Source organism: Anas acuta, chromosome 2 (genome assembly GCF_963932015.1).
Source record: "Anas acuta chromosome 2, bAnaAcu1.1, whole genome shotgun sequence".
NCBI classification, from domain to species: Eukaryota; Metazoa; Chordata; class Aves; order Anseriformes; family Anatidae; genus Anas; species Anas acuta.
In genome coordinates, this window is record NC_088980.1 from 122,680,510 (window position 1) to 122,798,421 (window position 117,912).

The 117,912-nt window shown below is 40.5% G+C and overlaps 4 protein-coding genes and 2 non-coding genes across 15 annotated transcripts; 2 read left to right on the top strand and 4 right to left on the bottom strand.

The window, feature by feature from the left end:
- Positions 1 to 14,859: 14,859 nt before the first annotated feature.
- On the top strand, positions 14,860 to 69,023 carry SGK3 (serum/glucocorticoid regulated kinase family member 3). 5 transcript variants are annotated; one of them, XM_068672010.1, is made up of 17 exons: positions 14,860 to 15,030; positions 41,577 to 41,783; positions 46,002 to 46,085; positions 47,963 to 48,035; positions 50,778 to 50,853; positions 57,191 to 57,278; positions 59,255 to 59,304; positions 60,362 to 60,419; positions 61,222 to 61,305; positions 61,399 to 61,530; positions 63,323 to 63,435; positions 63,655 to 63,691; positions 63,808 to 63,894; positions 65,906 to 66,001; positions 66,848 to 67,003; positions 67,632 to 67,721; positions 68,082 to 69,023. In XM_068672010.1, exons 2-17 carry the CDS (start codon positions 41,706 to 41,708, stop codon positions 68,250 to 68,252), a joined length of 1,473 nt encoding a protein of 490 aa, XP_068528111.1. In that variant the 5' UTR covers positions 14,860 to 15,030; positions 41,577 to 41,705; the 3' UTR covers positions 68,253 to 69,023. The 5 variants fall into 5 exon arrangements, with proteins under 5 accessions (XP_068528111.1, XP_068528113.1, XP_068528112.1 ...); XM_068672012.1 differs by lacking the exon at positions 14,860 to 15,030 and adding an exon at positions 17,038 to 17,156; XM_068672011.1 differs by lacking the exon at positions 14,860 to 15,030 and adding an exon at positions 17,306 to 17,425.
- A 150-nt stretch (positions 69,024 to 69,173) lies between these two features.
- Positions 69,174 to 82,601, top strand: MCMDC2 (minichromosome maintenance domain containing 2). Its single transcript, XM_068672020.1, has 14 exons — positions 69,174 to 72,720; positions 72,809 to 72,939; positions 73,037 to 73,096; positions 73,289 to 73,484; positions 74,474 to 74,596; positions 74,775 to 74,882; positions 76,153 to 76,281; positions 76,781 to 77,012; positions 79,194 to 79,399; positions 79,710 to 79,876; positions 80,244 to 80,420; positions 80,964 to 81,106; positions 81,518 to 81,627; positions 82,158 to 82,601. Exons 1-14 carry the CDS (start codon positions 72,621 to 72,623, stop codon positions 82,322 to 82,324), a joined length of 2,049 nt encoding a protein of 682 aa, XP_068528121.1. The 5' UTR covers positions 69,174 to 72,620; the 3' UTR covers positions 82,325 to 82,601.
- A 386-nt stretch (positions 82,602 to 82,987) lies between these two features.
- On the bottom strand, positions 82,988 to 92,802 carry TCF24 (transcription factor 24). Of its 3 annotated transcripts, XM_068672018.1 has the most exons (9): positions 92,600 to 92,802; positions 92,379 to 92,465; positions 91,744 to 91,835; positions 90,353 to 90,728; positions 86,184 to 88,182; positions 85,239 to 85,352; positions 84,696 to 84,791; positions 83,860 to 83,955; positions 82,988 to 83,347 (listed from the first exon to the last, which is right to left on the bottom strand). In XM_068672018.1, the coding sequence occupies exons 4-5, from the start codon at positions 90,701 to 90,703 to the stop codon at positions 88,069 to 88,071; spliced, it is 465 nt and encodes a 154-aa protein (XP_068528119.1). In that variant the 5' UTR covers positions 90,704 to 90,728; positions 91,744 to 91,835; positions 92,379 to 92,465; positions 92,600 to 92,802; the 3' UTR covers positions 82,988 to 83,347; positions 83,860 to 83,955; positions 84,696 to 84,791; positions 85,239 to 85,352; positions 86,184 to 88,068. The 3 variants fall into 3 exon arrangements, 2 of the variants coding, with proteins under 2 accessions (XP_068528119.1, XP_068528120.1); XM_068672019.1 differs by lacking the exon at positions 84,696 to 84,791; XR_011093030.1 differs by lacking the exons at positions 86,184 to 88,182; positions 90,353 to 90,728; positions 91,744 to 91,835; positions 92,379 to 92,465; positions 92,600 to 92,802 and adding an exon at positions 85,918 to 86,177 and having other exon boundaries at positions 85,239 to 85,356.
- LOC137852847 (small nucleolar RNA SNORD87) lies at positions 83,425 to 83,507 on the bottom strand. The gene has a single exon (XR_011094074.1). It is a non-coding gene; the product is annotated as a small nucleolar RNA SNORD87 (small nucleolar RNA).
- Positions 84,031 to 84,109, bottom strand: LOC137852846 (small nucleolar RNA SNORD87). Its single transcript, XR_011094073.1, has one exon. It is a non-coding gene; the product is annotated as a small nucleolar RNA SNORD87 (small nucleolar RNA).
- Positions 92,803 to 94,946: 2,144 nt separating the features above from the next.
- Positions 94,947 to 117,654, bottom strand: PPP1R42 (protein phosphatase 1 regulatory subunit 42). Of its 4 annotated transcripts, none has more exons than XM_068672014.1 (9): positions 117,065 to 117,654; positions 115,985 to 116,199; positions 113,599 to 113,765; positions 113,090 to 113,228; positions 110,846 to 110,962; positions 106,060 to 106,177; positions 104,571 to 104,699; positions 102,629 to 102,776; positions 94,947 to 96,129 (listed from the first exon to the last, which is right to left on the bottom strand). In XM_068672014.1, exons 2-8 carry the CDS (start codon positions 116,111 to 116,113, stop codon positions 102,646 to 102,648), a joined length of 930 nt encoding a protein of 309 aa, XP_068528115.1. In that variant the 5' UTR covers positions 116,114 to 116,199; positions 117,065 to 117,654; the 3' UTR covers positions 94,947 to 96,129; positions 102,629 to 102,645. The 4 variants fall into 4 exon arrangements, with proteins under 4 accessions (XP_068528115.1, XP_068528117.1, XP_068528116.1 ...); XM_068672016.1 differs by lacking the exon at positions 117,065 to 117,654 and adding an exon at positions 116,832 to 117,028; XM_068672015.1 differs by lacking the exon at positions 117,065 to 117,654 and adding an exon at positions 116,302 to 116,711.
- Between the last annotated feature and the right edge of the window lie 258 nt (positions 117,655 to 117,912).

The window sequence follows — 117,912 nt, forward strand, 5'->3', positions numbered from 1 at the left end:
GCATTAAACACAACACAGCCAGCTGCTCAGAAGAGGTGAATCTCCCACTAAATTTAGCATTGGTGCAGCATCACTGAGTATTATGTGCTGGAGAAAAGGAGGAGGAGGCGACCTCACTGCTTCCTGCTCCTTCCCTAGGAGAGGAGGTGGGCAGGGAGGTGCCAGCCTCTGCTCCCTGGTAGGCAGTGACAGGACACATGGGAACAGCACAAAGCTGTGCAAGAGCAGGTTCACACCAGACATTAGGGACAATTTCTTAACTGTGAGGGTGGTCAGACACCAGAACAGGCTTCCTAGAGAGGTGGTTGATGCCCCAGGCCTGTCAGCGTCCAAGAGATATTTGGACAATGTCCTTAATAATATGCTTTAAATTTAGCTAGTGCTGAATGTTCAGGCAGTTGGACTCGATAGTCTTTGTAGGTCCCTTCCAACTGAACTATTCTTTTTTATTTAAAGTTTCCAACAAAAATGGTAGGGAAAAATATTCACATCTTCCAGCCCGATTAATGTGGCTGGCAGCACATTCATGCAGAAATCTTAAGAGGGGTTACTTTTGGCTTACATAATTTAAATTCTCTTGAAACTCATTCCTGACAGTGATTTATCCTTTAATAAAGGAAAACAAAAGCTGAACTTGTGGAAGACAAGATAGCACCTCACTGAGGTGGCTACCCTTGATAGCATTGCCAAGTACCAGAGCCACCCCACCCAGCCCTACAAATAGAAGGACAAAAATGAGAGCTGCCTCCCTCCTCTGCCATCCCAGTGCTGTAAAGCAAACACCTGATGTTAACATCCCGGGGACTTGTTTATTCTGTACTCACCCAAATGATTTAAAATTAGACAGAGTAGAAATAATAGAAAATGTGTTTTGCTTGCACTTTCCAATGCAAACAGTGGGTTTCACTTTCATTAATCTGTGAAAAGTAGTTTATTACTGGCATTTAAATTATAAAGATTAAGATGATTAATACATACAGAAAAAACAGTGTTTGTATGCTTTATCATAGTCTCTAAGATAAAAAATATCTCCAGGCCTGGTCCCATGGCAGACTGAGCACTTCCACCTTCTAGCCAAGTCAGCGGAGCTGAGCATGTTCATTACCTCTTAGGTACAATAATTTGTCAAGCACAGAAAATGTATATGCAGGTGTAAATATATATATTCCTCAGTGTAATCTGTTATCTGATCTTTCAAAATCTGGGACAGGTTTGAAGAGGAGAAGGTGAAAATTGTGAGACAGATTTTCATTCTTGCCTGCTACTAATTCTTATTTATGTGCACGGCAGTAGGGTAGCAGCATCACAAGGTACATAATCCTGCCAACGTGCGCTCTGCCTGAGGATAAATCAACAATCTGTGCCCATTCAACTCCTTGGCCTTCCCTACATAAGAAAAAGGAATGCAGTAAAAATGCAAATAGGGAAGCTTCTGTCCACTGTGAGGCTGTATGGGAGCCGAGGAGAATGAAGAGCATTCAGAGGGCATCAGATGGTGACAATCCTGTTGTGACCCGGCCTGTGTTTTGAAGGAATGTCTGAGAGCTTTTCTGTGCCATCATCAGTCTCTGGAGCAATCCACTTTTTCACAAATGGCAAATAAACACTTTTGTCATTGCTTAATAGTAGTTTGTATTAAATAAAAGGTAGCACTCTGGTGAAATAATTAGCTTTTACTATCAAAACTGACAGTTGTTTTTTTTATAATATTTTATTTACTTCTCTAACCAGTTGTTTTTATGAAAGCACTTGTTAAATTATGACTGCAAAGTCAAAAATGTTTCTCCTTCTTATTCCCTGCATTAATTTCACTGACAAATAGCATTGAATAAAGGTATCTAGCTTTTATGGTGACTTGACCCTAATTATTTTGGCTATATGCAAACTTACCATCATGATTGATTGCCCAACTGATTTCTGCAGCTAAAAACTTTCATCACAGCATCTTTGGTAAAAATTACAGTTCTCTGGCAAGGTAATGATGTATGCAAGTTAAATACATATTTTTTTACAAGCCGTATACACTGTATCTGGCAAACCCGATAATGCAGTTATGTGTTATATGACCGAACACAGGTCATGCAAGTAACTAAACCTTTGAACAGCCTTAGAGGAAAATTCAAGTAATACAGTATCTGTCTTGTTCGCAGATAGCCTGCAGAAGTGCAGCACCAAGTCATATCAGAGATCAGGGCAATAACCACAGCTTTGTCACAGGCAACGCGAACAGTGACATCACAGTCAGGAAAAGCAAGGTTACTTTCATATCTACCATGTACTTGAAGATCACAATTATTACAAGGTTAAATTTACTTAGATGACTCAGAAGAGTGATAAATTACCAGCAGCGGGATATAACTGAACCCGTGCTACTTTGCAGATGAGGACTGAGCACTGCCAGGAACAATATCCAGGCATTCATTCCTGGCCAAGGATGCGAGATCTAAAATGTTGAGTTTGATCTTCACACAGAGCCGTTCCCTCCCTTCCTTGTTCTTCACCCTCAGGGAACGGGTCATTCCCAGGTGGAAGCAATTACTTCTCAGGGGGAGTTGTTTCTTTGGAAGCTCTTGGAAGAGCAATGGCAGAAGTGTCCTGTGAAGGAGTTTCCATCTAAACAGAAAGAAAAGATTAGCGCAGTGTGCCAAGGACCAGATGATGATGAACTAGAAGATGCTCTGTTTCACCAGGAAGTTGAAATCATTAGCAGCCTTCTGATACAACTGTGTACACTACGGTGTGCTTTCAATAACCTGTGCTACACCAGCTAACAGTCTGGTGTCACCTTCACCCAACCCCTGGTAGAGCTAATGCTGCTTAAAAGCACTGCACGTTTCAGCTTTACATTTGAGAAAGAGGAGAGAAGACACAAATGTGAGCTGGAGGGAATATGGCAATATGCATCACAACCCAAAATGAGTGCAACTCTTTTATATTTTGATACAACACCCTAGTGTCTAAAAAGTATGTCTATTACTCACGGTGTCATATGTACTCTTAGTACTAACTATCTACAAAGAGGCAGCCTTGGGTGCCTCAGCACACGGAGCAGCCCAGCCCAGTGCAGACTCTTGTATTTACTGCTCTTGGTAAGCCAATTCTGCTTTCCTGACCTGGACTACCTTTACTTTGTCAACGCTGACTGTCGTAGGCGTTCCTAACAACCTGAGTGCTATCGACTGCATTTACTGCAGTGTGCCAAAGGTGTTGCTCACAGCCCTTCTGCACTTCCTCGTCCTCAGGGGCAAGGTGCAGCCGAGCACAGCACTCCGGAAGGACAGGAATCCCCAGTGAGCTGCTTCAGTTCAGCGTTCATAAAGGTTTGGGTTAATTACTGGTAAGCTGGTGGTTAGAAAACAGCATCTGGCTTTTCGTGAGGAGCTGGGCTGGCAACTCCTGACCTGGATTCATCCATCAGAATAACCTCCGTATCCCTCTTCTACAGCCTCCCGATGATTTCCAAATTGAAAAATGCTCTTTTCTTCAGTGCTTTCCCAGAGCCACAGCTTGAACTGCTGCCCCTGCAACAGGTTCTGCGCTTCGTGCCTCTGGTAGATGCACCTTGTGAACACTGAGGGCATTCCTACAAACAAGGCCAAATTTGGGCCACTCAAAATGTGGTAGGTGTGTTAGCCAAACACTAGCACGCTAGGAAAACAACATGCCAAAGGGGAGGAAGGCACAAGCATTCTAATTCTAATGCTAATTGCAGCTATCCAAATTACCTGTTCAAAGGCTTTGCTGCTGCAAAGTCAAGTTCCCAGTGTTTGTTCAGGTACAAACTGGCCCAGTAACAGCAACCACACAGCTCTGCCTCTCTTTTTGCCTTCCTGTTCAGAGCAGGGACAACCTCTGCATGCAAGACAAGCTGCTCAATGGCTGCACTGTTTTGCTTGCTTGCTTTTTTTTTTTTTTCTTTTAACCTAGGTTTTTCTGTTTCTCGGATGAAAATCTGGCTTGCAGGCCTCATTTTGCAAAGCAATTTGATGGATTTCACACACAAACTCCTTTGCCAAATTAAGGCTCCACATTTTTTACCCTGAAACATCTCTTTGAGACTCATTGCTAACATTAAAGGAGACAATTAATGAAACTGATTCATCAGAACAGCCAGCGTCCAGCAACCGTCAATAGAAAATCCATCTTTAGGGCACTCAACCATTAAAAAAGAGGAGAATGTAAGTGTTATTAGCTTAGATGTGTAACTTGATTACATGGACATCTCAATGGCAATTACTGTGAATATTTATCTGCTTTCCATAGTGCTCTGTCAAATGCAAATTGAAGAAATGGTACGATCCCATTATACTAAAAGATTAATGCCTCAAAATAAAATAGGTTGGGCAACTAACACGCCCACTGCCGTATTGATCTGTGTGCTCACAGAGAATGCACAGTCACTGATCTCAGCAGCTGTTAAAGGTTTCCTTAAATCTGTATGACATTCACATGTATTTATGTGTCCCAATTTATTGCCTGGTCCTTAGAGAAATTCTCTGCAAATGCTCAGTTTGGAAGAGACAAATGAACAACCACGTCCAGTGTAGAAGAATTTTCAAGTGAAGGGTGTAAAGGGGTGATACAGACAATGAGTGCTTCTCTCTCGTAGAGAATGATACCTGGCTTGTGATTGTGCTCAAATTTGGAAGTAATTGACATGTTGAGAGCTTGTATTTTTCAAATTTGAAGACATAGGAGAGAACCTATGAAGTAGGAAATTGTGGGAGTGGAGCAGATGGTTGGAAACCAAAACCAAAATCTATCCTCAAATTTTCTCCTGAGGATTTTAACCTAGATATTGTTACAGTCCAAATATAAACTAGAGGTACCCTTCAGACTGATTTATTACACTCTAGCAACTAATATGCATAAATACCCTTACCATCAGCAGCAAGGTGTTTTAATAATTTGATATACTATACAAACATTTAGATAGGTATCTCAAGGGATTCTTAGTCCATTTTACTTATCTAAAGTTCTAAAAACAGGGACTAAAAATAAATAAATAAATAAATAAATAAATAAAAATGATAATGATAATGATAATGATGATAATAATAATAAAGAAATATGACCCTACTGCTGAGTAGGAATTGCTTTGAGGAAAACTTTTCTTGAATCTGACGTCAAGCCATGCTTGGTAACAATGAAGACATATAATCTATAAAAAAAACTTACAGCTTTTTTGCATTGATTTACTTCGTGCCATAAAATCATTTGCTTGCCTGTATCATGGAAGAAAAACACATAAGGTGATTTTCAATTAACTCTTGTCCTTCAGTAATTTCACTAGAAAAAGAGCAATGAAATAACAAATTGCTCCTGGAGACTTTGCAGTTTCTGATCTGTATTATTATATCCATAACATTATGGATGGTATTAATTTCTGTAAGTATAATGCAGATAGCCTGAATCCAAAGCCACGTACCATTAATCATGTGGGGGACAGTGCTGAAACTCTCCTGTGTTGTTTTGCTGGATTCAGTTCTGGCAGTAGGTGTCAGCAGAAGCTCACCGAGGGAACCGTCCCATCCATCCCCAGACCTGCCACGCTGCACGGATGATGCATTAGGGCTGAAAGGTACAACTGCACTGTCACCCTAGTGCCTTTCACCTGACTAATCCAATACAGAAAAACAGAGGGGCCAAGTGCTGAACGTCCTAGATGACTGTGTACAACTGAGCAGGACAAACTGCAAGTCAAGCTTTGCTTGCACACTGAGGTTCATTCACATAGCAAATGTGATGGGGTCATTCACAAGATGCACATTGATGTAGCAGAACATCGCTTGGTGAAGAACGCCGTGCATTAAAACATGAGTACCTGCTCTGAGGTCCAGAACATAGCAGGAGATCTGCTCAAATGACAACAAAACAGGGGTGAAGAGACAGCAAACAAAAGATCTCACTATGATATGACTGCATCAGGAAGATTCAGTAGTTGTAGTTTTAAGGGGAGGATTTCAAATAAAATCATACTAAGGTCCTTCGTTACCAACAAGTTCACTACTTAAATTAACAGCTACATACTAGGAAATACATCCCATTATAATACAGTAGGACAAAGTTGGCTAAAAGGTAGAAAATTTGAGAGAGATTTTGTTGGTACAGAAGATAAGTAAGATCCTACAGGGAAGGTTTTCTAGATCTGGCTCTGAGCAAATCTATCTGAGTGAAAACAAGTAGTAAGCAAGTTGTGCAACAGAAAGCAAACAAACATACAAACAACAACAACAACAACAAACAACCTATATCAAATTACCAAGTAGAAACCAACACAATCACACACACACATAAAAATAAATAAATCCAAGGAAGACAAAGTAGAAAGCAATGCACTATTACACAGATATAAGGATATACGGAGGACATTTTGCAGGAACATTATCAGTACGAGGGTGATTGACAATGCCAGTCCAAAATGGTAACCTACTTTCTCTTGGTGAAATGGTAGCAGGGCACATACAGGAGAAGAAGTGATAGCTGCTTTATCTGGACATTCATGAGTTTTGGTATCCTCTCATATGACACTGCATAGCACAGATCAGATAGTGCTGCCCCGGCTCGAAAAGCCACGATTATAGCACACTTATGTAACCAGCAGAGCAGCTGGTCACCACCAAACCGCAAAAGCATATCGAAACGGGAGTATGCAGGCATCTGTCCTCAATCTGTTCATTAATTACATGCAAGATTATACTTATGAAACCTGGGGGAAACACGAAGCTGGAAAGAGTTGGAAGCCCTGTGAGGAATACATTTATAGTTCATAATGATCTTGACAAGCCAATGAAATAAATCAGTTTAGAAATCAGCAGCTACAATACGTTAGTCCCACTTATAATCACAAGATAAGGGAATAAATTCATTGGAACCATTCTTCAGAGATGATCAGGGTATACAGTGAATCACGCGCTGATCGTGAGTCAGTCGTGTCATATTGTTATGAAAATGCAAAGCCTGCTAAAGGCTTCAGTACAAAAGTGTCACAGGTAAGATAATATGATCAACACAGGGGCACCTGCAGGCACGGCGTGTGCGGGTACCTCATTTCAAGGAATATGTGAACCAACAGGGCAAAGTCCAAGGCAGATGAACAAAAATAATCATAAGTCTAGGGAAAAAAAAAAAAAGTGAGAAAAAAATGTGTACGAGAAATAATATGTCTGAGGTTATGCTGCTTCATGATAAACTGACTGCTTTACTCAACCTCCCCTCCTATCTTGCATCTGTGCACCTCTGACTGCTCCATCCCTCTGGTAGCTAAGAGCTTTGTCCACCTCCTTGTTCACACCATGAGCAGCCAGCCCAGCGCTAAGGGTGAACTCTCAAATTCTGGGGAAGACAACAAAAACATGCTGGCTGTATTGAAAGCTAGGAAAACAAAACAAAACAAAAAGGCAAAATGAGAATTTCAGAAAAAGAGACTGAGAGCTAATCTTCTCGTATGTGGGTCAGCAGAGCTGAGAGTTGCAGCTAATTTTATAACAATCTGCAGATCAAAGAATATTTTCACTGAAGGGTGTTGCCCCTCCCAAGAGCTTTTTTCCCCAGTTCAGCTCTTCCAAAGCTCTTCCCCAGCTCCCTGATGCATTTACTTCCTTGAAGTAAAAATGTGATGGGAAGCATCAGACCGGGCACTTCAGAGACTCGGAGAACCAGTGGGGCAGTGGTGGGGGAGAAGCTCCTGTGGGGACTCTGGCATGGGGACACAGCCAAGGCAGCCCCTGGCAGGGTGAGAAATGGGGGACCCCAGCTCTGCAGAAAGTGAGCCCCAGCTGTCCCTCCTCCTCGGTGTGCAATGGGTTTCAGGCAGGCATTTTAACTACAGCTCCCTAAGGTGGAAAAGAAAATAGAGGATATGTAACAGTGTCCAAAACTTTGCCTTTCTTGTCTGGGTGTAGGAAAGAGACCAGGGACAATTTCCCCAAATAACTCTTTAAAAATAGATACTCTTTGGAAATATTCCGAATTAGAGACATGGTATTTTTACCACTGGTTAAACATTGCTTTAAGTCTAATTGTCTAAGCCCCTGAATGGTGTGTCTCAGTCACTTCGTAGGACTTCAGACACTTGTAGGTCCTTCAGATACTGCTCAGTCCTTCACTCAGGAGGACTTCAGTCAGCCTCACCTCCATCCCTGAACAGGTGCTGGAATCACTCCTCCTGGAGGTCATCTCCAAACACGTGGAGGATAAGAAGGTGATCAGGGATAGTCAGCATGGGTTCACCAAGGGGAAATCATGCTTAACCAATCTGATAGCCTTCTGTGATGGGTGACTGACTGGGTAGACGAGGGGAAAAAGGGGATTTCGTCTACCTTGATTTCATCATGGCTTTCAGCACTGTCCCCCATAACACCCTCATAGGCAAGCTCAGGAAGCGTGGGTTGGATAAGTGGACAGTGGGATGGGCTGAGAATTGGCTGGATGGCAGAGCTCAGAGGGTTGTGATCAGTGGCACAGACTGGTTAGAGGCCTGTAGCTAGTGCTGTCCCCCAGGGCACTGCATCCAGTCTTGTTTGACTTACCCATGACCTGGGGGAACAGAGCACCTCAGCAAGCCAAGGGAGGTGATCCTCCCCCTCTGCTCAGCCCTGGTGAGGCCACATCTGGAGCACCGTGTCCAATTCTGGGCTCCCCAGTACAAGAGGGATGTGGAGATCCTGGAGAGAGTTCAGAGGAGGGCTGCTAAGATGATACGGGGCCTGGAGCATGTGTCAAACAAGGACAGGCTGAGAGCTGGGCCTATTTAGCCTGGGGAAGAGAAGACTGAGAGGGGATCTTAATAATGCGTATAAATATCTGAGGGGAGGGCTTTAAGAGGATGGATCCAGTCTCTTTTCAGTGGTGCCCAGTGACAAGACAAGAGGCAACGTGCACAAACTGAAGCACGGGAGGTTCCGGATGAATATGAGGGGGCACTTCTTTGCTGTGAGGGTGACAGAGCACTGAACAGGTTGCCCAGAGAGGCTGTGGATCTCCTTCTCTGGAGATATTCAAACCCACCTGGATGCCATCCTGTGCAATGTGCTCTGGGTGACCCTGCTTGGCAGGGGGGTTGGACTGGGTGATCTCCAAAGGTCCCGTCCAACCTCAGCCATTCTGAGATACTTCCAAAATGGACCTTCTGTGAGCAGCTGTCTCCTTTCATGTGTGCAAAGGGGTTTTTCTTAAACTACCAGCACCAGCAAAGACACTACCTTGGATTCAGGCAGCTAACGCTGTTTGAAACACGCTGTGCCCAGAGCAGATCCACACACATGGTGGTCAGCACATCTAAAACACCCACTCCATTCTTCCTGATGGAGCTCTGCAGAAGTTGATTACAAATCAGAGGCTTTTATAATGGAGTTATAACACATTACAGAACCCCAGGCAGTATGATTTAGTGTTTTAGTGATGTGAATTAGTTCTCCCTCACTTGCTCAGTTCAGTCATCCTTTCATTGCATACCCATTGTGTTTCACTGTGCTTATGTCTTTGTGCAAGTTTATTAAAAAAAAAAAAAAAAAAAAAAAACAAAAACGATGAGCAACTTCATATCTCTTCCAGTTCACCCTAAAATAGACCCTAAAAAAGAGACTTTACATGTTTCCTTACAGTTCATCTCTGTTGCACTACAGTGCAGAAAAGTTCACTGAACAGGGAACAGCAAAGATGAACAAAACAAAACCAGAACAAAACTGAAGGGAAGCAAAAGTTTTATTTGAACTTTATGTCATACTCTGCCTATCAGCAGGGCTGAAAAACAGTGTCTGTGTTAATGAAGAGTGAGCATTAAGCAACACTACTGATTTCTGCAAATAAGAAAAGACTTTATATTAACTTTATTAAACTCTCCACTTTACTTAAAAATGGTAACTTGGTTTCCTTATGGTCTTCTACTCTTGCCCACTCAAAAGGCTTATTCTTGTCTTCTTTTATGGGCTTTACACCCCAATTTTTGTATTAAGAGAAATAACACCACCTCCATTTGTGACAGGTTTTGAGATTTTATTTCTGGGAAGGCTATTGCCTCATCCTTTGTACTTCCTGATAACTCATGCGAAACATCTGACACAGGGACTTTCTTGTTCCCCAAAATGACAACCACAGCTTGAATAAAAAGGGAAAAGAAAAAAAAAATCAACAAAAAAAAAACCCACTTCATCAAATAAGTCTGTATTTCTAAGCGAGATGGTTTCGTAAGCTGAAACTTAGGTAAAGTAATTAAATTTTAACTTCTTGGAGATTTTCATTGGTATATCACATTTTTTATTTTTTTTTTCACTAGAGAATTAGGATTTAAACCTTATTCACTTCTATAGTGAATCTATAGTATCTTAAAAAGTAATCTTAAAAGTATCTTAAGAAGAAAAGTAGACTTAAGGTTTTACTTAGGGCCTCTAACTTAATTATTGCATGTTGTAGTGATTAAAATGACTCTACATCCTCTCATGTTTTCTTTGCTGTACAGTCTGGTTTTCTATTTGAAGATATCTAGATATAATATTTACATACTGCCCTGTAATACATGCCATATTGCCTTTTTTAATTTTTTTTTTTTTTTTTTTGAGAAATTGTATTTTATTCTTGCCTGGATGCCTAAGAGCTGCTATTTAATATATTAAAGATGAATAGTTTTATTATTTTAAAATATTTTTACTCCAGATTTAAAGAATATACTGTCTTCCATTATTTTAGTTATTTCTGATTGCAGAGGTTGAATGTTACATGCTGTAGTCAATGTGTTTCATATGACAAATAGTTCATAGCAGTGGGAATCCTGAATGCAAACAATGGGTTCTACTTTGTGTGTAAAAATTAAACAGATTTGTGTTGAATGGAAAAATATCTCTGGCAAGGTCACCGTTACTTCTGTCAGCTTGCTGTGCTGTTCCTTTGAGTGTCCAAAAAAATCCCTAAAACTGAAGAGAGCAGTGAACCTCCTGGTCTAATTAACCTTGAGCTTAACGGAGAGCATACTTAAACATTCAACAGCAGCACACTACGCCACAGTAGTTGCATGAGAGGATATGATAAAAGTATAAAAAAATTACTTCCACCTTTTTGGAAGGAGGGAGAGAAAACGAAACGTGCTTCCTAGCTACCTAGACTGCAGATGACATGCTTACTTGCTTACCTCTCACCATTTGGGGTAAAGAACTGTACTTACTGCACTAAAAGCTGCTCCTAGCTAGGTGCTTACATGTGCAGAAACATCACCCTCAAGCTTGGCAGTATCTCTTTCCTCCTCAATCCACTGGTGATTCACCTTGTCTCAAGGTTAGGCTGCTAATGACCATTATTTAATAACAACCAAGATTTGGAAATATGCCTCTGATTACACCTGGGAGGCTGGGAAGCTCCACCTCCGTGGTAGACTTGAATTCTGCAAAATCTGATCTAGATTTGCTTATGACACCAACAAGTACAAACTTAAGTTCAAAAATCAAAGCACCCAACAGGGTAGAAAGTGAAACCAGCTTAAAACAGTGACTATGAGAAGGGTGACCTCTGCTCTTATCCACCTGTTCTGCTTTTGGTGCAGATATGAAAGTCTGATGGTAATGCTTTGGAGAAAAGTTTTTCTTGGAGACACAAAGGGAGTTAGACAAGGATTCCCAGATGTGATCTGGCAACCAAGTTCCAGGAGCTCATTAAAGGTCTTAAATGTTTCTTTTTATGTAATATTTGTGTTAAACTTTCATCTTAATTGCTGTAATCCATTTTTTAAATGTTCAATAAAACATATAAGTGTTGTATTACCTTACTGTGGGAAAGAAAATTCAGTACCTACACCTCATAAATGCTAAGCTTATTAGAAATACTAATAGTTAACAAGCTCCCTGAAGACAAATTTTATCATTCCTTCAGAAGCTAAGCTCTGAAAAAAAAATTGGAATTTGTGTGCCTAAAGATAGGAACCTCTTCATGAACATGGATTTAGTGGCAGATGACTGCTATGCCACAGTGAGCCTTATGACATGTAATTGTTGATTTATGTCCTTAATGTACTTTATTTCCTTGATGTAGTTGTAAAAATCTTACTCGTGTGGTTGAGGGGGATCTAACTAGCCTGAGTGTGTACAGTCTGGTCTGCTGAACAGAAAATCCTTGGTGGAAGTTCACCTCCTGTACCTTGCTTTCTGCTCCCTATTTTAAAACTTTTGTCTTTTATTCTGATCGTCCTTAGTCTCTGTTTCTTTTCTCCATGCTTTGGCTAGAAAGCTCACGACGAGCCTACACTAGCTAACAAACCCTTCGTCTTTGAAATTTTTCCTTCAGCCTGTGCTACTGCACTGCTTCTTGGTGTGGGAGGAGGCAAAGTAGGATGTATGGAGGCCGAGTTGCTATGGGGAAAGAAGTGCAAAGGGAAGAAAGGTGGATATATGCAAATAGGTCAGGCAACAGAGAGAATGGAAAGAAGGAACAGCAAGCTGACAGAAGTAATGGTGACCTCGCCAGAGATATTTTTCCCCATTTTGGTGGTTTGGTATCTCACAATAAGGTGGGGAGTACATCTGTACAAATACTCAGTTACTGCACAAAGGGCTTACTCTGTCCTTAATCCATGTACCAGACTGCTGATGTTGCTGTGCTTTAAAAGCAGGATGTCATCATCACCTGCTTTTTTCCCCATTTTCTCTTTTGGTGTTGCTGGTGCTTCTAGGTGAGCTATTCAGACATTGACCTGTGTGTAGTTAAACAAATTAACCTGTCTGCAAGGATATGTGTAAGAAAACAAATGACAGAGCAAACAGACGACAGAACAACTGAGGCACATTATTAGCTTTGTTTGTTTGCTCAGCAGCAAGGACTGAGACTCACCTTTTAAAGATCTTCTGGTTTTAGTGCTTCCTATTATAGATGATGTGGCATTAGGAGCCTTGAGTGTGTACTTATGTCCTCACAGAGGAACACCGCAACAGAAAGAAGACATGCTGTTCTTACGGTGTGATTAAGATGAAAGAAAAGAAAACACTGACTACAGTGGCAAGTAATTTTTGTCTTTGTTCTTTTATTTTTTTTTTAAGAGGCTTTCACCTTAGGTGAAAAACGTTTAGATGTAGAGCTTAGGGATATGGTTTAGTGGGGACTGTTAGTGTTAGGTCAGAGGTTGGACTCGATGATCTTGAGGTCTCTTCCAACCTAGAAATTCTGTGATTCTGTGAAATTTGCTTATAGTGAAGGGAACTGGTAATGGTTCTCATTGACAGTTAGGTCTTGTGCTGTGGCTGTACAGGAGAGCAATAGGCTGAGTCTCTGGTACAGAGAGCTGCAACTTGGAAATGAGAATGAACTTACACTTGTCCGGGGCTCCATCACCACAGCAACATCATGAAGTGGATGAGGCCACATCTGCAGGTTGTGGTCTACACTGGAAACTTTTTCCCAGGCTGTCTGGTAGATCGACACCCACCTGGAGGTACTGTCAAATGTATGCAAGATTTACTGTTAAATGGATGCAAGACTTTCCAGAAGGTGAAGGTTACAACAAAGATTAAATGTACTTCAGCTTTCTACGATAAAGGATCTAAATAATCTAGCATTTTTTTGTGTGTGTTTGTGGTATTTTGGACCTTCAGCACAGTTTTAAAGAAGCTGTCAGCCAGAAAGAGAAATGTTCAACCCAACAGCAATTGTTGAATCAGCTCAAGTGCACAATTCCAGACAGTGGTGGTAAACGAAAGAAAAGGCAAAGATCAGAGGTGAGTTACAGGTGCAGTCAAATGGCTGGGCATAACCATCAGCTAAAGTAGCATTCCCACTAAAAACATGTTAGCAAAATCTGTAAATTAGAAGAGCAACAAGGACGCTTGTATGAAATCATGCCATGTTGACAAGAACTACTTGTTCTGATATTTCACCAAACACACGTGGCTTTTAGCTATACCATTTCACCTCACTCCTTTGCTTCTCTGCAAGAGGGAAAGGAACGAACCATCCAAAACGTGCTGAAGGGAGCCTGTAAGGTGGTGATTGTTACGTTAAGATACAGTAGGACATAGATTAACTGCAGTGGGACATCGGACTGAGCTCTTTGCCTAGGATTCACTTCTGCCCATACTACAGTCTCTGCCTTCTTCCTTGCATGTCAGGAGCTTCTGCCTTTCTCAGCAGCCTCTGCCTTCTTCTTGCTGCCACCCAGGAACCGCATCTGTGCCACCTCTGTGCTCAGAGCAGCTCCCTGGTCTCATGGCCCCTCTCCACCTGCTTGTTTCATGAAGCCTCCAAGCTGTTACCACCCTCATAGGTGTGCCACGAGGGAATCTCAGACGGGCGTACTGAGAACAACCAGCGTGGAGCACGGTTTTCCGAGGCAGGGTCGCTAAAACGAAGGGTGGGACTTTTTGTGGCGGGGGGCTGCATCCTGTGGAAATACGTGGAGGGGAAAGTGTGGCAGGAAGCACAGAAACAGCAGCCAAAAGAGAAACAGCAAATGCTGCTGGAGACAAACTGGTAGCCTTAATTTTACCACATCCTGCTGTGAGAAATGAACACAGAGAGCAACTGCGCTGAAAAAGAAGCGAAATAATGCCAAGAAGGCAGAAGGGGGGGGGGGGGGGGTGAAGAGATGCTTTTAAACACTTCCCATTGAGGTTGGCAGGCCAGGCCCTTCAGACGGGTGTGTTGTATCGGAAAATCCCCGAAGGGCTCGGGCTGGAAGGGGCCTCGAAGATCAACACCCGCCACGGGCAGGGACGGCACCCACCACACCAGGCTGCCCAGGGCGCCATCCAGCCTGGCCCTGAGCCCCTCCAGGGATGGGGCACCCACAGCCTCCCTGGGCAGCCTGTGGCAGCGCCTCCCCGCCCTCAGCTCCCCGCTCTCCCCTCCCGGGCCCCCGGAGCTCTCCCCGGCCGCCAGGGGGCCGCGAGTCCCGGCCTGACCCCGAAGCTGCGGGGGCGGTGAGGGCGGCTCGGCCGCTGGCCCCGGCCCCGGCCCCGGTCCCAGCCCCGGTCCCGGTCCCGGCCCCGCCTGGAAGCCCCGGGGCCGCGGCGAGGAGGAGCCCGCGACGCTGGGCTGGAAGCAGGCGGCCAGGAGGTAAGGCTGGGCTCGTCCATTGGGGCTGCTGCTGCTCCTGGAAGCCCTGCTGCAGCCCCCCGGGGAGCAGCGAGACCCCTCTCGGTGCCTTCCCCTCGCAGAGGTCTGCGTGCTCCCGCGGGGCTTGTTTGTGCCTCAGCTCCGCAGCTTGGCTTTCCCTGAAGTTTTAGGAGCGTATGGAGAGCATGAATATGCACTTGTTGGCAGCCAGAAGCAGTCGGCAGCCTCTGTATTCCTCTCTCGTCAGTGCCACAGCCTCTTCATTACGTGCTCTGAGCACTGAAGCAGCATGGAAATGCATCTTGTGCTCAAAATAGACACCGACAACCCTTCTGTTTAATTTTCTTCCATATCACTCTGTTATAATCAGTGTCTATTGTTATCTTAAAAGAGGATTAAGTGTTTCTTCAGGAGAATGAGAGCTGTCAGGAGTGGTATGTACATGGGCTACATCCAGACTTGTAACACATGGGATTTGCTCGGAGGGGATCTTGGCTTTGGCAATCAGCAGCTGATAGGAGTTGTTGCTTTTCATGACTGCTGGCTGCATTTTCATTCTCTAAGGATGGGTGGCTTTCTGAGAGGCTGGATGTTCACGTCTCACTGAGCAGAGGTCTGCAGAGGACCCATGAAAGATATTAGCTGGGTGTTTTCTAGCCCATTCTGCTGTCATCTGCTTATGAAATAATGCAGCGCAGGGAGCTAGTAGTTCAAGCCTTAAGATGCGGGCACTTTAAAATTACTAGTCTGCTCATTTTTTGACTTGTTTGAAGTCAATCCACAAGTAGGTGGATAATTTGACTGTAACGGCGTGTGTTTAAAATAGTGATTGCTGGTTTTTAGTATGCAGGATTGTTTCAGCCTAGGTAGCTGGATTGGCTGCCAGCCTCCGAAGCTGACTTGACCCAGCAACAAGACGTTTCAACAGAATATGCTGAATTCCCAAAATCAAGTGTATGAAATAAAATGTCACAGGTCTTAGCAAATAAAAATAGACTCGTAGCAACTCTTTGTCTCCCCTGGGATCTAGGATTTATGATGGAAATCATCTGTCATTTCCTAATGCCACGCATGCTAATTGCAAGTTGAGGTTAATCATCGCTGTGTAAGGGAGTATGTCAGATCTTATTTTCCATCCCATCCACATGGGATAAGCTTCTAATAAGCTCTGATCCCTCAGCTGCATCCACACAGCAGCACTTTCCTGGGTTATCCTGCCTATATCCCAGATCATTTTCCAGATGGTTTCGGTTTTATAATTTGCATTCAAAGCAGCGGGGCATTTTTGTCCCATGGAGACAAGGCGTTTTGTACAGAAATGCCCAGCATTTCTGCATGTAAATCGAGATCAGATTATACATTTTTGTAGTTGTGAATTAATATTTATTTTTGGCTGTCTAATTTGGCCTTTAGAAAAATGTTACTTTTAGGGAGTGGGAGCTTCCCAAAAGCAAAGCCACTGTTGGTTGGTCTTTTGACTAAATTTTTGGATGCTCATAAGCCATTGAAGACTTAATCTGCTATGATTTTTTTTTTTCCTGTGGATCAAGGAAGCTAGAAGCTGGCATAAGTAATCTATGTATTTATATAGACTGAGCTGTAGTAAAGCAATATGTTGTTTTTGTCTGAAGTTAGCACTTGGAGTGTTTGCATTGAAGGATTCATTTTGTTCTAGTTTGAGTAGCATCCATATGCTAAAATAACCCGCAAAGCAAACACGTTCGCTTTCCAAAGCAGAACTGAAGGGCTGGAGAATAGTGTGAGAACACTTAAAAACGTGTTAATCGGGTTCTTCCTTGCATCCCTAATCCCCAAGCAGCCAGACCTCGTATACCCACGTCTTCCAAACCACCTTACGCGGTGTCTGCCTGACTCCAAAACCATCCTGAACGTGGCGTGTCTCCCTGTTGAAGCAGAAAGTTTGTAAGCGCCTTATCTAGAGCTGCTGGAGTCGAGCATCAAAGCTCTTAGGAGATCAAGAAACTGGGGCACCTGGCAAGCATGCTGTAAACACACACACGCGCTGATAGGATCGGTCGTGCAGGCTTTCTCCTTAAAACATCGCCAGAAGAGGAACCAGCCTGCATCCTGCCATAACAAGCAGGCGGTGGTGGGACTCCTGAAGAGTAGGCTGTAATCAAAACCAGGCCTCCTGCTCCTCGTGCCCAGGGGGGATCAAACCCACGTCTTCCCCCACCTGAGGCTGAGGTAAGCGAGTGGGAGGCGTGCTTCTGCCCCTGTGTTTAACCTGGGCCGTCTGGTGGAAGAGGCTGCAAGTTGCCAGAGGCTGAACTGAGGAGCAGCAGCAGGAACCTGGCTGCTGCAGCGCTCCCCGTGCTTGCTGGGAGCCGCATCTCACAGGGCTTGGTTGCTGGTGATAAGACTGTTATCAGAGGTGGGAATTTCCACATCCTCTGTGTTTGAAGAGAGGAGTAACGCTTGGCTAGTTAAGGGAGGAAGAAGAAATAAGGTTATATCTCTGCGTGGCCTTTTCCCTTGGGTCTTTAAGGCACAGATCATCTGAGGATGAGAGGGAAATGCCTCATTCTGTGATATTTGCAGTGCTTTGTTTTGCTAGGACAGTGTTTCTTTGTCTTAGGGCAGGAAAGCACCTGCTTTTTTGGGGGAAGTGTGGATAAGAAACACTGGTGTCTACGTTCATTTCAAAGCTCCTTTATTCAAAGAGATAACACGTCTTATTTTTGGCAGCCTTGTTTGAAATTGTGAGGGTGACCGGCAACCTGCTAGTATGAACTGCCTTGCCAAATACTATTGCAAAACACTGCCACCGTAGGAGTGGTGTAACTTCACACACCGTTATATTTCTCTCGGAGTAAAGCAAATCAAAGGAGTACCAGCACCCAGCGCTGTCTGTGGTGTGCTGCTCAAGCACAGGTGGGTCTCAGCTGAGAAACAAGGTGGCACAGGGCCTGCCAAAATGTTCCCATGTGGTTATACCTCTGCAATATGGTATATTGCGGATATACATACAGACCATAATAATGGTCTATGTGGTTACACCTCATATTTGAGTATTTATTGAACTACTGTAGAATTGAAGTTATTCCCAAATATTTATATTTCTCTAAACAATACAGGAGGCAAAATCTGTTATCTAAATATACACAGAGTGTGTGTCAGTTTTTTTTTAGGTCTTAACAACTTTCCTGTTTGCTGTTAAAACATGGCACCAGTTCATGTTTTTCAGAAACTACCTTGATGGCTATCTCACAGCTTTGCACCATTAATCTTTGCTGAAAGTATTATTTGAAGGAGAAGCTGTGTTTGGGGGACTTGTGAGCTTTGTTCCGTGATGTTGCCTATCGCACAGCATTACGGTGACAACTGTGCATTTGGGCCATGAGAGATGCCACCAAAAAAATGTCTCAGCCTCAACTTAGTGTTACGTACCAGGAGGCCCCATCTCCTGCTTTTCGGTTTATGAACAAGGATTGCTATCAAGCCCTTAAATATGTTTCTTACTAAGATTAGTAAATAAGAAAGGATTGAGCATTCAGAAAATGAATACTTAAATGCTCTGGAATTTCCAGCTTATGTTGTATGTTTTTCTTTAATGTTGGAAGGAGCATGGAATTGGGATAAGAGGTAATTAAAGACAAAAAATCACTTTTGGATGGGATTTAATCATACCTTGCAAAAGGAGGATGCATTAAGCCCAGAAGGTTGGAGTGCTACCAGAAACTACTAAATGGAGACGTTTTAGAACAGCTCAGAAATAAAAGCTACCTGGCAGAAGCACCCAGGCTGTCAAGTGCCTGGAGACAAGTACATCAAAGGACTGGGGGACTTCTGCTTCCTTGCTGCAGAGCAGAAGTGGTGCATCTTGATTATATTTAAAATGTTTTCTGTTTTCTTTGGACTCTCTGCGTCTAACAAGTCTTCTCTGCCATCCCTCCGTGTTCAGAGCCCTTATTGAAAACATGTGGGGCTCCTCTGGAAGGAGACCGCAGAACTGGCCCTCGGTAGCGTCCCTTGAAAAAAATCACGTGGGGCTTGGACGTGTGACAGAAAAAATGAGTAATTGCATGGCTCTGTCAGGAGAGGGTGGCCAATGTGCTCGCAAATTTTCAAACGTCTCAGTGTGAAGTGTTTGTGTCAAGAACAAACGGAGCTGTTCCCAGTGATGTTTTACATCTTGCGTATGCGTACACACACATTATATATAACTCCAAAGGCATATGCTAAATAGATGGGGCGGACTTCAGAAATTTTTGGAGGTTGGCTGCCTTCTTGGTGCTCTTTTCATGTTAACTAATATGTTATGCGGTGGATGAATGGGATTCTTTATAGAATTATCTAAAACCGGGCACTGGTTTATTTGAAAACAAAGGGTTTCTTTAGAGCTAAGTTTAAGCTGGCATTGCCATGAATCCTAGAATTATTCTACATTTAAATGAGAGAACAGTGATGCACTTGTGCTTGTGCTTTGAGCAGCACAGAGCTGTTGACCAGCGATTCAGAGGCTGCTGAGCAAATCTTTCTAGGTTCGTTTGCTGAGGTTTCCAAGTCTACTTCTCCCTCCTTCAGCCTATAATGAAAAGCAAAGGTAAAAATATGCTACAACTTGCACTGATCGATTTATGTGGAGGTGTGCAAGTTGCTGTGAAGTGTGGTCAAAAAATCTATAGCAAGCCAAGTGCCCTGTAGCAGTTTGAATGTGTACTTTTTCTCTGTTTTGGTTTGGGGTGTGTGGGATGTAGTGTATAGCAGCAAAACAATACCTCGCTTGTTTATAGAAATGCTTGGGAAGAAGTGGTGAGAAAGAGGAAAATATTTACAGTAGCTTTCTACCCAATTAAAAATCAGAAGGCAGAATGAAAACAAAAGAGTTCACCTACCATCCACGCCAATTAAAAGTATTTTTTTTCTGCTTGGATTTTAATTTACACATCCAAAGCAGTGTAAATATGAACTAGAAGCCTGCCTTAACCTACACCAGTTCAGAATGCCGTCAGATTTATGATCCGCTTGGTTTGGGTTACAGCATCTGGGTAGTTAAGCACATTTTATGTGAACTGACAGAGGCTGTTAGAAATTCATGAACAGCCTTAAAATGTTAAACTTGTGGAGTACTTCCCCAGAATGTGTAAATAAGGCCTGTCTTGCAGGCATAGCTCTGCAACACGAGCTGGCTAGGATCCTCGGTTAAGATACTCCTTATGTCTGATGCCCTCAGACCTTCTCCCTGGTGTTTAATTATCTGAGAATAAATCCAGAATGCCGTAGCTTTTCTTGTGTATTAAAAAGTATTCAGATTTTGTGTGTAAACATTTTAATTGTATTTGTTGATAGTATATGAGGTTGTTTCTTTTTTTTTCCATGTTTCATATGAATTAGTTTATAAAGAATTAAAATAGAGGTGGGATAAGGGATGGCATAACACTTGCAGGGTTTTACTCAGAAATGAAGTTGCAAACTTGTTGACATGTGCAAAAATTATTTTAATATTTTGTGTAGGGGCATCGCTTGAAATGACCTGAAAGAAATTCTATCACCAATCACCCAGCCAAAGCACAGATAATTATGCAGGGAATCATGCTGGATGCGTGAGGTTAGGAAACCAAACAGTTCTTGATAAGGAACGTGGAGGTGCTGAATATTTCTGAAGGTGCACTGGCAGCTCCTTTGCTGCAGAGCAAGGGCCTCGTAAGGAAAAGAGGCTGGCCATATGTCTGAGAACATGAAGAGGTGTCTTTCAAAGACAGTTACACACACACATGGACATGTGCACAATTTCACCCTTCTTAGGAAAAAAAAAAAAGTTGCATCAAGAATTAAAAATATGTTGACAAGAAATGAGGAACTGGCGATGGGAAGCTGGAGCATTCTTTGTCTTGGTGACTGCTTTATGACTCAGGAGCTGGGAGCGATTGATGGCTTGGCTGCTTGGCCTTCTGGTTTGCTTCTGCTGTTTTTATAAGAGTCAGAAGGCCCCCAGACATCCTTCATTGGCGGGGGCACAGATTATTACCAATGGTATTTTAAAGCAGATGTAGCTAAGGAATAAGTGCTTTGGGATTGTTTGCCACAGTTTGTTTACAGAGCTACCAGAGACACCCGTATGTCACATCAGATGTCAGTGGGAATGGTCAATATGCAGTGGTCAAGTACGCCATCTGATCCTTTCCACTTACCACGTTTTGGTTTGGTTTGCTGGGTGAACGTGAACTTCTTGGAGTCCTTTCAGATGAAGCCAGACTGAAGGATGTTCTCCTGTGGTGCTGCTAGCCGACACCCCCAGGTGCTCATTAAAAGCCCATTATAAGCTCATTAGGACTTATCCCATCCATAGTTCTCTGAAAAAGAAACGATTCCCTTCTTGTAGAAGTCTTGTCTAACATCCACCCCTTACATCTTTTCCCCCCTCTACTAAGAACTACCTTGTTCACCCTACCCCTTGATCATAATTTCAAGACTACTTTGCATTCTCATTGCTGTTCCCTAGGTGCTTTCTGGTGGGTCCATGTGTCTCCTAGGGATTCAGCTACAAGCAGAGTGAAGTAGAAAGATTTTTTGAGTTCAGCAGATGATGCACAGGCATTGCACTCCAACACTTCTTTTGATATCTCATAACAACGCTTGCCTTTCTTAGAACAGCTTGGTACTTGTCTCTTGTGACCTACTGTAGCCTGCTGTCGTGTTGTTCCTCATCCTGTATTTGATGTTTCCTGCCTGTGGGCACTATCTTGTATATAACATTTCACTCTGTCTTCTGAGATTAGTACTCTATCCTGACAATTGTATATTTAACCTTTGTTTCTCACACACTAAACTATTTATTCTTTCTGCATCTGTAGTTTAATTGTTACAATGCCTTGAGGCAATTTCAAAGCCTTACTAAAGGAAAGATGTGACATCTGTACTTTCTCTTCTACCTGTCTGGAAGGCCTGTCAAAGGAGGTTAGCAATGTGATTTAGCAAATCTCGTTTGGCTACTGGTTAAGCTTAAGGTTTGTTCTGAATTTTATTTTTTTTTCCCCAGGGATTTGAAGTTAAATTGACTCATTGGGTCTGTAATTTCATTTTAACTAAGGTGGGTGCTATGTTTGCTCGTTTCCACTTTTCGCCTGTAGTACATTGCTTATCCTTCATGGGTGACCTGTAACTCCTGAAACCCTGAGCTACATCCTAGAAGGAAATTCATCAGGCCAGCCAATTTGTAAATTTCTAATTCACCTAATATTGTTACCTGTTTTTTGTTGTGTTTGCTTGTTTGTTTTCTCCATTATAGGCACCTGCATGCACTCTCTCCTTCTGGAGGTAAGGCAGCAAGGTTTTCCTTGCTCTTAAGACACAAATATATGGATTTTTTGTTGCTATCCTTTTTTTTTTTTTACTTGTATTATAATTCTATCTTAACCATGCTGATTCCTTTGCCTGTGTACTCATGGAGATCTTACACTTACCACTAGCAATGTGACCATGTTTTCACATTCTGTCCTGAGCTCCTCTCCGATCCCAAAATGCAAGACTATACAAAAAAATCTCCTTCTGCAACTTCTGTGGTTTATTTTTAGAGGGCACAAGGACAGGTTATTCTCTTTCCTTGTTCCTGGAAGGAAACTGCTGCTTTCACATCTCTCTTTTAGTAGTTTCTCTTGAGAGGTAGATGTTCCCAACCAGAGTGTGGTGACTTTGCCTTTGTTACATTTATGAGCTCCCTCCCTCCCCTCCCATTTCATGAGCTTAGTCAGCTTGCTGTCTGAACTGGTTGCTCACCATTTGCCTAGAAACAAATCTAAATGATCTACTGCGTCCTATATTTTCCTCATTTTTAATTAAAAAAAAAACTAATTTTGAAATAAAAGGAGTGTGGGCCTAAAGGATGACACAGCTTCCCATCGATTCACAGGCCTTTGTTCCTGATACTGTGCAGATACCGAGGTATCATGCCTTGTTAGTCTCACTCCGGGCTTTTTAGTTCTGTGTCCAGCTTGTTACCCGTGTGATAACTCAATCTGAGGTACCAAACAGATAACTCTGGTGCTGCTAGATACTTTAAAGTGGCTACAGGCCTCTTCAAACAGACCAGCCCTGCTGGCACAAGTGGCTGGCTCCTGCAGCGCTTCATACCCTGCAGGCCACCGCCCCACGTGGTCCCTCACTGTCCCCACTGACAACAGATCTACCACAGGTTTGAAAGTGAAATAAAGAGCAGGCACACTTTCAGATGTGCCATTATGGCGTGTCCCCAGCTCTGGTCGGTAACCTGCACCCGTCTGTGGTGGGTGTGGATCACCACACAGAGCTGGGATGCTGCATCCATTACATGGTTGTCTTTGTCATGGGCAAGCACTAGGCACTGAAAGCTGCATCAAGTCCACATTATGCTAGATAGGTTGCACAAAATTGCTAAAAATAACTTCTTTCCCAAAGAACCGTGCTCTGGCTTTTATTCCTCACTGATGAGATGAGACAAGTTGCAGCTGCAGTGTGAGAAGGATCCACATGTACTAATGTCTACAGCTAATTAAGACTGACTGTGACTTTGATGTTAACTTTTTGCAACCCTTCATATCATGTACCTAAGTAGAGATTAAAATAGTTTTAACAAACTAATTCCCTGAACATATTGATGCATGCACCCAGATACTCATAGGGAGCTCCAATCTCGCTGGGGTTGTTGAGTTGTCTACCAAAACTTTGTATGTAAACTGGTGGTTCTGCTGTTGCTCAGCTGTTAACACAAATGAGCTATTGTAAGAACTGGGGTGCTTTCAGAAGAAAGTAACAAGTACAAGTCTTTTTTTGAAGTGGACCAATTGGGATTTTTTTTCCTAGGTAGATGAAAAGGCTGTCCTTTGCAAGCACTCTTACTCCACTGTGGGACAATGACTAAGACCTCTTGGAAATTTTGAAGACTCAAGGTCTTTTCCTCATTCTACTGCAAAACTTTTCCGTGTGCATTGGTTGAATCTTTTAGTGCGTGTTGCAGGTACTTTTTTATTGCTGTTTCCATGATTTACAATGTAGTGGGTCTTAATTTTATTGTTCATTGGAATCTGAGCAAGCTCGGCCAAGAACACACTACTACAAGCAAAGAAAATGCTACTTAGTCCATTTATTGGGATTCAGACTTTGGTTTGTTACTTTATTCTCCTTAGCCAATATCTGGGATTTGATTTGTTACTTTAGTCTGACTTCTTCCAAGTTTGGGATATATCCCGTGCCAGCATTCTACAGAAGTAACCACAGACCAGGGTCAGGTCTATTCTCTGTTTAAGGCTCTTCAGTAAATTGACTGCTTAACTTTTCAGGTCTGGGCAGATTATGTAGCAGTATTTGACAATTTTACTCTATAGTATAAAATACAAATCCCATGGTTTATGTGTTCAGAAGACAGTGACGAGTATTTTCTGAAATGACTTTTTGTTACTCTGATGTATTTTCCCTCTGTGTAAGTCTGGAACCACCCCTATATATGCATGCACATATACATATATATACCTTTTTTTTTTTTTCCTCAAAAAAGAAAATCTCTGTGTGTTTTTCACTTCATTATATAGTAGAGGAGTGGGAGTTCTGCACATTTTCCTGTCTGCTCCCCCCTGACACTACAGGAAGCCATGGGTTGTGCTCTCAGCTTTCCTGGACACACAATAAAACAAAAATATAGTCCTATATAAATTCAATAACTAATCCTCAAATCTTCATGTTTTGTTATGCCAACAATTCCAGCATCCAGTAGGTACAGTTTGTCTGTACCACCATGGTAGGTGCATTAATGCTTTCAAGATTGCGTTTGTTTTTTTTGAAATGTCCAAAATTTCTTTCTCTTTGGCGTTAGCTTAATGTTTTTTTGTGCTCTCTTTTTGTCTCCCTCAGCTTCTGGTCCTTTTGTTAGTTGATAGAAACTCTGCTGTCACTCCGTGATCCAATAAAAGTGTTAAGTTGTTCTGGCTAACGTGACTTGAGGCATCCTTCCCATAAACAAGATTGTAAAATCTGGTACTCGTTTAACTATGCAAGTTCACAATGAACGCAATAAAATGTATATGAAAAGCTTTACTGAGCAATTATGCATGTAAGAACACTGAAGCCAGGCATCTGCAGTATCAACAGCCATCTTGCTTGCTCTGATGTTTAAAGAATTAACTATTTCTCCCCTTAGTATGTAAGCATTTCTCTTTTCAAAATTAGCCCTTATTCTTGTAAGAGGGAGAAATTAACAGTGCTGTGTTTTCTGATTTTGAAGGTAAGTTCGAATTGATAGTAGAGACAAATGGGTGAAGAAATGGAAATATTCACCAATACCCCGACTTTATTTTAATGGATTTCAGTGTTTCTTCCCAAGGGGCATGTGTTTAGGGAAAGGCATGGTGAAGGGTGCAAGACAGGCAGACTGAAAGCACAGGGAAGCTCGAGGAGAGAAATTGTCATGGTTTATGGGTTAATTTTGTCACAGGAACCAGCTGCGGTTTCACAGGGGTGGGTGAGGACCGCTGGGCTTGGCATCTGCCCACCACTGCCATTTCCTACCAGAGGTACCAACCTCCCAGATCTTGAGTGTGTGTTCTCGACTGTCTGCGGGTAGGCATGAATCGGTGGCAAAGAAAAAAATGATCAGTGTAGGGCTGGGAGAACCTTGTTTATGTAAAGGTGAACGATGAAACAGTATTTCTGAAGTGGGTATTTTGAAGGGCTTCCGATTCAAATGTACCTTTCATTTGTATAAAGTGCTGCTGCAATTTGAAGAAATCTGCTAGTGACTCATCCCAAACCTGAGGGGAAGCGGAGCTACTGTGACACAGATAGATACTGGAGCACTGACATGGTATCTCCTTCAAACTGAAGTTAAATTTTCACTGGTTATTCAGGAGTGAAAGATACCAGCACCTTCCTCCAACACCCTCCAGTTGGCTTTGCTTAGCGTGGTGCGTATTCCAGTTTAGGGATCCTCACCAACGCTGCCCCTGCATCCGAACAGAGATTTTTGGTTATTGCTTGAACACTGTGTAGATGATGAGCAGCTCCCATATTTCACTATCAGTGCTGTAGCAGTATATTTACTGAGTGCTTCAGTTCACAAGATGTACAACACGCTCAGTTCTCATGGCTTTACAAACTTCTTTATCTCGTTTCTAGAACAAAAACGTTCCTTCGGTTAATTGGAGGATTTATAAAACATTTAATGAATCAAGTTGACGTGAAGTAAGATTGCCATGTAATTACAAAACTTTGGCATTTTGTTCTTTTGTGTTCTTACGCAAGCTTAAAATTGCTCTGTCATCTACAAAAATTACTTTAATTTGTGCAGCGCTGTTAGAGAAGGCAGAAGTTGGAGTGAGATGTGTTCCCATGTCTTACAGAAGGAAAACAGGGTCGTTTAGATCGGGGTGCAGGAACATCTTCCTATGAAACATTTGACTGCTTCGAATGATGAAGAAAATACAATGTCTTTGAAATTACTGGCTTCTTATTGTCCCTTTAAAATGGCTGTATGTACCTTGAAGCAGGATGTCAGCAGGTACAATTTTGTGGCAACTTCTCCTACTTAGTATTGGTATTCCATGCAGTAACCTACAATATCTTTCCCTGTTCTGTTTTCTTTACCACCCAACGCCATAAATAGCTAACAACTACAATAAAAAAACGCTGACCTGGAAGATTAAATATTGACATTTCCCTGATTAAAATGGCATCATGAAACAGTGGTATTGAGTTAATATCGAGATTAGAGGGATGTACTTAGCTTTTGCTTATGTTTCACACTCAGATCGACATTTTCTCAGGATGAACAATATGCTGTTAATTGGCTTCTGCTAGGTTGCCGTGTTATTTCTCATAAAAAAGAAAGATGTTTCTTAGAGTCCAAACGTTGAGCCTCTGTCCTCTGCCCCAGCTTGTTCTTGGACGTCCTCCTGTATTGTTTTGGTTTTACCTGATGTAAGAGGACAGGATGTATGTATCTTTATAGAAATCTGTTACTGGAGCTTACTTAATAGTTCATGTAAACACTTAAAACCTTGACTCACGAATCCCAGGACTGAACAAGAGAGTGTTCATGCTTAGAGAACAAACAAAAACCAGTCTGTGGTTAGTAGGTGGAAATACATATTCTCTGTGGATTGGGAATGGGCTGGGCACCTGACAGACCTGAGGAAATGGCTAGATAAACAAGTAAACAGCGTGAGGACAGAAAATAATAAACTTGTACATTTTGCCTCAGTCTCTGTCCTTTCTGGCTTACGAGCTTTTTAAGTTGTTGTTGCCTGTTTTTGTGCTCTGGGGTTGACGTGTACCCGTGCTGCAGCAGAACTCACGCGTCTTCTGACGTAAACAATTTGTTAGAGGTATTAATAGAAAAGTAAATCCAAATCTGGCCTATTCGGTAAATCTTAGGCTGCCTTTAAAGTGCTGCTATTTTGGGACGAGGTTGTGAGCAAACGAAAATAGGAAAACAACTGCCAAACAAGAAGAGCTGTGATGCGTCCTTCCTTCTGTCAGAGTAGGGCTTCAGCTCCCTGTGGTGCCGGTGCTTGGTTCCCAAGGCTGGGCACACCAGGAGCTGTGAGAGGAGCTTGAGGGTGGAAAATCTCAGTAAGAAGTGAGCTTTCTTGGTCTTATGCCCACCAGTGAAGGTATTGATTGGGGCGGGGAGAAAACGAGGAGCAGCCCCCCTTTACCACCCTTGTTAAGTTTCATTGGAATAGGATACCCGTAGAGATGAACAACCAGTAAGTAGCCTGGAAAGGCAGATGCAGTGGTTGTGTTCTCGCTCATCTCTCTGATTTCGGGAAGAATTCTTGACATTCTGGGTAGACCCCACCTACATACCACTGTGTGCCAAGGCATTTGTTTACCAGAGCGTGTTTGTTCCCCCGAGCCCGTATTTGCAATTCTAGCAGAACGTGCTGTAGCCGGGATTCGGGAGGCTGAATTAAGAAACATCCATACAGAATTACTACTTTGAGAGCTTTTTTTATTATCCTTAGCTTAGCTCTAGCATACCTTCCTGCACATACTGCTGGGATCTTGGGCAAACTCAGAGAGCTGGCCTGTTTTATGGGGCTGCGTCTATAAGCTGAGTACCAAAGGGTCTGTGTTGAGAATGAAGTGCAGGTCTTACCATGCTGTGAGGTGGGAGTTGTTGGGGTTTTTTGACCTTTTGTTATATGTGTGTTTTTTTTTTTTATTTTTTATTTTTAGGACTTTGTACAGTTTATAAATTAGTAAATCAAGTCTAGTGTGCTTTGGCAGGGGGGTTGGACCCGATGATCTCTTGAGGTTGCTTCCAGCCCCTACAGTTCTGTGATTCTTCTCCTCATGTACCTGGAACCTATGTAAAATCCATATAAAACTTCTGTGTAAGCAAGTAGAGGTGGCTCGAGGCAGAACCTACAACATGCGTCTATACAATAATGGAAAGCTAAAGTAAACAGGGCTATCTGTGGTTGGACACGATGATCTTACGGGTCTTTTCCAACCTAAATGATTCTATGGTTCTGTCTTGAGCTCAGTATTCACACCATGATCCTCCTGCTGGCAGCTGAAAAAGTTTGTAGAGATTTTGGCTGGGTGCTTGCTCTGCACTGCACACCTCAGTGAGCAATGGTAAGTGTAAGGGAAAAGAGATCAGGGCCCAGAGGGCTGTCTGTACGGGTGGGTGTATTTATATACCGGCGTACATCCATGCACCTGCAGCTAGCAATGCTCCTAGTGAAGAGGTGGCTGTAGCTGGATGGCATCTCCTGGCGGACAGCGAGCAGGGAAAGTGAGCAGGGTGCAAGCAGGGGGCTTCGGATCTGAAGCGAGCCTTGTCAGGCAGCTTACGGCACTTGAAATGCCTCGCGTTGCAAGGAATTTTTAGAAACCGATCTTCAGAGTTGTTTGCTTTGTGACAGAATGCATTGTTCAGCTTGCCTTAGCTGAAAAATGACGGATGCTGCAGTATTAATATTAATATTACGTTCTGGTTTATGTATGAGGGAAATGAGGAGGATTAAGCGAGGAAAATCGGGATACGTATATTTTAAGTGCAGATATGGTATTTCATTGCCTGATACTGCTTTTTTATCTTGAAATCCCATCACGCATTTATGCAATTTCTGCCAAAAACTGCTTGCCTATATCAAATTATCCAGAGGTTTGTTAGTTACAATGTAGTGTTGTACAGAAGGAATGAATTTTCCTAAATAACATTGATAAAAATTATACAGAGTATATTACAAAAATATGCTGAGAGTGTAAAAAACTATAACTCTTGTAATAAAGGATAAAAAGGATAAGTTACAGCCTTATTTGTCCTCATATTTTCATTTTATTTTCCATCACTTAAAATCCTGTCTAATGCTTGTGACATTAACTTGATTTGCATGTTTGTGTGTTCTCTAATATTTCTTCAGATAAAATGTGAGGCTGATGATGGTATGGTGTGGATTACAGGTTGGTACCTTGCTCTTGAGGGATGTCTCTGCTATGTTCGGGATACATAACTTTCCCAGTTGAATGAATGATTCAGGTTTCCTCCCCCACCACTCAGCTCATCACGTTGCATTTGCTGTCTCCAGATCTTCATGCATACTTCCCTACAGGGTGCTGGTAGCTGCTAAGTCCATAAACTCCCTACTCTACTGGGCGTTTGCTCATAGTTGTTGTTGGAAACAGATTCTTTCTCATGAAAGACCATATGCAACATAACCAAATATGAAGTATATGAAGAAAAGCCGCATGCCCTGGCTTAAGAAAGCAGCTCAGAGCATGGTGATCTCGGCCTATCAGGGAATAAAAGCTCCCTGAAGCTCAGTAAGATCCAGGGTACGAAAGTGGCCTTTGGGAGGGGAAGAGGAGGCATTCCTAGGCCAAGTCTCTTTTACTGTGTGAGGAATGAGGGCAGTCCTTGGACTGAGATGGGACCTGTAAAAAGTGCCATGCATCCAACTTTCTCCAGAGATGCCTCCTTTCTTCTTGCTGGAGGTGGTACTGGGACAGCACGTGAACTGTTTGCATTGATTTTGGAGCTCTGGATACCCAGCAGACAAGTAAGAGTGGCCATTCAGCCCAGACTGTGGATGTTGAGGAGTCCCATGTAGGTCCAGTGAGCATCCAGAGCAAGGCTGTTGCTTCTAGGGTGAGCTATGTACATGCTGTATGTTGGCTTCGTCTTCCTGGGGTGTAAAGGCACTGTCGGAGAGACTGAGAGCTTAACATATTCTAAACAAAAAACGTAATTACTCTGAAGAGCATTGGTAGGCAATCTGCATTTCCAGGGTATGCAACAGCATACTTGGCATACATGTTCCCCTAGGTAGGGATAAACTCCTCTTTTTAATCATTCAGTCTTACCTGTTTTTCTTTAATTCCATGTGACACTGCTGTTTTTGGCACAATGCCTGCTTGTGTACCAGCATTCATCTCCAGCGTATGCTTCACTTGATTTAATCTGTTTTTCTTTTCTGCGAAGAATTTCTTTGATCTGGTGCTGCTGTCATTCTTTTGGTCCATGTTATGCATGCTCCGTGATGTTTGTGAAATGATGCAGTTTAGCAGTTTTTCTGTAGCTATCCCTTCATTGCCCTGGTTTGTGGTGTGTGTTATGCAAAGTGTGGGCCATGTAGTGTTGTAGATTCTGGTTTGGACCTCCACCAGCCTTTGTGCTCCAGGACACCCTTGAAATGCATGGATCATCTTTGTGACTGGAGCTCTGGAGAACTGTCAGCTGGCTGTGAATGTCAGTCAGGATTGGGAAGCCTCCTTTACATTCAAGACCTTATGCTTTGTTGAAATAATACTGAATCTATCTGCAGTGCTTGTTGAGGTGGCATGTGGTAGTCTAGGGTGGTGGGTTGGTTGGTTTGGGAGTAGGGGCTGAAGTATGTGTTCACCACAAATCAATCTCTGAAGTATGTATTCAGTCCCTCCAAACTGAAAGACTCTCTCTGTATTCTGAAGACATTTTGTGGTTGATCTAGAGCATGAAAAGAAAGTAGGGGAAAAAAACACATTTCTCCTACAGAGCTCATGTAAAACCAAACCATTATTCAGACTCCTTTAATAAGCACAGGCACGCAACTATGAAAATGAGTTAAATGAAAGCCATTAATATGCATACATGCATTAAGTGTTACAAAACCAGCTTTGGTGAGGAACAGTTACCTGGTGACACTGTTGCTTGCATGTGCACTATGGAGTTTAAGTCTCGTCCATCTTTTTTTTTCCTATAGTTTTAACTCTTAAGACTTTCAGCTAAAGCAGTGTCCCACTGAGTGTCATTTCTTACTTGATTTTATCCTTGATAGCCCATGTTTTCTGGTAATCTCATGTACCCAGGGCGTCTCTCAGAAGATGTTTTTCTCCAGTAGATACATCGCTGCTGTTGTGTTTTGCAGTGCTGAGTGCCTGATCCCAGCTGGCCCATTTCCAAGCCTCGTAGAAGTCCAGTTCCTAAGCAGGTGGTGGGTATGGATAGGGATTAGTCAGGTGAATCCAAATGGAAGGTGTGAGTATAACTAAATACCAAGCATAAAATTACAGAAAAGGGCAAGTATATATGCGTCTTCATACATTTTATGGGGTCTTTGTGGCAGTGAAAATCTTGGGTATTAGACAGTAATTGCCTCGAGCTGCTATGCCTGTGTCATCGTGAGGCCCATCTGTTACAGCTCGAGGCTTTCCAAAGGGTTACATCCTCTGGAAATGCACTGTGTAGCTGAAGGTAGCTGGAGCTGGGTTCCTGGATAAAAATCATTTGGCAAATGCAAAGTTAAGTACAATGGCCCTCAGTTGTTTCCTGAGGGAAGTCCAAGTTTAGGGCTTTATAGGCTAAAGGCTAACAGTAATTACTTAAAAGATCACTTCATCAGGCACTGTCACATTCATGCATTTTGTAGGGCTTTTTGTAGACATGGATTTGGTTTAACTGGAGCCGCTGGTATGCGAGATACCATCACAGAGGAGTGTCTGATTCCAAACATCATCTCAGCGTAGTGTCCAAAACTGATGACTCTATTAATTGTCCTTTCTGGGACAAGGAGGTTGTGTTATCCCTGAGCACAAGGAGTGGGACAGCAAGCTTTGTGTTAAACGTGACAGGCTACGTATTTTCAAGATGCAGTAAGTGAAACAGAAAGCTCTCACGTCAGTGTTTGAAGCTGGCAGTGAGATGATTATTTTAAGGTCTTAGTCAATTGACCCACAGTGTTTTAACAGTAATTAAAAATATTGGACTGTACTTATCAAATGACTGGGGTTGTGCTTGTTGTGTAAATATTTGAACATATATTTAAGTACTGCAGAATGTACATAGGGAACAGTGCTCGCTAACAAAGCTCGTGGCTATGTTTAAGCAAGTCTTTTGCATCCCTGCTTGTCTTTGTCTTATGACAATGCTTTTTATTTATATTTTGTCTGTTTAGGCCTCTGTTGAGGTTATACTTCTGATGGTATACTTCACTTGGTGAGTGACGGGGTTTTTTATACTAATTTAAGCATGTTTTCAATGAAAACAGTTTTTACTTTATACTTAATAGTTCAGAATACTGCTACCTGCTCATACTGGGCTTGGAGAAATCCAGTTGAAATGGGATGAGATGGTTCCTTCCTATATCCTTTTTTTTTTTTTTTCTCTCCCCTTCCTGCCCTGTCACCCACTTACTGGCATTCTTCAACAAAGACTTGAAATAGTTGGGAAGACAGCACAGTTCACAGATTTGTAACATTCCTTAGAAGCCAAGTACTGCGAAGCAGTTGGTGGAAGCGAGATTCATTGTGTATATTACTTGCCAGGGAAACTTAAAGAAACCTGTAAACTAGGGTTTCTTTAAATTTTAGGACCTTAACAGTGGTTCATATGGTGTGATGCAATATATAGATAAACTTGCTGTGGAATTCATTCTGGCAAATTACAGTTTAGGGATACGTACCACACGGCTGCTCTGTAATTACTTAGGCTGAGCACAGCTCTGGAGTAGTGAGAGGAACTACGTAAGATTAAATGCTTGACAGCCTGGTCTTCAGAGAGTTTTCAGCTGCGAGGAAGGACAAATTTATCTCTTTATTCAAAGCTTTAGGGCTTAAACCGTGCGGCCAGGTAGGCAGAGGTAAATTATCTCTTGGCCAGGGCTCTCCCTACTCTCCCACACTGAGGCCCCTCTACTGTAAATCAGTTGAGTGGCTCCATTCAGTGGATCTGCTGACAAGTGAATGATTAACTGAAAACTATCAACCGGGTAGGAGATGAACACTGCTAAACGACTTGAAAATAACTCTTGAATACAGATTACCTGATTGAATTATTTGCCAGCGAGTTACTTCAACTGACTGAAGTTCAGAGCCTTCTGTGCTGGGATCAGAACAAGAAGTGCTAGCACATTTTCTTTAAAAACCCTCTGTGAATGTAAGGCCCAATCTGAACAGGCGGAAGGAAGACTTGCTCTGGATCTAGCAGTGCCTGCCCCAAAACACGAAACTCCCAAATTGGCAAAGGGCAGGCTGGGATGGGAGAACTCCTCATTCCCTCCTGGGAGGGCTGCGCTAACATGGCAGACAGGCATCCAGTTGACTTGCAGCGTGTGTGCGTACGGGGTTGCGACATGCTCATCGACACACTGACGTATTTCAAGCAATGCCGGGTGGTTTTGGGAGCGCGCTCGGATGACTGTCAGTGCCTGACGCACGAGCACAGGGCTGGGTATGAGCGATCACAGCGGGGCTCCTCAGAAACCGGCTCTCCTCAATTGCTCTTCGCTAGGCGTACGTGCCAATACCTGTGACTGCATACGCGAGCATCATCGTGCCCCGTCAGGCCCACGGGCGAGCCCTGTGAGGATGAGGACGTGCTTGGGGAACGCGAGGCTCTTCCGTCGCTGCTCCCCAGCAGCTTTCTGGTGGGAGCTGCTGGGGTCTGGGGGCACCCGGGCGCTGTGTGGCATTTTCGGCTCAGTTGCAAAGCGAAGAATCACTTTGAAATCCAAAAAATTACTTCTGGGAGGGGGTGAAAACACCATAAGCTTTTACCTCAAACGTGGAGTTATCACTAGCATTAGGTATTTGCCTCTCCAGCCTTGCCTCAGTGACAAATGCTTACAGACTGTGTGTATGTGCCTCATCGGGCACAGGTGCCCCTCTAACTCCTGTGCATTTAGGGCTGGTTATCAAAATAAAGTAGAAACGATACTGCCGTTGAAAGAGGGTGGTTTTTTTTTCCACGGATTCCCTATTTTTACCGACTTCCTCAGGGCTGGCGTGCATCAGGTACAGCTTAGCGGTTACCCGCTGCTAGGCGGAGCCCAGCCGGGGCCACCCCAACCCTCCCAAAAAATGACTTGGGGCGCAGAGGCAGCTCCCTAAAGATCCCGGGACCTCCTCCCTCGGCCTGCAGCGGGCCCGGCCCCCACCTCCCCACCTGGGGGTGGGCTGAGCCTTGGGGGCCCTTCCTCTCCTCTCCTTTTCCCTTCCCTTCCCTCCCCTTCCCTGCCCGTGTGGGGCTGCGTGGGCGGGGGGGGGCCGGGCCGGTGCCGCTCCGCTCCTCTCCCGCGGCCATTTGGCGGCTGCTGCTCGCCCGGCGAGGCGGGGGCACCCCGCGGCCCCAGGGGGAGCCCTTCTCGTTTTTCCTTTTTTTTTTTTTTTTTTCCTTTTTTCTTTTTCCCCGTTTATTTATTTTTTGGAAGGGGAAGGACGGGCTCGCGTTCGCCCGCGGCATTCCTGAGGCGGGCGTGGGGTGGAGGCGGGCAGGAGGCGAAGCTGCTGCGACCCGGCGGAGGTGAGAGGCTGGGGGAAGCTTTTGGGGTGCCGGGGGGGGATTTAGGGCGGGCAGCGAGCCCCCCAAAGGTCCCAGAGGACTCAGGTGTGATCGTCTGCAGGTCACTCGGCGACTCGCTGCTGGTTTCTGAGACTGAAGCCGCTCTGACAGCCTGCCTGCTTCTCCTTCAGTTGTGAGCCTTTATGTGGTTTTCCTCCTCTAGCAGCTCCTAAAGACGCAGCCGTGCCGCTTCTAGCTGTGAGGTGATTTTGCAGAGTGGTGTGGTTATTTTTTAGCCCACTTTGTATTTGTATACATGTCTCGTGGTGCTGGTTTAGTTCCAGCACCATGGTGTCGCCTCAATCCCATTACGGCTCTTCAGCTGGCACGGGAGAAATCCCTCAATATGACTTGCTGCTGTCCTTCTGTAGCTAAGTTTGTTGGTTTTATTATAAAACTCCCTTCAAACATATATTTATCATGTTTACAGACACATACAGAACTAAATCTGAATTTCTAAAGGCTGCTGTTGTTCCATTTTTGATTCTTCTCATATTAAATAGGCTTCCTCATAACCACTCCACTGCTTTCTTTTTTTTTTTTTCCAGCCTAAGTATCTAAATATAGCTCTGATTAAAATTTCTTTTTAAGCATTCACCTCCACATCAGTGTCTATAATGACAGCAATTCGAGTTAATTATATATTAAAAAAAAAAAAAAAGGGAAGGTGCGTGTGGAGGAGTATTTTCCTGAAGATACTTTAGATTTCAGGAAAAAATGTTCCAAACTTTTGGAAAGCCTTTTGGAAAGTTCCCTGTGAGCGCTGTCAGGGTTGTCTCCGTGCATGGCATTTCTAATAACTTACAGCTAGAAAACTGACCTCTTTATTGCGTGGAAGATATTTTGAGGTGCTGTTTTTGGTCAGAAATGCATCACTTTTAACTTGTATGGGCCACTGAGAACTGCTACTTGTTTTACTTACAATTTGGAGCTGAGGTATCACCTGTGGTTTATAGCATGATGATGATGAATTGTGTGAAAACTGTTTTCCAGCCTTAATTTCCCTCTTTGATTGTAAATTACAGCCTCACCACATCTGACGTTAAGCATGTGTAACAGCTTGGTGCAATAAGCACGTGCTCTCTGAATCCCTACATTTATTGAATTAAAGGCTTTCTTACTCCCTGGGCAGCTCCGAGATGTGACAGGTCCATGTGTGTACTTACCTGTAGGAAAAAGTGAACTGTCCATGCAAAAGGGGTGTAAAATACTAGAAGTAGTTGCCCTGGTGTAACATGAGGAGTCCAGCGGTGGTGAGCTGGGCGTGTAATTTGGATATTGCTAAAAGCTCTTTCTCTTACTTGTCTTTTATTGTTCTGATATTTGCATCATTGCCTTCTCACTGTCCAGCAGCTCTGTGGTTCTAGGCAGCCGTCAGTTCTGCAGAGCACAGACCTCAAAAGCATGTTTTCTGGGCTGTGAACAGTAGCTTGGGTTTATGTACTTCATCATTTTTAAATCCTGATGTATTCTGCTCTGCAGAGCCTTTGCCAATGACAGGACAGAAAATCCAGGAACTTTCCCCATGTTCGATGCACTAATAACAACATTGATCTTAAAGGAGAATCCGGATCTATTTGTGTAGCGAGACGGGGAGAACAGTTGGTGACTTTTGTTCAAGGTCATGTAAAAAAAAAAAAAAATAAATAAAGAACCAGGCAGTGCATCTGGAATTGAAATTTGGGTTTCTCTATCTTAATCTTCTGCGAGAGGGGCAGAATGAGGCTGGGATTATTTGCATTGTGTTTACTGAAGCCTGACTGCCCTCTGATGTAGAAGTGAATATGCTGCAAGCGGCTGGCATCTGGTCTGTGCGTGACCTCTGGGACGGAGCTCGTGCTGGTGCTGCAGCTCCTGCTCTGTGCTGTCCCTGGGCATTTAACTTCAGCTGGACCCGGTGTGTAGGAAGGCAGAAGCATGCCAGGGATGCACAGGTAGCATGTGTAAGGCAAACTTGATTTTTACTTGATCTGCTGTTTAAGTAAGCCATGCCACCAGAGGCACAGCGACTTTTCCAGATACATTAGACCAAGGCTAAAAATGGAGTTATTAGACAACCTGTGCTCAGGATTAAAAGACAGGCATCTTTTATTGGCAGTAGTTGTTCTCAAGAACTGTTTTATGACTCGGGGATTGCTTACCACAGCAAACAGCCTGTATTCTGTCATGTAATAATAATAAACAGCAATGCAAATGGTTCCAGCCCGAGCCCTGAACCTCGTTACATGCCAGTTACAGGAACTTACCGCGGCTTATTTGGGAGGTGGGGCAGGGAGAAGGGGTGTTTGTTGTGTAGTAGGATCGTGGGAAGTAAGAGAGACCAAAAAAAAAAAAAAAAAAGAAAAGTTACTTCTTTCTTTCCCTGGGTTCAGCTTTCACTTTACCTGTTTTTTTTTTTGTTTTTTTTTTCCTACACATAGAAAGCAGCAGTTGAATCGGACTTTGCCCACGTTGCTGCGGGGTGGTGGTTTGCTTTCCGTAGTGGTGCCACTAAAGATTTCCAAAAAAGCAAGGTAGCGTGTGGGTGTGTGAACAGGGAGCAGCCTTCCTGTCCTTGATATCAATGGCTGAATTCTCAGATTATATTGAAGAGGGTGTTGGGAGATAGGACAGGGACTGGCCGGAGTGTTTTGGTTTTTGTTCTCCTTTTTCTTCCGCTCTATTTCTAGAGGGCTGCACTAGTGTCTAAGTGTTCCCACATTAAAATGGTATCTATGTGGTATATGAAAAGCCTGTTTTTTTCAGAGCTTAGTTACTAGACAGCTTCTGGCCACCCACCTCTCTCCAGATCAGTGATCTGCGCTTTGCTTTTGACTCTTCTTGCTGAAGCCTGTGACTTCTGCACCCCTGCCTGGTACTTCTGCATTGGGCTCTGGATATCTCGCCTCCTGCTTGCTGCGTGGCAGCTGCTGGTCTGGTAACCAGTGAGTGTAGTGCTCCCTTCTGGCACACAGCAGTGGAGAACAAGTTGACCTTGTAGGCTTTCCCCAAAAATGTCATGCCCAGTGATATGTTGAGTCATTGTCAGGGTATTTGTGGAGAAGGCTGAGGAAAGTGTTGAAAAGTGTCCCAGAGACGGTACCTCTCTAAAGTAAGAGGGCACAAAGTGATGTTTATAGCAAATCACAGGCCTGCCTCCCATTTCTTGCTCTGGCTTCTGTATCCGTAAGTGCCTTCTGTGGCTGGAATTGCGTTCAGGTGGGATTTCCAGCAGCTGTTTCTACTTGTGACTCAGTCCCAGAGTAAGCTTTTCCAGGTGGGTTAGGCGTGCGTAGGGGAAATGCCTGCTCTGCTCTGCTCTGGGAGGCGAGGATGGATCCCGGTGAGTCTTCAGATATGCCTGCTGGGTGACTGGCTTTTGAGCTTTTGGGCTGTTCTCTCTGCTTCCTTTGTGTTACTCAGAGGTGAATATGGCAGCTGATTTGCTCTGGCCTTAGTCAGAGGCATTTAGGGCAATTTGGCTGCTGCTGTGAAGGCAGCAGGTGGGTACGTAGCTTCCAAACCTGGTCTGGGCAGAGACTGACTCACACAGAACAGGGGGCTGTGCTTATCCAGTGGTGGCATCTTCAGGCTGTTATTGTTTTTTTTTTTTTTAAAACAAAATAAAAGGGTCTAGCACAGAGCAAAGAATCTGATTATACTTCAGAGATGTTTTCTAATTTTTTCTAAGTGTCTGCAGAAAGGAGGTTGCCAGATACCCCAGGTAGTGTTTGCCTGTTGCCTGTACCTATGAGGAGACTGCACAAAATACTCGATGGCGAGGCATTCAGCTCGTCTGTGAGCACAGGAGGGCTGTGTGTGTTTTCTCATAGCACCAGCTCTGTTTCTGCTCTGCTCCCGCCTCACCAGAGGTAGGGCTCAGCCTGAGATTCGGCGTTGTGGCTTCCTGCAGGAAACAGGGAAAATGCTGCCTGCTTTTTGACAGCCGCAGGGGAGGGACTGGACAGCGGAGCTGTTTGACAGGCTTAACTTTGCCAGGAGGATGCGTGTCTGACTCCTCTTCTCCCCAAATATATTTCTCCATGCCTTCCCCTTTCCCAGACCGCATACTGCAGTGGCTTGAAGGCTTTAGCTGGTCACAGCTGTTTCTAGCACCACTGGTCTCAGTGGTAATGTCTTGTGTTACCTACATGCTCTTTCACTAGTGCCCAAGTGGGTTTAAGGGATATTTATTTTACAATCTGTTCTTCAAAAGCTCCTCTTCCTTTCTGCTTGTTACCAAGCAGGGGCCAGGGTTTGCTTGCTCTTAGTTACAAGAGAAGCCATAACCAGAGGCAGAGACTTCACAACTGACAGCGTCTGTAAAATTCACTCGTATCTGAGTGAATTTACACCACAGACACCACAGTTTACGCTTTTGAAGCTGCATACGAAAATATCTCATCCCTTTGTTTCTCATCACTACTCGGTGTAGTTACCGCAGCAGCAGTGGCTTTACCTGCTGCCGACACTGCAGCTGTGTTCCTGAACTGCCCCGTGGCAAAGATCGAGGCAAATCCATCCCTAGGTGTGCAGGCAGGTGTGTAGTGCAGGTACAAGCCCTTGAGAGCCAATATGCTCGTGGCAAACAAATTGCAAGACAGCTGTGAGCCTCGGGAGCGCAGTGGCCGAGCTGCTGGTGATGCATTTCTTCGCAGGTCGGCGGCGTGTTGGTGACCCGGGCACAGCTCAGAGGAGAGGCCTCAGGGAAGGAAAATAATCGAGCCAGCGAGCTTCCAGGTGGCTCGAGGAAAGAAACACGAGCGTCGCAGTTTCAGCGTTTCGGATGATTGATTCCTTTTATTTTCCCCTCCAGTAAGATGAACAAACTTTTCCTGAATTAATCTGGGTGACACTTCCTCCTTTTGTTTTCCCCAGAACTTTCAGCTTCAGATCTGGAATGAAACTCGTTCTGTAACTGATACATTTTGCACTACAGCTGTTAATCCGTACTGCTCTAATGGTGTTTAAGGCTACTGCACCCCGGAACAAAAGTGAAAGGGAGGAGAGAAGTGTGAGAACGGCTGCAAGCATGTCAGCAACCTCTGTAATGAATGGCAATTTACAAGAGGAGAAGGATGATGAGTGATATTAGTCAGGAAACATCCCATTCTTCGTAAAGCTTTACTGATTGTTTTGTTTTTTTATGTGATGTGCAGGAAGATGGGGCTTGTTTTCAGTTCCTGACACTGTATCTGAAGTGGCTGAAGAATGACCTAACCCTCCAGCGAAGTGGAAGCTGAGCGAAACACTGAAAGCAGCGCACGCTGGCTATTTTCGTGGGCCTCTTAAGGTGGAGAAGGGCACAGCTAGCCTTTTAGATCTTAATTTTAGTGTGTGGGAACGGGTGAAGAACAGCCTTAAGGAAATGCCAGTGTAAAAAGGGCCTCGTTGTAATAAGGCTCTTTTTTTTTTTCTAAATGGTGGCTTGCCAAGGGAATAGAGGAACCAATTCGAAACTCTAGGTCTGTGTAACTGGCTTGGATTAAGTGTGATGTAGTCAAACTAAAAGGGGAAGGAAAAAGATGCTCACCCCTGTGATTGCCTAACCAGCGAAGTCAGGAACCACCAAATTCAGAGCGGTGCAGATGGAGCAGAGCCATCCCCTGGATCTGTTGCAGTCTGGCTGCTCTGTCACTCAGCTGTGATTACAGTAGCTTCAAACACTCCTCCTTGTTTAAAGTCACCATGTAGCTTTTTAAAAGTTAAGTATTTTTTTTAATGACCGCAGGAGGAATAATAATAACGTGGAAGTTTGCATCGGGAAGATGATCTGGCTTTTGGGAACAAGAGAAATAGGCGACTGACTGAGATTAGCTGGGTATCAGGAACATCTTTTCCCTGGATTCCAGGGGCTTTTGCCTGCGTGCCAACATAAATATGGGTGTCTCTGTAACGGCAGAATTACATCAGATTAGCTTGTGCTTTTTGGAAATCTATGATATGAAATATGTGGTCCGGTTTAATACTTCCCTGTTTTAAGAAAACAGGGAGTTAAATGCTGAACGGGGCCCTCCTTTTTCCTCTGGGTGTTTTGGAGAGAACAGCGGTCTCCTCTTTCTACAAAACCAAAACACCAACAAGCGAATTTCTCATGTTTGTAGCTCGGTCAGACTCACGATGTTCTGCATTTAGTAAAGCTCTCCAGCTGGCTGTGCAGGCCTGAACAGGGGGCTGAAGGCATTTAACATGAGTGCCTGGTACTGAAGTTCCTGTTACTTGCAGCACTTGTGACAGGAGTGGACAACCTTCCTCAGGTGCTAAACTCAAAGTGTGCCACGTAGGGATTGGACGCACAGACACAAGGTGCCTGTGTCCCTCTCTGAAATTCCCATGAAAGAAGAATTTCTTCTGTCGTCTTTGATCTCTGATGTGATAATTAAACACACTCGGCATGTTCTGGCAAATCTGAAGTGCCCTCTGGTTCAGACTTGTGCAGTTGGAAATATTTGTTTTGAAGTGAACCCTTCCAAACGTGCGTGTTACTGGCTTTTCTCAGCTGATATCTGTTTTTTTTTTTTTTAATTTTAAGTAGTTATTCTATCTTTATGTCTATCTTTATTCTTTCGAACTAGTGGACTCAGTCTATTTCCAACACAGTGCTTCTGGGGTGTCCTCAGAGAACGTGAGTGATTTCAGTGAACTGCCAAGGACCACAAGCAGAAAAGTTTATGAAATTTTAACCTTTATATCTGTACATACACATAGTGAAGTGTACTTCCTGCAAGGAAAAGTTTGTGTCACGCGGGTTTTAGCACAATCAGTTAAGCGTTCCTGCCCTCAGTTTTCCTTTTTCTGTTCCCCCCAGGATTACACGATGGAATTGAAATTCTCTCAAGAAGAGCGGCGTGTCTTGGACCAGCATCGCTGAAGTTTCCTTCTGGGTGCAGCACCCGGAGTACGGTCCTGTAACAAGCTGGTCACAAGAACACGTGCAATGGATCACAAAGAAAGCTGCCCAAGTGTTAGCATTCCCAGCTCCGATGAACACAGAGAGAAGAAGAAAAGATTTACTGTAAGTATAGCCAAGTGTAAGCACTGTAGGGAAATGCCCAGGTTATTGACACTTAGATGTGCTCCTTTTTGGGGTTTGGCAGTGAGTGTATTGTTATTTTCAACAGGCTTACAGAAGTCCGTTCATTTGCTCTTGTGAGCGCTGGCCATAGTCCAGTCTGAGAGGTTGTGAATGTTTTACAGTGTTTAACTCTGCTTTCTGCAAAAAGAATTTGGCTTTGCACATTTCTGATACTCCACTTCCCACTCCCAAATAGCAGCATTTTCAATGGAAAATACAGAAGCATTCAAATGTGGGTTTAACATTTTGGTACCAAATTAAAATTTGGCATCCTACATGATTATTTTTAAGAAAAACACTTTTCTAAAGGAATAAAATGTTTTTTGAAATTACCATTTTTCCCCCATATAGGTATCCTGTTATGCTTTTTTTTTTGTAAAAGAAAAAAAAGACATAAAGCATCACATTTCTGAAAGACCTTCTTTCAGTCTTCCTTCCTGTTTTCCAGATCCTAATGCCTGTGAGTTTTTTCCTATCCTGTTCCCATTTCCACCCCTGTCATTCCCCTCCCTTTCTTCCTTTTTTGGTCTCCCAGTTTGACTTTCTTTCTGGAAGTGGTCATGCCATTCAGTGGGGAAACTCTTTGCAGACTGAAAAATAAAGGAGTGCAGGGTGGATTTTTGTTTTGTAATTATGTTAGTGTATAAAGACAGCTTCATAGTACTTCCTTTAAAAAGCTCCGACTGCTTCATTGCTCTTGTGAAACTTCCTCTAAGCCTGCTCTCTCTCTCTGTCTGTCTCTGAATTAGTCACTCTTCAGAAGTGGAATGTAAACACACTTAGACTGAATTGCTGCCTGAAGAATACAACAAAACAAAGATCTACTTAGTTATTTATCCGTGTCTGTCCTCTTCCCCTCCTTTCAGAGAAGAGGGATATTTGATTCTTCAAGTTTATCGAGATGTAATGGGAGGCAGAAGTGTGGTAGTAAAAGGAACAAGCAAAAGAGAAGTTTGCTGTGTGTGTGGGAAACTCAAATGAGCAAGAAAAACTTGGTAAAAGTCAAAGCTTCAGCAAAACAGGCTTGTGTTATTGCCGCAGTGCTGGCAGTCCTGCTGTTAAAATGTGTCAGCGTGGTACATTTGTGGCACATTACTGGTATTTAGATCTCCAGGTCATTTTAAGGGGTGTGACAACCTTAGCTACATAAAGGCAATTTCTCTGGGCATGCCCTGCAGAAAGCTCTACCAGCAGTGGTAGGAAACTTCAAAAATTGGGTGTAGAGAGGGGGTGGGGGGTTAAAGAGGAATCCACCCTGGCTTGTGCAGTGTGGAGGTATGCCTCCTCTTGGCGTTTTCTGCTTCCTGCATCAAGCAGCGTGACAAGAGCCACTTCTCACAACCAAGCTTTTGACTATTATCACGTGTATTTTAGGATTTGATGAGAGCAGCGAGGGTTGTGCTGAGCTCTGTGGTAGGAGCTGTGAATTCCAAAAGATCCGTGAGGGCTTTTGCTGTGTCTCCTCTTCTGTAGCTGCGCTGTAATGACTGGAGCCTGTCAGTACTGCTTTTGGACAGCAGTGAGAGAGAAGGGCGGGGTGAACACTTTGTGCTTAACAAATTTGTGGTAGGTCATAGCTGTCTCTTTCTGATGGCAGTGTTAGTTCAATCTCTTTAAACAGCAATAAAAGCCTGAGGCAAAGGAAAATCTTAAAAAGAAGACTTCAGGTGGCCACTTTGTATAAGCTTTACCTTAATATCACTTACAGAACTATATCACTGATGTGTCTTTTGTGAAACTGTTCTAGAATCTCACTGGTTTCAATAGAAATTATAAATTCTAGCTCAAACCTTACTGTGGTTCACTTGATGTTGGCACAGAAACAAGATAACTATATGCAACTTAGCGTCTACTAGCTCTTCTTTTTTTCTCACACTTGCCATACTGAAGCTTTTTTAAAAACAACACGTGTCTGTATACTTGTGACTCTGATAAGTAAGTCAAGCTTTTCAGTTTTGCTTTTTAGAATTGAGCTCTTAGTTCCTCCTGAGCATCTTCATAACCTTTTATTGAGCATTTGATTAGTTTTTTGTTAAATACTACCTGCATGTAATACATTTATTATCTGTATATAGATATATTGACTAATAATAATTTCATGGGTGAATTTTTTTGGGTGTTCTGTCCAGGAGGCTTTTTTGCTTCCACTTAATTCCTGGTAGCCAGCTTCTTTGTACATCCAATCTAGTTCACTGCCCTGCCTTTTTCTAAAGATTCAACATTCAATGCCTGTTTTTTTTTGTTTTTTTTTGTTTTTTTTGTTTTTGTTTTTTTTTTTTTGTTTTTTAATTAAAAAAAATGCGGGGGAAAAGGGGGACACAAAAATACTTGCTTGTTTTGAACTGCACTAGGCTATATTAATTGCTGTCCTGTCCTTGCTTTATAGCGGCCTGCTTTCTTTTGCCTGTGTTGACCAAACAGCTGTGTTTTGGATTTCTTGCTTTCATCCCTGTGCTGTTTAATGTCTGAGGCTTAACCTTGTCTTCGGACGTGTCCTCTTGTCTCCTGCTATCACATACAAAGAAATCTCAGTATGTCTGATGCCACGTGTGTTCATGATGTTCAGTCCTTCTATATCTGTTGAACTTGGGGTTTTTCTTTTGCTGGGCACGCAGGAGCTTAGGTGATGGTGTGAGTTGGGCTCTCCTTTTATGGTTCTTCTGCCTTTTTGCTCTCCCATACTGGGTCACTGTTCTTACAGCTAGCTGCTGCAAGAACAAAGCAGCTTTCACTTTGAGGTTGCTGGCTGGGGGAATATCATCTTGCATCTCAAGTTATGCTCATCTCTGCGTTTTGCCCTGCTAATTTAAAATTATGTCCGTGGCTTGCTGCTTGAGTTGGTTGGCATTGATCTGCCGTGCAGTCCCAGGGAGTGGTGATTTTGTTTGAGCATTATTTGCGGTACTTGATTGCTGTACAAGCAATAAGCACAGTATCTCAGTCTTGGTTTGCAGCTGAAACTTGTGCTGAAACTTTCACTGTTTACAGACTAGGGAGGCTCTAGAAAGGAGCACAGCTAGGTTTTATGTTTATCAGTATAAGAGAGAGCTAATTTTCCAAGCAGAGTCTCATCAGCATCCAAGTGGATGCTTCATCCAGCTTCCTGTGTTCCCCAGGGAAGACTGAAGGCAGCTTGAGAAGCTAACCTGCATGAATACAGATCTCAGGCTAAGGAACTGATGGTGGTGTGCCTGTCACTTCCACTGAGGGAGCTGAAAGGAGAGGGGTGAGCTGCTGTTGCTGGGGCATTTCCAACTTTCTAGAACAGGAATTAGCAGCCTTCTGTACTTGTTTCCTTGCCATCTCCATTTTCTCCCCTGAAGAAATAGCCAGACCCTTTCTGGAAGCACAAGGAGATAGGAAAGGGAGTTCAACAAGTTGCATAAGGGGAAAGGTCTTGATGGTAGGAGATGGTAGAGGTAGGAGAAGTCAGCCTGGAGACTCATCCATCAACCAGGTTTACAAAGCCTGGGATCCACGGTCTGCCTAGTTACTGGAATCCTTTCCTACCATGGGTTTGAATGTCCACAACTGTGCAGCAGGTTCCAGCTACTCCTCCCTTGATCCCAAAACAGTATTATGTAGCCTGCACTGTGTGTCAGCCACAGCACATTTTTCCCCCTGAGCAATTTATAGCATCATAGACGATTCTAGATCCAGCCCAAATCATTCTAAGTCCTCAGCCTGACTATAATATACATTCAAGATGTTGCGAGGAGTTGTTCTCCATATACCTGTCTTCCGTATGTGCTTGCTCCCTGGGTTTTGGTGAAGGCAATCAGCAACTTTTAAATGTTTTCCTTCCTTAGTATTAGTATTCACTATGAATTATCAAGGCATTAACACATTCCCTAGTAAATCCTGTTGGATGTGAACTAAGTTATGGAACTCCATGAGATCAGCTTTGCTTTTTCTTTAGTTTATTCAAGAACTAGGTAAACAAAAACTACCTCTGTAAAAGGCAAGACGCTTTCGATTGTTCTTTTAATCCTTTGCATTGCTGTTTAGGCCTTTGTTGTCAGAAAAACATACTTGTTCACCCATGTATGCACTATAAACTTAACAAGCTGGCCTGATTTTCACCTAAGGAATAAACTTGGGAGTTTCTTTTTTTAAACTTTGCTATTGGCATTAACTTTTATCTTTGTGTTACTGCAGGTTTACAAAGTGTTGGTGTCGGTTGGCAGAAATGAGTGGTTTGTCCTCAGACGGTATGCAGAGTTCGATAAGCTCTACAATACGGTAAGCAAAAGGCAGGCGTATGGCCCTGTGCCAGGACAGCAAAGGGTAACGCTTGTTTGCAGTGGTAGGGCTGAAGTTAATTCCCTCATTGAGGAGTTCGAGTCAACATTCAATAACCATAGGGGCCTGTTTTAAGAAAATTACAGGGTGTTTTTTTTTTTTAAACTTCGGTTTGTTTGAATTTTAAACTGAAAATTGGCTCTTTGGTCACCTGCTTTTTGTTGTTGCTTGGGATCATTGTGTAGTAGTTCCAATTTACTGGTTGTCAAAACATAATGTATGTGTTTGTGATGGTAAAATTCACAACGAAACTTGAACCATCTAGCTAGATGAATTTCTCTTCAAATAGGTGTCTTATTTTGAAGGACTGAAAGCAATGAAGTAATCCTTTTGTCTTAATACAAACTATCTGTGAAGTCAGTCATAGCAATTGCCACCTGTATTTTCATAGCCAAATTCAGTGGTGGTATTCCAAACAAAACAGGCCTCTTCACCAAGTGAATGAGGGTTTCTTTGACTCATTGCTAGGAGACAATTTTGCCTCATTTATGTAGCAGGTAGATGCGGCTCAGCTGTGCAGTCTGTTTCCCTGTCCTGTACTGTGTCAGTACTGATTTCTAGTTCTTTGTGTTTGGGGCCTGCAATTTTTGCTTTAATAAAGGAAGAAATAATTCTCTGTGATCCCTGTAAGTAAAGATGTCTTAAATGCTTAATTGTGCCTCAGTTTCCCTTCGGTTGTCCCTGTCAGAAGCACTCCCTTAGTGCACATGGATTTACATTTGACAGTGGTATACAAATGCAGGTAAATGAGTTTGGTGCTTTCTTAAGGTCTGAGCTGAAGTCATGCCATGCTTTGCCTGCATCTTGGGGTAGGCTTCAAAGTGATGTGAAAGCAAAGCATCCCCTTCTCAGTGCCTCCAGAGTGCGTTTTGGTGATCCCATTCCCTTTGGTAAGACATTTCAGTGATTCCGTTCCTGTTTCCACACTCCCCTTCTTCTCCTCTCTTCAGGTTGTCATTGCTCTGCTGAAGTTTGTTCAGCGCTGGTCTTTCTAATGCACATAGAAGTGGAGGTCATGGGGAAGCATCTAGTTTCTATTCAGTGTAATTCATACAGTGTAAAACATCAAAAATAACTTGTATTGCGAACTGGAAGAGATGCAGATGTTCTTAAGGAAAGAACTGCCAAGTACTGTATCAGAAAAATACTTTCTTAAAAGAGGATGGAGAATGAAGAGTACCTAAAGATGAAGTGAGGCTTGGCTCAGCTCACATCAGATTTTTTTTGGTGAAATTCAGTGATGCTGTGTATGATCTGATCAGTTTATCAGTACAGAATGTAATTCACTTATCAAATGCAGTATCATGAAGCATAGGTTGTTCATCTGTTTGCAGTTTTGACTTGGGGTAGACCACCTGTGGATTTTATACGTTAAAAAAAAAAAAAGCATGCATGCATACATACATATCATATAGAAACAAGAAAATAAAAAAAAGGAAAAAGAAAGGAGGGACAGGGAACATCCAAGAGAGAAAGATAGAAGAAGAAACAAGGAGAATAAAACCAACATGGAAATTCTAGCCTACTTTTTTTTTTTAATCTGTGACAAGTGGAAAGCCATTATGATAACCCTGCAAGAAGGTAGTCCATAGCTTTCTAAAGTGAGCTGCCCTGTGGGTTTAAAAGGGTATGACTGGCATAAACAAGCTGAGTGCAAGTTGTTTTTTTCCCAAGCATCTGGGTAAAGAAGATGGAAAAGAGAAGCAGAATTATTAGTAATCAGATGTTCAAACCATTCCTCAGAAATCAAATAAAATGCAATTATTTCTAGATACTTGATGTCTAAGCACAGTTCAATTGTACATCTTTATTTTCAGCTAAAGAAGCAATTTCCAACTATGAACCTGAAGATTCCAGCTAAAAGAATATTCGGAGATAACTTTGATCCCGGTAAGTTATTACCTTGTTACTTGTTTTGTCAGTGCCTTTATTTTAGACTTGATTTGTTGCAGCCTACAAGAAGCTATCTTAGATGAGTCTTACAGCAATCCTCAAACCAGTGACTAACCCAAACGTTAGTCATACTTCAGTGAAGAACAGGAGCTAGTGTAAGTAGGTGTTCTGCCTTCTGATCTTGAGCAAACTGTTGCTTGGTGGCCCAATACCTCTTGTAGTGAGTGCTCCAGCTCTTCCAAACTGTCCCATGTTCTGGATTGTGAGAGATTCTGAGCTGTCACTTGTAATCTCTCTTATGTAAAAGCAAAAGCCATATCACAGACTCTCCGAAACATATGCCTATTAATTTTTAATCTATTTTCTGTGATTCTTTTTCCCCTAAAAAATAAATAACTGAGGGATTTGTCCTTGAAGGCTTTAGAGCTTTGTATCTAAATGCGCTTCCTTGGACAGTTCAGATGAGAATGAACCTTTTCCTGTTGTTGCTGCACTTCTGGAAGCCTGTCTGATGAGATGATGGTGTGATCCAGTTAGGAGTGATAGGACAAAATTAAAGCTGCCTGCATCAAAATGTTAATGGAAAATCATTCTTAAAAGTGCATCTAATCAATGTAAGTGACACAGTGGATGAATAAATACAAAGGCTAATTAATGAGCAGTGCAAGTCTTTGCTCTGAGTGTTTATACTCATCAGACCCTTTTTATTTAAGGATTTTGCTGAAGGTCATTGGGAACTTCCCTCCATCCCCTGGCTTGTTGATGTGATCAGTCTGAGTTGGTAGTTTCATCTCCTCATGCACCTGTGTAAAGGTTTCCTATTCTTCTTTGCTGAACTACGAGTGGATTCAAAGTTGTTGACATTCTTGGGATGTGCTTGAAGTACAAGTAGATTTAAAAGTGTTGACCTTCTTGGCATGTGTTTGGATTTCTTTAAGAGTTCTTTCAAACATCTTAATTTTTACAGTTCATTATCTGCACCCTGACATGAAGCTTCCTTTTCGTGTTGCCTTCCTCTGATGACTGCTTCTGATAAAAATGTAAAGGATGTCCGAAAGTTATACATGTATTGTGTCTACAGGGACTTCTTGCTTTATTTTGTTGTTTTTTTTATCCAAACTTGGGACTTTCAGAACTGGCTGAACACCTATTGATGTTGTACAGCCAGATACAGTGAGATTTCTTGGACTGACATTTAGAAAATGAGATTTTAAATGGGAATGGAGGGAGTAAAACTTTTTAATAAAACTATGTTTGTAAAATATAGTTCTCAGACTTGTTTTAAGTTCCTGAGAGCTACCCTGAAATTCTTGAAGCATGAGAAAATAAGTAGTTCTTATGATTTTTCTTGCTGCAGGGCAGGGTGATACTCACTTAAAGAATTATTTATCTTGAAACTGATTTACTAAAGCTTTGATGTAAGGTTTCTGATGGCTTCTGAAATAAGTCACGTTTTACAGATTTTGGAAAAGTATCTTAATTTTGTCAGTCCATTCTTTAGTGTGCATCTCGGGTATGCAGTATTGTAGTGGTAAGCATAGCAGAGTGAAACTGAAATACCCCTTTACCTAAATCTACTTAAAATACTGTTATAATGTACGTTATCATTTAAACACAGTTTTTATTGTCACTTAGGTTATTTCAAAATTAATTCCATTTTAACTTCAAAAACAGGACAGAAGGAAATCATAGGATCCAGTCAAAATACAGAACTAGGAAATTACAGCAGACATTTCAGCTGATGTGGTGCGGATGTTTTTTTCTTCAACAACAGGGATAGGTTTGTAGGCTTAGAGCAGTAGATGACATCCTGCATCTACCATGCTGCAATAGCTGGTGTAGATGTTGGTGACTTATGTAAAATCCTTATGCGAATTTACCTCCTATTCTGGGGATTATTTAATAACCTAGCAAGGATTTAGGGATTATATTCGTGAAAAAACATGAACATTTTTCCTAATACTGGGGAGGGGGACGACTTGAAACATTTAAGTTATCAGTAACCTGCTTATGGCAGTTACTGGAATACCTTAAATGTTAGTACACAAATTAATTTTTGTGGAATAATTATTTGTGATTGATACAAGCAGTGAAAGATGAGATTTTTCTGTTCAACACTCTCTTTATTTTCCTATTTCAAGTCCCTACTGTATCTTTCCGTATTGCTTAAAGAGTTGCATGTTTTAAGCTTTGTATGAGGTTGAAGATTCTGATCATTTATGTATTTTTTTTGTTTATTTTAAAGTTAGAGGTGATGTGCAATATGGAAAGAGATGTATTTTAGTTAAATATCTGAGTGCCTGCTGGCTGGATGATTGTGCAACTTTTCCACTGCCATACCTTTATTCTGGAAATATGCTGCTTGGTGGGACTGTTTGCGTAAAAACTTGTGCAACTGAGGTCAAGTTTTGCCACTGGCTTTTTTTTTCTGAGCAAAATTAGGACCTGAAGGGCTCATCCATGCAATGGAGGCTGCACAGGTTGGCCCACTGTGGTTGCACGTTGCTCTTGGAGCGCTTGAGTTCATGTTTAATCTACCTGCCTTACTACATTTTAAGGTAGTGTTACAGATGAACTGAAACTTGTTCTCTCACCTCACCTGAACATTTTTAAGCTTGTGATTTTCATTTGTTCTTTTTAACTGCTATCCATTTAAGTCCTTAAAAGAAAAAAAAATAAACTGGAAAACAAGTCTTTTTCATGATCTCACTGATCATTCCTAATAAATCTTTTTTTCAGATTTTATTAAACAGAGAAGAGCAGGACTGAATGAATTCATTCAAAACTTAGTTAGACAGCCAGAGCTATGCAACCAGTAAGTAGTTTCCTTTCTGTTTTATAAGGACTATTTAAAGGACATGAGATGTCAAATACAAAATTGCAAATTAAGTATTTCTTACTAGAACATTTCTGTTACCTCTTCAGTGCTTTTAAGTATAATAGATAATCTTTAAAGTGGTGTCTCTCTTCCTCAAGAAAAATCTAGAGGCTCAAGAATAATAGAAAATGTTTTTGTTTTCTCAAAGACAATCTAAAAATAAAGTTTTGCAATGAACTTATTTTAGTTTAAGGGGTGCAGGTTCCAGTGTAAACTCTCTCGCTCTAGGGTGGATGCTTGTTTTTACTATTTGAGAACTCAACCGCTTGCTGCTGTGTTGCTCTTCTAGGAGTGACTGCATCCTTTTGTTAGAGCAATTCGCCAGAACTTGTTTTTAACCACGTTAATCAAGTAGCTTTATCAGCTTGACTTGGGATAACCAAACTGACCAGCTTAAAACACACAACCATGGTTCTGTGTAGACTCTTCTTGCAGAAGAACTGCAGGTGGGATGACCTTGCTCAGTGGGACACTGATGAGATGGTCACACATCACAAACAGCTCCAGTTAAATCTGGAGGAGTGTTTGCAAACTGATCTTGGGGGTAAACCACATTTCTTTCAGTATAAATCTAAACCTAATAAATTTAAACTAAAGCCGTGCAGCTTTCTGCATTGCTCGATCTAGTTAAACAGCAAAGCTCTGTCTGGCATTACTGCTGAGTTTCCTTATTGCATACGCTTTGTTTAATTAGCCTATCAGTACAACCTGTGAAACTGTCCCTTTCCCACAGGAAAAAAATACCTGAGAATATTGCTGCAGTTTGAAATATGCAGTCAGATATTTGAAATATGCAGTCAAATATTATTTTCCAACTATTTAATGTCTATTAAGTTGACGTATGTACTTCCTTTACTTTTTGAAAAAGAAGGGGAAAAAAAAGTCTTTTTGTATACGTATTCCTTGTGACGAGTGGAAAAAACTTTGAAACACAGTCTTTATGGTGAAATAGTTTTCCACTAAAGGAAACGCTGTGAATTTTGTGGTCATAGCATTGTTCTTCTCTGGGAAAGAACAGAAGGCACTTTAAAATAACGTGTTGAAAGCTAATCTGTTTTGTTCAATTAGGAAAGGATATATATTTTTTTTAATTTAGTACAACCCCCTCTCATTTGGTCTTCAGTTTCTCCAAATACCAAATAAAAGTATTTTGTCTCAAAACATCTTAGATTTGTTCTCTAAACGGAAAGCCATCCTTTTATGTGCATCACATATTGCAGCAAATCACATTAATAGCTACATAATCTACATAATCTGTTGTCTTTTCCTATGTGCCAATAAATATGAGCAGTAAAGAAATACCAAAATATGACAACCCTGGGTTTTTTGGTAAAGCCTGCTAGAAACTACTCAAAGACTCAATCACCACATATTCCTTACCGTAAGCCCATATATATGTTTTCTTAAACTGTTTTGCTTTAATATGCCAGTGAATTTGGTATTAAGTAAAATAACTTGTAGGAAGTTAGTTAGTAATAAAGACTTGGGGTTGTTTGCATTTTCAGAGAAGTTTAAAAAAGCTCACCTTCCGCTAAATCTTCGAGCATTAAAACCAGTATTGGGAGCTCATACTTTTAAGTCTCGCTTGGGCAAACTTTCACTAAAGTTTAAGGTTTGCTTGTGATGCCTTCTCCTTTCTGGAAGAGAAGGCACCTGAACATCTGGATTGAAAAGCACAAATGTCAGGCTCAGCATGTCCAAGATAGAAATGCTTACATGATTTTCTGATACGTAGCTTTATGTTTTTGTTTTTTTATTCTTCAGTGAATTTTGTTATTGGATTAGTTATGTTTTTGAATATCGTATCCAACCCAAATATTTCTGCTCAATAATCAACCCAACAAAAACCTGAAGTGCGTTAGAGTCATCAGAGAGGCTCTGTAAGGGCTGGTGGGTGATTTTCTTGCAGTCCCTGTCAGGTGGAACACCAGGTTGGGTGAACTGTTGTCTTAAAGTGAATTTGGAATTAGGTGGACCAACTTCAAGCTGTATTTACTCAGCTAACTGTATTTGTAGGAGAACTTGCTCTCGTGGGTAGAATGCAGATACAGCATGCACACACCAAAAAAAAAAAAATTCATAAGGGATAGAGATGTGATAATGCATCTTCCTAGATGAATGATAGGATCTGCTAATTTGTTCCTTGTGAACGCTGTGAATCACCTAAATCACTGAGCTGCTTTCCCCCTCAAACGTAGGTCTTCACTGAAAAGATGTCCAAAGAAAATGTTTGAATCCCAGGGTATAATAGTGAGTGCATTAAAGATGTACCATAGCTATTTTTAAATAGACCAAAGTAGCTCCTTAATGAAAATGAGTACATTTGCATAACACTTGAAGAACTTGAGGATAACAATACCCTGCAACCTCCATGGGGAAGTGAGTTACCAGCTCTTTAAGTGAGAAGCAGGTATCTGTATCAGTTCCCTAGAAGAGAATTAGAGTGTTGAGATTTTCTGGTGTCCAAATCTGATGGATATAAAAATGTATACGGAACCTCTGGATTTCAAGGGACTGCAATATGTGTTAGGAAAAATTAAACCTTGCATTAGAGTAGTCTGGTTCTTTTAAAATCTTCCTGTACTTTGTCTTTTTGACTATCTTTTTTTGCATAAGAAAGAAAGCAGTGTTTTAAATTTTTAAAAAAGGTGTGCAGAGAAGGGGGAGTAGCTGGGCACCATTATTTAGATAAAAGTATGTCCTTGCTTTTGATAGGATCTTAATGTTTATTAATTTTACCATTTTGTTCCAAAGATTTTAACTTTTTGAGCTTGTTCATGTTTGTGTGCGTACAGAACTGTGTATCCGCAGTTCTTATGGGGGTTCATGTGTTTGCATAACTAGAAGGAACCATGTTTAGGCAGAGCTTGGGACCCCTTCATGGATTTTCAGAGATGATCCATAAGCGAAATTGACCCAGTCCATCATATAAGTCCAGGCAAAACCAACTTTCTGGTAGTAAATATACTATGCATATTGAACATAGCTTTCTAAACTATTTTCTTACTTCTTTTAATTTGACGTGAGGTTATTTTAGGAATGGTTTTAATGTATTTTAAGATACTTTGAATTAACACAACATGAGCTAATGATGCTGCTGAAGTCTTGGCTAAGGAATCGGTTCGTTAAACTTTATTTTATTCATTACTTTTTTGCAATGCTTCCACAGCTGCTAAAATCACAGCTGAGGATGGTGTAACACTGATCAGTTATGCCTCTGGCTGCTACATCCTGCAGAACTGTTGAATGCTCTGCGGCTGTACAGCAGTCCTTCACTGAACTATTTTTTCCTGCTCTAAATTCACTCGTGGACAAAGTTACTATAGTAACTATTTGAGATGTATTGCAACGTGCTCTACTTAATCAGCCAGTTGTCCAACATAATTAATGCAGAAAGATAATTAAGGTCAGGTTTGTTACTATGTGTCTAGTGAAAAATGTTAACGTTTTATTCTTCGTTTTATAATAGACAGAGGTTCGAGACTTAAGTTGTTGTGTGATGAGTCAATATTACTCCAATTTTCAAACAACAGTGATTTTTCTATTCTGGGGAGTGAGGATACAAAACATACCCTGAAATAGATCAGCACGTGGAGTTCATGTAAGATGGGAAAAGCTAAGCTGAACTGATGGTGTGAAATTGCATGAACAATCTCGTCGCTGTACTTTAACCTGAAAGGCTAATGGCAACTGAAATAGATTTCATACAGGGTTTAGGAGTACAGAGTGTAAGCGATGGAGACTGTGAGCCTCGAGTAATTTATGGCATGATTTAGGTTCAGTAACGCTAATATGAAATACAGCAGCTGGAGAATTGTCAAAAACAGCTCGGTTCTCGCTTCTGATCCTTGCTTTACGGAAGTTTGAAGGGTGAAATGATGGAAAATAGCGAAGTATATCTGCTGCTGATAGAAAAGCTACCCTATTTTGTATATACTGGTGATGAAAGGGCAGCTCCATTTTTGTTGTTGTTTTTCGTACTGAGTGAGTCATGCAGAGTTTCCTATCTGAGGCTCTCCTGGGAGCTTCTCAGAAAACTTTCTCTGAAATTTGGGTAATGCTTCTTCCTGAATAAGCTAGCTGCCTTGTAGTGAATCACAGGATGGTTTGGGTTAGAAGGTACTTTAAAGATCATCTAATTCCAGCCCCCCTGTCGAGGGCAGGGACATGTTCCACTTCAGCAGGTTGCCCAAAGCCCAATCCAGCCTGGCCTTGAACGTTCCCAGAGATGGGGCATCCGTAACTTCTCTGGGCAACCTGTTTCAGCTACCCTCTTTTAGTTTGAAAACACTGCTTCCTGTTCTGTCACTACGCTCCCTAATGAAGTGTCCCTCTCCTGCTTGCTTGTAGGACCCCTTTAGGTACTGGAAGGTTGCTGTAGGAACTCTCCTGTCTTTTTGGGAGAGGTGCTCCAGCCCTCTGGTCATCCTGCTGGCCCTCCTCTGGACTCACTCCTGTAGGTCCATGTCCTCCTTGTGCCCCAGAGCTGGATGCAGTGGGGTCACAAGAGCAGAGTAGAGGGGGACAATCACCTCCCTCACCCTGCTGGTCAGTGCTTCTTCTGATACAGCCCAGAATATGCTTCTCTTTCTGGGCTGCAAGCTCACATCGCTGGCTCATGTTGAGCTTCTTGTCCACCACCACCCCCAGGTCCTTCTCCTTAGGGCTGCTCTCAATCCATTCTCCACCCAGCCTGTGTTTGTGCTTATATGATGTGGAACAACGTCAAATGCTTTGCACAAGGCCATGGAGATGATGTCATGTGCTCTTCCCCTATCAACCAGTGCTATAACCCTGTTATGGAAGGCCACCAAATTAGTCAGGCATGATCTGCCCTTAGTAAAGCCATGTTGGATGTCACAAATCACTTCCTTATTTTCCAGGTGCTGTAGCATATTTTCCAGGAGGATCTGCTCCTTGGTCTTGCTGGGCACAGCAGTGAGAATGACTGGCCTGTAGTCTCCTGGGTTTTCCTTTTTTCCCCTTTTAAACATGGGGGTTATGTTTCCCTCTTCTGGTCAGTGGGAACTTCATTAGACTGCCACGACTTCTCAAATATGACAGACAGTGGCTTACTGACTACATCTACCAGTTCCCTTTGCACCCATGGACGCCTCTCATCAGGTCCCATGGACTTGTGCACCTTCAGGTACCTTAGATGGTCTTAAACCTGATCTTCTCCTACTGTGGCTGGTTCTTCATTCTCACAGTCCCTCTGGGACTTGGACTATGTGACTGGAGCTATCACTGGTGAAGACTGAGGCAGAAAAGTCACTAAGTACCTCAGCTTCCTCCATATCCCAAACAGGTCTCCCGTTTCCTTCTGGAAAGGGTCCACTATTTCCCTGGTCTTCCTTCTATCAATGACGTACCTATAGAAGACTTTCCTGGTGCCTTTAATGTCCCTGGCCAAATTTAATGCTAACAGAGCTTTAGTTTTCCTAACCTGATCCCTGGCTGCTCAGATGATTTGTTTGTGATTTTGGAGTTGGAGTGCATGATAGTGAACTGCAGGAACTTGAAAGATTCAAGGCTTCTCTTCAAGTGGTATGCGAGCTGAAAGTGACACCCAATTAGGAATTAATTTTGCCCCCGCTTTTGCATCTCATTATGCAGTATGGGAAGCTTTCAGTCTCTCTTGCCAGTTTCTGAAGGATAGCATTTTGCTCCTGCAATTAAATTGAAAGATTTATTGCACTGTTGTTAGTGCCCAGCTAGCTTACATTGGGACTACAAAACCACCATCTTCCACTTAGAAGCAGATGGGGACAGGAACATTACTACCATCACGTACCTCTTGGGACATGCATCTCCCTTTGGCATACAGACTAGATATTTCATTCTGTACAGCGTTGTGTTACTTCATTACTTTTAGAAAACTAAAATCAGTCTTATAACTGTTCATTTTTTTGGAAGAAAATGGGTTTTGTTGTGGTTTCTGGCTAGTTAAAACTTACACTTCGCATACTGCTTTTTCTTCTAATATTTTTAATGTACTCCTACAGAACTTTGTCTCATGAAGCCTTCACATATGTGTACTTTCACATGTCAAATTCTTGCAAGTGGAAAAGATGACTTATGTAACATACTCAGCAGTTGAATTACGTTGTTATAAAAAAATCTGTGGTATACAGTCCATAATTACCAGGAGTGTAGAACTTTGTGATGAGTAGCTTCTCGGTTGACTGCTGTTGAAGCCATTACTATTTTTCTACGATTCGGGCTGAAATGGTGCAGGTTATTGGTGTCCTAATGCATCTCATTGTGCTTCTAGCCCAGACGTCAGAGCGTTTCTTCAGATGGATAACCCCAAACACCAGTCAGATCCATCTGAAGATGAAGATGAAAGGAGTAATCAGAAGGTAATAAAACAGACATAGAGCAGTCTTCTAAACTTCAGCTACTCAACAGCAATCTTAAGTATATTGCTTACTGAAAATTGCCAATCGGTTTTGCAGTAAATCTCTTCTCTACTCTTTTAAACAAAACTGTTCTGCTGTGGGCTGTAGGATATTTTCCTGTCAGATAGGAATAGCGGAGAAGATTTAGAATGATTGCTAGCTTTGTCTTGCTTCTTCCCCATTTGCTGCGGGTGAAAGACTCAGATTTAGTCACAGTTTAGTTGTCACAGTTCTTTTCAGTCTCTTCAAAGATTCTTGCTAAGGACATCTGGCAAGGAGCAGCGGAGACTGAATGTTTAATTGTGTGGGGTTTTGTTTGTTTTTTGTTTTGGTTTTTAAAGAGAGGGAGAAATGCAATTCTCATGGAGGAAAAAGAAATTTCAGCCTTTCTAGAAGTCACTCAGGAGCAAAGATGGATTTAATTTCAGTTCGTATTGAACACTGTGTGAGGTCTCAAGCCTCTTTTGTCAGAAGAGCCACTACAGAAGTACAATTTAGATGGATTCTCTGTAAGTTGATTTACAATCTCCAGAAACAGCACTGGTTGAAAGAAGTCTTTCTAGGAAGGCAGAAGTGCCATGATTGACCTTGTTTTCTCTGGTTTACTTCTTGGCATATAGATGTGACCTGGGTACTTCTCTTTTTATTCAGTCCCTCTTAAAGAATGTAAGAATTGCCTTTTTGAATCTGCTGTGGATCATACACAATGCAGTGTGTTGCTGAAAGTCTCACTTCCAAAGATGCCGGTCTTTGCTTTTTTTTTTTCCCCTTCTGAAGTACTTGACAGCACAGCGAGCATACAGCAGAATATTGCAGAATATTAAAACTTAAAAGACAAGTTTTCTTCTCCTCTTTTGAAAGATAAAATACTGTAATATGGAAAGCTTCCACAGAAAATACATGATGTATTATATCACAACAAATTCCAAAATAGGAGGAGAGCTAATGTGTAGTGGCCTGGGCCGTACTCTTTGATAGAAGTTAATGCTCTCATAGCTACTCTAAGTGATGTAGCTGTACAACCAGGAACAGTAACAACCCCCCCAGTCTTAAAATGTACATAGTGGCTCTTCAAAAACAGTTTAGTGCCATGGTGTGGTTGGTTCTTACTAGTGCAGTAGTCACATCTCGTGTTGCTGCTCAGGGCATTCTCTGCTTTTGTGGGAGCACTGATTTTGTGATGCCTGTCTGCCTATCTCCAGATAATTTGTATTTGGAATTTGCCTTTCTCTGATAAAGTCCAAAATAACAGTGCGGGTACTGCTGCTGCTTCTTTATTTAAAAACAAAATGGAGAAAGTTACTTAAATGAAGGTGGTTTCCTCTTGTCTGTGTAATTTCCAAATTCCAGCTGGGTGTGTGCTGGTAAGACTCATACCATTCCTGGAATTAGTTAGTTAACCTTTAATGTCAGGGTGGGAAAGGTTGGTAATGTTTTTTCTTGGTGGGGGGAATGTTCACTTTTTTTTTTTTTTTTAAAGCACTACGTCTTTAATTAGACTCTTGCATAAGCAGTGGGGATTAAAAATAATTTTATTGGTAAGGTCGTGGAGAATTTAGGACAAAAGGTAGAAACTATTCCTAGAGTGAATAGGGAGGGAGCCAAATTCTCCATGAGGAATGCATCGTTTGTTGAGACACAGTCTTAAATTTTCATTCTTAATCTTGTCCTTTTCTATCTGCACATGACTACTGTATTATCTTTATCCTGCAATATGATGTGTGTGGAAATATTTTGTGACAATGTGGTGACGGCCAGATATTGCAACTTACAGTGCTCCCAGTTTAGATGTTAGATATCTGTGAAAAGCTATTCTAACAAGTGTAGGGGTATAGGTGGAGCAAATCAGTGAAGTATTTTGTAATTACTACTGGTTAAAGTATAAGAGAAAATAAATAAAGTGAAAAATAAAACAAACCTATTTTTTCTCTCAACAGTTAAATTCTACCTCACCGAATATCAACTTGGGACCATCTGGAAATCCTCAGTAGGTTTCAATTAACTACAAGCTGAAAAATTAGACTGAATATAATTGTTAATAGTATGAAGAGTTCTTTGGACGTACGGCTTTATTTTTTATTTTCACTGCTTGGAAGGAAGCAAGACGTTTAATCCCGTGCTAAATAAGTCCTTTAATTTTTTTTTCCTTTTCACCTTCAGGTTTTGTTAGTCTGCTGTTATCTGTAGGTTCGTGCCCAGTGTGCCCAAGGACTACACTGCTGTCCTTTTACTTAAGGATGATATAGCAAAAAAAAGCCCTCTCTTCCTTTGGGAGTGGTCCCAAAACTGTTAAGAATGTGACCAGTTTCTGAAAACAAGTTCCTTTTAGTACATGACAAAGGAGCAACTTACCTTGTTGATAATACAGACTGCAGTCACAAATTGATCTCTGGTGTCTTCTGCAGAGTTTCTGTTCTCAGATACCTACAAATTTGTGCTTTTGTCATCAAAGCACAAAGCTTTTTCTCTTTTTTTGTTGTTGTTGTTTTTTTTCTCCTCAGATTTGTCCTGGGCTAACAGGGAAAATGCTTAAAAGACTGCAGCAAGAAATGAAATTTTAAGAGTACTTCCCTTGAGGGACAGTAAATGAAGAAGGTGTATTGGGACATTACTGTCGTTTCAGTAGCCAAAGAGATGGATAATTATTTTGCTGACAAAAATACTTCTGAATTGGACTTAGGAAAAAAATGAGGGAATTATTGGAAATAACCGAAAGGAGTGGTGATGCGGGAAGTGGAAAAACAGACTGAATTTATACAAACACATGCTCAGAAGAGGAAGGTGTAACAGCCTCCCTCCTCTCGCTTTAATTTAAAATGGGGGAGCAATGCATGGAGGTAGGGATGGGCTGAAGAAAGTGAATAGATGACAAACGTGGTCCTTCCTTCCCTCGTGTAAGCTCTAGAGTCCATTTGGCTGTTGAGAAATAGGAGACGAGCTCCAGGAAAAGTCATGGGGAAATGAAGATTTAATTATTATTTCTTTAAAAAAAGAAACTAGAGGCTATGGCCAAATGACCTGTATCCTTTCTAAATATCTTTCAGCGCTAAACCAACAGACTTCGATTTCCTGAAAGTCATTGGGAAAGGAAGCTTTGGCAAGGTGAGCTTTCTAATTCCTGTCTTACCTGGTGCAGGGGTTCCAGCTGCTGTCTTGCATAGTGACTGCTGGCTGGAGACTTTGACGGAGGCTTTGAGAACTGTATCATCCTAGGGTGGTATATAAATTCTTGTATTGGATTCCTGTTGCTGCCACTTCATAGTAGTGCTGCTATTTATTGCTGGTGTGGTGGTAGTTGTCTGCCTTGGTCACTTGTTGGGAGTAACAAATTAGTGTTTTCCTCTCTTGTTAAGAGCCGTAGGGATCCTCTCTTTTCCCCAGGGAGGAAGGGAGGTACCCCTGTGCTCGTGCAGCAGCTGGAGTACAAACCCTGTGCTTGCCTTTGTTGGTGTGGGCTGCTATGTCAAGCACCTAGTGCTATGGAGCAGCACTTTGAGAAGTGACTTTCATATTGATATTCTCCAAAGAGATGCAACAGAGAAACTCTCTTGAAATCCTTAACAAGTTATTTTTCAAAGTGTTGTTTTTCCACAGAATTAACTTTAAAACGTACAAAACCAGCTGAAATTCGTCTCTAGAGAGACAGCGGCTCCTGGAAAATAAATGCTGTAATTCAGTCTTTCATGATACCGCTATATAGACAGATTATGCTAAACTGTATCACTGTTCTGGTGCTATCTACTCTAAACTCTGTTCACTCTGTTGGTGATTGACTACATGAAAAGCAGAGATGCTATTGAGAACACGTAGCTTTAATGCTTTTCAGTTATGCTGAAATTAAGAAAATATTAATAGGATGTGAAATACAGCAACCGCGTTTCTTCGTTTGTTTTGAACTTCACAGGTTCTTCTTGCCAAAAGAAAACTGGATGGGAAATATTATGCTGTCAAAGTGCTGCAGAAAAAAATTGTTCTTAACAGGAAAGAGGTGAAGAAAATATGCTCTCTCCCTCACCCCTTTCTCTTTCCCTTAATTACAAAATTGTTCCTGTTTACTTACTGATCCTTTACCTCTCTACAGCAAAAACATATTATGGCTGAACGTAACGTGCTTCTGAAAAATGTGAAACATCCATTTCTAGTGGGATTACATTACTCATTCCAAACTACGGAAAAGCTTTACTTTGTTCTGGATTTCATTAATGGAGGAGAGGTATGTGGTGATTCTACTTGGATTTGAGCCTCTTTATTCCTCTCACCTAGAATTAGCACGATGAAGTGATCCTTTACAGTGGGCTGTGATCGGTATTATCCCAGCTTTTGAATGTCTTGGTTCTTTATCTAAAGCAATGCTGTGCCTGCAGACTTCTGTGGCTATACAGACCCTGTTCTTATCAACAGCTTCAATCCAGAATTAATTCATGGATGTCAGATAAAAATACTGTCTCTTTTACAGTTACCTAAATTTATCTCTGTTATGAATTAATCATATGTTGACACTTTTCAGCATGTAAAACTGTCTTTTTCTCTTTCATCTGAATTAGCTGAGATGCTGGTATTTCAAAAGTGGAAGGAAAGAAACAGGCAATTGAGTTTGCTACTATGTTTATAGGAATCTTGGGATTATTCTGTGGCTTTGCATTGGCTTATTATTTATTGCCAAATAGCCTTATTCTCGGGATTGTTTTCCCTGAAGTGATGCTATTGAGTATGAGGACTCATTAAGTAACTTGGAGGAAAATGTGTGAAAGAAATGGAAGAAGGCTGTAAATATTTAATTAAGATGTTCTGGACCAGTTTGAAAAGCAACATGGCTCTGGCTAAAGACAAAGTATTTCCAGGAGTGCTCAAGAAACTACTGGCTGAATAGCTAATAAACTTGAGCAGGGTATGAAATGTCACTTCTGTTTCTTCCTGAGGTTTTACAGAAAACTGGTGCATTGCAGACTGAGTTGTGACTGAAGATCACCAAGTGTAGTGAAAAGTGATTGTGTGATAGTAGTTATCCAATGTGTGTGCTGTAAAGGGGAGCTGTCCTGCTATGTTTTCAATTTGGTAACTTATTGCTGTAAAATACACACCTTTTCAAAAGGCCTTAGAGAGCCTTAAAGCAGAATAGAGGAGGAGGAGACAGGATGCTGTTGTAGAAGATAAAACTCTGGTAGCTGACAGAGAACATGAGAAGGAGGTAGAGTTTAGTTTAATTCAGGATAGCTCGGGGTTACCTGTTATGTCCCTGCAGCTGTCTATACGCAGAAAAGAGTAAAGTATGTAGAATAAATCATTATGAAGTACGAATTGTGGTATATGTTTAGTAGATAAGGCCCGCTGACAGTATTCATGATGCCCCCAGACCTGGGCTTCAAACCCCTTTGAGTATTGAAATTTTTTGGTGGCTTTTTGCAGGTAGAAAACAGAAAAATTCTGTTCTCTTAAAAAATAAATAAATAAAATAAAAGTTGACTGTAGCACAATTTCATACGTATATGATTTAATCTTTGGCTGGACTTCTGTGTCTGCTCAAACAATTTACAGCCAAAGTTCTGTAGTTGAGAACATCAGTGAATCAGCCTGGAATATACATCTCCTGAAGTGTTCTCAGAATACAATTAAATAATTTTGTACAAAACTTTGAATACAAGGATACGCAGAAACGGAAGATGACTTGATTGACACCTGACTATATCCTGTTAGGAGGTTTGTCTTGCATGGTTGAATCTTGCCAGCCTCTATTCACAGCTTAGTGTGTTTTCCCATTTTTTTTGACTATTCTTGGTTTTAAGGGGATATCCTTGTAGCTGAGTTATCTGTGTGTTTTAGAAGTGTAAAAGACCAGAAAAGAAGTGGGTAAAGGAACGTTGTAATGCAGCAAAGCCAATTTTATTTCATTTTCCATTCTTAAAAGTGTAGACAGATAAGTAAAATGACTCTTCACTGTTAAAATCGCACCTTACTAACCTGATTTTGTGTGTTTTGTTCTTATTTGCTGTTTTGCGTATTTACAGCTGTTCTTTCACTTACAAAGAGAACGTTCCTTTCCTGAGCACAGAGCCAGATTTTATGCTGCTGAAATCGCCAGTGCACTGGGCTACTTACACTCCATAAATATAGTGTACAGGTAAGTTTCTGAGCTGTGTTCTTGTACTGCAGGAGTTCAAGTGGGACAAATTACTGAGTAAAAAAAAATGCTGTATGAAGTCATCTTGGGAGAAATTTGAACATAATGTTTTCAAAAAACTTAAAGCTTCTTTCAACTGAAGAATAAAAGCCAATGTCTTTGAAGCTTTTGTGTTAGTGACTTCTGCTTTGAATTAATACAATGATTTTTTTTTAATAGGGATTTAAAGCCAGAAAACATTCTCCTAGATGCACTAGTAAGTATGCAACGTGATTTTTGATTTTCTATACTCACAAAACAGACATTTATGCATATGCATGTCGAGCATGTTCTTTTTTTTTTTTTTTTAAATACTACTCTTTTCTTAAACAGGGTCACGTTGTGTTGACAGACTTTGGACTTTGTAAAGAAGGGATTGCAAGTTCTGAAACTACTGCAACTTTCTGTGGGACACCAGAAGTATGTTGACGACTTCCGTGTCTTTTGACTAATAACTAATGTTTGTTGACAATTATTTGCGTAAACAGAAGATCAAATACTCAGTTTTGTATTGCTGGAGACTTGCATTCTTTTTACAAGCTCTTCCATGCAACCAGACCAAAGGAGACTTTACTGCAGATCTGTTCTTTGTGCTGTTTGCTAATATACAGTATCTCCTACTTACTGCCCACATCCTCATAAATCATCTCTTCTGTCCTCCCTCTTCCCAAGCCTTTTCACATACTCTGTTTCTTCCCATCTCTCCTAACCACTGGCTAGACACAGGACAGTTGGTTTTTGTAACAGCTGCGACAGATTTGCCAGTATGAATTTATTTACCATATCCTGCCACTCATTTTTAGTAGGGTTAGAGGCACTTCGTATCTTGTGAGACTTGAGCGACTTTTGTATGTGACTGCAACTTTGAACTTGACGACAGCTTATTTAACTTTGTCTCTTTTTATTAAGAAAAACAGACTGGAAAACAGAAATCTGGAAGTGTTAAACATGTACTAGGGATTGACTGAGATGCCAAGAGTAGTGGCTTTTTTTTTTTTTTTTTTTTTACTTGGAACATAATTTAAATTATGGAAAAGGCCTTTGGCAGAGAAGGATGGGTGAGGAGTGTACAATATACAGAACACTGACGTTAAATTTGTTTGAGGAAAATCTGTGGGACTTTTGTCTAGTGTTCAGAAACCTAGTTTTCATGCTTACCTTGGACTTGAAAGAGTTGCAGCATAAGAGGATGCTAATGCAGTTGCTTAATATTTGTTCTTAAAAATGTAAAGACTAAATGTAACCATTGTGTATTACTCTTTCTAATCCAATATACAGATTCAAATATTTCATAATCCTGCTAAGAGGGTAACAGTATTCTCTGTTCCTACACACTGAGTTGTTGAACTTCCAGCACCTATAAAGTTCAAATGAGTCTGAAAGGTTAGAACAAGTAGTGGAGTTCAGAATACTCAACTGCTTTCACTGCTTTTGCAGGGCCATCTGTAGACAAATGAGGTACAGGGCACTCAAGCGTACAAAAGGTTTGAGAAATACCGATACAAACAAACTATGACTTTCAGCTCGTGTCATTGCAGTGGTATCTGTGCCTTGTCCATTTACAAGGAGAGGCTACCATACATTTTATACATTAACTTTCAGAATTTGGATACTGGAATGATAGAAGTGAACAACCGCTTGCCTTGAGGGAAAGGATTAGAAACTACGTGTGTGATATGTTGAAAACTGAGCTGATTATGATCCAGCTGTACTGATTTTATATTACATATCCACCAAGAATGGTCTTGTACTGTGAAGTGCTGTGTTTGTACTGTAGTTCTGAGATGCTGAGCAGATTTCTTGCAAGGCAGATGGAAACCAGTTAGCATTGTCATTGTTTGATACCAGATGTTTGCAATGTGTTTGCAATAAATCAAACGACAGCTATTTTACAAGGACTTCCAATTTCGATAATTTAACAATTCACAACTTATGCCCTCACTAAAGTTTACAGTGAAATTTAGAGTGAGGCATACTGTTTCTTAGTGATAAGCTTGAAGCAGAATGAACTTCACCTTTCATGCTTACGTACTGGATGGGGAGCACTCAGGCTTGGAATGGCAGCACAGGCTTGGCTGGTGGCCAGCCTGCTGACAGAGAGGTACGCTGGGAGGACGTCGCCTCTCGTACATCACGGCAGCCTACTTGAAATGTTTAACAAGTTTCGTAATGGAGGTGGGAACATAATTTGGCAAAACAATAGTGTTTGGAAAGCATTGTTTCAGTTGGGAAAACAGCTGTCCTACTTGCTAAATGAGCAGACAGTGATGAAGTATTTGCCTTGAAGGGTAAGATAAATGTCAGTCTTAAAATTGCTGTGAGCAACTTTTCCTGAAGATGTTTACTGTTATGTGCCTCAAACTTAGTTTTTTTGTTTGTTTGTTTTGTTTTTATTGCTATCCTAATGCTCTACTTTTCCTTTTAATTTCAGTATCTTGCACCAGAAGTTATTAAAAAGCAGCCCTATGACAACACAGTAGACTGGTGGTGCCTCGGTGCAGTTCTTTATGAAATGCTGTACGGGCTGGTATGTACTTAATGCGTGTGGGGCAGGGATCGCTTCCCTTTTTCTCCCTCTGTATCTCACCTGAAGTACACCAGAGTGTCAAAGATGCTGCCATTTGCAGAGTGTTGAAATACTCCACTTCAGTGGATGAACAGTTTGCCTTAACATCGCATCTCTTTTTCTCTTCTGGATTTTGCATTGCCTCTGGGTGTTTAAACTTTTGCTTTCCAGTGAAGTCCTAGACATCAATTCTGAAGACAGGTAGCCATGACTGAGGGAACGTCAGAGTAAACTGTATCGATAGTGATAATACCCAATAAATTAAAATATGTATTTTAACTTAGGTCTTCCAGGAGTTCTTCTAGCTCTTTTTGCTGTTTAATGCAATATTAAAAGAAAAAAATCTTACTGTGCTTCTAGACATATGTGATCACTGTAATAGCGATGCGTTCTGTTAGTTTTCTTTAGAGTTATCTGCATCTGGACCTTAAGTAGGGAAACAGATCTGGTTTTCCACTTGTTCTTTTTAGGCAGGCTCAGTGGGAGCTTTGAATCTGGAGGGCATCTGTAGCTACTTGTGAGGGTGAGGACATGTTATGAAAAGAGGAGGTGGCAGGGGGAAGCTGTCAAGTGTAGGGACTTGGCACTGGGGATGACTGAAATAAAGCTAGCTAGTAAAAAGCTAGCTTTAAAAAAAAAATAAAATTATTTTTTAGTTTTTAAAAAAATTAAAGCTAGTAAGAAGAGGTAGATTTCTTCCTTCATTGCTACTAGTTCCTATTTCTTATAGCAGTGTTTATTGATGCATACACACAAAACAAAATGCTGAATGCGGCTTCGAAATGATATCTAACACTTGTTTTCTAGCCTCCTTTTTACTGCCGTGATGTTGCTGAGATGTATGAGAACATTCTTCATAAACCCCTGGTTCTGCGTCCAGGAATCAGTCTCACAGCCTGGTCTATTCTGGAAGAACTTTTGGAGAAAGATCGGCAAAGCAGACTCGGAGCAAGGGAAGACTTTGTATGTAATGTCCTAATTTATCAAGCCCTTCTGCATTTAAAGGGGCATGAACAAATTTGTGTGCACCACACAGGTTTAATAGTGGCAGAGCAGAAAATGCTGTTACGAGTCTCTCTCTCTTCTCCTTTTTATTTCTTCTTCTAAGACACCAGTTGTGTTCATTTAATGTTTGGTCATGTGTTGACCTTGTAATAGAGCATTTGGGTTATGACAGTACTTTTTTGTGGTGCCAATATGATGAAAGGGTGGTAGTGTTTAGCACAGCTGTTTACTGCTTCATAACTACTAAGCATATTGGAGAGTTGTTTAAGCTGCTGCTTCTCAGACAGTGATCTCTATAAAAACTAACATCTTGCAAGGAGGAACAGAAATAGTAACAGGAAACATTCCTGCTCTGTGGTTTGTTTTTAAGGTGGTTGATTTTAAGGCTTAAGTGCAGAAACCAGTTCTGAGAGGCAGGCTAACGAATTTGAATTGCTCTTTTTGCCAGCTACAGCTTTAATTGCGAAATAAACTGAATGAAGGACTTGACTTCCTTAGGTTTTGTTTGTGCATGCAATCTGAAGTATTTACTATGATGCACAGGTTGGATTTCTGAAACGCCTGTTATCTCTGTTCCCTGCTGCAGCTTGAAATTCAAAAGCACCCATTCTTTGAATCTCTCAGCTGGACTGACCTTCTTCAGAAGAAGATTCCGCCGCCGTTTAATCCTAATGTGGTAGGTGCTGTTTCAGTTCATAGCTGCCAAAATTCTGCCTTTAAAATATTATTTTTTTAAGTTTTTGCAGCTCCCTAACACTCACTTAAGAAAGAGGTATTCCTTAGTATTTCTCAGGTTTATCACATCATAAACGTGTATCACTTCTGGCCTGAATGCCAGCAGCCTAAAAGAAACAAGCAAGCTTTTAATAACTGTCAGGGATGCTGTAGTGTGCTGCTTTAAGCTTTCTGTGTTTACATACGAAAGAATTACACAGAGTAGATGGTCTCAGGAGTTAAATTTGAAATCTACAGGAGATGCATAGCTTTTAAAAACACAGTATTAATGTGACAACTGATTGATCTTCCTGTTTTCTAGGTTGGCCCAGATGATATTGGGAATTTTGATGCCGTGTTTACAGAAGAAATGGTCCCGTACTCAGTTTGCATTTCTTCTGATTACAACATTGTTAATGCCAGTGTCCTAGAGGCAGATGATGCATTTGTTGGATTTTCTTATGCACCACCTTCTGAAGATATGTTTTCCTAGGAAGTTAGAAGCCAACGGTGTTTTGGAAGTTTTGGGATGAACTGAAATCTTAGAGTTATGAACACATTCCAAAATAGTGTAACCTGTGCCTCGTTTTGTATGTAGGTTTAAAACCTATGAACAAACTTTCTCTGCTGTATAGGAGGAATTTGGGCATTTTGGATGGCTTTCTTTGGGGTCTGAACTGTTTATTCCTGCTGCAGAAAATATTTTTAAAAACTTTAAATAATGTTCTCTACATTTACGTATTTTTTTAAGCAAAAACACTGACTGTTCTCCTCAGTCCCTTCAAGTTTACATTCATATGTATCTAAGATTAGGCTGACACAAAAAGCAGCAAATTTAGTAAATTTATAAATGCCTTTGTACCTATTTACAGTGACTTTGTGCTTGAATTGTAACTATGCAAATCGTCTTTTGTATATCCTGGTTTAAAAAAGGTGAATGTTTTCCCTGTTTTATCAGTTTGAAATTTGTTAACTTAACCTGTCAGCACTTAAATGAAGGTTTAATTTAAGTTAACACTGAGATGCTTCGAGGATTTCTGTAGAATGAAGAGCTGGGCATGTAAAACTGGATTGTCGTTTTTGCATTTGCTAGAGTACCTAATTCACTCAACTGGATTATGAGGCATGGGGGATTACTCAAAGCAAGGATAGAACAAATTAACTGTATTGAATTGATAACATTACTGATCACGTGTTCTACCTTTTTTCCTCCCTGAGGTAAATGTCTGGATTTCAACTGCATTAAAAATATTTTTTGTTAAAACTCTGCTTTTCCAAAGATATAATTAGCAATAATCACCGCTACTTTGAAAGGCTATCTTGCTTTAACCTTCCAGGGATGGGTGGTGAGGGGATCATGCCAAATATTTAAGCATTTTTCTCACTGGTATATAGCTTGAAACACTAATTATATTCCAAATCGATTGTACTTAAACATGCATAGCTACTTGTCCTTCTGTCTCCCATTTTGCACCATTTTTAAATCTTCACTTGATACTTGGAAGAAGTAATGTAAATTACGTTGGTAATTTTTAGAATGTGAAAAGTTATTGTATTTCTCGTAACATACACGTGTATGGACAAACTGATCGTTCTGATCAACTTCTGTTTAAGGAAAACTTTTAACAATGCAAAAATTGACCGCAGTTACAGCGTGTAAAAGCCTATTATGGTAGTATTATATATTACCTGTAAATAACAACTTATTTTTGTCTGTTACTTCAAAAAACGCTCTGTGGTTTTTTGTTCATAAATGCATTCAGTTAAATGCCTTGGTTTGAGAGAAGTCTGGTAAGACACAGGAGCAGCCAGAGTTAAGTGTTAGATAAATTTCAGTATCTAAATGGTTTCCTTTCTGATGAAGTAAGAACTAGCTAAGAGAACTACTACTTGTATTGCATCAAGATCAGTTAAAAATTGAGAATATCACGAACAATCGTCTGTCAAATCATAATTCTTCTGAAATTAATGTTATCAACAGCAAAAAAAAAAGTGGAAGCTAAAACAGGATTCTTTGCTTATTCCACTTCTCTTGCATAACGCTTGAGTAATGCTGAATAGTTGGTGTGTGAGGTGTGGGAAGAAGTCTGGGTAAAATATGAACGAATTAACATTGGAAGGGAAGGAAGGAAGGGGGACTATCATTTGTGGGAGTGGAGCAGTGCTCATTTCCCATAGTGCCACTGTAAAGTTTTGAGAAGTTTGGAAATAATCTATGCAGCTGTTCAGGATAGCAGTAACTAAATGAATCACATTCTTGCAGTTGTAATTGTTTGGCAGCAAGCCTTTTTTTTTTTTTCTTTTTTTCTTCTCTCCAATAGGCCTTTCTAATGGAGTAGAAGGGATAAATTGATTTGAAGAAAGGAAATACCCATTCTCATACTAAGCTTTTACTCTTCATACCCCTGAAATGATTCTGCAAGCTGCTGGAACAGCATTCTGCTTACCACAGGGAAATGTACTGCAACTTTTTTTTTTTTTTTTTTTACCTCTCACAACAAAGAAGTGCAGTACTGTAGAGAGATGACAAGGAAGGAGAATACTTCAGTGTGGCACATGCTGCACCCCTTCACTTGTCCTCTATTTCCATGATGCCTAGAGCTAGTCACCTGCTTGGGTTAAAAGATGTGGAGCTTATTTATTTTGCCTTTCTTGTCAAATGTATTGTTCCCCCCTTTTTTAAGATGACAATGGTAGTTATTGCTTGCTTAATTTGTTGCTTTTTTTTTTTTTTTTTCTTTCGGCAAGCTGTGCCTTTTTGGCTAAGTGTGAATGTGTCAACATTTCACTTCAAATACTTAGGTTCGTTTTGTTCCTTAGGTTCATTTTGTTCCTTCTGCTGTATTTCATATTGTGAAATGCCCCCGTTAGATCAGGACTCGCACAGGTAGAGTAACCAACAGTGTGCAAAACCAAGCAATAAAACCTCGTGCTACTTCCATAGGTCTTGTTGTGTACCTCTCTGCATTTCATGGTAATGCTTTGCAGAGATGACTGGATTTAAGGTGTGGTAGCCTCTTCACAGAAGGCAGAGTTGAAAAGGCAAGATTGGATGTGGTGCTTAAGGACATGATTTAGCAATATATTGGTAGTAGGGGGGTGGTTGCACCAGATGATCTCGAAGGTCTCTTCCAACCTTAATGATTCTATGAAATCTGAAATGATAGTAAAATCTGGATAGTAGAGCTGCAGGGAGCCTACAGAGGCATGACCTATGCCATTCCCTTCCTCAGGTGGCAACCAGTTGATAAAGGGAGGCAGGAGCAGTGGTGGTGCACGGTGGTTGGAAAAACATTAACTGAAATAAGACAAAGTTTTGTGGTGCAGTCTGGAGGGGTAAGTTTGCTTACGCTAAACACAGTAGACTCTGTAGTGTTTATTAATGATTGTTTTTAAAGCCATCCTGGGCTTTACTATTTATTTACTGTAGGGTCGGTGCGCGGTGCCTGCCAGAGCCGCGGCCGCCCTGAGGGGGCTCGGGCTCGGCGTTTCCCCCCTCAGCGGCCGCGGGAACTTTTCCCGCCCAGCGCCAACGGCTGCCGGGCTGAGGCGGGAGGGCGGCGCAGGCGGCCTCCTCCTGCCGCCGGGCTCCCCTCAGCGCCCCGCTCCTCCCGGGGGACAACTTGGGGCAGGGAGGGAGAGAAGGAATTGTCCTGAGGTGGTTTGGGACTCTGTTAGGTTTGAATCCCTTCGTGTGGGAGATTTTGAGGTATGGAGCAGCAATTGTGTGGGAGTAATCCCAAAGAAACTGAAAAAGAATCCCTAACATAAATTCTTCTTCAATTTGTGCTTAAAATTTGATACCTCAGGCCACTGCAACACATCTAGCCAGCCCACAAGGTGCGTTTCTCAGAGAAGTTTTACACAACAACCATAAGGGTGCACCGCAGGTACCCAGTTATTTCACTGACAAATATTGATCTGTCTGTACACCAACCCCCAGTTCTGTGGCTTCCTGCAGGTTATCGTTTGTAAACAAAGAGCTTTGCTTTCTCTTCAGCCTATAAATTCTGTGATTTTGTCCTGTGCCAAGTAGTTAAATCTATTTTTGAAGATTTAAGTGTGGCTTCACATTGGCCGTTTACAGAGAAGACAGATGATGCTTTTTGAAAGAAAATCTGTAAGGCAGTAAAATAGATGTGATAGAATACCACATTTTGGCCTTAGTTCTCCTTCTACAGTAAATTTGTAAGTGAAGTGCTTCATGTGGTGAGATTCTACTCTTAAAAATGCAGATATGGGAGTAATGCGCAATGAGAACAACACTGGTCATGGTCACCTTCCAGACCAAAACTCTAGTCCTGAAGGTTTTTTTCCATCAGAAATAAGAACTGATCTGTGTACACTGACAAACACAAGTGTGTGCAAGAGCTGTGCCTTAAATGAATGCTACAGGAGGTGACAGCAAACTGAGAAAGTCCGATTTAAGAAAAGATGTTGACTGGTTTCATACTTCCAACAACTATGACAGACAGCTTTCTCAGATAAAGCAGTTATTTAAGTCTTACTTTTGCTAGAATGATTATGCCTATGAATTACATAGGCAGGGCTAAATGCAGCCTTTAATTTGATGGGTTACGGGTCAGACAGTTAAATAATTCATTAATAAGAGAAGAAAAATACTAAAGCATTCTGTAAAAATTGACTTTGTGGGTGTAATATGCTTCAGCCATTGGAAAGAGCTTCCCATTTAATGGTAGTATTAAAAGTTTTAAAGAATAACATTGAAAAAAATACTCTAATTTTGTATGGCTTTGTTAACATATATCTTTATTATTATTTCAGCATGGCAAATTCTGACTTAATTTCTTTACAGCTTGTTCTCACATTTTGATTAAGAGTACAAAGATATTTTTGGAAAATGGAGGAAGAAATACAGAAAATGAAGGAAATTGGCCTTATTTACCTTGACAGAAGTGGTGGCCTTCAGAAATTCATGCACGATTGCAAAAAATATAACGGTATTGCTCACTCAGTAGATAATCTGTTAGCATTGATATTTATTGTTAAATAAACCTATTATTTTTAAAACACTTTTTGCTCCTGCAGACTCAAAACAAAGTTACGCTGTTTATCGTTTTGTTATTTCAATAAATCCTTCCGATATTGCTGAATTGGATGCAACTCTTGGAAACTACATTCTTCATAATCCCATAAAAGCTGCAGAGATTTTTCAGTCAGTAAGTGTATATTTGTGGTCAGAGATGACAAAAAATACATCTCTTTATATTTTAACTAGATTTTCCTTTCTAAAATAAAAATATTTTTGAATTACAGGTATGTTTTGTAGCTATTAAGACGTTATCATTAATAGAACAATTGCAGACAGAGGCTCAGGTGAGTCTGCATTATTTTCCCCCAATTAGATCTGAAATCTTTTAAGTGTAGTGAAGTATTTAAAAAATACTGAAATCTTTTTTTTTTTCTAGTAGCTATTTATATATGATGCATTTGTTCATGTAAATGGTGTTTATAAACAGCAGTTTGAAATTAAAATTATAGCATTAATGCAATTTTGTCTCTTGTTAGATTAGTATACTGCTGAAGCCAACACATTTACCGCCTTTACCAAGTTATGTTCTCAGTCTCTCTGCATTTCCATTTAACTACACATCTCATAGATTTTATATGTCTGAAGGAATAGTCATTGCAATGGGAATTGTAACAAAATATACGCAAGGAGCAAGATTTCTTTGTACTGAGGAAACCTGTCCGTTCTCTGAAGGTAGTAAAAAAAATGGAAATCAATACTATTTCAAAAGCTTTTTAATAATTTATATAGTTTATCAGATTAAAAATACAGCACGAGAGTCATTTTCCTATGCAGTCTTATGATGTAGACTTTTTTTAATGAGCACAGCATGATTTTTATTAATTGACAGCAGCAATGGACCTTGCCAGCAGCTGCTCAGCATTATTAAATGTTTTGTGAGTACAGCTATGCCAATAAGCCATTTTCTGATCCTGAAGATAGTTTATATGAGAAAAGGTACATTTCCAGTATAACTCAATGAATTCCCTGAAAGGAAAAAAAAAAAAAAAAAAAAAGTCTGTACCAGTAGAATACCTTTTTTTTTTTTTCTGTGTTCCTTCTGTGTATGTGCTTTTTTTAAATTATTATTTTTATTTATATAAAAAGACCATGTAACAGCATGCGTAAGTGACTGGCAGAAGCTTCTAGCAGATTTGCTGTAATGAAAGCTGATTTCTGTGGAACTACTTTATCTAATATTACTGATACATCTTTGCGGGATTAGGTCTTAAGTACTTTCAGGGCTGTGCTGTTTGCTTCTTCCTGTAACAGAGACCATAAAATTATAAAATAGAAGCTAAATCCCAAAGCTGGGCGACTGTAGAATAAATCATAATGATGTCTTTATGAGGGCACGTACTTGTAGTGAGGGATATACATATCCAATGTCATTTCCACACGATGCAGAAGCAGTCAGTCACTCCCTGCTGCCTGAAGTCAGGTCAGGCCGTTTTAGTTAGGAACGTGGAATAGGAAATCCTGCCATCTCGTGGTCAACCTACAGTAAGTGATACAGATCATTTTAGTTGAAGTGTAGTGTATGGAGTTATGCTTACCTGAAGAAACACAGGATGCTTGTAAATTTGGAATTTCATTCTCCAGTACTTTAACTATTTCTATACTTGATGTGAAATTTAAAATGAAAGCCATATCCTCCTTATAACATTTGGTAAATGTTTCAGGGTTTAGGTACATAAGAGTGCATCTGCCTGGAGCTACAGAATCTGCCACAGTGAGGAATGATTTTGTGTGCAGTTTATGTTCTTCACCCCTGCAAGAAGATATGAAGTTTAGAGTACTTGGTGGTAGGAAATATGTAGTTTTATTTTTAGATCTATTATTTCCCTGCTGCTGTTACACAGTAAGTAAACAAAATGGCTAAGGGGGGAAAAAAAGCTAGTCATCTACTAGTCATCTAAGAATAAAAAAAGCTCGGTACTGTTTTAAAGAGAACTAACCTCTTCCTTGCCTTTGTTTTGAAAGATAAACAAATAGTTGAAATGATTGATGCAAAAGTTCTTAATGCTTTAAAAGGATATTCCAACAATAAATCGCATTTTAGGATTCAGGCTTTCACAGTTTTCTTGAGAGGTAAGTGAATTTTAATTTCGAGGTTTGTCAGAAATGTTTTAGAACTGAATGTAGTAATTACTCGCATTTTTCTTACAGATCCATTTCTGTGGATAAAATGGTGGAAATTGTGATAATTCACACTGAGGTTCTTTCTCTAATAAACAGGGAGGGAGGGGGTAGCTAGGTGACTAAACAGCATGCACAGATGATTAAGAAATACACATAGCAAAACCGTTGTGTTCACTTTTATAACTACATTTAATTACAGTCCCCAGGCTGGTATCACGTTCTATCTGAAGCTTGTTTTTTCCTCCTTTCTACTTCCTTTGGTCATGCTGTTTTGCACTAATTTCATGTGTTTTTAACATCCTTCCTCAAAGTAGCTGTTTTCCGGATTCTGTCAGGACTTTTGGCCTCTACTACCACTGCCTTCCACTGCAAACATTAAATGATTTATGATGTGACTATCCAACTAATATCACTCCCAACTGTCATGCTTCCATTAATGTTCTTTAAACTAAAACAGCCACCATTATCCTTGATATGATGTCCGAAGTCTATAGAATCAGATAGTTCATTCCTTGAAAACTCACAGTAGCTCTGAGACCATAAGATATGCTTCAAACTGCAACTATTTATTTATTACTATGAAACAATCTATAGGAGGGAAACTGTGATCTACACGTGCATTAAAATTCCACAGATTTCAGTCATCAGTGAGGTCAGACGGAATCTCACAGACTGATTCGTGTTTGGTTGGGCGTAACTCTCACTTCCAAAAATAAATGTGACTTTTGGAAAAAAAAAAAAAATACACAAAAGTACAATGGTTCTCAAAGCTATGGCTGTGCGTCTTTTTGAAAGCTGTATGCTATGGATTTCTTTTTTTGTGTGCTTTTGGTTTTTTATGACATCTTATAGGACAGTAACTGATAATGGGGTCATCACAAGTTTGAGAGTAGGAATGTATACTTGCAAACAATTGTCCATTTTCCTTTCAATTTATTTCCAGAAATAAATAAATCATCCATTTTCTTCATCAGGAACCTACTTTTCCTCACCCAGCCTGCCTTCGTTACCTTTTGCACTAATTAATTAGAATTGCGTGCTTCATATGCTCCTAGTCCATTATGGTAAACCTGGAATCCAACTGTTTTCTGCAATTAAGTGATAAAAACGAAACCGGTCAGAATGTGAATAAAAGCTTTCTGACTGTGTCTTTAATATATATATATATTTTTTTCCTAAAACATCTTCAGGTTCCCCATATTTTATTTTTCATTTCCAGATGAACTGGCCAATCGAATGACAATAGGAAACCACTACAAGATTATAGGCATCCCAACCTGCGTACAAAATGGCCCACAAGCTACAGCATGTATAGAAGTCAGTAGCGTACAGCTCTGTAAACCAAACGGTAAGAAAGTCCCATTAAAAATGGACTAAAAAAGTAGAAAAACATTTTAGAACAAAACCCTGAGAACTGGTACAGTCCTCTATTGCCTAAGGGTCCTGATTACAAAACCATTGCGGGACCTTCCTCTTACAGTCTTAAATGTTCTCAGTCAGCTGAGATCTTCTGCCCCTTTCTCTTTCCATGCATGGGGAAATGACAGAATTATTTACTGCAGTTCAACTGCTCTTTTCCATCGCCATCTACTGGAAATCGTGCAGGAAACGGACCCAATACTTTATTTTGTTACTGCATGCTTATTCCATTGGTTTTAGTAGATTGTCTGCTACTTTTACAGCAGGAAAATTAATCCTATCAACTCTTTACATTCTGCATTTGTGCTTAATGTATAAAGATCTTAGTTCTTTGTAAGCTTCTGTACGAGGATTGGAATGGTGTCACGTTCTATTACATCTGCACAGCTCTATGAAGTGTTTGGTAATCTCTCCTTTGTTTCAATTAGGTCCTTCTTTTATCGGTGAAAATTTTAAGTATCTGCTCTCACTGACTTCAAATTCGTGCTGGAGGTTTACGGCCATGCTGGCCAATATCTTTGCTTCGCAAGTTGTTCCACCAGGCACTTACAACACTCTGAAACTCGTGGTATTGCTGAGTCTAGTACAGACGTGTGAAAAGGAGAGTGCTGATTACCTGGATCTGTTGGTTGTGACAAGCGACACCTTAGTGATTGATAGGTAAGGAGATTCCTCATTTCTTACATAAATTAAAAAGTATTTTTAAAGATAATAGGATTGGTCTTACATGAAAAGCAAAGACTATGTTTAAAATATACAGGGCTATGACTTGATAAAAATAACCATGAGACTTCTCTATTTCAAGTGATAAATCCAGAGCAGAACTTCACTATTTAAAAAAAACCCTTAACACTTGTAATTGTCTCAGTAAGCTTTTAAGACTAGCGTGGTTTAGCAAAGGTCAAACTAAACATTCTTCTAAAACCAAAACTGAAGGTTGCCCCCAGAAAGCTGGTGATGACAAAAGCAAAGGTCTCTACTTTTCAAATCCTGTGTCACTTTGAGCCTATTCATCACCAGCTATCAGCACTTTCTGCTAGTAAGCAACGAGTAAATCAGTTATTGTCCTGGTTTGCTTGGGATAGTTACTTTTCTTCACAGTGCCATGTTCTGGATTTAGGATGAAAATAGTGGTGATAACTCACTGATGTTTTAGCTGTTGCATGGGCAGTGCTTACAGCAACTCAGCCTCTTCTGCTGCTCGTGCTGCCCTGCGAGCAAGGATACTGGGAGAGCAGCAGGGGCTGGGAGGGGTGCAGCCAGGACAGCTGGCCCAGTGACCAAAGGGATGTCCCACACCATCTGACTGGGCGTTGGTCAGCTGGTGGTGAGCAGTTTCATTTAGCATCACTCCACCACCACCATCCCCTTTTGGTTGTTTTCTTTTTCTCCATTCCTTTTCTCCTTCTTTTCCCTATCCCTTTCTAAACATCTGTCTTTTCATCTAAACATCCTTCCAACTGCCTTGCCCTTTTGATTCTCTTCCCCCCCATCCAGCTGGGGAGCGTTAGGCACAGGAGTAGGCACATGGCTGTGTGATGCTTAGCTGCTTGCTGGGATTAAACCACAACAGATGCTTATATTTGTATCACTTTTTTTCCTAAGAACTATTCTGATAAAGTATTGAAAATCAGGTACATCATGACACACTGCTCATAAATCCAGCTGTTGTTGCCTTGAACAAACTGCTGTTCTGTATGTACATGTTTGTTTGTTCACCCCTTCACAGAGCTGTGAACCGCAAACACAAGTTGAATACAGCATCTCCACTCCACATGCTCAGCTTCTGACTTACTTGTGTTCATTTCAAAAGAGTGATGTTCTTCTCCAACCCAAAACAGGGCTTTGTTTTTACTTGTGGAAAAGCTCTTTGAAAGTGACGTGGATTTTATTTGTATCTGAGAGTTCTTCAACAAATGTATTAGGGCTTTTTGTTTTGGAAAAATGATGTTTTCTTAAGTTTACCATTTCAAAAGTTAACTGTAGAGATTAGTTTGAATTAAAAAAAAAAAAAAAAAAAAAGCAGGCAGCAAGATTTTTCCCCAGAAGGTCTGGGAGTAAGCTTTTATAAGAGAAATCATAGGAAATCAGGTTTTAAGAATCAAAACATGTTTAATATTTAAATGGTTGTATGCTGTAAATCTTGGTACTTTGTCATTTGTAGTTTGTATATGCACTTATTCTATTATAATTAGCCTGTCAACATAGACATTTCCTACATATTTATATTGGTATAATAGTCTATTTACTCCTACTTACTATTTTAATTAGTATTTTTATCCGATTTATCAATAGATGATGTCTCCTCTTTGACATCTTAAAATCATTAGGAGCCTTTGATTGTGGAACCAGACAGTTTGCAACCTTTGCGTGCCAAGGAATATAGTGTAGGGGTTGAAAAAGAAATCCTACACCTTCCTTTCTCAAAAAGAATTTGGGACACAACCCTGGCAGGCAGAGCTTGCAAGTTACCAGCCCCTTTGTTTCTCCCAGATGGCAAACTGCTAATCCTCTACTTCCCTCCAGAACAGGAATAGGAGTTAATATGGGTTGAATTAGAAGACATTGGCTTCCTAGGAAGTACTTCTATCAGAAGCCTCATATGTTAAATGAGTAAGAAACACAGACCTTTTTGCAGCTGTTGCAGAAAGCTTGGACTTCTACCTTTGTGTTTAAATGTACTTTAAACATTTAGTTTTGCTAGTGGCTTTATTTATTTTATTTATCCTTTTAAAGTAGATCTTCCTATATATAAATACTGTTACAAAGTATTAAGAACAGTATTTAAATTTTTAAAAACTGAACAATAATTCAACAATTTATGACTATTTCGTCCCCTAGGCTTCTGAATTACAGCATATGTCTTCTGCCCCGTGGCATACGACACCCATCCTCTAGTGACATCTTTCCTTCTGTATCCAAAGATAAACACGGAACCGGCAGTGCCAGTATTCAAGCTGGCAGCGTTCTGCTCGCTAAGGGGGGTATCTGTTACATAGGAGACTTAAGTACCTACAAAAAGGATAAACTGGAACTTCTACAATCTGGTAATTATTTCACATCTACTAACCAATGAGGGGACAGAATGAAACAAACATGCAAAATCAGGGCTAGGTTTGTTCCTCAGTTTATGGCCCTCAAATGCTGGGAAAAGTAGTTCTTTACTTTAAGAAGTCTCTAAGAAACAAGGGCAATGAAAGGCAACAAGAAATAACACCATCCTCAAAACTGGTGGTGTGGAAATGCCAAAACTCAATCATGACAATTGGTGAAATATAAAAATCTTGACTGTTTTCAGCTAGTGTGTTTGGAACTACATTTATAATTAGTTACCTGATGTATTTTGTCCTATCCTAGTTCTAGAGAGCAGGACAACAACACTGTTCATTCCTGGGAAGAAGTATGGAGAAGAGGCTGACCAACAAGTTACTATTCCAGTTCAGACCAATTTTTGGTCTTACGTAGATGTGGATTCTTCCTCAAAGAAACATACACTGAAGGACAGCTTCCTGATTGGGCAGATGGTAAAACATACATCCTGTTACAGCAGTAACTGAACCATGGCAGTCATCTGTGTTTATGCTCATTTCAACTTGAGAAATAATGAAAACAATCAATTTTTTTTAGTATTTCTCACGAAGTTACAACTTAAGTGACTGTCAGATTATCAAGTATCTTCTAAAATGAGCTAGTTTTCCCAAAAGTAGGCTTGTCTTTTATTCAGAATAGCTTTTGACAGCTACTACTGAAATCTACTATACTGCATCTTTTGCAGATAATTCACTAGCTAATCTTACAACACCCAGCATACAGATATCAGACATTACAGATTGAAAAAACTGCCATGTTTCTCCTAGTCAGCAGCCCAAAATAAACTTTCTTTCTCTTTAGGACTTGAGCTTGCTTCCACCTAATCTTCTGGATGGTTTTGGGCTTTTGTTATATGATGAATTTCCTTCATGTCGACTGTCTTTTCCTCTTGTGCATCATGTCCTGAAAAAAGCCATTAATCCTGAAGCCACCCTGTACAGAGTCTCACAGCAGTTCAGAACGCAGGACTATGAAGAGGTAACAAATATCTAATAATTCATAAATTCGTTATGCTTGGGGATACCATACTGTTTCTGGAATCACAAGGTTCTGTCCTGATACTCTGCTTATTCTTAAACCTGTCAACGCTCACCTCCTTCCCCTTCCCCCCACACCATATTCCCACTAGCAGTAATTAGGATCATTGGTAAATTTAGCTTCAGTTCTTTAAGAATTTCTTTAAAAGGGTCAGTATAATAAATTATTCAACTTAGTTTCTGAAAAACACACTAGGTTAACGCCTGTATGAGATCAGATCTCTAATACCTCCTTTTGACAAGAATAGTTTGCAGTCAGTTGTATGATATTTCACTCTAAATAAACTGTTAGTATCTCTAGTGTGATAAACAAGTACCAGATTACGATCTGAAACCCATCCTTATGCACAGCAGAATAGTGACAGGCATCTTTAGCAAAATTACTGGTGAAGTATGCTGCCTAAACTATATTACTGTGCCAGTGGTATGTTAAAAGGTAAATTCTTTATTTTCTAGTTACTTAATATCTGTACACTCTCTCTAGTTTATTTTGTTTGCTAAGAATCTCCATGTTGAAATGAGCTCAGAAGCAGAAAACCTCATTCAGGGCTACTATCTTGCGAGTCGCAGAGTGAGAAGAGATTCTATGCACGGATCAAACTTATCAGCATCTGCACTAAAACTTCTGTATGTCCTACTCCTCATGGAACAAGAAACACATCTAAGTTTCAAATGGGAATTGTGCTAACCAGCTTGGAAGTAAAAAAATCTAAACAAGAAACTTAAATTTCGGAATGTTCAAGTGTAAAGAATCTTACTTAACATTTGTCAATACAGTATTTGTTAATATAGTATTGATTTTGAAAAAAAAATTAGACATTAAAAAGTGATTCAAGAATTATTAAAGCTGTCTAGACAAACAAGAATGGGACTTAAATTATCACAGCTTTCTCTTGTGCAAGTGAAGAAATGCAAAGATGCTGTAAATGTAGCTTGTGATTCACAGAAGCATTTGAAATTGGGCAGCATTCATATAATAATGCATTCATTTCTGCACTATTTTAAAATATTTCTAACATACTTATATTCATCTCTTAGGATCTCCCTGTCTAAGGCTCATACGAAGCTAAGTTTAAGAAAGAAAGTACTTGAGGAAGATGCCTTGATTGCCATCTTGCTGCTCGAATCATCACTTACCCTAAAGCACGGTAAACGAGTCTTTAGTCTTAGGTATATCACTTTTGTATTTTGTCAGTTTGAAAAAGCATTTCTCAGTTGATTGCAGCAATAAAGGTAGTTCTTTTTAAGTGAAAGCCCAGAATTTCCACTGCTGAGAACTAAGATCAGGAAAAAGTCCTCCAGTTGATGTGCCTGGAGGGTCTCTGTGCTGCATGCCATTAGGCCTCAGGACAGCACAAAGCCTCCATCCTTTATGAGCGCGCATTAGAGACACCGCTCATCTGGAACTGCGTAATTCAGCCAGGGTAAACTGTAGCTATAGAGTTCACTCTCCCTGGGGAGAGAGAAAGTGTTCTCTTCGTTTATCAGTCACGTTTGTTCACGCATGAACTTGGCAGTGAGAAAAGAATGATGGTATATCACAAAAATGCTAACTTACAAGACTGTATTACTGAAGGAATCTCGGTCACAGCTTCCTCCTTCCCCTTCCTCTCCTTAACACCACTGGCAGAAGTTTGATCAAGTCTTTACTGTACATATTGATTTCTTCTTTGCTTAGGTAAGTCTGCATTATGCATAGAACCAAACGCTCTATTTCCCTTTGACCTCAGTAATGAAAACTCCCTGCACCAGAGAGATATTTACCTCCAGAAGTGCCACCATCACCTGCTCAAGTTTATCAGCGCATATGGCCCAGGAGGTCATGTTAACACTAACGAGGAGTGAAGTAAAGCCTGAAGCTCAACAACGTGAAACTTTTGTAGTTTTTCTTATTGCTTCTTTTCACATGTATTTTAAAATAGTAGTTTAAAAACATTACAACCACTTTTCTAGTGTAAGACGACTTAAATTATTATTCATGTACTATAAATTTTAAAATGTATTAAAAAAAAGTCACCCTACTACTTGATGGTTTGTCTTGCTTTTACACTATAGCAACAGTGTTGGAATACACTGTTGGTATGCTCCTACAATCTGGAAAAAAAGTATTTGCACTACATAACCTTAGAGAAAGACTGGAAGGGATAGAAGAACCCCCCAGGAAAGCAAAACAATAGCAGACCCAGTAGGTTGGCAGCTCAGTGGGCTTTAAGTCTAACTACCTCAGTGAAAAAACAAGTGTAAAAGGTGGAGTGGTAGATATATGCTCCTCCAGCTATGGACTTTCCTTTACTGTGTTTTCCTACTAAGGATGTAGCAGTAGGCATAGCACTGAGGAAGTTTTAAAGCTGACGTCCACATTAAAAAACTGCAGCAGCAAAGTCTTCAGTTCAAATCTGGGCAAACCGAGCCGATACCAAAGACTGGTGTGCCTTCTGCTCAGGAGGTCACCCAGCAGGATCATGCTGCTACGGCTCATACTGCCTTAGCAAGGAACTACGGACACTAGAAACATAAATTCAGGATTTTATTTATGCAAACACTGCACAGTAGATGAGCAGAACAGCTGCCCCGTTAACATTATAAACACTTGTTTAGACAAGGTAACACACAAGTTCTCCTACATCTTTTAACACTTGATTTATTCAAATTTATCACTCTGAGTGCACTTCACTGTCCATGCTGAGTTGTAAGAGTGGCTGCAGGGCTACCTCTCCTCCTAGAGTCATGCTCTCACCTGAACCCCATTCAGGAGTTATTCACATTTTCACTGAACTCAGTCTTTGAATCAAGCAGCATTTCTGAGAAGAAGGGCCTCAAAAGCATTTCCGAGTGCATTTGTAAACAGTCTGAAGTGTGGATTTCTATCTGGAAAAAAAAAAGCATTTCAAATTTAGTCCATTTTCTGTAACCTTTATCAACTTTATACAAAATCACTAACTTTTACTGGCATTTCAGATTCAAAGATACACATCAATAACCAGTCAGATGGGTAAACGGCAAATCATTATTTCATCATTATGCCAGTAAAAATACTTCCATAATAGACTTAAATAGAATTCCTTTAGAAATTATTTCTGACAAACCATATTAAGAAATGTATATACTTAGAAGTTTTTTTTTTTCCCCAAGAAGAGTAGGATTTTTTATTCTTGCCTCTCCCCACCTTTTCCTCTGTGATGTTTTTAGCAAAAACTTTACGACTTGTAACAGTGCCAACCAGTCGAGAACAGAAGTATCCCTGGCTAACAGGGCACAACTTTGGCTAACATAAGCCAGTACAGCTCCACACAGTGGCACTCCGTACCCATCTTCCCCAGCTCGCAGTACGGCTTCCTGGAGCCTGAGCGCTCTGCCACCACAGCTGAAAAGCAGCTCACCTTCTTCAGCAGCCACTCTTCTGGGAGTCAGCGGAGTCTGCTGCTGGCTGTATGCACACACACAGCTTGAGGACACCGGAGGCCATCTGATGGCACCTTTAAAAGGCAGAGTAAAATCAGAAACACAGGGAGCAAGTCAAATTGGAACGTGATACTAAGAAATACTCATGAGCTGGCACATCAGATACAATGTTACTCATCAAAAAAATCAGTTGGGTAAACGGCAAAGAATTATCATCACTGTGCCAGCAAACAGCTTCCTGCCTGTGCTAAGACTCCAGGTACCAAGCACAAGGGGATTTGTTAAGCCTGTCTCAACAGATGTGCTTCTGGAAACGAAAGCAGAAGCACGTTTTTAACCATTTAGCACCAGAATGAATTTGGCAGAGCCAAAAGAAAAGCTGTCTGGGCACAAGAAACACAGGTCCCTGCTGATACATTCAAGCCCACTACTACTGTCGCTTTCCCCTTGGGCATGCATTCCACCAGACTGCTGTGGCTAAGTGCCAGCAGGGAGGGTGAGTCAAGCACACTCTACTTTAGCTGCTTGCTATCTACTAACATCTGTTCATTCTTCAAAGCAGAAGTTGTGTTTCTCGATAGCTAAAATCTAGATTCCCCGATGCTACCACAAGCATCTCCTGATTCCTTCAGGATTCAAGGACTGCAATTGCTTTGTTCTCAGGAGCAAGCATTAGATCTTCTATAACCATAACATCTTTTGCAATTCCAACTTCAAATAAAAGCCCTCAAAAATTCTCTACTATCACATGGTTTGTGTTCCAAGAACAAAAAGCAACATTTAAAGTTCACTTCAGAGTGTTTATAAACCTCACCTTCCAGTACTCTTGCTGATAGCATTCAAAGGAGAAATAGCAGCCTACTGGTCCATGCACCAGAGATCACGTAGTTTGTACAAAGGCAGAACTCAGCTGCATAATAAACAAATGGAGTCATTATATAAGCAAAAAAGTTTAGTACAACAAAGAACTACTACCTGAGGCAAGATGGCTAAGAAAATAAGGTTTATATTTAGGCTCTTAGGCCCACAATGTAATAGCCATCACAGCAGCTTGCTAGTAGAGACATATACCATGTAATGTTTTAACCAAAAATTACGAGACTTGTGACAATGCCACAGGTTGAGAACAGCAGAGCCAGTCAACAGTGCAAACGCTCAGTAATTAGTCTGTGCAAACTGTGGAATACAATCTAGGACAGTTTAAGACTTAACCCTACATGCAAATGCTCATAGTTCTCCTTGCTCCACCTGCAAGGAGATTTAAAAGCCATAAAACAGCTTCAGAAATCTAGACCTAAGGTTTCAGAGAGAGCTTTGGAGGCTTTCCTCAACATTAAGTGCAGTAAGAAACGCTCACCTCTGCAGCTCCAGAATTCACGTGACATCCTCCTGCTTGCATGATAGCAGCATAGCACAGTCCGGGCTGAAGATTCCCAGAGCCAGAAACCAGCTCATCTCCGAAATTCTTTTGCTGCCTAAAACAAGGAAAAGAAACAAATGAACCAAAGAGGTTTTATTGATGAGAACTCCGCTCTGAGCCACTAGCAGAAGGTATCAGCATTTCCCCAGGGAAAGTTAGCCAGTCTAAAAAATAGCAGTCTACTATCTGCTGACCTAATGAAAGCACTGTTGGTTTTATCATTACCTGGGGAGAAAAGCAGACAGCACTGGCTGAGATTAAGCTTGAACAGCCAGCATTTTACCTAAAAAGTTCCAGAATTAAGAGTGACCGTGGGATTAAGCTGCTCCTAATGAGCAGCCATCGCTGGGGAGCGCAGCACCCCACCAGGTACAGCCTTTAACCCTACGTCGTTTGCCCTGCTCTGGGGAGCTTACTGGCACTATCGGTTTTCCTACAGGCTGAACTCAAGGTCAGCATTTGTGCTGGAGTCCTGGGACTATCCCAGCTCTGTCAGCCCATTTGGGATCTGTGCCTACAGCCCAAACAGGGCAGGGTCAGGGTCACCGCACGACACCAGCCAAATTCCCTGGAGAGAAAAAGAGTCATTTATCTTAACAGCACGACACTCGCTCACCTTCCGAGGGACAGCTCGTAGCTTTCACAGCGCAGCCACCCCGCCGTTAAGCCGTGACTGTCACCGCAAGGAGCCCAGGGCCGCCCCCACCCCTCAGAGAGCCCCCAGGACCGGCACCGCGCCTCACACACGGCCGGGCTCCAACGCCGCCACGGGGACCAAACCCTCCCTGCTCGCCGCCACAGGGCCCCGAGCAGCCCCCGCAGCCCTCTCCCGGCTGAAGCAGCCCCGGGCAGCCGCCCGCAGCCGCCCTGGACCCACCACACGCATCCGCACGCGTCCCGCCCGGCGCTGCCTCAGCAAGGCACAAAATGGCGGCCGCCCCCCGCGGTTTTGGCGGGGCCGCGCATGCGCAGAGCCCGGCTGCGCACTGGAGGCGGGAGGCGAGAGGCGGCCCCCTGAGGGGAGAGGCGCGCACCTGAGGCGGGATGGCGCTGGCAAAGGGCAGGCAGTTGTGTTTAACCACAGGAAAATATGGGAAGTTGCCTTGCCTTAGTTACTGTTCTTTGAAAAGTAGCATTCATCCTTACAACTACATACTCATCTCTAGAAATCTGGCCTTTTCTATTTCTTTATCAGTAAACACTAGCTCATCTCCTTGAATGCTCCTCACAACTCTCATCTTTTAATAAACCACTTACAATTCTAAATAACAAATATATGTCCAAAATACCTAATTATATATACACTTCAATGTATCAATTTTACCAATACTTACCATATTTTTCATATTTCACAATAATACTCTTGTGAAAACCTCACAATGCCACACTGCAGCAAATCTCCAGGATTTACCAAACGTTACCACACTTTGCTTCACTCACATACCTCAGGCACTTCATCCACCTACTTCTAATGGCTCTCCTAACGCCAATACACACTCTTCCAAAGGACACCCCACTTTCTGGGATTTAACTTCCAATGACATGCTCTGCCTCTCTGAAAGGTATCACAAGTTTCAACCAACAATGAAATTAACACAATCTTTTTTTTTTTTTTTTTCCCCGAAATGGTCATTCTTGCCACTATTTTGTTTTCCTTTTCTCTCAATTGTACTTTAACACCACAAAGAGATCTTCAGAAAAGTTACTATAAATGCAGAATGTTATTATTAGAAACTGCTTTATACAATGACAAACTGAAGTGATACACACTTTGTAACTCAATACATATATAATATTCGGTGAATAATATTTAATATTTATGTTAACAATAAACTATATAAAAAGTACAGTGTTTTACAGAACATATACATTAGACATTATTGGTGCATTTAATTTCAATTCTTCCTGCCTAAATATAGGACACATTTAAGTGAAAAATCTGACATGAACAAGCCAACTCTTACACATCATTTCCTTCAATGCATGAACCCCCAAAAAGACAACATAAATGAACCTTGATGCCTTGAACACAAAAGTAACAATACTGGAGTAACACTTAAATTATATTTTAAACCCTGCCACACACAACACAAATATATGCATCGATACAAGCAGTACTTGATTTATTTAACTACATTTAATCTGCAGAGCACCCTGTGTTTGCTGTATGTGTGTAAATATTTTTCTTCACATTTTCACTTAAAGTGAACATGCACCTACATTTTCGAACTGTAACTACATACACTTATGACTATCTCAGCAACGAAGCCCTGTCCTGACTGCTGTCTCGCATTTTGGCCACTGCCTTCCTGCAGTGAAGAAAGTGCACACAGTTATTTTCACTGCGATTTCTAGATTTGTTGGCCCTTTTCTTTTCCAACCTAGTATTGCACTATACTTAGCCAACATCACGTTTCCCCTTCTCCCCCCTTTTTCTGTAGTTTACCTGTTAACTTCCTGTACTGGACTAGATGACAATACCTGTTGTTACCACTACTGCCTCTCTTCCTCTGCTGTATTTTGGTGCTGCCAGCTACTGCCTTCTCCTGTTCCCCCAGTTCAGATACCACCAATATCCTCTATGACAGAAACCAACAATAAGCCACATTAAGTTACTGAGCTATTAACTACAATTAAGAATCAAGTCCTTCTGATTCACAAACAGTACTTCAGGAATTATATGCTGTAGATGTGATTTTTTAACTTAAATATATATATATGGTGTAATAAATAACTTTTTTTTTTTTTTTTTTACTTCAAAATGAGATTAGTTTTGTGGATTTGTCGATGTTTCTCCTTGGCTTCCACTTTCTCCTTGTACTGAATGATTCAAAAATTGTCCTGTAGCTCCAATGTACAACCTGGAACGCATTGGCCATTTCTGCAAGACAAGAGACAAACACAGTGCTCAAACACCTTGTGGTCTCAATGCAATTCTGAGCAACACAACCAAAGCTTTAAATCTTGATGGAATCATGATACAAGAAAACAGAAAACTATTGCTATTTCCAAACAGGTTCTGTCTTGCCACTTACTGGAAAATCTCACTAGGACCTAAGCAATGCAATTGCAGCATTGGTATTCTCGCTGGGAGTAAACACTGAGGTACAGTTCCTCAAACCCTCACGAATCACTAAACAGTTGTAAGTCAACCTGGTGAGTCATCGCACCAAAATTTGTATGGTATCTGCTCTATTACTGACACAAACCAAAGCACTCCCATTGGTAGTCGCAGGGACACTCCTGCGGAGGCCCGGTGTTTGCACTGCTTGCAGCCCTTGTGTGCATACACTGGCTCATGCCAGCCTGCCTGCACAATATGCACAAGTTCTATTTTTGCAGTTCACACTTCTCAGCAGCCCTGGAAATCACCGTGCAGTCGGCGTTACTTCAGCTGTGTGCCCTTCTGCTGGAAGGGAAGAGCTCAGCTCGAGCTTGGTACGCTGCGTTGACTATTAGAGCTGGATGTTTGAAGAGATAATGGGTCACGCATATTTGATGCAAAAATACCTGAAATGGCCAGCCCGGTCTTCTTCTTTTAAACAAAACAAAACAAAAAAATGCTTTTGGGAAATGGCTGACACCTTTCCTCTGAGTAACAAAGAGGAACATGTCAAATCATCAGTGCTGCAGTTAAATCTCAAGCCTTCTATGTAAAGACACGAAGCAGAACATTCTCACATTTTAAAAACCCTAAGATCCCATTCGGTATTTTTAGTTCAAGCTTTGTGTCATGAGTTCATCACTAATAAGGCATCTGAGATATTACCTGGCTTAAAGTTAATAACCATGTTTCTTGTTCAGCGTACACACCACTATACATGGATATTTTAGTTAACACATTATTTCTATTTACTCTGCTGGATATACAACTGTGGTCACACTCCTTACCCGCACTGGCACTCTCATATCCTGCACTTTGATCTTTTTTAGGCACGTACTGTGATTTACCTGTGACACCTTCATTCCAGCTCCAACTAAAAACTAATTTACTCCCCAGAATTTTATACAGTTAGATCAGACTGACGGGATCTTTAGCAGAACTAACTACAGGTAAATGACACATAAATAGGATTATAAAAAGTAATTGCTAAATGAACCGACTGTTGCTGTATTCCAGTAGCCTGGGAAATGTGCAGCTGGGTAATTTAACTGCTTTAATAACTATTTTTTGTGCCAGCAGTACTCGGCTGCTGTTGAAAAGCGCCGTGAGAGACCTGTGTCCCCTTACCCTGGCCAAGAGAACTAACTGAAACTAGTAAGAACTTATTTTCAAATGCATCACAATGTTTATTTTTTCCTTAAATTATTGCTGTCTTCTGATTTATGTAAAGATTTTGCCTCCCTAATGAGTCTACTAATCATTGAATTGCCTAGGAAGCCTACATTCACGTCACGTTTCTTACGGTGACCAACACTGTGAACAAGGAGCTCTCTCTGAATTAGTCACTTTATAGGAATTAGAAATTACTTCACAAATTAATCTTAATTAAATCATTCTGAATTCATTAGCCTCTTAAAAAAAGACCATCAGTGCTCTAACTCACTCCCTGAGATTGGAGCCAAGGAAAACACCTCATGGTATTTCAGAGTCGCATTGGTCACTGTGCAATGCGTTTGGAAACAGTTTCCATCCCCACGTACTCTTTAAGAGCAGATCCCCTTTGGTGTCCTCTCTGCATCTCCAGCACTTATTATTATTAATTTTTTTTTTTTATAGGGGCAAGGGAAATATCAGCACATACTACATGAAGTAAATGCCTCAGAAAACCACCTTCACAGAAGGAATTAATTCACGGCCAGTAATTAATGTCACATTTTGTATCTTGGCTGCCTCGGCAGGAGACACAGCGCAGGCCTGCAGACGCTGCCATGGCTGGGGAACATCTCACCACTTCGGTGGTCCTACAGTGGTTCCCAGTGGGTTTGGTGATGGTCTCCGAGGCCTCAACACGGACACAGTAAAGCAGCCTGAAATCTTTACCTTCACCTTAATATTTTAACACCGACTATCTCCCCACTGAGGGACCCCTGCCCCTCAGCCATCCTACCTTGACCGGGTGGAGGTACCCGTCCCCCCGCAGGGCGCCCAGGCCCTCTCCCGGCGCCTCCTCCTCATCCTGCAGGCTGCGCGTCAGGTGGGCGATGTAGGTGGTGGCCAGGAGGAGCACGTCCAGCTTGGAGAGCTTGGTGTCGGGCGGCACGGAGGGCAGCGTCTTCTGCAGCTCCAGGAAGGCCTGGCGCAGGGTCTGCACCCGGCTGCGCTCCCGTGCCGCGTTGGCAGCCGCGGGTCGCCCCGGGGCCGCCCCGGCTCGCTGCCCCACAGAGGGTGGCAGGGCCTCGGGCTCCGAGCTGGGGCTGGAGGTCTCCTTGCTGCTCTCCGCTAGGTGCCTACAGTCCATGGGCAGCTTCCCCGGCGGGAGGATCCTGTAAGTGACAAGAGTGTCCGTAAAGACAGCGCACTGCCGGCTGTGGCCTCCCCTCAGTGCTCTGGGTGGGTTCTTAGTGTGCACAACAAAATAATTAACTAAACACAGCTCTCTCCCTGCCTGGAGGACAAAAAGCATGGAGTGGCATTAGGTCGACCTCACCATGCTGAAGCGAATGCCTTCCAGAAATAACATCCCAAACCCGAGTGCTGCCAGCTCTAGCAGTACTGACAGTGCCTACGGACAGGTGTATGAATGCCCTTTTGGCTCACTGTTCATAAAGCAGTCCATTTGATGCCATGCACAGGCACAGAAGCAGACTCAAACCCTTAAACATAAGCCCATAACCCTTAACATAAGCCCTTAAAAAAGCCTAAGTAGTATTACACCAACTGCTTTCTGCCAGTCACTCATGTTTCACCAATCACACGACTTTTCTGAGAAAAAAAAACAGTGCTGCCACAGTGGTTCCCATTTACAACCAAGTAAAATTAGGCTGTGGTTTTGTTTTTGTTTTTCATATCACTTGTATGATTTGCAGTGTGAGACTGTATATTTTCTGTCGATGGTCTAACAGGTGATTGGGGCTCCATTAACTGCAGAAAGAAAAATGTTATTTGCTGACACAAATGAAAATTGAGCCACAGAACACAGCACCTGTGTTTTAGAGGGGTGCAACTTGGTCCATGAGTCTAAAGGATCAGGAATGGCGTTCACCTGTCCTTGCACACCTAACATTAAGCAGGATTTAAGATTAAGCACTTGTCAACCCTAAAGTCTTGCAAACTGTATTTTGGCCATTGGGGGGCAAAAGAATCCTTTGAAAACAATGGCAGAAAACCTTTGAGCAAAGCTCGAAATACCTGCCGAAAAGTCTTCCCCAACTTCCAGAAAGCACTGCCAGCTCTACCTGTAATAAAACTCAAGTTCCTTAAGGAGTTCATTCAGTTCCCCTGTAATACACAGTCCATCATTCCTCCCCGAAGTGCAGCTCTCCGGAGCTACAGTAATACCTGAGGCAGTTGTTCTTACTCAAGCAGCCTTCCGAAGCCCTCAGGCAGCTCCTGGCTTCCCCGTGTTGGAGAGCTGCTGTTTCTGTGGTGTCCTGCGTAGACAGCAAGCACAAGAACAAGTTATTAAGGCAGCCAAAGACAATGTGATTAAAAAAATTATAATAAAATCGATACACATGAATGTCTGAAGATCTAAATTTACAGAAATTAGACTTTGACTTTGCAAACCATTTCAAACAAGACAAGGAACTCAGACAAAGATTGCAGTAATTATTACCTGTATAAAATAAAACTCACCTAAGTCTACATGAGCTTGTCTTGAATAAGGGCAAAAAAAAGCAGTCCTTAAGTTGTCTAGTTCCTTTAATTTAAAATTAAAAGAAGGTGACAGCGTATTATTTCTTGGTACCTTCCCTCGCAGTCACAGTTGGTTCTGCGCACATTTTAGTGGCAAAGAAGTTTTCCCTAATGCTGTAAAAGCCTGAGTTGCACAAGGACACGGACACACTGGGTTAGCAGTACCAAAATTCAGGCTTAAGGCAGGTTGGCATGCAATTTTGGTTTCGCCGTGTTGGTGTATAACCAAATTTAGAGCTATAATGCACATGACAGGCAGAACATAGAAAAGCATGTACCTAAAAACCGCATCTCCTCGCGCGTCCCTCTGAAGCTGGAGCTTTCCTGGCAGCAGCTTCACATCTACACGGGATGGAGCCCCGGGCCTGAAGAGAAAGAAGCCAAAACTCAGCCGTGGGCACGGGGGTGCCCCTCAGGCAGCTGCAGCAACACCCGAGGGGCCGGGAGCACCGTGCTTGTGCCCCAGGGCGCGGGACCCGCGCTCCTCCTCAGCTGAAACCTTGCGGGGCCAGCCTCCGCGGCTGACAACTGAGGCAAATAAAAACCCTCCGGGCAGCCACAAGTCCCCACCTTGCTCCCTTTCGGATTTTGTGAGAGGAGGTTTGGCTTTTAAGGCACCTCAGTACCTCCCCCCCCACCCCCCAAGAGCTCCACCGGGCCCCGGGCAGCGCCCGCCCCTCGCCGGGCGGGGCTCCCCCCTCACGGGCAGCCCGGGGCCGGGGCGGCCTCGCCTCACGCCCGGGCCCAAGGTGGAGCCCTGGGGGCTGTGGGCACACAGCTTCGGTTTTAATTTTTTTATTATTATTATTTTATTTATTTATTTATTTATTTATTTATTTATTTTGCTTTGCCTCAAACCCACTCTTTGAGTTTTCCAGCCCTGCTGCAGCTGTTGCTTCTCCTCTGGCAGAGAAGCGAAGCTCTGCGCTGTATTTAATTTCTGAGGCTCGCGGAAGAGCCGTATTTCACCTGTGATTTAGGTACAAAATGCAGGCAGTGCCTTGTTTGTCCAGGTACACTTTGCTCCCTTCACATAAATCACTCGCTGGTGTTACACCTGTGCTTTGGTGTGAGCGCGCCTGGTCTTTCTCTCCAATTTGTTCATCGACCCTTCCCATTTCTGGGATAAGTATTTAAAAAGTACCATCAGTACTACTGACTGCAGGACTCTGCAGTGCTGTCAGCTGTCTCCTACTACAGGGCAGCAAAGTACCTCTTACTGTATTTTCTAAATTACTAACGAAGGTGGCTTCTTGATACTGGAATATGAACACCCATCCGTGCTTCTCCTGTATGCCAACAGATTTTAAAACCGACAAGATAGGACAAAAATTTTCAATTTCATCTCTCCTTTAAATTCACAAACCGACATAGTTTAACCTCCAAAAACGATGACTTGATCAAAATTCCCTTTTTAAATGGCAATATTTTTTTGTGTGAACATTTTCATGAACAACCCGAAAACAACCAAAACATCTGAAATGTGCTCTCTCTTATACCCCTCTACAATTGTCCTCCCTCTACATTTTTCTATTCACAGTCATGAACAGAAATATGTAAAATTCAATACTTTTTAGAAAATGCCCCCAAAATTCAGAGGCATGCTGCAAAATGTAAACTTATGTGAGTTCAACGTGCCATTCTCCCAGCTCCCCCCAACAAGCAGGCATCCCTTTCCCTCAGTAATAATCTTAAAATTTATCTAAAATTTGTATTGGAATGGCTCTATTCTTGTGTGTGTGTATACATACATGTTGGAGCATGATATACTTTTTTTTTTTTTAAGACAGAAAAACTGAGATGTTACCATAATTCCATTTCATAGCCACACGTCTTTGACAAATTACTTCAAAGCTATTCCAATGCAGCTCACAAGAGAGACAGACAGTTTGAGGGGCTCTCCACCAGCCCAGCCCTTCTCACTCCAAGAAATGAGATGAGAACCAGGGGAAACCTGGCTTGAACTTGTCTCTTCGCTAGCAGCCAGGTGAGGAGTGCTGTGAGGAGGGAGAGTGGTGTGGGCAGCGAGCAGGGTAAGAGCTGGCCTTGCTGGGGCTGGAGAAGCGTGAATATTTATGCGCCTAATGACAGCGTGACTGATTGCACTCATGGGGAATTGCAGGCTTAAAATGCAGGGGTTTAGGGCAAGCCTAAGAATGGGAATAAGCACACATGTAAGCAGCTGGGATTTGGCCAACTATTACAGAATAGACAGAGTGAGAGGGAGATTAGGTCCAAAGAGACTGAGACCCATTTTGTGATTTCACCGGTGGGCAGCTTTCAAAGGGGTTTGCTTTAGCCAGACAGGAGTTGCTGGGCTGAGGGAATCTGTGTGAAACCCCGCAGCCTGTGCTGTACAGGGAGTAGTTCATTTGGGACTTACACATATTGTATGTAATCTGTAATGAACAAAAATCTTAAAGTGAAAGCCAAACATACTCAGAACCTATGAAAATTAAGTCACACACTAGACAATGTACAGAGCAAAACGCACACTGAAAAATACTGAAAATCCATTAAATGGTTTTAAATGGATATCTTGCAAGGCAGAGAGAGATGTAAGTGTAAAGGTGGAAAGGCTTCCCCAGACAGCATCACGCCCTCGAGGCCAGGAGGTGACTTTCTGATGCCGCGCACTGGGGCAGTGATCCAGCAGCTGTCATTTCAAACACATTCACCGCAGGTACTAGCACTCGTCTTTGGGAATTGTCTTAACAAGAAGCAACTTTTAAATTTCTGTCTTGCTTGACCTGAACATCACAGATGATGACAGCTAAAAATAGAAGTATCATATGCTCTTAATACTAATTTCAGTAACAGTAATAATGACAGTTACACATCAGATCTTTACTCATTGTTTTGTATTTTCTGACACTGGCGCTAAATCACTTGCTAGCTTTAGCAGAAGCAAACAGTTCCTTGGAGTTATAAGGCCACCCATTTGCTACCTTAGTTTTGGAAACCTGCTTCTTTTCTAAGGACGATGAATGTTTTGTTACTTAGGGGTAGAATGAATACAAGAGTTAAGTTTATTTGATTCACATTTACTAAAAGGTGATAAAGATAAAATATAAATTATATCAGTACACTAAATATTAAATGCAAAAAAGCAGATCCTGATTCCCTTATGCAGGAAAGATTCCTTTCTTACTTCAGAGAGGGTCTCAAGGATAAAATGTTGAGCTGACATTCATACAGAGACACTCCACTAGGAAAGATTTCATTCCAGGGGCTATTTACAGTCTATGCTTTCCTTATCTGCACATCTGGATTTTCCTATATCTGAAGTCTTGAGCTTCATTTAATTACTCAAACTAGTGCAAAGCAGCCAAACTCGAGTCCCAGCTACTTAAAGCAGAATTCAAAGTCAAATTCATTTGTAATATTCCCAATCCCAAAATTCATCAGTACAGGTCTCATTAATGTCATGGAGCCTTCTTTTCAAACTACTCCACATCATTTACCAGAAAGTGGAAAAAATTAAAATGGTGCAAAATATATTTTACAGATCTTGTACAGATCTTCTCCAAAATCATGTCCTAATAGCTCCTTTCTTCTTGCAGTATGAGACCATTAGCATGCCTCTGCATAATTATTAAGAGTATCCTACACAGAAGGAACCAGCCTTGTGACCTCACTCAGGTCACAAACCAGGTAAGGCAGTAGCTAAAAACAACTCCTTTTTTGAGGAAGTTCAAGGAAAAGGCAACCAGTTTAGCCAACCAAGTGCTAATATTTTTACATGCTTATAACACAAAACATTGCTTCTAAATAAATGGGCCGACACCTTGTATTGTGGAATGGTCTTAGAAGGCAGTGTTAAGTTCAACTTCATCTTGTCTGGTTTTAAGATTAGAAAGACACAAATTACATATCCAAAGAGATGCCAATACCTTTCTTTTTAAGTTTTGAGGAAGAAAAAAATAAGAAAACAAAACAAAAAAAATAACGACCGACTCTGTGCATCCTGTAACTTCTGGCTCTTAGAATTCAGCTGAGTTTTGCCATAACTTCAGGCTCCTCCTCAACCTACATGAGAGAGATCAGAGAAGACAGATCAGATCTTCATGCCAGAACCACACCAAAGCCACTACAGCTCCTGTCTTTATCAACATGTCTCAGGACCACTCAACAAACTTTCTACAAGTTTACAAACAGGTTTACCAAAAGCTGCAGATGAAAAATGAACAAAGTATGCGTGGTCTTTCCCTCTGATGAGGAGATCAGGTGATGCAGTGAAAGCCCTTTTATTTTTCAATCCCAAACTTGAGGGCAGATCAATCTGAATTGGCATTATTTGCTGATATGGGGTATCACACACACCCTTAATACAAAATCAATCAGCTTTTTCCACATGCATACAGCACAAAGTGGTGATAGTTAACAATTCAGGCAAATAAACCTGTACCAAATACTGTTAATTTTCAAGTTCCACAAGAAATCTTACTAATAGTCAAAGCAGTTTCTCATATAAATGAAATCAGATAAGACTCAGTCTTTTATTCCAAAACATTTTACTACAAACTCTGCGTAACTGATTATACCCAACCTTACTGGACATGCAATCAGTGATTAATATGATACTGTAGCATACTAGCTCTCTGAGAAAGAAAGATCGTATTGTTCCAAATCTCTTTCTGAATTAAAATATTAGTCTATTGTATGAATCATTTCACAGCTGGCTCTGATTTGTCTTGGTTTCGATGCAGCAATTAATTCTGCTCAGAATTAAGAGAACAGAAAGATACAGTTATTTCTGGAGTCTCTGGTTACAGCGTTATTTGAGATCAAGAGAGATTCAAATACATCTTTTTTTAGCAGTGAACCCTAAAATCCTTCAAGGCCAGGTGACTTAACAAAACAAAAACAGGTTTTTGTTTGTTTGTTTATTCCAATCAAAGCAGAATGTATTGGTTAGTCCCAACATTTATCATGTAGTGCCTGTAAATAAGCAGGTTCCCATATTAATTGATTCCCTTCAGAGCTCAGTTAGTCAGGGTAGGCACTTTGCACAATACACCACGATAAAAAGTCATAAGAAAAACAAGGGAGAGTTTTCCTTATCTCCTTACCTTCTGACTTGCAGTGACACAGTCATAGTTTTAGCTGGAATTGAGTCAATTTTCTTCACAGGGGCTCACACAATGCTGTGCTTTGGGTTTTTGGTGAGAACAGTGGTGATAACACACCGATGTTTTTAGCTGTTGCAGAGCAGCCTTGCACTGAGCATTTTTCAGCCCCTCGTGCTGCCCTGCCAGCGAGGAGGCTGGGGGTGCACCAGGAGCTGGGAGGGGACTCAGCCAGGACAGCTTTGCCTAGGGAGCTGGCCTTATCTCAGCCCATGAGTTCTCGCACTTTTATCTTCCTGATTCTCTCCCCCATCCCACCAGGGAAGTGAGAGAGCAGCTGGGTGGCACTGGGCTGCCTGCGGGGTTAAGCCACAACACAATCCTATGCTAAACGATCTGAGTCCGCATCCTGAAAAATCACCGTGTGTGTCTTCAACACTGACTCCACTTACTAGCCGTGTGTAGTTTTTTTTCCTTCTGCCCCAATGTCAGAAGTGTGGGATTGTGTGGCTTTTTTAACTGTATCACGGGCAGTTCTCTGCACTGCCTTCTACCCACGTATGCTAAGAAATATAAGGCATTAAATTAACTAATAACACCTGAAAGACAAATACTCAAAGATATGAGGTTTTATTTTACCATCCTAAAGTAGTACTTTGTTCCTGAAACAGGTTTGATAGAGCCATTTGTGACATAGAACTCATGTTAAAGTCACTGGATAGCCCTCTGTATGTGCATTCTGCTTAAAAAGAAAATCCAGAAGTGCCCAGGTGATTTTTGGACCTACTGCTGCCTGACAAGTTGCAGGTGCCCTTTGGTCTTCTGAGGTCTGGAGGTAACACACCTCCTGCAAAGAGGTGCCAGGCGAATGCAAGCAACTGTGCTCCTGCCAGCGTGCCAAGCAGCAGGCATACACCTCCTGACATGAATGTACCTGTGCGGTATCGGGGCATCCAGACACGGAGAGGTGTGCGTGGTCCAGCTGGCAATCAGCTCCTGAGGAGATGCGCGCTCTCTCTCAGCTATTTGAGAAAGGATTTGTTCTTTTCAAAGGCTCAGTGGGTCTGTCAGCGCATTCTGTTACTGCATGAAGTGTTCTGTACTGCATCTAAGGATCATTTTTCTCTTCCCCAGTTGTGGGCACAGCCAGCAGCACAGGGAGCTGGAGTGATGAAGCGCAGGCATAGGGAACGGCAATTTCCAAATCAGCAGCCTTTAGGTAAGCAGAACTCATGGCCAAGAAGGGATGCCTTTTATCACTGTGATGCGGAATGCTGTGGCAGTGCTAGGTACTGCAGGTTTAGTGTATATAAAAACTGCTTTTTTGGAATTACCTCTCCTGAAATTTAAGCTTAGGGAGAAGATAATGGCATTTTATAAAATCTCGCATGTTTTTATTCATATAGTTATCTTTTGCCTTCTAAACCCATCAGGAATTAATTATTATGGGCAGAATCACTCAGCACCACATTCAGCCTAACTGAATAAAACATGCGTAAACTACCACGAAGGTATGCCATACTGTAACATTAATTATGGTTCTACAAATGCACTTGTATTCACCTTTGCAGGTACTGCACATCCCCCAGAAAAAGGCAAGCAACCACCAAATTGGCTGAATTGCCCCCTGAAACCTTGCAGGAACCACAGGAATCAGAATCTACGTATACCTGCTCTCCGTTCAAATAGCTCTGCCTCAGCAACACATTTCAGAACTTCATCTATTCCTCTTTTAACTTCAACTTACCTAGCATTATGCTGACTCCCCTCATATCCCATCTCATGGCTCTCACATCCCATCGATGGCAAGAAAATTCCTCACATTTCTCGTCCCCAGCCTTCATAATTAATTGCTGATTGATACTTTCTAGACCTCCCTAAGAAGATGTTTACATTTTTCCTTCAACGCCATCACCAAGGAAAGGCAGTGAGATGGGATGTAGCTGCTGCAAAAGGCACTCCAGGCCTGTTGAAAACATGCTCTCAGCTCTGCCAAACTGCTCCAGCTGCAATTGCCAAATATTTAATGCACCTAATTCTGAATAGGGTTGGAGTGCTTGCAGGCAATTCAGTGGCCAGATGCAGCTCTAGGATGTAGAACTAAAATTTCCCTTATTTTTATATCTTAACTCTGTATTTCCCCTTTTTTTCCTGAAGCCAAGGCTGAAGATATTCTTTATTTTTGAGTGTTCAAAAGTTTGCTGAAATCAATATTCAGTAAGAGAATGATATTTAAGGTTGTTGGAGGTACCGTTCCCTTCCCTCCCCCAAATAAGAGAACTATACTCTGTAATATGAATTAAATGTATCTTTGGAAGTTATGCTTTGGGTACACGATCATTATAATCTCAGTACCAGCCCTTTCCCCCAAAACTTTGATGAAATAGGCCTTAAGAATCCTATTTATTGTATCGTCAGTCAGGTTTATATAAACCAAAGCCCAGTACACACGTAGAACATGCACGTTCTTACCTGTTATTGACTACACATGTAATTTACTCTGTATAGATTTCAGGTCACACAAATCATCTCTAGGCATTTATAAATATCTAATAAATAAAATAAATAAATAAAATGGTGATAAGAGCACCTGCCTGAGAGCTAAGAAGATGTAGAATTAAGGAGAAGGAGAACTAACGCTGCCACCTAACAGGTTCCTCCCCTTTGAACGAGAACTATACAATATGTACGGGGTGGCTCAGAGTGTGGCTTATGTTTAGTTGGCCCAATCCAGGGGAGGTGTTACGTGCTGACTGTATCATTTAAATGTATTCCCATATTTCCACTTACATACCGTACACTGGAGAGACAAAAGGTGACTTTCCCACCAAATTCTGAATTGCAAACCTATTACAATATTTAACTTAATAAGCAAGGAAGTGTGGGCAGAAACCGCTGGTTACAGTTTAAGCTTACAACATCAGAATTTCAACAACTTCTCTACTCAGGGAAAATTAATAACAGTGTTCCCCATTGGAAGGTATTAGGTGTCTTTAAAATAGTTAAGTTATTTGTTTTCTTTTAATTACTTCCTGCCAATATCTCTAAGTGTTCAAAACTAACTTCTAAAATCCAATATGAAATTGCTATTGTTTTTATATCATCAAAAAAGAAAGATTAATGACACATTTCAGTAATCCAGTAATAACTGGCTTTTTTCATTGTTCAAGCTCTATGTAATCCTCAGTGGATCTTAGATGTAGGTTAAAAAGGTATTTAATGCCTGTTTTTCAGTTGCCAAGGGTCAAACATCACCTAGCTTGTATAAAGAAAGAGGAAACATCTGTTGAAATAATTTATTTGACTAACACAGAGGGTAGGATTAAAATTCACTGATTTCTTTGGTCTGATACTGAATTTCAATTAAACAATGTAAGTATTTGTTCGGTTTGACAAAATTGCCTTGGCTTCACATGTGGGCACATTTATGCATGTCACTAATTACTGGATCTGACTAGGGAATACTGTGATTCGCGATTACTTCATATCTGCATACTCTCTGAGAAAGAGTATTCTTGTATTTTGACTTGATTCTTTTTCCCCTAAATATTTTAAAGAATTCACAAACCTTTCACAAATTCCCAAGACTCTTCAGTTTCCATGGAATTCCACTAGTAACAAGATTAAAATATATCTTAAGGCCAGTGATTACACATGGACTTGTGATGTACAGCAACCTTTAGCATCCAAGATAAAAGTCCTGTTTATAACACTAGTTTTTGAAAATAATAAATGTATGTCATCTGACTCTGGTTCCTTATGATCTTTACGTGAATCAAAGCCAAATCTTCATGTCTTCATGACTAATTGTAAAAATATTTCTTTTTTTTTTTTTTTTACATCGCTTTATATATAGTAATTTACATTTGCAAATTAAACAAAGACAGATATTTTATTCCAATCATGGAATATTCAATCTTTGCCTTTCTATGGTCAGAAGGAATTTCAACAGGCTAGGACAGTACTCCAGTTTCTTAATAGGTGATTTTGTGTTATTTTTTTTCAGGCAAAGAAGCTCCACAATTGAACAGCTTTTTAACATAATAGAGTCGAGTCAGAATGCTTTGTTTAAAGGGGGATAGCAGAAGATCTTTCATTGAAGAAAATAACTCGGAGGTGCTGTACACGCATGTTGCATTTTTGTTAGGACTAAGGGACATGGTAAGTGAAAAGCTTAGTTTCATTCAGCCTGGATCAAAAGACAAAATGCTAATAAAGATGAAGTGCAGGCTGACAGAACACTTGAGTGCATTAAGCTCATTTTAGCATTGAATTCCTGCAATTCTTATTTTGAAACTTCTCCACTGCTATGTACCTTCTCTGCAGCAGGAAGAAAAATAATCAAGAATGGGCACATTTGTAAATTCAGTTTCTTTTTAGGACAGAATATATCTATTGCCTTATGAAGAGCAAAAGTAACAATTCTAAAGGGATTTGTGATTCCTTTTCCCTTCTCAAAGGAAAGGCAGAACAAATCAGTAGGAACAAAAGAAAAAGGAATGGAAAGTGATCAGTTGATAAAGAATAAAATAGTGTTAAATGTTGCTTAATGAAATTTTCCAACCTACTAATAAATTTTGATTTGAATGTAAAATACAATGCTGTGTTTAATAATTTAGTTACAAAATAATAGTTCTGTCAGTTTAATTTATTTATTTTACCTACAACATTGCTTTATTTTATTTTATTTTGTTTCTTTGTTAGCCAGTAGAGCTGATAAGTAACAAGAGTTAATAGTAATAATAAGTAGTATTAGAAGTCTGGAAGGAGTGGTGTTAGATCCCACATACTGATCTAAACAAAAACACTACTACTGCAGGTTACACTGTTAAAACTATAGGTCCCAAACTGTAAATCCCTATTTGGAGATTTTATTCCCACAGTTGCATGAGAGCTCACAAGGATGCTGATATGAATAAGGAATACATATGCTAAACTCCAAATTGTTTAAGCTCATCTAATGTCTGAATGTCTGTAAGGCACAGACATCAGATTTCCTCTCTTGATTATCTTGATGGTCTTAAGCTGATGCTACAGGAAAACACCAATCAAGTACATAATACGCTGGAACATGTCCATTAGAAATAAGCTACAATAATGAAAAGCAATGGTTTCTCCTTCGGCATATCACCGTGTGCACGGTATCAGCCTTCACCAACGTTGCTGACAGTTACTTTCAAGAATTAACATCATTTTACCTTTGTTGAAGATGACAATCAAATTTATACGACAAACTAGTAACACTGAAGTAAGGTTATTACCATCACCTACTCTGCTACACACTAAAATCTATTATCCTGTCTTTTACAAAACAAAGCCAACAAACATGACATCATTTAAAAAAGAAAAAAAAAAGAAAAAAATGATTTCAGATGAAATTCTACCTTCATGTACTTGTTTTCCAACTGACTCAGCATGAACCGTACAAGCAATCACCAACAGCACAGTGAGGAACATACCTGAGTTTTCCTCTGATTTATTTTTTTTCCGTGGTTCTTGGCAGAGGTTCTCGTCTGCGCATCTCGGACAAAATTAAAAAATTTGGGTTTTGTTTCAGAGATGGACTGTGGTAAAAGGGAAGAATAGGATACAGTGTTTCAAAGCCAGCTGCAGAAACCAAAGAAAAAAGAATTCAGCATTCCAAGTCAAACCATATCTATTTTAATATTCAGTAGGACTGGTCACAGGTTCTTATTACGTAAGGTTAACATCTTATTTATTGCATAAAACAGTACAATAAGACTTAGAGTACAGTACCACAAATCTGATAATTGAGAATGGAAAAAACACTTTATAGGAAACTATGGGAAGTGCTGCAAACACTGATGAAGTTTAATATTCAAGCAGATATTTAGTCAGTTAGAGTATTGCAAGTGAGTTTACTTCTCATGTCATTTCTCTTTAATCTTATCTAATAATAACCAGAAGTAATTGCAGTTATATATATAATATAACAGTCATTAAAATATTACATTGCAAACACAAAATAGTCTTTTATCTTTTAACACTGATACAACTCTTTATGCTTTACTGCCTGTAAAATAATTATTTGCTCTGACGAGAGATTATAAAAGCAAAGACCAAACTAAAAGCCTTTTGACTTTCACTGGATTATAAGCCCCATGGGTGTGAACCCATCACAGCAGACAAAAAGAATAACACAGATCTCTAGGTGATCAGGTAAAGCAGGACAGTTTTATCCAACAGAACCAAGAAGTGGAGATAAATAGTAAACAGTTACCTAAATCAGAATTCCTACAAGTTAAATGTCTTTAGTCTCACAAAAAGAACAACAATAACAAAGAGAGAATTCACACAGTGTTTTTTCAGTTACCGTAAAATGACTGGCATGAACATGAACAGCATTATCTCAAAGGGAATAAGTTCAACTCCATAGTACCTCCCCATATTCAGAAGACAGAATAGTACTTTCAGAACCACTGTGGTTCACATACAGCTTCCAAACACTGAGCAGACTGCAGCTTTCTTGGGTCTCAGACTGACAGGCTGAGCACTTGTCACTCCATGTCTTCAAAATGAACTGATCTTCATGAGATTTCATGAAATAATAATTTGAGATGATATGGCTACAATGAACGTGCTCTCTCTTGCAAATTATGTATTGCAGTTTATCTTGGGAAAACTAGAGCGTTAACTGTCACCAATTTTATTTTATAAGTATGGTTATTCAGATCATTTTGAGTAATTTGAAGTCTAACGTCTGTTTCCAGATCCTGCAAGACGGCAAGACATGCTGTTAAATCATTTATGTTTTAATCTGCAGTTAACTCAATTACAACAACAACCTACACCCCACCTCACACCAATTTTTTTTAAAGACCCTAAAGTTTACTTCAGGTTTTGTTTGCATTTCAAAGCTAATTTGTTTTCCCACTTCAGGAACCTGCTGCCTATTCTTTTAGGTTTAAGGCTTTTTTTTCCTCAGATATTTATTTTTCCCAAGGTTAAAACTTTTACTTCTGCTAGCCATATATCTTGTAAACATCTTTCAAAGGATTGGCAATAGAAACTGATGAAATAAGTATCAACAGAGTTTTTAAAAAAGTCTGATGTATTTCATTCCAGAATGCCCCCCCTCCTTTTTTTTTTAAAACGGATATGCAAAGCAATCATGGGTATAGGGTATTTACAAACATTCAAAACATACTTGCTGCTCCTTTCCATAATTCTGGGCATCTGCAGTGGTGAACCAAAAAAATCCATAAACTAGCACTAAAATTAAATTTTACATTGGAAAAATCCAATTGCTACTCGTGTGTTTTTGTCTTACCACCACTAAAAGTCTCATTTCTATTATATTTACCGTTAGCTGCTATTTCAGAGTTTCTATAATATTGCAAAGTATTGCAAAGTCATGAAGTAATTGATTAGTTTGCTTACAAAAATGTTGATAGTCTGCGGGTTCATTTGTCATTCTTCCTCTGCTTTTTTTCCTGGCAGCTTTGGAGGCTTTCCAATTCATTAGGAACTGTCTTTCCATTTCTTTAATTTCCTTCCCATCAAGGAATTCTGTCAAAGGGAAGAGAACATTTTCTGTGATACCAGAGGTTAACTAAAAGGCTGAACACAACTGTATGCAATTTGTATTTGCTCTCTTCAAATCTTTTTGCTCTTTTTAGTCTTTTGCTAAAAAATAATAATAATAATAATAATAATAATAATAATAATAATAATAATAATAATAATAATAATAATAATAATAATAAAAAAATCCAGTGATATATTACAGCTTGGTACTCATATTTAAATTAGCTGCAAGAGGGAGTTGACATGTCTTAACTACAAAAGAAATAACCTATTATTTTTATAGCTTTCAAGGGAAATATACATACTTATATTCAGTAAAGTTCTGAAGAAACAGCATGATCTTACACAAGATATATCCAGAAATTCAGGATACGAGCAAGCCTGTGTAGCTTGGTAATGAAGGAATCCTACTGATCACGAAGACAGATTTGTCTCTTTAAGATTAACTTTACTCACTTTTATGCCATGAGGCTTATGTTCTACATTTCCTCAGTTGCAACTGCATTTTTGAGTCAGACCAAAATAAATACCTCATTTGGACACAGATCTAGATTGCATTAGTACTCTATAAGACCCTGTTATTTTTATTGTGTAGATTGTCTTTTCCTTTCTATTAATAGTCAATGCTTTGTACTCTCAGAAAAAAAGAAAAACATATTCTGTAATTACTACTTAAAAGGTGCCCCCTCTATCCAAAAAAGTAAAAAGTGAGCACGTATTTTTTAACTTTTTTCTACAGTATGAGTACTTGCATACTGAATACTAAGTTGCTTCCTTTTATGCTCAAATTGTCTGCATCACGGATAATAAGCTGCATCAAATAAACTACATCACAGGGAGATTACGACATATTTGAAACATAAGTGTTAAAAGGCTGTTACGATGAAGGACAAATGTTATATAGCAGGAATTCGACCGCAGTAAGGTATGAACTGAACAACTGTCACTGTACAACTAAAACACCTACGCAACTCCTATGGGCTGACAGAGGGGCAGACTAAAACTATCTTTGAAAAATCAGTTTCACATCTGGAATATGAACACACAAAAAAAATCGTACTGTTTTATAACAACCTCACTAATCACCTATTACTAAAACTAATGTTTACTATGACTACAAGCAAAAGCTGAGTAATAAACTTTGTGCAGTTGATGACACGAAGACTTTTAGCTGCATTACTTGTACGTAAAGTAAAAATTTATCATTTGACATAAATATGTATGACAGTAATTGTGTTTACAGACACAGTGCAATTCAAGAATGGATAATGGGTCAGTTATTTTATAAAAGAGTATGGGTTATGAGTGGGGTTTGGGGTTGGCTACTGGTTTTATTTTTTACCTAAAGTTTGAGACTGTACAACAATCCTGTCCCTGTACTTTGGTTTGTGGCAGATGGGGTTTCCTGCAAGATCCATCCTGCGTAGCTTTGGCCATTTGTTTAATACAGCCTCCAAATCCTGCAATTAATACAAGAACAGAACGCTGCGATTATTTTTCCCTCTCCAGCATAGAATTCAATAGTAACGTAATTTGTTCAGTCAGGCCCAAATCCTGCACACAGAAGTAACTTCAGTGAGACTATTCACGTACTTTAATTAAGAATGTGCATTTTCAAATAGAGTGGCATATAGCATTCCCTCAATATATCACAATTGCACAGAAGAAACAGTGATGCAGTTGAAAAACTCTTTCCTTTTAAGGATACAGTAATACCAGCTATGGAAAATTACTACTGCAGTCCCACCTGTAAGCACCTAAAACAGAAGAATCACCACCTGAAAACCTGTATGATATATAACGTCTCTTAATGCATCCCCATGGGCTCACAGAGCCCTCAGAGTATCACAGCAACCAACAAGATTTTGAAAAATTTGCGGAAGAATAAATATTTTACAAAGAATGGTGTATATAAAAAACCATAAGCTAAGGTAGATTGCATCTCTATTTACACATATGAAAAATTGTATTTTACAGAAGGAATGGTAACCCCCAGCCTACAGTAACTGTGGGTGGTCAGTTATAGCATTGGCCCAAATAGTGAAATTTTTGAAATATACCTTTCTCCATCTGGGTTTCTGTCTGGTTACCCAAGGGCAGTATGACCCAGATAAAACTTCCTCTGCCTTTTAAGCACAATAAATTCAAGCTAAAAGGATGCAAAGCTTAGCAGATTGGTCCTTTCTACTCAGATACCCTACCTTCTGAAATAGATTAATTTCAAAATTTCACTTCATTGTTATTCTTGTTATGCTTCCTTATATGTGTGAAAAGCTTAAGCAAGGATTCAAAACAATCTGCATGAATGCAAGGGAAGAGACTATTTATTTATGTTGTACAGTTATAATAATTTGAAAATATAAATCTACTGATCATGATCTGATAGATTCTAACTTGTGAAGTCTACAGAACTTTGTAGCTTGACACCAACAATTATATTTATACCAATGTAGATATCTCTTAGCTCCTTCAAATCTAGGAAATCATGTGGGTAATGTGAGCATGGAGAATTATGGTTTTAGGCTAGGCCATTAAAAACAGAATAAGATTTTGCAATTGTATTTATTTATTCTTACCTGGCCATTCAAGCATTGTTTTTGAAATCTCTAACACGTTCTGGAGTTCACTAGAAATATATTTTTTCAAGTAATAGTTTTGGAATACAAAATTGTCTACTACTGAAATAAAATGTATACAGTTTAACTTTGATGAATGCATACAAAGAGTCCTGTAGATTTTTGTTAGCTGTTACTTACTTGATAAATGACCCAGAACATGCTTACTCCAGTGTATGTTTATCTAAGAGCACACTAATCCTTTGCTGAAATATGATTACCCTTTCGATACGCTCTAGTTGTTCATTGCCTTCCTGTCTCTAATAAAGTGCTTTCACTTCCCAGCCTTTCAATAAGCTGTACTAAAGGGACCAGACACTCTTCTGGGCAGTCTCCGTTTGATAAATGATCATGTCATGCTATCACTTTGAGGTCTGCTACAAAATACCGACGAGCAAATTATATTCCATCTATGGGGGGGAGAGGGGGAAGGGCAAGTGCCTTAGCAGGCAGCTGGGGTGCTGGCAATAATGTTCCTACCAATTAATGATGGCCGTTTACGAATTGGTGTTTGACCAGGATGCTCCAGTTTTTATCGGAAAAGTCTACTCCAACTGCCCTAACTACATCTACAGACAGCAATTTGTCACCAGTTTGACTGCCTGTCATAATCTGTTTGAGAAAATCTATACTTTCTCTCTTGTTCCTGACTCAATTCTGAAGTGAACGAATTCATCTTTTGTGATATCCTCTTGTCATAATCAATACCGGGCAGAGGTTGAATAAATTAAAGACTTAGGAAATACAGATTTTCATAGGTATTTCTAGCTATATTTTCACTATGCATCTATCTATCCATCCATCCATCCGAACACTCACATAAGTAATAATCTTCCCAAACCTAACGTGTAGTATGTATGTACACACATATACATACACTCTGGCCTTCTGTAAACAGGAATAGTTTATTAGGAATAGCTTTGAAAAAAAAAAAAATTCCCCTTAATATTCCTACCTAAATATACAAAGGCCTAGAAGTCCTCATGAAACTAACTGAAGTAAACAAGAAGCTCAGGGAGATAAATTAATTGCAGTAGCAAGCAACAGAAAACAAAGAAAAGCCAATTCTATTAAAATTGATTATATTCTTGATAACTGGCATAACATTTTTTTAACTTGTGGTAGCTAGTCACAGTAAGTTATTTTGTATGAAGTGGGGAAAATTACTTAATTTCTGTTCTGTCTACTGTTCAGACTACATTATATAAACTTCAGTCATGTGAAACAAGGTCATACGCCTTGATGTCTGTTAATTATGCTAACAATTCCCTGAATTAGCCAGAACCTGAAGTGCATGAATTTACTAGCCCTAATTTTCTACTATGCTGAAATCAGCATAGCATCACTGAAAATGGAGGGAGTATGTTTTTGATTTTTTTTTTTAATAAAGATGTGAACAAAATGAGATAAATGTTTAAATATAAAGTAAAAATGCTAATTATACAGAAGTGAAGAAAAGTCCAAATGAGGAAAAGTGTTTCATGCATTTGTCAGGGTTTCAAATTTCCCTCTCTTGCACAGATTCCATTTTATTCCTGCATGCCATCTACGTCTGCTACACAGATCACTGCTGTGAGCAGCCCTGCTCTGGGTGGCTCCGCTACAGCTTCCTTCCCGCTGGGTGCAGCAGAGCTGCAGACAGACTTGCCACTGCTCCTCTGTTTTGTGGTACCACCGTGGTCTCGATGCCAAAAATTCCTGGGGATGTTCTTGATGGCAGTGATGGGATAGTGGGGATAGGAAAGCAGGGGATTTAGAGCCTTTGGCATGCAGAGGAGGTGTATTTCGGAGTTTTGAAAACACAGGAGCAAGAGAGAGGGGTATGTAGGCAGATTGTGTGGGAATGAAAGAGCCTTTGCTGCAAGCAACAAGCTCAGCCTGTACAAGCTACTAAGTGCGTGTAGTACAATTGTGTAGTCACTTTTTTTTTCTTCCAACTATCACAGTTGTAGATTAATGTAAGCCAAGGAATCATGAAATTCAGGAGTGCAAAAAAAATGAAACATACTCAAAACTTCTCTCAACTATTTTTTTACAGTTAGTGAATGTTTAAGAGCATTCTCCTGGTAGCTGTTCAGTATAAGTTAAAGCATTTAACCAGAGAGAAAATTGGCATTAAAAACAAACCAAAAAAAAAAACTTTGCATGGCCTACTGCTTATTCAATGCTTTTTTAATTTAAATAAGAATTTATATGTGTAATAACTAGACGTACTAGTACATAATCTCTGAAACAGTAAATGTAGCTGTATATCCAGTTGTGTTACCCTGTATGTTTGTCACATTTAATACGGTCATTAATTTTAAAGGTCTCAAAGAACATGAATAGAAATACTCTACCTGCTCCATATTTTCAAAGTTTGGAGATTGTTTATAGAAAACATAGGACAATCACTTTCAAAATTTATCACAGCTTGATCCAAGTGTAACTGATAGCAGGAGCAGCAATTAACTCAAATGCTAACTACGTAATTTTCCAAAAGCTGTGACCTTATAACACTGAAATTTAATGTCTAATTGATTTGGATAAATATTAATTCTTGCCTATCTGATGATAGAATAATGAAATGCAATAATTAAGTAAATACCATACACACAGTTACTGAATAATGCAGTCTTTTTATACACTTATTCTGTTTCAGAAGATACCGTTTTTTCCCTCTGAGACACTGAAAATGCTGTCTTTAAACTGGCAACCTCATTCTTAGTAACAATCACTTGTTTGGCTATGACAATCTTCTTTAAGATCATCACAACTCAAGTCTCTTGTACTTAAACAAGGAAGAAACAATTAAAGCCACTGTACTAAGCTTTCATTTGGATAGACTCATTTTTGAGAGGAGTCCTTTTTGAAAGACTACCTATTTTAAAAGGTTTCAGTTATTTTGATGTAGCCAACACATTCAATATGGTTTTAATTATCTAGCATAAGCCTACATGAATTGTACTTCTATATGAATTCAGTCACAACCACCAGCCAGAGACACAGCTTGAAATACAAGACATTAATAATGCTCTACTAAGAAAAAAAAAGAATGCATCATTCATCATTTTTGAATATTAAAATATAAAAAATAAGGGTCCAAATAAAGTCTATTGACTTTATTTGCTAAATTATGCACTAGAGCACTAAAATCTCCTCACTAGCAAACAGAACTGCCAAATTCAATATATAAGGCATTATGTGTTCTAAGAAGTCGTAACCATACTTGATTTAATGATTACTAACCAATAAAAGTTAACTTTTTCTAAAGAAACAGAACATACTCAGTTGATAGATGCATGCACAACTGCTCTTTGCATAGGATTACAGGACATTCGGCCATCCTAGATAAATGGTTCTCTATTTTTAATCTCAACGAGATATTTGGATGAGAAAAGCATACTCGGAAAGTCAGAGGTTCAGTAACTGTAGAATTAAAGTTTATTTTTACTCATCTATATTGTGATAAAGATGAGTTTGACTATTGTTTTAATCATCCATACTAAATAGTACAAATATTGATTTTAGTACCTTCATATGTTGAAGTTGATTGTCAGCTGCTCTAAGATAAGAAAGATTTTCCAGAACTGCCAGCTCTTCTAATTCATCAATGTTGTTATTGCTGATATTCAACACAGACAAGGATTTCTGGAGGAAAAAAAAAAAGCAGAAATTTTTTTCATGCCATGCATGACTCAATTGTAAATTTTTACAGAAAGTTGTCTTAACAAGCAAATGAATGAAGCAAAAATACATAAATGCAACTACCTCATACACATTGTTTTCTGTTGACTTTGCATCTTGTCTTAAAATGCTGCTCATTTTGATTTTGCAGTCAACCCAAAGTGAGATTATTTCTCTTTATTTATTATTTCTACTACTTCAGGAATTCTTAACAAATGCAGATTTTTTTTTCCTAAACAAGTTCAAATGCTTTACAGAGTTTTGCAAGTGTTGCTAACTTTATGTTTGAAGTAGGTAATAGACACAGAAATTGACTGTTTTTTTTCCATGGCTACATCTGAACCACCTAGAACTCAAAGCCATATCTGATACCCATGTAGTCTCATTTAACAGCTGGACTATCCTGTTACTCATTCAGGCTTGATACTGCCAACTTCGCTGTATACATCTCTCTATTCTTTGCCCTTTCTTTGGAACAGTAGTGAGTCACATAATGCACTTTGCCTTTCCTAACAGGCAATAGTTGCAGAGATCTTTACATTCTAGATAAGAAGTAAATGTGTTTCAAGTATTTATCTCAGGAAATACCTAATGTAGTTTCACATAAAAGCAACAAGAAGCTTGTATCTCTAGAAGATGAAAAAGAGCACCTAATCCAGTGAGTTTAGAATTATACCAGATATAGTACTTACTGTTGGTTAGAAAATGTCTGTTTCAGCAGTATATATCCGGAAACATAACCCTCTTCTAAAATCTGAGCTACAAACAAGATCTGCCCTTCAGACAATATCATCCTGATATACATAGTGTAACGAGTTCCTCAGACAAATGATTCAGGATATTAGCAAAACATTTGTTCATAGTACACTGAGAATTATATGCCCCTATGTTTCTGGCCCAAAACAGGAGAAGATGACAAAGTAAGAAGTGACGTCTTAAAAAGGGACAAACTGCTTAGCATCTACAGGGTTAAAATAGAATGCTTTCACATGTAGCTTTTAAAAAGGTGTTACATGGTCAAGGATGAAAAGTGTTTCTCAAAACAAAACAAAAACAAAACAACACTCCTCCTTCCCCCAAACTTAAAAGCTAGGAAGAACAAAATGCTAGTGAGTCTATGCCAGGATGCTGCAAAACACTGAAGTGTATGAGTTACCATGCTGGGAAAATTGCAGCTGTATAATCTCTCTCCTTTCATCATCTCTCCAGTATAGAGGGAACAAAATAAAAGTGCTGTCACAGGAATGGCCCATTTCTCTTAAAGGAAAATAGCAATACATGTCTTGGATTAATTCTTTTCAAACCAGCATGAATTACAGCTAGGTAAAATGTTTATGATATACACATGAAAAGAAGTCACTTCTCAGTGAGTATTCTTTGTTCATCTTCACAAAACAGATTATCAAGCTCTGACTGCATTGGGAGATGCAGCAAGATGATTTTTATTGGTGTATAAAACTACAAACATTAGTAAATAAAGCCTTTTTTTTTTTTTTTTTTTACTTCAACAATACATTTGATGTTTACTGAGCAATTTTAATTAAAAATATTAGCATGTTGATTAAAACTGACTTTCCTGAAATCTTCGCACACTACAACATAGAAAAACAGCAAAACTAGAACTGAATGCTTCAGACTGTGCTCTCAACATCCCCCCAAAAGCTGTTTGCACCCTTTTTTGCCATTGCATTCTCTAGAGAAATGAAAAAGGTGGTGAATAAATTAATGTGGCAATCAAATCAGAGAAGCATCAATAAACTAATTAATTACAAACTAAGTAGACTAAAATAATTTATTCTGATAAATTCCTAGCCCTTTTTTTGTTTATTCATATTTTGTTGGGGGTAGTGCATCCATACATTTCCTTACTTCCTCTTTATTCCATCCTTCATAGAAAAATAAATGAAGTTGTTAGAATCTGCTGGACTCCCTGCTCATATTACAACTGGGATGGGAGTCCCTTGGTAGAATTTTTAAGGCTGCTACCAATTAGCAGGAAAAGAATACACGCAATGATCAAGTCCTAATTACTTCTCCTAAAAATACTACCTATTGACTAACAGCCCATTGAAAACCTCAAAATGTACTTACTGCCAAGGACCTAAGAGATCTTGGATCAAAGAGAAGCTTTTCACCAAGGGGGAGATGTTGACTTTCAATATGCAGCTCCCTTATCTCTTCTAATTTATCCAAGCCCTCTACTACAGTGATGTAGTTACCCCCCAAATACCTGAAAAAAATAGAACCCAAAATAGATTTAACATCATTTGAATGTAAAAGTGAACACAAGTCTTCAAAATACTTAAAAATAAGCACAACATGCAAGTAGATCATACAGCTGACAAATCAAGGTCTGTTTTAGAAATTTTGTGTATTGGTTCTATTATTATTAAATAGCTGAGAAAAGGAAAACAGTTTAAATGTCAGTAAGTATGTTAAGATATGTTATTACTTCACTCATTATATCACAAACACTTCATTAAAAATTATTTGAAATGTGAAATTTAACGATTTAAGGGACATTAAAGGCTACGTAATATTTGAATTTCTTAGTCTAGTAACTGTCCTTTTACCAGTAAAATACATGATTTTCAACTTACAGTTTTTCAAGGTTTTTCAGTGATGAGAGATTTTCTATACATGAAATACAATTGTTTTGAAGGTAAAGGTGTGTTATATTTGAAGCAAAGCCCAAGTTCTGGATTTGACTGATTCGGTTATCGTATAAATACAGAACTCTAAGATTTCTACACAAAGAGATATCGCCCTGAAATTAAAACACAAAACAAAACAACAACAAATTAGTGCTATAAAAAGTGTACTCACTACCTGCTTCTGGAAGCTGTTGATTGTTTTTATGTTTAAGTTCCACTGCATTATTTATACATTTTCGCCTTTAACAAACACTTTAAACAATAGTTATCCTAGAAAGAATGACTTACAGTCAATAATAATCTCTGGCATAGATTTATGACAGAAATCTGTCATTACAGTTCTGCTGTGCATAAACTGAGGATTACAGTTGAGGATCAGCAGGTAGATCACATTGTGTGTAACTTCATTACCTTCCCTGCCTTCATCTGAATGATTTCAGAAAAGCCCAATTGTTAGTGGAATCATTTCCATCAAACCTCAGTGATGTTAACGAAAACCATTTCTTGGCAAAGGAAAAATGATTCCTACAAAAACTTTCATATCAATGTATTTTCATATATTTCTGATAATAAGATTTCACTTAAATGTCAAGTTTCTTTCTAAGTATCCTTCTTAAATAACCAAAAAATAGCATGTTTTTATAAGGGTTTCTCTAAAACTTCTCTATGGCATCTGATGAACTAGTACTAATCGAATAGACTGGTCAAATTAACAACTCACTATGCCAAGGAGCGAGCTGAATAAAAACATTTGCTTGCGTGGGTGTGTTCCCATGGAACAAGGTATGTAAATCTTGACTGAAATCACACTTCTGTCTTTTAAACAGAAAACCATTACACACAACAATTCAGTTTTTTGGCGCTCAGCAATTTCAAAATGTGCTCGGTATCTTCTTGAGGGAATTTGAATTAACTCGGAACTTACTGAAACCTTATAAATTTCATACTGTTAAGCTCAGAAGGTGGACTGGGTTAAATCTGCAGGCTTAGTCTTTGAAAATAAAAAAGGTCATGGATTATTTTGTAAATGAGTAAGCTCCAGGGAGCAATTAAAAAATGTAGATTTTAACTTCTCTGATTTGAAAAAGCCATTACACCAGTCCAAATCCGTTAACCTCACTTGGTTTATATCCTGTTCCTGCACTCGCCTTTCCTTTTTCAGACTTCCCCTGAAATCTCAGGAATAAACATGACAGATTGAAAATATTTTGCTGCAAATTAATAACTCCTTGTAAAATTACCAAGAATGGAAAAAAATATGGCATTAGAGAAAATAAGCATTGCACTTAATAGAATGTAATATTATTATTACATCCTCAAAAAAAAAAAAAATTGATCTGCAAAATTACTATTTACTTACATCTCCCTTTATTTCACACTCTATGTTTTTTTTTTATAAATGTAAGCATCAATAAATACAAATCTTTAAATCAAAAAATAAACCGTTCCTGATAATCTTTATTTATTTATTTATTTTTATTTTTAACCTCATCCCTAAAGTCTCCAAAAGCACTACAGCTAGATTTCAGTGTGGCTAGAGCACTGCCTTCAAAGTCCTACACCTACTGATTCAGTGGCAACAACCTGGCTGTGTTCAGTGGCTAAAGAGGTAAGTAAGCAGAGTTATTATTTGTATACTGGTGGTTTCCTGAAAGGCCCTTTACAATGCAACAACTGTATAAAATAATCAAAATAGCAAATCGTTTACATTTTTAGAGCTGCAAATTTCGATAATAGTTCTGTGAATGACTGCAATAACATTTCACATTAACACTTCAGTTCACCTCTTTCTTGTATCATTGCTTACATGGATTTTCTGGTTTTTAATGAAAGGCAAAAAAAATAATGCACTGATAATATCTTCCTTGTCTGCCACATAGTTGAATATATTTCTACAGCTTCTGGTAGGTAAAATATTTCAACAAGATTTTTGCAACAGAAATAAAAAAGTGTCAGGTCAAGAAATAATTTATTATTAATGAGTAATAATACTGTTGGAGTTACAGTCCCTTGCTTTGATGTTTTACATAAAAATTTACAGCTAAAAAATTGTTTATGTGTTTCAGATGCATCTGCATTTAAAATCAATTTATACACTTTTAGGTTCAAGCAGTTTTTTACAAAATAACATCACTTTAAGCAGTGTATGGTGAGGCATGTTTCCACACAAATAGGCTTAACTGCAAATAAATATAAATGTTAAAAAACATGTAACTGCTGCAAAATATAAACTTTGTTTGCTAGTCTTCACAACTAAAAGCAACTCATCAGAAGAGTAACAACAAAACATTTGAATAGACAGGTTAAAAAGAATAAAGTGAATAAATCTTACAATTGCATCTATATTTTTATCTGATAAATTCAGATGAGTCGTTTTTCGCAGGTACTGTCCGAAGTCCTCTTCTTTGCGATTCTTGTGACTGACGTTTTTTGCAATTAAGTCTGTTGTTAATTGAACCATAATTCTGTAATAGGCCAAACTGCTCTACCTCTTTTAATATCACTAAGCATATTCCATGTGCTCTTCCACGTAGCTTTATAAAATGCCTTAAAAACAAAAGCAAAATGTTACACTACTCGCTCCCCAGGTCCTAAGCAAAGCTGATGTATATCCTTCAAGTCTGACATTTCCCAATTCTTTTTGCTTACCATGACACATCTGTGTAGTGTTTGCTGCTTATAAAAACCTCACCTTTATTGCTGCATTTTTTTTTCCAAACTTTTAGTGTATTCAATAGCATTTAAATGCATCATTGTGATTTTTGTTGCTTCAATGTTGTACCTTATTCTTTGTCTTTTTCATGTGGAAACCTGAGCACAGTGATCCAGGGAAGTAATTCTCCTACATAACTAATTAATAGCAGCTGGTGAGCTGATAACTAGATAAAATCCACAGAGCTGCTTATGGCAGGTTTTACAGGGCTGTGACAACTTGGAGGAACGGGGTTGGGGAGGGAAGGCAAGACACGCGTTTTGAGCTGGCTGTGTAAAGTCTGAGGATGAAAACACCACAAGGAAGGGAATTTGACCAGGCACTAGAAACAGGCTATTTTTTTTTTGGCCAGTGCATGATACAGCCCCCCCCCCCATCAGTGCTACCAAAACAGCTGAGGAGGGAGCAAACAGCACCCAAACACTCATCTCATGCAGCTACATAAACCAAGGCATGGAGAACCCACCTTATCAGGATTACATTGAGGAGAAACTGAGGAAAAGCGAAGATTAAAACCGTAAAGCCGGAAGAAACTTCCCTCCTCCCTCAGCAAGGCTGAAGCTCAGCAGCCGTCCCCCCCCCCCCCCCGATCCACGCGCAAAATAGATACTTATATTTTCTTATATAAAGGTGGGGAGAGCAGAAAGGACATAATTTCGTTTTATTGAGGAGTGCACTTGTTTTTTATCACGAAAATACCTCCCGGAGCCGTTCCGTAGACGTGCTCCCAGCAGCAGCGGGGGTGGGCGCTCTGTGAGGGCTCGGGCCGGTTGCCACAGCAACGCAACGCCAACAGCGTAAGGCGGGGGGGCCGCTCCCGCCGCCCGCCCTCGCCACCCAATCAGCGGCGCGGAGGGCGGGGAGCGCGGCCGCGCAGCCGCCGGGGCACCGACGCTGTTTGCGTAACGGCTGTGGGCAGCGGGGCTGAGGGGGGCAATGGTGGGGGGGGGGTGCTGGTTCTGTCAGCGGGGTCCCAGTGGCCAGGAGATTGTCAATAGGACAAAGTGGAAGCCCTGAAACCCGTTAAAATAAATGAACGTTAAACAGTATCGCTGCAAAGAGCCCGTTGCCTCACTAGCTTTTTAATAAGACTGCGGGCACTTAGGTTTTGGTTAGCTGCAGGTTTTCCATCTGGTGTTGCCCCTTCTTGCTGTGTGTCAGCCGCTTCTTGTGAGCACAAATTCCCAGCAACAGCAAAGCTAAACTTGAGGGGTTTGTTCCCACCATGCGTAAATGTGATAGACTGAATACCATACTTTTCATAATCATTTGATTAGAAAAAGGTTGGGTAATGTTTAATAATATGTTTTTTCCAATGAGGAAACATATTTTTTTAAACGTACCAACCTTTTTGGTGCCTATTTTAATGAATTAGTTACTTGCCGATGACACAAAATCTGGTACGCGATGCACTGGAAGGCTGTACTGCCATCCATGGCAGCCTCGACAGGAACCTCGTGAAGTGCAACAAGTGTAAAGTTCAGGCATCAGCACATGCAGGGGCTTTACACAAAAGGCCCTGGATGTTCTGGTGTGCACCAAGTTGA

Excerpts from the sequence above, each read along its gene's own strand:
- PPP1R42 (XM_068672014.1), bottom strand. The coding sequence starts at position 116,113 with ATGGTTCAATTAACAACAGACTTAATTGCAAAAAACGTCAGTCACAAG. Across the intron at positions 110,963-113,089 it reads GATCTCTTAGGTCCTTGGCA|AAATCCTTGTCTGTGTTGAA; the intron begins GTAAGTACATTT and ends TTTTTCCTCCAG. Across the intron at positions 106,178-110,845 it reads ATCAACTTCAACATATGAAG|GATTTGGAGGCTGTATTAAA; the intron begins GTACTAAAATCA and ends TATTAATTGCAG.
- TCF24 (XM_068672019.1), bottom strand. The coding sequence starts at position 90,703 with ATGGACTGTAGGCACCTAGCGGAGAGCAGCAAGGAGACCTCCAGCCCC. Across the intron at positions 88,183-90,352 it reads GGTACCTCCACCCGGTCAAG|AAATGGCCAATGCGTTCCAG; the intron begins GTAGGATGGCTG and ends CTTGTCTTGCAG.
- SGK3 (XM_068672010.1), top strand. The coding sequence starts at position 41,706 with ATGGATCACAAAGAAAGCTGCCCAAGTGTTAGCATTCCCAGCTCCGAT. Across the intron at positions 63,895-65,905 it reads CTTTCTGTGGGACACCAGAA|TATCTTGCACCAGAAGTTAT; the intron begins GTATGTTGACGA and ends TTTTAATTTCAG. Across the intron at positions 67,004-67,631 it reads TCGGAGCAAGGGAAGACTTT|CTTGAAATTCAAAAGCACCC; the intron begins GTATGTAATGTC and ends TCCCTGCTGCAG.
- MCMDC2 (XM_068672020.1), top strand. The coding sequence starts at position 72,621 with ATGGAGGAAGAAATACAGAAAATGAAGGAAATTGGCCTTATTTACCTT. Across the intron at positions 73,097-73,288 it reads AATTGCAGACAGAGGCTCAG|ATTAGTATACTGCTGAAGCC; the intron begins GTGAGTCTGCAT and ends GTCTCTTGTTAG. Across the intron at positions 76,282-76,780 it reads ACAGCTCTGTAAACCAAACG|GTCCTTCTTTTATCGGTGAA; the intron begins GTAAGAAAGTCC and ends TGTTTCAATTAG.